The sequence below is a fragment of the Miniopterus natalensis genome, chromosome 18 (assembly GCF_054644295.1).
Source record: "Miniopterus natalensis isolate mMinNat1 chromosome 18, mMinNat1.hap1, whole genome shotgun sequence".
Lineage (NCBI taxonomy): Eukaryota > Metazoa > Chordata > Mammalia > Chiroptera > Miniopteridae > Miniopterus > Miniopterus natalensis.
In genome coordinates this window covers 38448762-38581963 of record NC_142098.1, presented here as the reverse complement: position 1 = coordinate 38581963, position 133202 = coordinate 38448762, and the positions used below count along the sequence as shown (strand labels likewise).

At 53.7% G+C, this 133202-nt stretch overlaps 13 protein-coding genes and 1 long non-coding RNA gene across 17 annotated transcripts; 7 read left to right on the top strand and 7 right to left on the bottom strand.

The window, feature by feature from the left end:
* Positions 1–4729: 4729 nt before the first annotated feature.
* NTF4 (neurotrophin 4) lies at positions 4730–6384 on the top strand. Its single transcript, XM_016205992.2, has 2 exons — positions 4730–4854; positions 5443–6384. The coding sequence occupies exon 2, from the start codon at positions 5455–5457 to the stop codon at positions 6085–6087; it is 633 nt and encodes a 210-aa protein (XP_016061478.1). The 5' UTR covers positions 4730–4854; positions 5443–5454; the 3' UTR covers positions 6088–6384.
* Positions 6385–7867: 1483 nt separating this feature from the next.
* Positions 7868–10820, top strand: SAXO3 (stabilizer of axonemal microtubules 3). The gene is made up of 5 exons (XM_087827297.1): positions 7868–8302; positions 8591–8791; positions 8892–9047; positions 9727–9854; positions 10334–10820. The coding sequence occupies exons 1-5, from the start codon at positions 8147–8149 to the stop codon at positions 10704–10706; spliced, it is 1014 nt and encodes a 337-aa protein (XP_087683423.1). The 5' UTR covers positions 7868–8146; the 3' UTR covers positions 10707–10820.
* A 1073-nt stretch (positions 10821–11893) lies between these two features.
* LHB (luteinizing hormone subunit beta) lies at positions 11894–12710 on the top strand. Its single transcript, XM_016205956.2, has 2 exons — positions 11894–12100; positions 12404–12710. The coding sequence occupies exons 1-2, from the start codon at positions 11969–11971 to the stop codon at positions 12644–12646; spliced, it is 375 nt and encodes a 124-aa protein (XP_016061442.2). The 5' UTR covers positions 11894–11968; the 3' UTR covers positions 12647–12710.
* A 93-nt stretch (positions 12711–12803) lies between these two features.
* RUVBL2 (RuvB like AAA ATPase 2) lies at positions 12804–22915 on the bottom strand. The gene is made up of 15 exons (XM_016206085.2): positions 22649–22915; positions 20546–20600; positions 20063–20118; positions 19616–19757; positions 18007–18136; positions 17793–17859; positions 16300–16406; positions 16118–16211; positions 15560–15683; positions 15091–15185; positions 14885–15003; positions 14020–14139; positions 13524–13653; positions 13051–13165; positions 12804–12920 (listed from the first exon to the last, which is right to left on the bottom strand). The coding sequence occupies exons 1-15, from the start codon at positions 22658–22660 to the stop codon at positions 12895–12897; spliced, it is 1392 nt and encodes a 463-aa protein (XP_016061571.1). The 5' UTR covers positions 22661–22915; the 3' UTR covers positions 12804–12894.
* A 321-nt stretch (positions 22916–23236) lies between these two features.
* GYS1 (glycogen synthase 1) lies at positions 23237–37696 on the top strand. 2 transcript variants are annotated; one of them, XM_016206087.2, is made up of 16 exons: positions 23237–23478; positions 24947–25128; positions 27286–27477; positions 28374–28559; positions 28795–28939; positions 29728–29845; positions 30112–30232; positions 30500–30606; positions 31753–31812; positions 31904–31982; positions 32479–32592; positions 32861–32987; positions 34367–34462; positions 34589–34752; positions 35407–35487; positions 35655–37696. In XM_016206087.2, the coding sequence occupies exons 1-16, from the start codon at positions 23361–23363 to the stop codon at positions 35973–35975; spliced, it is 2211 nt and encodes a 736-aa protein (XP_016061573.1). In that variant the 5' UTR covers positions 23237–23360; the 3' UTR covers positions 35976–37696. The 2 variants fall into 2 exon arrangements, with proteins under 2 accessions (XP_016061573.1, XP_016061575.1); XM_016206089.2 differs by having other exon boundaries at positions 23405–23478; positions 24825–25128.
* An 815-nt stretch (positions 37697–38511) lies between these two features.
* Positions 38512–40033, bottom strand: FTL (ferritin light chain). The gene is made up of 4 exons (XM_016205993.2): positions 39754–40033; positions 39444–39590; positions 39007–39132; positions 38512–38826 (listed from the first exon to the last, which is right to left on the bottom strand). The coding sequence occupies exons 1-4, from the start codon at positions 39853–39855 to the stop codon at positions 38674–38676; spliced, it is 528 nt and encodes a 175-aa protein (XP_016061479.1). The 5' UTR covers positions 39856–40033; the 3' UTR covers positions 38512–38673.
* A 2738-nt stretch (positions 40034–42771) lies between these two features.
* Positions 42772–46981, bottom strand: BAX (BCL2 associated X, apoptosis regulator). 3 transcript variants are annotated; one of them, XM_016206092.2, is made up of 6 exons: positions 46934–46981; positions 46330–46381; positions 46091–46240; positions 45597–45732; positions 43447–43551; positions 42772–43028 (listed from the first exon to the last, which is right to left on the bottom strand). In XM_016206092.2, exons 1-6 carry the CDS (start codon positions 46965–46967, stop codon positions 42924–42926), a joined length of 582 nt encoding a protein of 193 aa, XP_016061578.1. In that variant the 5' UTR covers positions 46968–46981; the 3' UTR covers positions 42772–42923. The 3 variants fall into 3 exon arrangements, with proteins under 3 accessions (XP_016061578.1, XP_016061581.1, XP_016061577.1); XM_016206095.2 differs by lacking the exon at positions 46934–46981 and adding an exon at positions 46831–46847 and having other exon boundaries at positions 42775–43028; XM_016206091.2 differs by lacking the exon at positions 46934–46981 and having other exon boundaries at positions 42775–43028; positions 46330–46743.
* Positions 46982–49076: 2095 nt separating this feature from the next.
* On the bottom strand, positions 49077–56446 carry DHDH (dihydrodiol dehydrogenase). Its single transcript, XM_016206090.2, has 7 exons — positions 56340–56446; positions 55831–55942; positions 55024–55187; positions 52556–52808; positions 50599–50723; positions 49602–49755; positions 49077–49220 (listed from the first exon to the last, which is right to left on the bottom strand). Exons 1-7 carry the CDS (start codon positions 56427–56429, stop codon positions 49111–49113), a joined length of 1008 nt encoding a protein of 335 aa, XP_016061576.1. The 5' UTR covers positions 56430–56446; the 3' UTR covers positions 49077–49110.
* A 4055-nt stretch (positions 56447–60501) lies between these two features.
* Positions 60502–78081, bottom strand: NUCB1 (nucleobindin 1). The gene is made up of 12 exons (XM_016206097.2): positions 77779–78081; positions 75379–75486; positions 73122–73254; positions 68842–68945; positions 66036–66221; positions 65670–65760; positions 63229–63287; positions 62886–62978; positions 62720–62812; positions 62208–62378; positions 61678–61777; positions 60502–61567 (listed from the first exon to the last, which is right to left on the bottom strand). Exons 1-12 carry the CDS (start codon positions 77902–77904, stop codon positions 61455–61457), a joined length of 1377 nt encoding a protein of 458 aa, XP_016061583.1. The 5' UTR covers positions 77905–78081; the 3' UTR covers positions 60502–61454.
* A 551-nt stretch (positions 78082–78632) lies between these two features.
* Positions 78633–86337, top strand: TULP2 (TUB like protein 2). The gene is made up of 12 exons (XM_087826814.1): positions 78633–78695; positions 79407–79439; positions 79856–79907; positions 80297–80423; positions 81006–81143; positions 81386–81502; positions 82450–82571; positions 83511–83828; positions 84559–84671; positions 85183–85297; positions 85385–85483; positions 85715–86337. Exons 2-12 carry the CDS (start codon positions 79408–79410, stop codon positions 86309–86311), a joined length of 1830 nt encoding a protein of 609 aa, XP_087682940.1. The 5' UTR covers positions 78633–78695; position 79407; the 3' UTR covers positions 86312–86337.
* Positions 86338–87396: 1059 nt separating this feature from the next.
* PPP1R15A (protein phosphatase 1 regulatory subunit 15A) lies at positions 87397–91662 on the bottom strand. The gene is made up of 3 exons (XM_016206098.2): positions 91379–91662; positions 88431–90353; positions 87397–87828 (listed from the first exon to the last, which is right to left on the bottom strand). Exons 2-3 carry the CDS (start codon positions 90342–90344, stop codon positions 87475–87477), a joined length of 2268 nt encoding a protein of 755 aa, XP_016061584.2. The 5' UTR covers positions 90345–90353; positions 91379–91662; the 3' UTR covers positions 87397–87474.
* A 2458-nt stretch (positions 91663–94120) lies between these two features.
* Positions 94121–109245, top strand: PLEKHA4 (pleckstrin homology domain containing A4). Its single transcript, XM_087826813.1, has 20 exons — positions 94121–94251; positions 94699–94788; positions 95876–95983; positions 97822–97894; positions 98008–98108; positions 98264–98373; positions 99123–99341; positions 99669–99952; positions 100574–100650; positions 101739–101786; positions 101915–101995; positions 102132–102281; positions 103182–103280; positions 104645–104785; positions 105362–105461; positions 105534–105610; positions 107221–107382; positions 108131–108189; positions 108566–108678; positions 108795–109245. The coding sequence occupies exons 2-20, from the start codon at positions 94705–94707 to the stop codon at positions 109055–109057; spliced, it is 2349 nt and encodes a 782-aa protein (XP_087682939.1). The 5' UTR covers positions 94121–94251; positions 94699–94704; the 3' UTR covers positions 109058–109245.
* LOC107531906 (uncharacterized) lies at positions 98623–108790 on the bottom strand. The gene is made up of 3 exons (XR_001602660.2): positions 108592–108790; positions 99219–99360; positions 98623–98969 (listed from the first exon to the last, which is right to left on the bottom strand). It is a non-coding gene; the product is annotated as an uncharacterized LOC107531906 (long non-coding RNA).
* Positions 109246–117418: 8173 nt separating the features above from the next.
* On the top strand, positions 117419–127257 carry BCAT2 (branched chain amino acid transaminase 2). Its single transcript, XM_087826811.1, has 11 exons — positions 117419–117506; positions 120804–120878; positions 121218–121418; positions 123339–123449; positions 123538–123657; positions 123817–123980; positions 125297–125439; positions 125604–125689; positions 125919–126059; positions 126132–126206; positions 126844–127257. Exons 1-11 carry the CDS (start codon positions 117483–117485, stop codon positions 126880–126882), a joined length of 1179 nt encoding a protein of 392 aa, XP_087682937.1. The 5' UTR covers positions 117419–117482; the 3' UTR covers positions 126883–127257.
* The last annotated feature ends 5945 nt before the right edge of the window (positions 127258–133202 follow it).

Here is a 133202-nt window from a genome sequence, read left to right as displayed (position 1 = left end):
GGTTTAGGAAGAACTAGGTTAAGTGGTAATGAGTTGAGGAACACAGAGTCTTATTGGTTCTTGAGTTGTGGTTTGGTACTCCTGTAGGTGGCAATGAATGGCAATGGGTTATGCTGAGCTGAGCGGGAGGCTGCATCCGTTTGTATTGCATTGGTTTTTGCAAGGCTGGGGAGCCTTTTGAGGTAGTGTTGGGATAGATTTGGTCACATAGTTTTGTGAGTTTCTTTGTTCTGTGTGGGGTTGGGTTGGATTGTGAGTCTGAGTGAGTCTTGTCCAACTGTGGTTTTATGAGTCCCCTAGGGCCATGTTGGGTCAAGATATGTGGCCACCCATGGCATTGTGGGGACTGATTGCATGTTCATGCATGGTGGTGTGGAGCCGAGATGTGCTGGAAATTGTGTGGCTTTGTGATTCTTCTGAGGCTATGTTATTTTAGGTTCTGTGAACTTGTGAGTCATGTAGAAGAGTCAAGTGCTAGAATGTGAGCTTTCTAGGTCATGTTAGGTTAAGTCGGGTTGGAACGTATGACCGTATGAGTCTCTCAGGGTTCTGTTGGGTTGAATTGTGTAGAGTTATGTGGCTGGAAGTTTTCAGGGCCGCATGGAGTTGAGCTGTATTGAGTTGTATAACCATGTGAGTCTCGTAGGACCAGGTCGTGGGGCCATGCTGAGTTGAGTTGCATTGACTTTGCCACTGTGAGTCTGATAGGAATGTGGGGTTGACTTGGACTGTATATATGAACTCCATAGGGCCATGTTGGTCTGTTTTGGATTTAGTGGTAGCACCAGGACCCAAGGATATCAGCCCTGGGTAGAAATCATGTCTCAGGGAGTGAATGTGGTGTGTGGACTCTGGGAGACAAACTGAGCTGGACGCTCCTTCCATTTACCCCATGCCTGCCCCGTTTTGCCATTGAATCCTCCTTATTATTTGTCCTCACCTACAGTTTTGCTTCCAGACGTGGACATCAGAACCATAAGTAGAGGGGGAGACACTTGTACTCTGTCCAGACATGATGGGGGGACAAAACCCAGAGGAGGAGGACAGAGACCTGGGGAAGGATAGAGACTCAGAAAGAGAGAAACCCAGAGAAGAGGGGATGAAGACCCAAAGAGAGAGGAACAGAGACTCAGGGAGGAGACAAAGACCCAGAGGGAGGGTGATAGAAATCCAAAGGAGAGGGACACAGAGACCAAGAGTGGCGGATGGAGAGCTACAGGGGGGTGTCAGGCATCCAGAGAGAGAGGGACAGACACCCATAGTTGGAGGCAGACCAGATTACCCCAGAGAAAGAGAACCAAAGAAGAAAAAGGCAGTGCCTCTGAGTCCGAGAGAGACGCAGAGTCTCCATTCCACAGAGTCCCAAATTGGGGCACACCACCCCATCACCCCGCAGCCCAGGAAGCTGTCAGATGAACTGGGGAGAAACCAGAATCTCAGAGCATGAGAGTGGCTTCCCAAGGTCAGGCAGCCCGTCACTGTCACCAGGGCCAGGGCTGTGGCAGGCTGCCTGACCCCACGTGTCTCATCAGCCTGCTAAGCACAGGAATTCCAGAGTCCAGACAAACCTCACAAACAAGGAAACTGAGGCTCGGAGGGGACGGGTGTTACCCAAGGTCATGAAGCCAAACATTTTTAGAGCTCTTTCCATACCATTTGGAGGGGGAGAGGGGGGAGGGAGAGGATGGTTAAATCACTAACACATATAGGGCTTCCTATGTGCCAGGCGTCATTCAAAATACTTTACTCGTATTAATTTATTAAAACCAGCCCAATGGTTTACGGTGTTGTTGTTGTTATTGTTATTTTTAGCTATAACAACTCCCCCTTTTTTTGGTCAGATGAAATCTTACTTAGAGGTGCCAGGGTGACACATCAGAAGGAAACTGGTTTGAGAGGAGTATACCTGTTATGAAGTCCCTCTTGGCAACTCAGAATGCCTAAGAAATTCAGCTGGGACCCCCTGCTTTAATCCAACTACCTTTTACACAGAGAGAGAAGAAGGTGCAGATTGTGTGACGAGTTTGATAAAGGTCAGAAATAATATAACCATTAGGTTGTCACTTCCCTCTGAAATGGAGAGAAAGGCACATCTGGAGACAGAAAAGGAGACAGACCCCCTCAGGTGACAGACACAAGGCAGAGTCTTGGAGGCAGGCACAGAGCCCAGCACAGAGACCCGAAGAGGAGACGCAGGCAGAGAGGAACCAAGACCTGCAGAGAGACTGAGACAGAGGCAGAGTGACACCCATGGGGTGGAGCAGGGAGGAGCAGGAGCTGGTGAGGGGAGGGCAGTGGCCTGGGAGGGGGTCAGAGACCCACAGGAGGGGAAGATAACCAGAGCGGAAGGGTCAGATCCAGAGAGGGGAGGGCAGAGACCCAGAGAAAGGGAGAAAGAGATGGGGGGACAGAGACCCAGAGAGAGGGGGTCACAGAGACACAGAGTGGGGACCGAGACTGTTGACCAGCTACTCTGATAACTCCCCAGTTACTCTCCTGTGCTACCCAATCAGAGACTGGGATATACACAGATGACCTCTGGTAGGGCTGGGATATGCTGGGTGCTTAGGGATGGGGAGGAGTGTGGAGAGGTCAGGGAGGTGACTAGAGTGGACACTCAAAGCCTGGGAAGTGCCCCTCCTCCACCCCAATAAACAACTGTGGCGCCTTCTATGTTGCCTTGGCTGTGATGGGGAAGAGGAGAGGGGAACACCCTAATCCGGGGACACCCTTCCTGCCACCTAGCCATGCTATATTTAGGCTGAGGGAGGGGTATGGGATGCCCCCCCCCAAGACAAGTGTCAGCTTTCCTCCTGAAAACAACTCTGGGGGGGGGGGTGAAGGCCTTTAGGCAGGACTGTCCTGGACTCCAACTCACATCTCCCCGTCTTAGGGTCTCTCTCTGGGTCTCTGTCTCCCTTCTGGGTTCTGGACCCTTCTCTCCAGATGTCTGTCCCCTCTCTTTGGGTCTGTGCCTTTTCTCTCTCTGGGTTTCTGTCCCCCTCTTTCTCTTGGACTCTGTCCCCTTTTCCTCTCCGTTTCTGTGTCTGTTCCCCGTTTCCTTTCATCTGTCACTATTCACTTTCTTTCTCTAAGGCCATTTTGTTCCCAAACCACATCTCCGAGTCCTAGAATACCTTGACTTTCTCTTTTCTGAGCTCAGGACAAGACCCTCTCCCCAGTCCCCACCCAGGAAATTCCAGGAGAGAAGGCTCCGTGGGAGAGCCCCCCACACCCACTGTCTCCCCGGCCTGGGGCCTTATCGCTGCCCAAGCCCAGCTGGTTAATGTCTGGCCGGGAGCTCCTGGGAAAGTGGGGATGAGAGCAGAGGGTGGGAATCTGCCTGGGGATTGACACTTCACTGGCAAAAGAATGCGAAGGAATCTCGGGCCCAGACTCCTGGGTCTGAGGAAGGAGGGAGCTGGGGGTCCCCACTCCTAGGTCTGAGGGAGGTGGAGGGGGCTGAAACTGGGGATAGAAGGGGCTGGGGGTCCAGACTCCCGGTCCGAGGGGGGAGGGGCTGGGGGTCCAGACTCCTGGCCCGAGGGGGGAGGGGGCTGGGGGCCTGGAGTCCAGGGTCTGCGGGAGGAGGGGGCTGGCGCCTGGCCTCCTGGGACTGAGGCGGGCGGAGGGCTGAGCGGGCCGGGCCGGGCTTCCGAGGTCCCGGCCGGCGCGTGGAAGGCGGGATCCCCCGGCCCCTCCTCCGCCGTCGGGCGCCGCCCCGCCCCCGCCCCCGACCCGGGCCCTCCGGAGCGTGTGCAGCGAGGAGCCGGCAGGCGCGCGGGCGCCCCGCAGCCAGCGAGCGGGAGGAGGAGCCGCCGCCGAGCCGGGGGCGGCCGGGCAGCCGAGGAGGGCGCCCCAGGTAAGAGCCTCGGCGCCTCCTCCTCGGGGATTCCGGTGGCCGGGTCGCCCTGCCCCCGGGTAGGGAGGGACGTGGGCGGGGCCGGCGGGGGCGGGGCTTGGCGGAGGAAACTGAGGCAAGAGAGCAAGGTCCCGGAGGAGCAGCGGGCTTAGCCGCAGGGGGGTCGCCCCCAGTGGGGTCTCGGGAACCCGGACCCCCAGCCTGAGTCTTCTGGGAGTCCTGGGGAGGGGGGGCCTTGAACTCCAGCACTCCTAGGTCTGAGGGAGGAGGGGCTGGGGGCCTGGACTCCTGCATCTAAGGGAGGGGACTGGGGGTCTGGACTCCTAGGGACGAGGCAGCTGGGGACCAAGACTTCTGGTCCGAGGGAGGAGGCAGCTGGGGACCTACACTCCTGGTCCCGGCCGGGTCAGCATGCGCCCCTCTTCACACCCCACCTTCCCGTTCCCCATCTCCCAGCCAGGGCAGGCAGCCACTCCAGGTATGTGCGGTAGAGTCTTGGACGGGCCCTGGCCTGTCCTGTGTGGGGAAAACATTCCAGGAAGCAGCCTCGGGGACCCAGGGCTTCTTGAGTGTGGGCCCTCAGGTACCCGGGTGTCCAGACCACCCCACCCCCACCCTGTCTGGGAGATGAATGGGCCGAGGGGGATGTAATCTTTTCCAGCCTCTCCCCTCCCCTCTCTTCCCCCATCTGCTTCCCATCCCAGCCAGGAGCCATCACCTGGACAGAGAAGGGGCCTCTGGCAAGGGGGCGTGGCCGTGACTCCTGGGTACCCTACATTTTAAGAGGAACACTGGGAAGGGGAGTGTCCAGGGGTTCAGGCCCCCTCCCCCTCCTGTCTATATAACCTGCCTATTCCCTTCTTCCCCTAGGTGGCTGCCCCCCCCCTCCTGAGATGTCAGGAAGGAGGGGGCCACCTGTGTCCCCCACAGGGGCCCCCTGGAGCCTGGGGGCCCCCAGCCCGGGAGCTCGGAGGCAAAGGAGGTGCTGACAGGTCTGGTAACCATCCTGTCCTCTCCCGCCACCCTTTCCCAGAACCACAGGCTTCCAGAATGTTGTAGAGAAAATGCAGTATCCAAACCTTCCCCTGCATCTCCCAGCCCAAGATCAATTTCACAGATGGAAACTGAGGCCCTGTCTGAGAGAGGAAGTGTGTTTCTTGCCTTCTTAGGGGCAGTTTTGAGCCAAAGCTGGGCCTCCCTAGGATTCCAGAACTGGCCTTTCTCAGAATTTTGGGACCTCAAACCTCCTCCAGGCTGCAGGACTTAGGGTTCCTCAGGAGTGTAGAGGCAGTATTCCAGTCCCGACTCTGGCATTTGCTGGCTGTGTGACCTGGTACAAGTTACTAACCTCTCTGAGCCTGTATTTCCCCAATTGTTGGCTATTATTAGTAATAGTAGTAGAATAATTATAATTATTAGTAGTAATAGTAGTAGAATAATATGGAAGTTGGGCATTATTCAATCCTAAAATATAGGATCCCCAAGGTTCTAGAACAAGGGCCTCCCTGTAGTTCTGGCATGCAGGTCCTCCCTAAATTATTCCCCTCTTCCCTAACTCCACCTTTCTTCTTCGTCCTCAGGTGCTCAGCGAGATGCTCCCCCATCCCTCATGGTCCCTCCCCATCCTCCTCCTTTGCCTCCTCCCCAGTGTCCCAATGGAACCCCACCCCCCACCCTCACCACTGCCCCCATTTCCAGCCCCTGAGTGGGACCTCCTGTCCCCCCGAGTAGCACTGTCCAGGGGCGCCCCCGCAGGTCCCCCTCTGCTCTTCCTGCTGGAGGCTGGGGCCTTTGGGGAGCCACCAGGCAGCCCTGCTAACCGCAGTCGGCGAGGGGTGAGTGAGACAGCCCCAGCGAGTCGCAGGGGAGAGCTGGCTGTGTGCGATGCAGTCAGCAGCTGGGTGACAGACCGCCGGACAGCTGTGGACCTGCGTGGGCGCGAGGTGGAGGTGCTGGGCGAGGTGCCTGCGGCCGGTGGCAGTCCCCTCCGCCAGTACTTCTTTGAGACCCGCTGCAAGGCTGACAACACTGGGGAAGGTGGCCCCGGTGCAGGTGGAGGGGGCTGCCGGGGTGTGGACCGGAGGCACTGGGTGTCCGAGTGTAAGGCCAAGCAGTCCTATGTGCGGGCATTGACCACTGATGCTCAGGGCCGTGTGGGCTGGCGATGGATTCGAATCGACACTGCCTGCGTCTGCACACTCCTCAGCCGGACTGGCCGGGCATGAGGCCCATGCCCAGGAATTGGGCAAGCAGAGGAAGAAGAAAGCTGGATGCTGAGGAACCTCAGGGGTGACCTGGCTGCTCTGGGCCTCATTTTGGGAACTTGTTAAATGGTCACAAAATCACAGCTCTCTGACTGTAAGAGCTCAATCTGTACAAGACAGGTGGTGAAACCAAATGGGGTTTTGAAGGATGAATAGGAGTTCTCCTGTGAACTCCAGGGTGATAATGATGATGATAGCAGCCAATATTTTCTGAGTGCCTACTGTTTATCAGCTCTAATACACAACTTGTCAGATGAACTCTGGTGGATTTGACCATTGGAGGCCTTTGGCTTCTAAGTTGTTGACTATATGATCTCAGAGGATATCGCCTTGCCCACCCTGGTGAGAGTGACAAGGAGGAAAAATGTCAAGAAGTAGGTGGGGGAGCATAAAAACTGGAACATGTAAGCAACTAGCTGGGAGCTAGGATTCGAATGTGAAGTTTACTAGGTCAGATGGGGCAAGAATGCTGTTTTGAGGTAGTGACCTACCCGTCACAGTAGGAACACAAGTAAGGTTGAATGATAGGTCAGGATGCTTGAGAATTTGGCCCTGGAAGGGAGTTGGAGTCAGGTTTCTACCACTCTTCCCTGTCTCAACCTTTACCCCACACTGGGAAAGAAAGGGACCTTAAAATGTCTAGCTTGAGTAAAGCATGAGGTTCTAACCAATTGGCTTGACCAATGGTGAGAATCAGGGGTCATTTGGACACTGATAGGCTTTGAGTGGGCCAGGAAAATCCAATAGGAGAAGGGACCCCAGAAGCCTGAATAAGATCAGGAGGCAGTCTCAGTTTTCCCTGCCTGAAGAATGGGTTGATGGGATGAATTAGTGGGGGCTGAGGAGGCAGAGGCCTTGATCAAAAGGTCTTTAATGTGAGGCAGTGACAAGGAAAGTCAGGGGCAGACCCCCATCCTCAGGACACCCCTTCATGTAGTACCACTCCATAGCCTCACAGCTGGTACCAATCACAGACTATTTTAGGGCCAGCTTTGGGCTAAGGACATAGAAATCCCCATCCCCCACCATCAAAGACTGGGTCCCCGGGAAGGGTGGATCGTCGGGGCAGGTAGGGGTCTGGCTGCCTCTGTGGCTACACCTGTGCTCTAGGTCTATTAGTCTATGCTCTTTATTGCCAGTTCCCTGTCTCTTCTAACTTCCTGTCGCTTGTCTCTGGGTCAGTAGCTCTCTTTCTATCTCAGCCACCATCTCTCACCCGTTCTTGCATTTCTTGCTCATTCATCAGAGCTCTTTCCTCACCACCACACCCCTCCCTTTTTGGCTAAGTCTTTTCCCGCGTATCTCTCTGCGGGTCTCTCCCTCTGCCCCATACCCAGGTGGAAGTTTTCAGCCAAATCAAAGGCAGCAGGACAGATGCTGACTCTGAACACACAGGGAGGGAGGGACAGCCCGGAGGTAAATCGTTACCGCCGAGGTGGGCAGGCCTGGGGGAGGAAGCAGAGGCCCAGGAGGTCTGGGACCCTGTAGGAGTGGGGGTGTCCCCACGGATTTCCTGATGTGCTGGGTAGTCTGTTCTCCCCCTCTGGGTCTCTGTCTTCTTCCCCAACAGGGTCTCTGTTCCCTCCTTCCTGGATCTCTGCCCCCCCCCCAGGTTTCTGTCCCCCTCTCTGCTGTCACCTCTGTGAGTTTCTGTCTCCACACCCAACCACCCCCGCCACCCCACCCCTCCCCCCACCCCCGGTCTCCGTCTCTAAAACTCTAAAATCGAACTTCTATTTCCCCTTCCCCAGTCCCCCATTTCTGCCCTCCTGTCTGTCTTGGCCCCCCCCCAAGGGGGGGTTTCTCTGAGTTTCTGTGTCCCTCTTGGGGTCTCTGCCCCTCTGGGTCAAAGTCCCTGTCGCTCCGTACCTGGGCTGGCGATGGATTCGAATGGACACTCCACCGTCCGCACGCCTGCAGGCCCTCCATTGGCTGGGCTCGGCGTGGGCGGGTTCTGTTACCTAGGGCAACAGCAACAACAAGCCTGCTCTTGCTGGGCTACCGGGCGGGAGGAGAGCCCATGGCCGGTCGGACCCTAGCTCTGCGCTATGGCCCTCCCTGGCCCCCCATCTCTGGGACCGAGGTGTCAGGGTCCTGGCCCAACTGGCATCTCACCAGCAGTGGTGTCGCCCACCACGTTATCCCACCCGCGCCCTTTCCCCCGCCCACTCTCCAGGTGAGAGGACCCTAAGCTCCTGGCCAAGAGGAGCCTGGAAGTCCAGACTCCTGCGTCTGAAGCAGGGGCCTCGGGACCCAGACACCTGCTGAAAGAAAAGGGGATGGGCGGCTTGGACTCCTAACTGAAGGAGGAGGGCCTCGGAGTCCTGGGTCTGACAGATGAAGGGCCAGGGAACCTGCGTGCCTGGAACTGGAGGGAGGAAAGGGCCGGGCCGCCTGGGAGAGATCAGGGCTGGAGGGCCGGACGCCTGAGTGTTTTAAGCTCACGTCCGCTCTTTCTGCCCAGCCCACGGTGGCGGAGCCCCTGCCCCCAGCCGCAAAGCAGGATTTGCACCTCTGGGCTTTTGACGAGGTCATCAACAGATGGGAGACAACCTATGGCTCGGCTCACGTGCGCAAGACCCACGGCGGGCCCTATGCGCAGGCCAGGGCCCCAAAGGCTGCGGACCTCAGGCAGGTTGTGGGGATCAAGGATTTAGGGGGAAAGGTAAGGTTCTGGGATGCCGAGGTCTGCGGTGGACGGGGCTGAGGGGAGCAGTTCAGTCCCGTGCACCCTAAAGCTGGGTCCCCGCTTCGCCTCCCCGCAGCTCAGATACCACGGCTGGGGCCTCCCGCTGATCACACAACACCAGTGCAGTGAGATGCGGGCCAAGTACACCCGCTGGCCGGGTCTGGACCAGAGCGCCACCTTCTACGTCGGGCCGCAGCCCCTCGGGGGCCTCCACCTCGGGGGCCCTTACCAGGTAGCGGGGAGGACCCCGCGGGCGCAGTGGGACAGAGCTGGGAGCGCCGGGGGGCCGGGTCGAAAGGGCTGTGGAGCTGGGGACCAGACTGAGACCTTGGGGCGGGGCCAGACGGAATTTTTAGCCTAGGGGTGTGGCTAAAAGGTCTGGGGTGCACTAAGCAGAGCACGGAGACTGGGGAAGGGGCTTGGACGTTTTGAGGTGGGGCCCAGAAGGAGGAGGGGACTGAAGACTCGATATCCCAGCTCTGAGGCTGGGGGCGCAACTAGGATACGTAGAGGCGGGTTAGGAGGTGTTCTGAGGTTGGGGGCGGGTCTTGAATATTCTGGGACTTGGTCGCTAGGCTTTCCGGGAGGGGTCGAAGCTGGGAAAGATTTAGGTTCGGCTTAATTCCAGGGGCGGGGCAAGGAAGGTTTGAGTCTGGGGGCTAGGCTTCGCGTTCGTTGGCGAGCAGAAAGCGCTTGGCTTTTGGAGTTTCCGAGTTGGGGAGCGAAGCTAACGTGCGCTGGCGTGCGACTGATTGGTCAGGAGGGATTCTGATTCTGGGGGCGGGTGTGGAGACCTGGTCCTGAGAGGCTGTCGAATCCAAAGCAAGAGGAGCTCTCAGTTTGGGACCCAAGGCTTGGAAAGGGAGGTGACACCTCTTTCTTGGTCATTCGTCCTGCCCGATCCTCCTCAGGCTCTAATCCCCTGGATGCAGAACCACGAGCTGGCCGGCCGGCCTTTCAAAGTATCGGGCCAGGGCACCCTGGATCGCTATCAGTTCTATCTGACCACCTCGGCCCGGGACTTCCGAGCCTACCCCAAGTAAGCCTGTGTGCGCCATCGGCGCCGCGCCCTGCACAGCCCCGCACGGGCTGCTGGACGCCTAGGCCCCTGGTGTCGGTTCCCCTTCTCTGACTTAGAACCAGAAGTTCAGGCCCCCGCCCCTACCTTAGCGCCCAGGTATTCAGTGTCAACTCTCAGGAACACGAAGCCTGGGAGGGCCCAACAGGGAGTTCTGGCCCTGCCCGTGTGGGGCGGGGCATTTGAGTCCCCAGATACTCTTTCCCAAGGGTGCGAAAACCCCAGATTCCAGGCGCTTAAGTACCTCCAGGACCCAGGAATCCAGGCGAGGAGTTCCCAGCCCCATTTTTTCTAAGGGGTCCCCGACTCCTACAGACGTGCCCTCTCCTCTAAACTCAGCAGAGCTCAGGCCTGCTGCCTCCTCAGGACCCGAGGTCTGAACCCTCAGCCTCGTGCCAAGGATCCAGCAGTGCCCTCCCCAGCCTGCCTCCCCCCAACAGGAAGGAGTTGCTCGGATACCCCCGCAGGGACTCGCTGACCTGCTGGAGCTTCGAGGAGACGCCCAAAGCCTGGAGCCACTGCCCCCGGCAGCCGCCCTGTCCGCGGTCCTCTCGGCTGCCCCAGCCTCCGCGGATCCGCGTGCCCCGAGCCCGCCCAGTGACCCCAGCTGTGCCGCACCGCGGGGCGCTGTCTCTGGTTCAGGAGTCCTACAGCCCCCCGCTGCACCCGCTCCGTCGGCTTGACCGCTTCTGTCCCCTGGAGCTGCCCTGGAGCGGCCCCCACTGGAAGCCTGTGCCGGGCATCTACAGCGTGCCGCAAGCCTACCGCACCGAGAGCTCCGCCTACGGCAGCCTCGAGCCCGCGCTCGTCTGAGCGGCTGGCCAGCCCCGCCGCAGACGCGGTCCCCCAAGTGGGACGGAGCCAAGCCTGGACGGCAGCGACTGGGCGCACAGTAGGCGGGGCTGAGCTTGGGAACCCCACCTATCACGGGGGGGGGGGGGGCAGGACAGAGCCTGGGACACACCCACTGAGCCATGGGCGGGGCGAACGCACACGCACCCACTTGATTGTGGGGCGGGAATGGGCCAGCGGGTGGGGCTTGCCCTGTGCGCAGAAGCGGCCGAGCTTATCTTAATCAATGACAGTTAAATAGTCTACAACACTCTCTGCTGGGTTGGGCTCTGGCATCTTGGTTTCTGGGGGCCTGAGTACGGGGGAGATGGCGCTGAATCCCTGTGGAAGGATATCTGGGTGCAGGCAACCCAGTTTCCTGAGCACGAATGCAATATTGAAGCCAAGCCCTCCTAAGAGGTGGACTCTGGCTTTCAGTCTATGGCGGGTGAGGAGGGTTGAGGTTTCCGTGGATCACCAATCCAGGGTTGCTGGAGGGGCGAGCTCCAGCCTCCCCTTGGCTCCCCCACGATAGGCAGAGATAACCAGCCAGCACAGCCAAGGACTTCCTATCCCATTTCCTGTGCCCCAGCATGACCTCTCTAGCACCTGAGGATTGAGTCTGTAAAGTCAGCTGTCATCTTGGGTGTCTCCTGCTGCTTGGTGCTGAGCCACTCAGGGAATGGGGGGAGGGGGTGCTCCACTTAGCCACTCCTGCACATCCCTGACCTTGTCTGCCTCTCGCCCCCGAGGAGATTAGTGTCCAGGTTACCCCGCCATGCCACCACCCCCAGTGGCCTTGCCGCCCCCACAGCCTACAGGTATAAGACCAGGTAAACACTGTAGGGAGGTACCAAGGATGGAGATGCTCCAGGTAAGACTGTAGGGCCCCTGGGTACCTTGCGACTCCACCCAGGCCACAGTTGGCAAGAGGGAGTCCTGTGACTGGGTGAAGGAAGTCACAGGACTTCTAGAAGGGTGTGGGCACCCAGCCGGCTTCCTGCTGGGAGGGGGGAAGCAGTGGACAGGGTCTGAGTGTGGGTATCTGGGGTCCCTGTGTATCAGGATGGGGAATCAAAGTGAAGGGGCTGGACTTGCATGGAATTTGTCAGGCCAGGAGCTGGCCCTGAATGTGTGTGGGGGAAATGGGAGGGTAAGGGCTGGGACAGAGGTCTCAGGCTGGCCCTGAGGCAGTGGCCTTATCCCAGGGGCTGCTGTTGTGGCTGTTGCTGAGCGTGGGTGGGATGCGGGCATCCAGGGGGCCACTGCGGCCGCTGTGCCGGCCCATCAATGCCACCCTGGCCGCCGAGAATGAGGCCTGCCCAGTCTGCATCACCTTCACCACCAGCATCTGTGCCGGCTACTGCCCCAGCATGGTGAGCTGCCCAGAGCTGACAGGGACCAGCTCTGCTGGCCTGAGCTGGTCCTGCCACCGGAGCACCAGGGTGGATCAGTCAGGGCCTGGCCCAGAGAAGACAGGTGGCAGAGGGTGGAAGAGTGGCCTACTCCCCTGGGTTGGGGCGGGGGAATTGGAGTCAGAGCTGGGCATGTGGGAGGGTGAGTACAGAGGGTCCCCTGGATACTTGAGTCTCGGGTTTTGGGGGGCAGGGGGAGATCAGGGGAGGGCTTGGCCCTGGGCAGATGCCCATGCCAATCTCACTCCCTGCCCCGGCCTCCAGGTGCGGGTACTGCCGGCCCCTCTGCCGCCTGTGCCCCAGCCGGTGTGTACCTACCGTGAGCTGAGCTTTGCCTCCATCCGACTCCCTGGCTGCCCGCCTGGTGTGGACCCAATGGTCTCCTTCCCTGTGGCCCTCAGCTGTCGCTGTGGGCCCTGCCGCCTCAGCAGCTCTGACTGTGGGGGTCCCAGAGCCCAACCCTTGGCCTGTGACCACCCCGCCCTCCCAGACCTCCTCTTCCTCTAAGGATCCCCCTACCCCAACCTCCCATGCCCATCCCGACTCCTGGAGCCAGCAGCCGCTCCTCTCTCCCAATAAAGTCTTCTCAAACCGCACCCTGGGGCTGCCTGTCTTTGAGCTCTGGGTGCACATGCTCGTGAACACACAATACACACACGATGGGTCCAGTTTCAGAACCATTTTATACAAAGTCACAGTGTCAGAACTCTGGTAGAAAACAGGGAGGGGGAGAGGGGAAGGGGAACAGCAGCAGCTCAGGAAGTGTCCATGGTCTCACCTTCTGTGGGGAGGAGAAAAGCCATGTGGTCACTGTGGCCCAGAGGCCAGGGCCTGAGCTCTCCAGGCCAGGCTCCCTCCCACCTCTCCAGACAAGCCACCCTGGGGCCTGGGGGTGGGGGGATGACACTCACTGAGCTCATTAAAGAGGAAGGCGTCCTGGTACTCCTTCATGTACTGCGTGGAGCGCGACTCGTCCAGGAAGAGCGAGTAGACCCGCTTGATGTCGTCCACCTGCACCTCTGTGCCCTAAAGGGGGACAGTGGACCTCAGTGTGGCCCTCCCTGGGAGGGTCACGGTAGGGACTCGGGCCACATCACTTGGGTTCAAATCTCATCTCAGCCTCTCCTGGCTGTGGGCCCAATCTCTCCATTCCTCAGTTTTTTCAACTGTAAGATGGACTTAACAGTATTAACTCTCAGTCAACAGATGTTTATTGAGCACCTACTATGTGTCATGCTGGGAGACACAGAAATAAACCTAAGAGAACAAAGTTCCCTGCCTCTGAAGATGTATATTCTACGACTAAATTCGACAACCCACTCAAAGCACTTGTAGTAGTGGATCAGTCACTGAACCTAGCCCCAGGGCTCACTAGCTGGCTGACCTTGCGTTTCCGACACACCAGGCTGGCGGCGGTGATGAGCTGGATGGCATAGCGCAATGAGGTCTCCAGCCCGATGCGGGTCAGCACTGTGTAGGCGTCTTCACTCATCTCCACGTCTTCCTCCTCGCATCTGCAGGAGGGTGGGGTGGGGGGCTCAGACAAGGTCAGGCCTCTGACTGCAGCAAGCCCCTGGCCCTTTCCCCTGGAGAACATGTGGAGCCTGCATCCTCAGAACTGCAGAACACTGAGCAAGAAGGGCCACTGAGGCACAGACTGGGCCTCTTGATTCTCCCCATGTCAGTCACAGTACCTCCCCTCCCTTCCCCACAGGGGCCCTCATCTTGCATCAGAGGCCACTGCCTGGATGCCCCACCCTACATCTTGCAGGCCCAGAGACTTTGGGTCAGTCATTAACCCCCAGATCTGTGTCCCCATTTGTCAAATAGGGTGGACACCAGCCCTGCCTCGCAGGCCCACATCCTGGCCCTGCCCGCACCGGATGCGGAGGATCTGCTTCGTGTCCTTCTCGCTGTAGGGGGAGGTGGAGACAATTAGAAGGCGGTCCAGCAGGTCAATGGGGATGCCGTGGGGGCTCTGGTAGCTGGTACCCCGGATTCTGAAGAAAAAGGGAAAGGGAGGGCGCTCAGGGTGATGCTCCCAGAACCTGGCTGTCCATTCCTTCTATTGGGAATCCTCCCTCCCACCCCCTCCACCACAGCCCACTCACTGGGCCAAATACCACTTAACCTTCAGCCTACAGCTGGCGTCAATGCCTGACTGCACAGCCAGGCCCCACTGCGTCAATCCCGCTGGAGAGCCCGGCTGGTTTTAGCTGGATAGCTAGGTCTGGGATTAGCAGATCAAGGTCCCACTCCCCTGCTTGATACAAGGGAAGGGACTGTGCGGGCCCTCTTCCTTGCTGCGCCTGGCCCAGCACAGGGCATGGCATGTGGCAGGCGCCAGGAAATACACATAATTCTTATGAGTGGTGGGAGTTACGTTCTATGAAATGGGGGTAAACACTGAATCAGCAAACACTGAATCACTGCTCCTGGGGGAAATACACGGTTAGGTTCTTGTAAGCCTCTGGTCACAGTATTTTTGTCAACCAACCAGGCAGTATACTGCCTAGTTTTATGTGCTTCTGTTTAAAGATGACTTATTTAATATATGTTATTGATGCATTCCCACTGAACTCACAGTTCACTTTGCTGTAACTCATGCCCGGGCTACGGTACTTGTGAGGAGCCCACACCTTCCCAACAAGGTGCTCAACAAACACACGGTTTACCCTGTGGCTGTACTCACCGCCCAGAGCACCCCTTTCCCCAGAGGCCTTGAGGGGCCTACAGCCAGCTCACCGGGTGATGCCGCGGTTGGTGGCCATGATGAGGACAGGTGCCATGTCACTCTCCAGCGCTCGGTTGAGGAAGGAGAAGCTCTCGATGTCCAGCATGTGAACCTCGTCAATGAACAGCACCTGGGAGCAATTGGGGCACATGTCACACCCACCACCTGTGTCCCCTCTTCTCCCACTGCCCCCCAAGCCACCACATCCAGTCCGCACCCCAGGGATGATCTCCGCCTTGCCCTCCTCACGCCACTCGGCCACCTTGGCGTTGATCTGCTCGCGGACTTCTGACTTGATCTCCCCTGTGTCGCCTGTGGGAGGCAGGGTGGTAGAGGGCAGGGTCAGAGAGGAGGCAGGGATCCAGGCCAGAAGTTGGTGAAGACAGAGGAGGACGAGGCAGCAGGGACAGGGGAAGGGAGACCAAGGCTGGAGTGGCAGAGCGACAGGAGGGTGAGGGGTCTGAAATGTCCCCAGAGAGGAGGAAGAGAACTCAGGAGGGAGAAAGGGGAGGGCTGTGCCTCCATCAAACCACCTGAGGGACTCTGCAACAGATGGGGAGGGACAAACCACACACAGATAGAGAACAGAAGATAGCAGACAGGGATGGAGAAAAGCCTGGTCAGGGGTGGGCAGTACAGGAAGAGGGTGGGACGAGGTAGGATGAGGTGGGATGGTTGGGCCTCACCAGAGAAGAGGGCCAGAAAGCCCTGGGTGCGGGAGTTGATGACGTCGATCTCATGCAGGGACACGGTGTGCACCACCTCCTTGCGTTTCTGGAGCTCCCCGTCTGGGCACTGCACAAACTTGGTCTATGGGGCGGGGTGGGGTGGGGAGGTGGAGACAGGGCAGAGAAGAACATGAAGGAGGGCCCATGGGACTCTGTCTGGGGGAGACTGGGACTCCCTGGGAAGAAGCTGGGAATCCAGATGGGGGTTACATGGAAATCCCAGGCCCAGGAAGTAGTCAAGAGCACTGAGGGTACAGGGGTTCACGGGGAATCTCAGAAACCATGAGCACAGTGCCAACACACCTGGGAGCCATTGGGTCACATGTCACACCCACATCCAGTGTCCCCTCTTCCCCCATTGCCACCCCCCAAGCCGCCACACCTGGTCCACACCCCACTGCCCCAGAGGGTACAGGGAAGAACCAGGAGTACTAGGGACATGAGGCTGGGTGACAGGAAGATCCAGGGAAACATCCTGGTGCCCAGAGTAAGGGGATCTCCAATGCCCTGGAGCACCTGAGAGCCCATGGCGTCATAGTCGCGAGCGCGTGTGAAGGAGCGGCCCAGCTTGGAGATCTTGCCTGTGGCCTTGTCGATGGTGATCACATCCCTGCAGGGGAAGAAGGGCAGGATTGTGAGGAAAGGGATGTGCCCAAGCTCCCTGCCACTCTGGGTGTGCTGCAGCCCCCACTGCTCACCCGGCCTGGACCTTGTCCTTGGTCAGGGACTCAATCATCTTGGTGCCTAGGTCATATATTGTCTCCATCTCCGTGGTCTTGAGGGTCAGCTTGCCCACCTTGGAGCCCTGAGAGGGGTAACACACCAGGCAAGGGCTCTGAGAGGGCCCCAGTGTCTTCCTAACACAGCTTTGAAACAGGCACGACACAAGGAGGCTTTGGGGGTGATGGGTGCATTCTCTGCCACGACTGTGGTGATGGCTTCATTTGTGGACACGTGTATGTCAAAACATATCATCTTGAAACTTTCAATGTGGGCAGCTTACTGCATGTCAACTGCACCTCAACAAAGCTAGTATGAAAAACCCAGTAAACGAACAAAAACCTAAAAGACAAAGACTATAAAAACAACACAGGCTTGAGGTCCCACGAGATGGCCAAGGGGATCACACTCAGAGAACATTCCTTTTTTTATACCCAAATAAAAGATGTTTTGGGGTCAATCACAAACACAGAAAACAGAGCTAAACACAGCAAAGAAAACAAAACTGCCACACCCCCTCCCCACAAGATCAGCAGTCAACTCTTTCTAGGCTTTTCCCAGCATATCCGACTATCTCTCGTTTTTCTGAACTGTCTCCACAGTGGGCTGCTCCTTTTGTAAGGACAGGTAGCAGGACCAAAGGGCTAGGACTGGGGAGAGAGTTAAAGAAAGTTTGGGTTTTTTATTTTTAACGGGAGGGTGTATCCATGGATTTCTTCTGTAATCAGAATCTAATTTAAAGAACTAGCTTGGGAATAATATTCCCTATATTTAAATATTCTACTTTATTTTTATTTTTAACTTTTTAAGTTCTTATTGGGGTAACATTGGCTAATAAAGTTATATACGTTTCAGGTGTAAAATTCTATAATACATCATCCGTATATTGCATTGTGTGTTCACCACCCCAAGTTCTATTATATTTTTAAAACTTAAAAGCCAATAGATGGGATGAATTTAAGAGGCTGTTTACAGGTGTTAAAAACCTTTGATTACGTTTCTTTGTATCTGTTTTATAACAAAATGGTAAAAAAAAAGGCTTAGGTTAAAAAAAGGGAGAGAATCCCACCCATCAGTTACACCTTCCAGTACTGAGCTGTGTAAACCCCACGGGGCAGGTGTTTAAGCCTAACTGTTAGGAATTCACTATGAGAATCTTCCAGACCTCTTATTCCGCCACTTGGTTTTAACTGCTTACAGTGTCCCTCACAAATTAATGAACTGTTGTCCATTCAAATGATCCCCTACTATATGAGAATCTAATTTAAACAACTAGCTTGGGAATAACATTCTCTATATTTAAATATTCTACTTTACTTCTATTTTTAACTTTTTAAGTTCTTACTGGGGTAACACTGGAGCAAATGCTCCAATCTGCGGCTGGAACATCCCATGGGATCTGACCACAGCGCAGACCCAAACACCCTAACCCTCCCGCCTGGAGGTGGCCCACACTTGGGAGCAGACTCACCGTCCCCGTGGCTGGCCGGTCAATCTGGATCTCTACCACCTCCCCTTCGATGATCTCGGTCTCCTCCCTAGTCAAAGAGCAGATTTGAAGAGAGCTCCTGACTCCTGGACCCATGGGAATCGCTAACTCCCACCAGCCCTTGGCTATGACAAGACAGGGGTTGTCTGAAGGCTGCTGGGAGCTGCCCCATCCCCCGCCCCTGCCCCGCACTTACTTGATGCGGACGCCAATGGACCTCCGGAAGGCCTGTGTCAGCGCCTCTGTCTTGCTCATTTCTAGGGAGAAGATCTCACTGCCGGCGATGGCTGTGAACGGGGTGTCAGGACCCAGGGCCTGCGCCATGCCTGGGGAGAGGGAAGTCCGGGTGGGTGGCAGTGGCCCTAGCACCAGGTCCCCTAACACCTACTCTGTGGCAGCGCCAGCTCTTTGCGCTACGGGGCAGACAGGGTGATGCAAAGAAAGCCAGGGACAGAGGCCTCAACAGGACACTGGGTTAGAAACCACACTGCCCAGAGGTTCAACTTTATGACACTATAATCTTACCAGCACAGGGCCAGGCCTTCTCTATGGTGTGAGGCCTGGGGTCAGAAGGCTACAGCAGGGCTGTGCCTCCAATGGCTCCAAGCACTGAGCTCCCCTCCCAGCAGTCATTGCCTAGGGCTCTGCTCAGCTCTGAACCAAGTCACACAGACAGAACTGACCAGTGTACAGTGGGAACTTTTCCCGGTCCCCTTTTCAGATGTGCCACACTTGGTGCCCAGAGATCCTGCCCCCTGCTCTCTGTCTGGGACACTCCCAGGCATCCTGCAAGTCTTAGCTCAGGTACTGACCTATCTGGGAAGCCTCTTCTGACAACCATGTCCTCCCCCAGGAGGGTCAGGAGCCTCCTCTATTCATTACAGTCCCACCACGCTGGGAGGGACTGTGTCCACAACCACCTCCCCCAGACAGGCAGCTCCCTGACTTTAAGTCAGGGCTTGGGTCTCACTCATCTGTGTGTCCCCAGCGACTGGTCCAGGGACTGGCACAGCAGAGGGCTTGAATGAGTGCTGCTTCATCTGAGCTGAAAACCTGGTTCTTACCTCGATTCTCACTGCCTGTCTCAGTCTGAGCACGAAGGTGGGAGTGAGTGGGAAGAGAGAAGGGTTGAGGAAGGCTTCAAGGAGGAAGAGATGCCCAAGTAGGGTTTGGAAGAATGGATAGCAGTTCAACAAGGATGAGGGGCAGTTATGAGTAAAAAGACCTTAAATTGCTAGTGGGTTGCAAAAGAGACTGCTGGTTGTCTAATCAATGCCCATCTTCTTCCTTAGTTCGAGAACTCCCATTGTATTAAGGTAGCAGGGGTTCAAATTAAAATATAAAAATTTATTTTAATGTCTCGCTCTCCCTTGCAGCAGAGTGTGACCACAGGATTAAGTTCTAGTCAATAAAATATGAGCAAAAGTGTGTGGGCAAGGCAAGTGCTTACAGGAGCTACATCTAGGAGGTACAACCTTACTGTAATTCCTCTTTCTTCTTCCTGCTACACGAAGTATGGTGGGAAGGCTGGGGCTTATGCAGCCCTCTTGGAACACAAGGTGACCCCCACTTGGAAACAAGTGCAGAGAATGTTGAGGCGGGATGGTAGAAGACTTCATGGAACTGCTCGACAAGCCCTAAATGGCCTAAGTTCAGATTCTTCTACGTGAGTGAATGAACCGTGTGTGGTTAAGCCACAGCCATTTCTGATTATCTGTTAAATGCATCTGGATCTGATTTTGACTTACACGGGAGGGATTATCTGGCAAAGGCCAGAAGAGCTCATGTCCCGAGAGGTCTCTTACCCATGGCAATGGCTGTCTTCCCGGTGCCCGGCTGGCCGGCGATGAGGACAGCCCGCCCGGCAATCTTCCCTTCCCGGATCATCTCCAGCACCACACCGGCTGCCCGCCGGGCCGCCAGCTGGCCGACCATGCCCTGGGAAGCCTGTGGGGTGGGAGGCAAGAGCACACCAGGTGACTCCTACTGGGCTACCCCAGCATTTCTACCACCTCCTGGCTGGTGAGATGAAAGCAGATGTTGACTGGGACGTCAGGGAAAAGCCAAAAAACCTTTTGAACCCCAATTTTTTAAAGACCAGTAAAACTCTACATGTGGCTGAATTTTATAAATATGTAGCTAAAGGTCTGGAAGAAATAACAGTCCCCATATTCCTGGGGACCCTCAGTACCCTCCACCTGAGGCCTCCCACCAGGGAGCAGGCTTCACACCCCCACCCTGATCAGCTCTACCTGCCGAGGCTCCAAGGCATCGTCCAGCCCCAGTCCCCGGATGTGGGAGTGAGCACCTGTGTGCAGAGAAAGAACCAGAAGACAGTTATTGGTCAGCTCACAATAACGTGTGTCCTGAGGTAAGGGGCTTCCCCTCTGGGCCCTCGTTTGGCCAAATGGGGGCCCAAATCCCCACCTCACTGTAGGGATGGCAGGACATGTTAAATGCTCAGTAAATGAGAGGGGCTCTTCTTAGAATACATCAAAGCAGGACCCAAATCACCAAGAGCTGGTTAAACACTGAATCAGATTAGGTAACCAGGAAGGCTAGCGATCACTATTACTTAGTGTTTCTGACCTAAGTGGCCTCAGGACCCTCCTCCATCAGATAGGGGAATGGTATGCAGGCTGCATGCCTCTTAGGGGTCCTGGGCAGGTTGGCTTTCCAGGGGTGCACAGGGTAGGCAGGGTCTATAGCCCTTTTCCTGATCCATGCTCACTCACCAATACGCTCAATCCTCGTCACATCACGGATCTCTGGGACCTTAGTTGTGGCTGCCTGAGGAAGACATGTCAGAAGAGCCCTTGTCACCCCAGTTCCCACCTACTCCTACTCTGTCCTTCCTGCCAGCTCCCATGAGAAAGTCCCTCCCACTCCTCCCCACAAGCAAGCTGACAGCCCCAACACCAGTCACTCCCACTCTCTCAGCTATTGCCAACTAATGCTGGCTGGTTGACCCCACTACACTGTGAGTCCCAGGAAAATGGGGACAAGGTCTATCTCTGGATGTCCTGACAGAAGGAAGGGCCTCCCTTGGGAGTCTGATATCCATGTGTAATCTCACTTTCACAAGAGAAACCACTGGATCCATGTTCTTGGCTCCACTGGATGTGTGTCCCATGGGGGGCTCAGTGTTTGGGGTTTGAATGAATGATGTACTAAAGTACATTCAAAAGGCAGGTACTAGGGCCCCCTGTTGTCCTTAGGTCTCCAAAGGGAGAAGCCAGCCACCATCCCTTCTCATGTAGGGGAGACAGATGAGTAAACACTACGTGGGACAATTTAAGAACCCACTGGAGATCCATGTGAATGTTAATAATAGCATTACTCATAACCAAATGTGAAAACAAACCAAAATGTCTATGAACTGATGAACAGAGAAATAAAATACGGTATAGCCATATAATAAATTATTCAGCCATAAAAAGGAATGAAGTTCTGATTCATGCTACAACATGGGTGAACCTAGAAAACATTATGCCGAGTGAAAAAAGCCAGGTACAAAGGACCACATATTGTATGATTTCCTCCCTTGCTGTTTGTGGCCCCTCCCACATACTCTCTCCTCATAAGTATGGAACCCAAGAGCATTGGTCACTGCCCCCGAGCCACTATCAGAAGACAGAACATACCCCTACACAGCCCATCAGATCCTGAGGCCAAAAATTGACATGGATCCAGGAATCCCAATTCTTAGCAATCCCAACTAAACAGATGCACCTCTTACAAGGCCTTTCCTTCCACCATAAGCCTCTCTGATTGATCCCCTGCTGACCATTAACCCCATAGAAACAGAAGTCATTTTAAAACTCAGCACCCACCAGCCCCTCATACTTCCAAAACTTCGTCCACACCCATGGGAACCAGTTCTCAGGAGTATGGCCACTGCCCTTTCCTTTTCTGCTTCCCTATTTACCCCCGTGCCATGGAAACAGCAAGAATCAAATTTCATCCCCCCAAGAACCAGTAACTCTCACCTCCGCCCTTCCCTCATCTGGAGCCACCATGGGAACCCAGGCATCTGGAAGCTAAGACCACATCCTTTCTCCATTCACACGTTTCTTGAGCAAGTACTTGGTGCCAACCACAGTGTACCTGGTCTCTCTTTTATGGAGTTCACATTCATTCAAAGATTCAAGTGATAATTTACTGAGCATCCATACTGGGCATGTCCTATATGAGGTGTTGGAAATATGAGCGGGCCCGAGCCCTTTTCCTTCCCCACGGACACCCTCTGGGTTCTCAACACTCTTTCTTTTGGCTCAAGATTCCCTAAGTGACTCGACACTCTCAGGCACACAGGACATGTCCCGTCTGCACTTCTCCCTGGTACTCAGGTGCCACTCCCACCATTAACAACTCAAAGATTTCTGGATGGCTTGGGGCCCAAGACACTAAAATACTCAACAGACTTTAGGGCAAAGGACTGCAGAACTGGCCACTGAATGCACCCTCAGGACCGGAAGTTGGAGTTGCTATCAGAGCTGACCACTGAGACCATAAACATCCACTGGACCCCACGATTCCGGGAAACCAGCTCTTTCTTTTCTCCTCCCTCAGACCCGGAGTCCAGGCCCCCAGCCCCTCCTCCCTCAGACCCGGAGTCCAGGCCCCCAGCCCCTCCTCCCTCAGACCCGCAGTCCAGGCCCCCAGCCCCTCCTCCCTCATACCCGGAGTCCAGCTCCCATCCCCTCGTCCCTCAGACCAGGAGTTCGAACCCCCAGCCCCTCCTCCCTCAGACCGAGGAGCCCGAGCCCCCCGCGCCCTCCTCCCCCAGATTCAGGAGAGCGGGGCCGCTCCTCAGCCCTCCGCACGCCGGCACTTACCACGGTTGCCATGATGCTCACCAACCGCTAATATCCTAACGGAAACGGAAACGTGCTAAAAACGAGGCGTTCTGGCCCCTCTAGACTGTCAGATCCTCCAAGGTCTCGGTGGTTCCTCATAAATATGCAAACTCTCCTTGTAGGGCGAGTCGTCACTTTTTAGGCCGAAACTCCTGGGTCGGTTCCCAGCGCCGCCTGGCTCCTCCTCCTTTTACCCAAGCCTCCTTGCTGAGGCCGATTGCAAAATTCTTACCACTTCTGTGAGCAACCACACGTCCCCCACGCTCCCTTTCCTCCCTATTCCACCCACTTCCCTCCACCCGCAATTTAGGGGCTCAAGCTCCGGATTGGCAGAGCTAAAGCCCAATCAACTAGCACAGCGATCGCCGCGGGACGGAGCGAGCCCTACGCCGTCCACCAATGAGAGACGTGGGAACCCCGCCCCGGGCGCAGACCAATGGCGCTGGCCGGGGGGGTGGGCGCCGCCTCCTGGCGGCCGCAGGGTTTTACTGCAGGGGCCCAGCAGGGCTCAGTGACGCTGCGGCCGCCTCCTGCCTAGGTCCGGGGGTGCGGTCGTGCAATAGGAAGCCGAGGGCGTTGCAAGCTTCCCTTCGGGCATCAGCTACCTGGCCCCACGTCTTGCGGGGTGCATTCCAGAGACACCTCCGGAGACCCCACCTGTGCTCCCTGGAACTCCCTTCGCGCGTCCGCCATGCCTCTAAGCCGCACTTTGTCCATGTCCTCACTGCCAGGACTGGAAGATTGGGAGGATGAATTCGACTTGGAGAACACAGTGCTCTTCGAAGTGGCCTGGGAGGTGGCCAACAAAGGTGAGCACGCCAGGCTGCGGGACTCGGACGAGAAGAGCAGTCGGGGATGGGGACCGGGTACTCTTGCGTGATCGGGGAACAGGGCTACACAGCATGACTCTTGGGTTCTGGGCCAGGAGCCTGTGACTCCTGTGTCCTTGGGGAGGGTCTGGGATATGTCTCCTGCGCCCTGGAGGGGTGGAGATGAGTCTCCTGACTGTGAAGATGAAAGGAAGCTGGAAGCTCCGGTCCAGGGTCCTAGGGAAGAGGGGCTAACCTGAAAGATTCCTAGGGCCCAGAGGGAGGTTTCTGAAAGAGCTGGGTCCTGAGCAGGGAAAGAGATGGGGGGTTGGTACTTCTTAGTGCAAACCTGGGAAACGGCTGAGGTTCAGACCCCTGAGCCTCCGGATCTGGGAGCGAGCTGACTGGGAAATAGAATGCATAAGTCGTGGTGTGAGAATGAGGGAACTGGTCACTTGAGAGAAGAGATGGGAGAGGACTGGAGGCCCTAATTCTTAGATCCTAGGGTGGGAGAGAGTTGGGTGGCTGAAGGCCTGAGCTATGGATTCCTGGAAGTAGAAGAGCCTGTGGCCACAGAGATTTGGATACTGGAATGAGGGAAGGCTGGGAAGTCCTAAGTTGGTCAGGGGCTGGGCCCTTGGATGGGAGTGGCTGGGGCCCTAGATTTCTGTGCCCCAGGCTTTTGAGGGCCTGAGATTCTGGGTGTGGAGAACCTGGTGGGGCTGGAAGCCCACTAGCTAGGCAGTCTTGCTCCTCAGAAGAGAGGGAGATGGGATTTTTTTTTGCTTAGCTGAATCTTGGGAGAGAAAGGGACTGGGTCTTATACCATGGGAGGAGCCTGTGAACACAGAGCCATGTATCACCAGGGCCCAGGTTCCAGGAAGTAAGGAGGCTGGGGGCCCAGGCTCCTGGGTCTGGAGTGGAGTCTTGGGAGGGGCAGGGTCCCATGTGCCTGTGTCCCCAGTTGGGGAGAGGAGACTGGGGGACAGGTCAGCAGAGTCCCTGAGGGGCAAGGAATGACAATTCCAATTTTTCTTGGGTAATTGTGGGAAGCTGAGTAGGACCCTAATGTGTCCTAAAGCCTGACTGAGAATTTAAAACCAGCTTGAGTAAGCTGGGAATTTGGTAATCCTCATCAGCTTCTGCCATCCTTGGGGCCCCAGCCCCTAATTCCCTTAGACCCAGGAGCTCAGGCGTCCAGCCCCTTCTCTCAGACTCAGAAGTCTAGCCTGAGCCCCCTGCTCCCTCAAAGCCCTTATCCCAGCCCCCTTCTCCCTTACACCCAGGAAGACTGTCCTCCAGCCCCTAGGTCCTCCTCCCTCTGACTCTGATGTATGGGCTCCCAGTCCCCTCTTCCCTCTAAGCCAGAAGTCCAGGGCCCCAGCGCCTCCCATGGCCCCCACCCTGCCCCAGGGCCCAGACCTGTGGACCTCAGCTGGGGCCTGTCCTTATGGGCTTGGGCCCACAGTGGGCGGCATCTACACGGTGCTGCAGACGAAGGCGAAGGTGACAGGAGATGAGTGGGGCGACAACTACTACCTGGTGGGACCGTACACGGAGCAGGGAGTGAGGACCCAGGTGGAGCTGCTCGAGCCCCCAACCCCCGCTCTGAAGAGGACACTGGACTCCATGAACAGCAAGGGCTGCAAGGTGGGAAATGGCTCCACTGAGGGCAGGTAGGTGGGTGCCTACAGTCAGGGTGGGAGCAGTAGACAGAGAAGGGATGGGGTGGGGGACACAGCCCCAGGCAGAGAGGAAGAAATGGATAGAAACACGGGATGACCTGGTACTTTCCTGAGCAGACATGGAGGAGGTATGATTGACACTTAAACAGATGCAGGACCCCATGAAGTGAGTGGGTGAACCCCAAGCTCTGAGACATTGGTAAATAGACAGACAGACAGCAGGTACAAGACAGACTGAAGGATGGTTCTAGGAGGCCAAGATCCTCAGACCCAGAGAGAGAAAAAGAGCTAGATGGAAAGAAGGACAGCCAGCCAGAACCCAGGGGAGGTGGGCTTGGAGTGAGGCAGGTGGCCGAGTTGGTGTTCTAGTGTCTGAAGTTCAGATCTGGCTCCTCCACTTCCTGTCCGTGTGACCTTGGCTAACAGCCTCTGCCAGATGGGCTGTGGGAGGGTAAAATAGCTAATACGGCCTCCAGCTCAGGTCTTGGCGTGGAGCTAGCGCTGTGGGTGAGCTCTTGACACGATGGTTATTATTATCATCATCATCATCATTTCTATAAACAGCGAGCTTGCCGAGTGAGGTGGACAGGCAGACAAGGGAGAGAGATGGCTGGAGAAAGACTGAGTGTCCTAAAAGGTGACAGTGGCTCCCCCTACCCCCCCAGGGACTAGAGCAATAGGGAGGGAGACAGAGTCTAAATACAGAAGAGAGGCAAGCCGCTGTTTCAGAGAGAAACACCTAGAAGGAGAGAAGAAGAGGGAATACTGATGAAAGGAGGAGAGGTCAGCAGGCAGACCCAGGGGACAGAGTTTCAGCGGGCAGAGCCAGGGGTTAAAGAGAGGAAGGGAGAGTCCCAGGGCTCCAGGTGAGGGCTGAAGGATGAGCACAGAGAGGTGGCTGCCACCCAAGGAGAGGGCTGCGAGGCAGAGGGCTGAAGGACAGGCAAGTTGGGGCTTGGGAGAGAGAGGCACAGTAGTTCCTCCATTCATTCACAGGCTTCTGGTTTGGGGTGGGGTCTGGAGTCGGGTCAGGCCAGAGGTGTCCCCAAGGAACCCTAGAGCAGCCCAGCCCTCCCCCTATGGCAGCTGCTTCCCACATGCTGGGGGCCTAAGAATAGCCCCCCCAGCAAAAGGGCAGACAACAGCTGGGAGGGGGAGGGGCAAGGCTGGGAAAAGCAGGTTGGGGAGGAGGACTGCCCCTCAGCTGGATCGAGCTGTGGCAGCAGGCCCAGAACCTAGGCCGTGGTCCCGGGAGGGAAAGAAGCAGACCAGAAAATTGTGGCAGGGGCAGAAATGAGACGGTGAGACTTAGAAACATGGCGGTGGGTAGGAAAATGCAGCCCTGGGACAGGGAAAGAGAGTGGACGGTGGGAGAAATGTGTCTGTAGAGTATACAGCATGGGCCTAAGGGCGGAGGAAGGAGGCAGCAGGTGACAAATATGGTGAAAGGGTCCGAAACAAGACAGCGGGGCGGGAGAAATGTGGCAGTGAGACCAGTAAAAGAAGCATCCAGTGGAAGGGCTTAGCAGCAGAAAGAAAAGATCGCGGCAGAAAGCGTCACGGTGGTGGAGGAGAGCAACGTGGCAGCAGGTCAGAATAGCGATGGGCAGGGTGGGAGGCAGGGCAGCGGGGCACAGGCACAGGGCTGCGGGACGTGTGGTCAGAAGCAGAGAAGCGGCGGCGGGTGAGAGGGCAGCAGTTACCGGAACTAAGCAAGGGACAGGAAAAATGTTGCAACGGAGATGGGAGAGACTGTGGCGGGCCCTGGCCCGCGTGGCTCGGCTGGAGCGTCATCCCGTGTGTGTACCCAAGGGTCGTGGGTTCAATTCCAGGTCAGGCCACATGCCTAGGTTTTGGGTTTGATCCCGGGTCAAGGCATGTATAGGAGGCGACCTGTCAATGTATCTCTCTCTTCCTCCCTCTCTAAAGTCAATTTTTAAAAAAAGAATAATAATGAACAGCAAAGAGAGAAATAAGGCAGCGGGTGAGAAATTAGCAGCAGATGCAGAAACGGTGGAAGAACGAGGCAGTAAGGCCAGACATCTGCCTGCTGGTGGGAGAAGCGCAGAGGCTGTGCCCAGAGACTGGTCAAAGCCTTAAGCCTCCCCGTGGGTCTCCCCAGGTGTATTTCGGGCGCTGGCTGATCGAGGGGGGCCCCCTGGTGGTACTCCTGGACGTGGGAGCCTCAGCCTGGGCCCTGGAGCGCTGGAAGGGGGAGCTCTGGGACACCTGCAACATCGGGGTGCCTTGGTACGACCGCGAGGCCAACGACGCCGTCCTTTTTGGCTTCCTCACCACCTGGTTCCTGGGTGAGGTAGGCCCCACTGCTGGTCCCCATGTCACTTATTTTGGCCCCAGGCCCAAAACTACAATGGCTGTCAGCCCCTGGCCAGGGGAGTCTGGGTGGGTCCAGAGGGGATCTGGTTTCTTCCAGGGCATTCTGGGAGTTGTAGGTCCTCTAATTCAAGGATTAACTCTAATCTTTGGGAACATGGACATCCAAGGACCCAGACTCTTTTTTTCCCTGGAGACCCAAATTCCAAACTCAGCTTTAGTCACTTTAACCTTCCAAGTATAGGAATTCTGAGCCATTAGCTCTTGGAAAGGTTGGCCTGGCTGGAGGGCTCACCACGAACATTCTGGGAGTTGTAGTTCTCTAGTCTGATAGTGGTTGAACTTAGCTCTCAGATAGGGCCCTAGGTAGTTGGGAAACGCCAGCCTATCTGAGAACCAGCAAACTTGGTTCTAACCCCCTCTTAGGTTTTAAAAGGCTCAAGAAACTTCATTTCCCATGCCCTGGGATAAACAATTTATGAATTGGCTGCTTCTAGGGCATTCTGGGAGTTGTAGTACTTTAGCCAGTATTGAATTCAGGTCTACTTATGATTGAGATAAAGGGTCTCCAGGAATTGTGTCCAGGCCTTGGGAACACTAAAACTTCAGTCTTTCCAGCTCAGCCTTGCTGGGACTTAGAAGGTTGGCTAAAATAACCCCAAGTCCCATTAACCTCCGGGGATGAGGTCAGCTGGTCCAGCTGCCTCAAAAATGTATAGTTTCTTATCTTCTGGGGATTGTAGTGGGCCGCCATTCACACTTTGTAGTAGTTGTGATAGATTTACCTCTCCCCTGCTTCCTTGTCCATGTTGGGATTGCTGATTGTCTTCACAACACACGTGGAGACTCAGTGGCCCTGTCCCTGTTGCCCCACAGTTCCTGGCCCAGAGTGAGGAGAAGCCGCATGTGGTTGCGCATTTCCATGAATGGCTGGCGGGCGTCGGGCTCTGCCTGTGCCGTGCCCGGCGGCTGCCTGTGGCCACAATCTTCACTACCCACGCCACGCTGCTTGGGCGATACCTGTGTGCCGGTGCCGTGGACTTCTACAACAACCTGGAGAATGTGAGCTGGGAGTGTGGCCATGTGGGGGCTGCCAGTATTTCAGGACAGCCCAAAGCTGTCTGCAAAGCCCTAGGGGATCAAGCTCCCTCTTCAGGATTCAGGAGTCCCAAGTCCCTGTTGCCCTCTTCCCTCAGACCCAGGAGTCCAGCCTCCACCCTCCCCTAGGACCCCAGAGTCTGGACCTCCAGACTTCTACCCAGTTCTCCTAACCTGACTGCCCTTTCTTCCTGCCCAGTTCAATGTGGACAAGGAGGCAGGTGAGAGGCAAATCTATCACCGATACTGCATGGAGAGGGCAGCAGCCCACTGCGCTCACGTCTTCACTACTGTGTCCCAGATCACTGCCATTGAGGCTCAGCACCTACTCAAGAGAAAACCAGGTAGGTGATAGGCTGGGATCCCTAGACATGAATGAGGTGGTTGGCTATCTATGCCAAGGCCTGTACCATGGAAAGAGCAGGAACTACAACTCCCAGAAGGCCCTAGGTTGGTGACCTGAATATGAGGTGACTGTATACCCTAGAGGCTAATGGGAGGTGTAGTTTATATGATACTAATTTCAGAAATTGTAAAATTGTTTTATTGGCTAATGTAGATATTATATTGGTCTTCTGAAAGAAGCAGTGTTAGAACCACTTATTTTTCCCAGGTTATAGTATCAATTCTCAATGGACGTAAGGTGAGAATTACAGCTTCCAGAAGGCCTTTGGCTGGTCAGCTCCTTATATTTCTAGAATTTCACCCCAGGAGCTGATGGGGGTTGTAGTTTTTCAATGATGTGCTTTAATTTTTGTGAGGATAGAAAACTGTTGGGACCCTAAAAGAGGCTTGAAGGTAGAGGGTATATTCTGGGAGAAGCAGAGTGGAGATGTTTAATCATTTCCATCTCAGGGTCGTGTAGGGCAAACAAAAGAACTACAACTCCCAGAAACCCCAATGGGGATTAGTACCCTGTCTTGTTAGCCATTTGCAGGGGCTGATGGGAGTTGTAGTTAATGGGCAAGAAGGCATCTGAGTGGCCGGGCAGCTGGGTCACCAAGGGAACTCACAGAGGAGCTATTGAAACAAAGAATTTGCCAAAGGAAAGGCGTCTTTCCTTCAATTATTCATTCAACCACATTGATCTGAATAAAGACATGAAACATGGGCCCTTCTCCCTTGTTCCCAGATATCGTGACCCCCAATGGACTGAATGTAAAGAAGTTCTCTGCCATGCATGAGTTCCAGAACCTCCATGCTCAGAGCAAGGCCCGAATCCAGGAGTTTGTGCGAGGCCATTTTTATGGGTATGTGGGCCAGATACCTAGGTCCCTAGAGAGGAGGGGTTGGGAGCTCAGCCTCTTGAGTTCCTGAGCGCCAGGACAAGGGCTGAGTATTGATGGATCTTAGATCCCCATCTAAGGAGAAAGGAACCACAAACCTCAGGAGCCCCCATGATGCCTCCTCGCTGTCTGTGATATTCATTGCCCCTGAAGCTTCTGGGGTTTGTATTTTCGAGAGCAGGACTCGAGGATGAGGGTCTCAGCTTCACCTTGCCTTATGGCCTCTTTAGGCACCTGGACTTCAACTTGGACAAGACGTTGTACTTCTTTATTGCCGGCCGCTATGAATTCTCCAACAAGGGGGCCGACATCTTCCTGGAGGCCTTGGCCCGGCTCAACTATCTGCTCAGAGTAAGTCTTGGGCTGCGAGGGGACAGAGGGAGGACAAGAAAATTGGTGCGTACTGGCTAGAACAGAGACCCAGGGAGGTGGGGGTAGGGAATCCTCTGTGCCAAGGGGCAGTATAGAGACCCAGAAAGAAGATGGGGTCCCAGGGGAGATGGCAACTCTGTCCTATAATTCTTGACAGAAAGGGGCATGGCAGGGTCCTATGTGTCTCGGTGGGTGGCCTCAGCCTCCTCCCGTGTGACCCTGACCTCCCCCTCCCCTCTGCCGCAGGTCAACAGCAGTGAGCAGACAGTGGTCGCCTTCTTCATCATGCCTGCTCGGACCAACAATTTCAACGTGGAAACCCTCAAGGGCCAGGCCGTGCGCAAGCAGCTTTGGTCAGCAGACTTCGGCCCGGGATCCCAGCTGTGTGCTTTGGGTCCAGTGTTTCTCCTGGAATCTCAGTTTTGTCATCTGTAACATGATCAACCTGCCCCACCGACTTTTTTAGTGAAGTCACTTGCTTAAAACACCTCCACTCGGGAGCAGTGAGAAGTCGTAGGCGGGACAAGTGCGACAGCAAGACCAGGGCTCTGATATCAAACCAGTGAGGTCTAACTCAGGCCACTGACCCTTGCTGGCTTTCTGACTTTAGGCAAACCACTACCCTCCCCGAGCCTCAGTTTCCTCATTTATAAAACCCACTCATTAGTCATCACATGTTCACCGAGCACCTATTGTGTGGCAGGCACTGTTCTAGGCCCTGGGAACACAGATAAAATCCCTGCCAGGGATTGAGCTTACTTTCTAGAAAATTCTGTAGAAAGTGCTCTGGCAAAAAAAAAAAAAGGGCACATGAATACGAGACAGGGTTGTCAGGACTGGCCACAATGATAAAGTGCCATTGGGTAGAGACCAATAGAGGAAACGAGGGAGGAAGCTCTGTGTGCATCTGGGGAACAACAGGGGGAAGAGCAAGTGCAAAGGCCCCTCTAGTGTGTATGAGAAGCAGTGAGGAGACCAGTGGAGTAGGAGCAGAGTGCCCTAGGCCCAAAAGCACAGAAAATGAGGCCAGAGCTCTGGGAAGATTATGAGCAGAGGGATGTCAGTGGGGCTGTAGGGTGATACTATTTGCTTTGTGTACATAAATTTTCTGTCAACATAAATTTCCCTTATAAAATGGGGCTTAGCCTGGCGACTGCCAGGACTAGTACCGGTTCTAATAATAGCTGACATTTCTGGAAGGCTCACCGTGTGCTGGGCACTGCGCACTTTTCCACACGACCTCATCAAGTTCTCACTGCAAACCTCTAAGGTTGATCCTATTTTTATCTTCATCTGACTGATGAGTCACTGAAGTCAGAGAGGGAAGGCCACCTTTCCCTGGCCACACAGCTGATGCAAAGCCTTCCAGGGCCTGATCCCTGAGTCCCCACCCTCCAGCCCGGAGTCCCCAGGGCTCTGCTCAGACCTGTTTCCCAGCTGCCCTAGAAGCCTAACAACAAATGGCTGGTGTGTATGTGATGTTGTTCTGCTCTTTCCAGGGATACGGCTAACACAGTGAAGGAAAAGTTCGGACGGAAGCTTTATGAATCCTTGCTGGTGTGAGTGCCCCACCCTCAGCCCTGCCTGGGTCTGGGTTCTGGCCCCCCTCCTTCACCCCTTCTCAGATGCATACCCCTGCTCACCCTGCAGGGGGAGCCTCCCGGACATGAACAAGATGCTGGACAAGGAGGACTTCACTATGATGAAGAGAGCCATCTTTGCCACACAGGTATGGCAGAGGAATGACAGTTCCCAACAGCCCCAGAGGCAGCTTGCCCTGTTAGCTCTGACCCAAGGGATTGCTGGGAGTTCTGCTTTATTGGGCGACTCTTAGGGGGGAATCAATTCTGAGATACACAAAAGGGTGTGAGTTCCTGACTGGTGGAACTTCAATTCCCGGAAGACTGGGGGAAGTTAAAGTTTCTTTGAATTTCTTTGATGATAGAGCCAAGAATACAGAACAGGATAGCTACAGTTCCTGTAGTCTTTGGGGCTTGTAACACTGGCTCTGCCTCAAAGACAGCTGGGAATTGTAGTTTCTTTTTAGCTTATGGTGGTTCAAAGGAAAAGAGAATCTTTACAGATAGAGCCAAGTAGGGAGTCTCTAATTCCTGGTAATCTCTTGGGCTTGTTGGGCCACAGACTGGTGGGAATTGTAGTCTCCTTGGATTCCCAAGTTCAGCATGTCCCTTCCCTGACCCCCACCCCACTTGTGGCCCTTACAGCGGCAGTCTTTCCCCCCTGTGTGCACCCACAATATGCTGGACGACTCCTCAGACCCTATCCTGACCACCATCCGCCGAATTGGCCTCTTCAATAGCAGTGCTGACAGGGTCAAGGTGAGGGCACTGTCAGGGTGGGTTGGGCAGGGCTGGAGGCTGGGGGAGCCTGGGCCTCACCTTCTCCATCTTACCTAATTTATCAAAGGACTTCTGTGTCTAGAAAGAACCTTAGCTTTGGAGGCAGGCAGACTGGGATTCAAGTCTTTGTCCTGCCAGTGATTTGTGTGACTTGAGACATGTTTTTCACCCTCTCTGGGCCACTCTGGAACCCCAGACAGGAGCAAAATAGGGTGCCTTGGCCTGAGCCCTTCTTTTTTACTGCCAGGTTATTTTCCACCCAGAGTTCCTCTCCTCCACCAGCCCCCTGCTGCCCGTGGACTATGAGGAGTTTGTCCGTGGCTGCCACCTTGGGGTCTTCCCCTCCTACTATGAGCCGTGGGGCTACACGCCGGGTGAGTACATCATGGCACTGGGGTGCTGGTCAGATCTGGCATGATCCCCAGACAAGGTACCTGCTCCGTCTGAGCCCCAAACTCCTCCTGTGCAAAACAGGAGCAATGGCAAGACTGTTCTGCTACAGCATGTCTCTGGGACACAGTATCTCATGTGATGCGGAACTGGAGGACTGATGTCACAGCTCACATGTGACTTCCCCCAATTTGCTGACATTTGCGCCCCTCCCAAATAACAACAGCTTAATGCACAGTCCGCTAACACAACTGAATGTGGCAAAGTCTCCCTGAGCTGACCCCAGTCCCCAATGGCTCCACCTTCCTCCTGTTGGCTCCTTTGGAACATGGGCTCTAAGTCGGAACAGCTTATTTACAATTCTCCTTCATTTCTGGCCATTTTGCCATGGTCTCCCCAAACTCAAGCCTCCTCACACCCTTCTCTATCAAACTACTTTCATATGTTTTTAAGGCCAAATAAATACTACATTTGCTGTAGTATTAATTTATGAGTAATTTTTTAAAAAATTTATTTTTAATTCTCACCCGAGGATATGTTTTTATTGGTTTGAGAGAGAGATGCATCAATGTGATAGAGAAACATCAATTAGTTGCCTCCCGTAGGTGCCCCAACTGGGGATTGAACCCACAACCCGGGTACGTGCCCTGACTAGGACTCGACCCCGCCACCTTTTGGTGGTAAGGGATTAGGCTCCAACCAAGCCACACAGGCCAGGGAAATTTATGAGTAATTTAACAAGTCTTTTAAACTATGCTTGCATGATAATTAGGAATTTTGCCAGTTTTCTTTCATCCATGGTTAACAGGGTGCATGGGTTTTGTGTGGTCGGCCCCTACCCTATTTTCCCCATCAGTCCTGTTATATTTAGTGTCTGTTTTTGTAACTTAACAGAAGTTTTTAGAGACATTATATTAGAATTATAATAAACTCCTTGAAGCATATCTCAGTGCTGTTTAAGGTAGTAAACAAAGCATAGTATTTACTCTGTACACAGCAATAGTAACAATGAGAGACCTTTTCTTACCTCTTGTCGAAACAGCCTATTAAGCTATGATAACCAAAATGGTATGGGCTGGCACAAGAAAGTATCTTCCAGGTTGTGAGGATTAACTAGAATCACAGACATTGGCCCTGAGCAAGGCAAGTGAATTTCTTTTTCTGAGCCTCTCAGCTTCCCCTCTAAGAAACAGGGACTATAATAGTCTAACGCACAGCCTAGGTTTTCCAGCTCCTGACTTGCTCAGCACAGTGCCCGGCACTTGGTAAAGGCGCCAATAGAGGGCGCTGTTGAGGCTTCTATTGAACTATAAGACAATTAAGAGTGGAAAGCTAAATGGGCCTTTCTCACGCCTTCCCGCAGCTGAGTGCACGGTTATGGGCATCCCCAGTATCTCCACCAACCTCTCCGGCTTCGGCTGCTTCATGGAGGAACACATCGCAGACCCCTCAGCATACGGTCAGCGCCCAGCCTGAGAACCGGGACTCTTGGATCCCGGGAGGAGGGGTCCTGGTGTCACAGAGTCCCAGGGTAAAGGAAGGTTTCTCCAGTCTGTTTTCTGAGTCCCCGTCCTGGTACCAACAGGCATCTACATTCTGGACCGGCGGTTCCGCAGCCTGGATGATTCCTGCTCGCAGCTCACCTCCTTCCTCTACAGCTTCTGCCAGCAGAGCCGGCGGCAGCGCATCATCCAGCGGAACCGCACCGAGCGCCTCTCCGACCTTCTGGACTGGAAATACTTAGGCCGGGTATAACTAACTCCCTTCCCTGCCCTGTGCTGGTGAATCAACTGCTTCCATTGTGGCTCTCTGGTTCTTCAGTCGCAAAGGCCAGGTCTCCTCCTGCTTGTAAAGGTTGCTGTCCCTTTAAGAAATCAATCAACTTCTGCTGGAAGACTCCATTGGCTCAACGTTCTGCTATTTGCATAACAGCGTGGCCAGAGAAACCGGACGCGGCGTCCATTCGCAGCTCTGCTATCTGCATAAGGGGTGGAGTCAGAAAATGGATCATTGGCTTAGGCCAGAGATTTTCAACCTTTTTCAACACATGGCACACATCAACTAATTACTAAAATTCTTTGGCACATCAAAAACAATGTTTTTCTGATCTGATCGAAAAATAGGTATAATCTTGATTCGTTCACACCCGGCCGGCTGTTGCTGTGTCGGCTGTTATTTTTTTATTTGACAATCTAGTGCCCCCTGACGAAACAGTCAGGTACTGCATGTTTTGAAAATTCCTGCAGCACACCGGTTGAAAATTGCTGGCTCAGGCCCTAAGCCTTAGGGGACTAGTGTATGCTGCGGAATGTGCTCATCTGCATAAAAAGTGTGGCCAGGGTTCACACCCCCCCAATCTGCCAGGGCCTCCCGCCCCCCTGATGCCCCTTCTTTTCCTCGTAGTACTACATGTCTGCGCGCCACATGGCACTGGCCAAGGCCTTTCCAGAACACTTCACGTACGAGCCCCATGAGACTGACACGGTGAGTTGGCCTGTGGTCCCCCTGGTGGGCCTGGAGCTAGAGGGCTGGGCAGGGGGTGGAGGGTTCCCTCCTGGGGTCAGAAGGCCCGGGGCGGTGGCCGCGTGGGCTGGTCTAGGCCTAGGGGCCTACGCTCACTTTGCCCTCTGTGCTCCCGTCCGCGCGCACAGACCCAGGGCTACCGCTACCCGCGGCCCGCCTCAGTGCCGCCGTCACCCTCGCTGTCTCGACACTCGAGCCCGCACCTGAGCGAGGATGAGGAGGATCCCCAGGACCAGACGCCTAACGAAGAAGGCGAGCGCTACGATGAGGAAGCGGAGGCCGCCAAGGACCGCCGCAACATCCGCGCCCCGGAGTGGCCGCGCCGCTCCTCCTGCGCGTCTTCCACCGGGAGCAAGCGCGGCTCGGTGGACACGGCGCCCTCCAGCTCCGTCAGCAGCCCCAGCGAGCCCCTCAGCCCAGCCAGCTCCCTAGGCGAGGAGCGCAACTAAGTCCCCGCCCACACTCCCGCCGGCCTGCCTCCCTCATCCAGAGGGCGGATGCGGAAAGGCGCTGTTCCTAATCCCCACTCCAGATCCCGAGCCTTCTGTGGGGTCCGCAGCCCCGCCCCCTCCGCCATACACTCCAGCCCCGCCAACTCTGCCCTTGGAATCCCGAACACTCCAGAATCTACAACGCAGTGCCTTTCTTGGGTTCCAGTAATGCAAAATCTGTACCCTGGAGTCTCCCAGGCCTGGCCTGGGTCACAGAGGCCAGGAATCTGCCAATACCCTGTCATGGTGCCAGAGGTTTTAGGAAACCCGGACTGTCGTCTTCCAGGCTGGGCTCTTAGAACCCTTTGTGGCTTGCAATTCTACAGCATACAGAGCAGCACCCTGCTCAAGTCAAGCCTGGCCTGGGGACCACCAAGCTGTGTCCCTGCTCGTGGGACAGTCAAGTTCAGAGCTGGAGCACTTGCAAGGACTTGAGTTAACTGAATGCAGAAGGTTGTCCATTTCAACTCCAGAACTCGGGCTCTAGGACAGGGCACTCATGTGCTGACTGTTCTGGCCCTCCCTGTGGTGTCGGGTTCTGCCTGGAGGATCCCTCTACCCCTGCTCCCCTCTCCCTCTACACTTTAGCCAAGCAAAGGGGGGGCAGAACCACTTGGCTTCTCATTGCTACTGGAGAACATGCAGTCTTGGTCTAGATGCCTTTCTGGACCAGACCCTACACCTTCCCTGAGTCTGAGTTCTCCCCCATATCTCAAGACTCTGTGCCCTCCAGGGAGTCCCCCAGCTGAGGACAGAACTGGTTGTCTTACGACCCCCAACTGCCAGGCCCACCATGAAACCACTGGGTTCTAGGTCCCGGCTGCTGAATCTAGAACCTTGCCACTATGCTGCATCCTGGGCTAGAACTAAGCCCACTGGGTTCTAGAACTTCCATTTTTACCTCAAGGCTCTTCTATCCCCAAGCTGTGCCCTGTCCCCAGCTTTGGTGAAAGGGAGGTGCCCCTCACGTGTGCTGTGCTGTGTCTGATGCACTTGGTTTGCCGTTGGGAGTGGGGGCAGAAGGGGTATGATTGAAGTGTGTGTGGAGATGAAAAAAATACATCTATATTTAAGAATCCCAGGTCTGGTCTAACATGAAGGTTTGGTGGGCCTCTCACCTGGCTTCTCCCTCTTCGTGGCCTCCACCCTCTTTATTTTCAATTCCATCTAGTTTTCCCCCTCCCACCCCTGGGTCCCTGATTCCTTGTCTCATTCTGCTCTCCTGGAGAGACTTATAGTGCTATTCTGGATTCCAGTGTTCTTTCAAGGGAAGGTCTTGTTTAGTTGGGACCTAACTTGCAAGTAGCAAAAACTTGGGTCAAGCTCTTTTTAACAGAAAGGGGCTTTGTCACTGAAAACAGACCCACAAAGAAACCATGAGCCATGTGTGGCTCTTTAAGTTTCTCAGCACTAGCAATAAGCAAGTGTTCAGTAGCCACAGGTGGCTCATGGCTACCCTATTGGATGGTGCAGATATAGAACATTTTAAAAGTTCTGGACAGTGCTAGCTTAGGGCACGTTTCCAGGGCTCTGTGGCCTTTGGTCTTTGACTGTGCTGTCCCCTTGGAGAGCTCTATTTTGGGAAAAATATTTTTCCTTTCAGCTGTATCTTTACTAGGTCATAGGTGCATCTCTGAACCAATTGCTTTTCAGGGGAGTAAAAAGCACCGATGTTTGGATTTGGGTGTGTGATCATCCTTTCTGTTAACCACTGTGTTTGTGACACACAGAGCCCCTCCCCCATCAAAATCACCAGTCACCATCAAAGTGCAGTGACAGCAGGAGCGTGGTGCTGAGTGGACAAAAGACCAGGTGTCCAGCAGCCACTTCCTCTTGGATTCCTCTACCCCAAAGAGTTAAGGGCAGGAGGTCGGGTTAACGTTGTGTAACTGGGATCCATTTCCAGTCTTTAGTTCCCATTTGGATGATTTGGCCCTGTTTCACTTCCCAGTTTTGGTCCTGGCCCCAAATCTCTGCCTCAGCAGCTCGTGCACATCACGGGCTCCCAGCCCCTCAGATTCACCTGACTCTACTGCATGCCTTGAATTGGAGAAGTATCGAAAAGCCTCTGGAGCAGGTCAGATCTGGGTGTGCCTCCTGGGTTGCCATGGGCAATTTACGTACTAATATCAACTCACCCATATAAAGGGGCTAGCGATTTTCCTAAACCTCCCCAGATAGAGCCCGACTTGCAATTTGGCACAGTACTTGGCAACACACTAAAAGGGTATGGTTACTCTCTGATATTTCTAAGTGTCTGCTTCCAGCCACCAGCCCCAGGTCTTAATAAACCAGTCCCTCAAGTCTGGGCTCCACCACTGAAGTGGGTCAGTTAGTTAGTCTGACAGAGCAGAGAACCCACTACAGCAACGCCTACCCAGGTGAGTCCCTGCCTTAGAACAGGTGGAACCCACTCCTCTTTCCCTTACAGCCCAGTGTAGCCTTGTGAAAACAGGCCCCACCGCACTTCCCACAGCGCACACACAAAACCAGCTGCTGCAAAAGGCTTTATTGTTTCCATTTGGTCCAATGCATGGGAGAGGGCTCCAGGGTGGTTAAAAGAATGGCTAGGGGTTTTGGGGAAAGGCTCAGGTAAAAGCCGGACACCAGGGGAATGCAGAGGGGCCCCCTCAAAGGCCTCTGGGCTCCAATGCTCCTAGTCGTGCTTGAGGGTGAGCCTTTCAAAGAGATACTCGCCCAGCCCAGCCTGCGGGCCGGCCAGCCTGCGGAGGTTAGTCAGGTGGTCGCCCATCTTCTTGATGAGCTTCACCTCCTCATCCAGGAAGTGGTTCTCCAGGAAGTCACAGAGCTGAGCGATAGAAGAAGAGAAAATGCTGCCACTTATAGATAACAGTGTGACAGGTAGGGGCGGGGGTGAGGGAGACAACGTTTAGAAGGAAATTTGCCCCAGCGAGGCCAAGGCTCAGAACATAAGCGTCATCCAGGGGAGGTCTCAGGATGGGTAGACGTGGATACCGGGGGTACTTACATGAGGGTCTGCGCGGGCAGAACCCAGGGCATGCAGATCCAAAAGGGCCTGGTTCAGGTTCCTCTCCAAGGCCATGGCGGCTTCCATGGCGTCCTGGGTTTTGCCCCACTCATCCTGGGAAGGCTTCTACACAGAAGACAGAAGGCTCAGAACTGGCCACATAACCCACAAAGGACGAAAAACTACATTTCCCAACAGTTGCAGGGGCAAAGGGCCTAGTATCCAAGGTGTCTATCATCCCCGCTCTCCTGCAGCTACGCGTCCCAGGGGCCCACTCTGCGGTCTCCGAGCTGGCGGAGCCTCCATTTCTAGCCACAAGAACCCACACGGGTCTGAAAACCTCCCAGAAGCCCTCGCGGTGCCTAAACAGCGACGGTTAAGGCGGCCCGCGCAGGGGCTGCTGGGAGATGTAGTCCACAGGCCCAGGCACTCCTTACCATCACGTCCTGGAAGAGAATGCGGCCACCGCGCTGGTTTTGCATCTTTAAGAGATGCTCAGCGCCCTCGCGCTTCTTCTCCGCCAACTCGCGGAAGAAGTGGCCCACGCCCTCCAGAGCCACATCGTCGCGGTCGAAATAGAAGCCCTGCGGGAAGAGATGGCGGGAACAATGGTTAGCGGGAGGCGAGGCCCGGCTGCAGACTCCGCCCTCTGACCACCCAGCAGAACAAAGAGGGCCAGCGCGCGGGCAGGGCCAGAAGTGCGCAGATGTGGGAAACTTGGGCCAGGGGCGCCCTGGGGACCCTTACCAGAGAGAGGTAGGTGTAGGAGGCCCGCAGATGCAAGTTGGCCAGGCGGTTGACAGCAGCCTCCACCTCAGTGGCGTAATTCTGACGAATTTGGGAGCTCATGGTTGCTGAGCAATAAGGAGTTAAGGTTGAAAAAACGGTGTTGGCTGGTCTCGGAGGCTGAGGATGGCTGAGGTGGTTCCAAAGGTGGCAGCTAGAGATGTTGGACGGTGGTCGGAGGCTGGAAGAAAGGGCGTCCCTGGGTCTGTTCCGTCCAAACACTGTTGAAGCAAGAGACAGATCCGGGACCGCCGAGGGCACTGCGAAAGGGTGGCCAGGCAGCTTCTTTTATAGTGGCAGGGCCCCCTCCCCGAAGGCGGGGCTTCAGGGAGAGCAATTGGCCAATCCGCGGTGGCGGTGGGCAGGGTCTGGAGCCCCTGAGTGACCAATGAAAGCAGATAGGTGCCCCAGACCCCGCCTGAGAGGTGGGGAAGTCACGCGCCTGTAGCTCGAGACTGTTGTGAAATGAGGAATGGGAGGGGGTGAGGGTGATGCAAGGGTCTGAGGCTGATTCGGGATAGTCAACGGATTTGGGGGGTCTCTGTCAGGTGGAAGATTAATGGGGATACTGGGAGCCCTGGAAGATGGTGATCCTGGGGGTGTCTCAGGAAAGTAGTTTGGATTCTGAGGTGCTGAGAGCATGGACTTTTCTGGAGCCCTGGGGGTTCCTCAGAGGTGCAGAGACCTCCAAATTACTGGGGTTTGCTTTGAGAGCTGAGGGGTCCCCAGTTGATTGGGAAGTTTAGAAGACAAAGATGTTATTTCTGGAACCTTAGGGATCTCTCTAGAAGATGGATTGGAGGGGAGCCCCGGGGTTCGCTAAAGGTGGGGCTGTGTGTGTGTGTGTGTTTTGTAGTGTTAATATTCAGTGGAAGCCCTTATTTTTCTGGGAACTTCCTGAGTAAGGTCTTTAGGCCCTCAAGTCGATCTGCAAGATTAAAAGGGCGGTTGTTCTAGAGCCTTGGGGTTCACCTCCAGGAATGAGGGAGAGAGGTGTTTTTGGAAGCCTAGTGGGTAGGGGCTTTTTTCTGAGGTAGGGAGTCTTGGAGAGAGCCTTGAGAGCGAGTCTGGGACCCTTGACATACCTTGCGGCTATTTCAGGGGTCCATTGTCTTTCTGAGAGCTGAGATGGGTTGGGTGAAATGCCATGTGAGCTTTGGTGTCTCTCTGAGGCTGCATTTCCAGGAGACGGTTTTGACAGTAGCTAGGCACTGGGAATTCTCTTTGACTCTGAAGCAGTCTTTCTGAAGTTGTCCCTGCCTTGCCTGATACATGCCCCTTCCAAGTCACAGAGAAGCCCTGGATTCTGGGGACCTTGTGGATGGGATGTCTATCTTCGACCAAAGTACATTTTTAAACTGTGCCAGGTCCAGGCTGGGGTCTGGGAGGCCAAGCAGGCTCAAACCAGGACTCAGCCTTCAAGGAGAACCCTGTTGTTGGTGGGGAAAGGACAGGAACTTGACCTGGTGGAAGTGCCCTAATAGAGGCTGCCAGCAGGTTGGGGCATCAGGGGAGAAGCCAGGGCCTGCTCTGCAGTGGAGCCAAACCAAGCAGCCCAGGCAGGGTGCCCCCGACCAGGGAGATGCAGGGCCAGGCTGGTGCCTGGGGTCCCTCCAGGGGTGTCTGGGCCTGTGGCCAGGAGAGCAGCAGTGCTGAGTCATGCTGAACTCAGCTCAGGAAGGGGCTCTGGCAGAAGGGCGGAGGCAGGCCACTCACTGACCTCATCTCCCGGTGGGGGTGAGCACACTGCCCTGGGGCTGGGAACTAGCCCTGGCTGGCTCTGACCCAAGTCTGGCCCCCTCCCCCAAAGTGCCGCCTGGAGTGCATTTTGTCTCGAAATATTACTGTCTGTGTAGGTCCCTTGATGTTTTCCTTGGACTGCTGCCTGTGGCCATATTTCCCCCTCTCTAGGTGGTGACTCAGTCTCCCCTCACTGCAGTCTTATCTGACTGACATCTCTCCCTTGACTTGGTGTCTCTGGGGGGAGGGGCAGTTGCCCCAGGCACACTGCCACAATGGGGCCTGGGTTACACATTCACCAGATTTCATACCTCAGCCTAAAGACCTTTAGCCTCAGGCTGGCCCTACCAGTAGAGAAATTGCTCACAGGTAGGAGAGGAAGGGATGAGACCAAGATGATCTGGAGAACTGGAAGATATCTTGGGGTAGGAGGAGATCCTGGGTTACGGTGGAAGACAAAAGACCCACAGAGAAAGGGACACAGACCCAGAGAGACTGGTACAGAAACAGAAAGAAGGGGACAGAGGGGGACACACCTAGAAAGAGACGAAGACCTAGCGAAAATGGACATCAGACTCTGACTGAGTTAACTCCCTCCCTCTAATTTCCATTCCCTTTGTGTCTAAATCTACTAGGCCTTAAGGAACCCAACATCTCTGGGGCCTGCTCCTCTCCTGGAGGGCCCCACACAGTTACTAGGCCAGACCAGAGCTCCTCCTCCAGCCTGTCAGTCTCCCGCTGTGGCCCTCAACACAGGCTTGGGTCTGGTCTTCTCCCTTAGGCCCTCTTGTCTTAGCCTTCTCTCAGCCTTCCTACCTACCTCTGGTAGCTTCCCCATAGAGCTCCAGAGCCCTTCTCTGCTCCCCGAGTCTTCCCAAGGTCCAATCAGCACTCCTCCTCCCTATTCCCCCATTCTCCACCTCAGTAAATGTGCAACTTGCCATATGGTGGAAGCTTCCAGGCTCAGGAGGCCTGCTCTGTACCCTGCTGCCCTGTTCTCCGCCCCACCCTAGGCCCTTATGCCTTGGTCAACATCCTAAGTTGTGACAAGTGATTGCAAGTCACCTCCATTCCCCTCAGGACTGCAGGATCCTGGAGGGCAGAGCCAGGACCTAACTCATCACACCCGAAGAGGGCACCGGACACCCTCAGAAAAAGATGAGTCAGCACGTGCAGCCTGGTCTCTTGCGACAGCCAGGGAGGGGGCCCAGTGACTCAGACTCGGAAGTGTGGTTCGAAAGAGGTTTATTGCCCCCCAAAACCACTCCTCCCCATCCCACCCCCAATAATTACAAAAGTAAGAAAAAGGCCCCTGGCCCCTAGTCCCCACCCCTCCCAGAAAAATGCCATAATTTATGCAGAAAAGACACAGTCCAAGGCAGCTGGTGGCCTCAGCCCATCGTCTTCCAGATGGTGAGTGAGGCAGTGAGCACTCCGGCCACTAAGATGGTCACTGTCTGCCACGTGGGTGTCCCAAAGTAGGAGAGGAGGCCGTCCTGGGGACAGGGACATCAGTCACTTCAATGATTCGGCCATGGGCCAGTGCAGGAGGAATCGGGAAGAGGTTAGAAGGCAGGAGTAGGGGCAAGGGCCTAAGACTAACAGGTACTAAAGAGTTGGGGGGGGTCAAAGGGCTATCAAAGAAGTTGAGGATTCTAGGGGAAGTGGAGGCACCAGGGAGGGCAGAAGGTACTAACTAGTCAGGTCAGGGGGTCACTGGAGGTCAGAGGTCATTGGGTCAGGGGGTCACAAAAAGGTCAGCAGGTACCAGCTAATCAAGGGTTGATCAGACATGTGAGAAAATGCATTATAGACCACATCTGATGATCTGAAAATGTGGAGTGGGGGGCACCACTGTGGTGGGCTCAGGAAGGCCCAGAGGTCCCAGAGGAGTGGGGGGGTTAGGAGCCTCACCCAACCGCCCTGGTCTTGGATCCAGCCCAGCAGCCGCTCTCGAAGGAAGTCCATGGTCCAGCCCATGATGGTCCTGATGAGCTCAGGCACTTTAGTGCACAGGGCCTGGAGGGAGTGGGGTGGGCCTTAGGGACTGAGGCTTGTCCCCAGTGCCTTGAGATAGTACCGTCAAGCATCCTTTCTCAACTCTTTGCCTCCTCTCCTGCACCCCTGCAGTTTCTTTCCTACTCAGTCAGAATGAGCTTCATACATTGTAAACTGTGCCTTGTCATTGTCAACTGCCCTGCTCACAAACTTTCCATGGCTCCCCAGTACCCCTGGGATACAACAAAAGGCATAGTTCGGCCCACAAGGCCCTGTGTGAAGTCTCTGACTTAACAGCAATCCAGATGGCTTCCTTTTGGGGCCTCACTGACCTTGGTTCTTATCTTCATTCCCACCAAACCCTTCCCTGCCCTTAGGACACTTGCACATGCTGATTCTTATGCCTAAATGGACCTCAACCAAGCGAATTTTCACTCATCCCTCAAAGCTCAGGTCTACCGCCACTTCCCCAGAGAAGGCTCTTCTGATCTTTAGGCCAGGTATGACTCCACACCTTCCATAGCCATGACCTGCTCTCCATCTCCCTGAACTTGCCCTTCCCACTTTTTTAAAAAAAATATATTTTTACTGATTTCAGAGAGAGGAAGGGAGAGGGAGAGATAGAAACATCAATGATGAGGGAGTCATTGATCAGCTAGCTGCCTCCTTCACGCCCCCAACTGGGGATCAAGCCCGCGACCCTGGCATGTGCCCTGACCAGGAATCGAACCACGATCTCCTGGATCCTAGGTCGATGCTCAACCGCTGAGCCACGCCCGGCTGGGCCCCCTTCCCACTCTTTATCTGGCTGCTTCTCCCCTCCTGTTGACCCCAGCTCCATCCACAGCCCCACCATCACCATGACTGCTGTCCCCTCACCTCCAACATTCAACCCCCATTAGCTCAATTTTGAAAACAACAGCAAGAAATCTATTTCCCCATCTCCAGTACCACCTGAGTCCAGGCCAGTCATCATTTGCAGGGCCTATTATAGGTGCCCCCTAACCAGCTTCCCAGCTGGTTCTACCCCCAATGGCCAGAACAATCTGTTGGGCTTCCCCGCCCCCAATTTTTTATCATGAGAATCTTTAGAGAGAAAAGTCAAAAGAATTTCAGTGAACAACCAACATTCTACAACCCGCAGCCCAGATTCTACAATTAACATTTGCATACTTGCTAGAATAATATCTTAAATTTATAAATCAGGTCACCTCACTCTCCTGTTTAAAACCAGCCAATTGCCCTCGCTGGTGTGGCTCAATTGGTTGAGAGTTGTCCTGTGCACCAAAAGGTCGTGATTTCGATTCCTGGTCAGGGCACATGCCCAGGTTGCTGTGGGCTCTCCCCCGTTGGGGTGCATGTAGGAGGCAGCTGATTATGTTTCTCACATCAATGTTCTCTCCCTCTCCCTCTCCCATCCCCTCTCTCTAAAATCAATAAAAACATATTTAAAATAATAACAATAAAATAAAACCAGCCAATCACTCCACCTCACTCAGAGTAAAGCTAAAGTCTTTACAGTGGCCCATAAGACCCTTCGCAATCTGCCCTCATCTCCTACCCTTTCCCCCTCCTCACTCTGTTCTAACCACAAGGGTCTCCTCATTGCTTTTAACCTATCAGGCTTGGTCTTACCTCAGGGCCTTTGTACTTGCTGTGCCCTCTCCAGATGCCTTTCCCCTAATCCTTATATATCACTGCATCTTTCTTGTCATTCCAACTTTGGTTTTATGTCACCTCCTCTTAGAAGTTTTTCCTGATCACTGCACAATCACATCACCCTAGCTTACTTCTCTCAGCACTCGTCATTCTATGTGAGCTCCATGAGAGCAGGGACCTAGCCTGCTTTGTTCGGTGCTGAGTCCTGGGTACAGAGTACAGGCCAGGCACACAGTGGGCCCAATAAATGTCTGCTGAATGAATAAGTGAATGAAGGAGCAAATAACTGGCTCATAGCTGTCTTTTTCTGGTCCCCCTGGGCTGCCACAGGGCTTGACATCATAACTCCCAGGTTCTCGTAGGTTTGAGGGGAGCCTCCCTGGGCTCACCACCCTGCAGCCACCCACCTTGAGCACCAGTTTGCTGGCAAAGTAGAAGAGGGCGACAACCCGGCCCCAGTTGAAGTTGCCATCAGAAAACATTTCGGATGCCACTCGGAAAAAGACCTCACGGGGGGAGTCTGTGTCCACAGCCTCGATCATCCTGCAGGAAAGAAGGGAGCCAGTGCTGGGGAGGATCAGGCAGAGCATGAAACTGTGGCATCCACCCCATACCAAAGATAAGAAAACTGAGGCCCAAGGCCCGCTGAAATGAAAAGCAATAGGCCCAAACAAGGGAAAGGGATAAGATGGACATTTAGGAAAGTGGGGGAAATGACTCCCTGGAGGAGGGTTTCAAGATCCTACAGGAGGAGAGGGCTGAGAGTCAAAGAGCACTGAATTGAGCGGTGGGGCCCTGGACCCCTGGGTCTGCAGGAAATTGAAGCTGTGGCCCTGGACTCAATGCTCCTAAGGGAAGAGGGGGTTGGGAGCTGGGACTCCTGGTTCCTGGGGGACCACACCTCTGCAGCTCGATGTTACTGTCCAGTTCATCTCCAATGCGCTTGAGACACTCGCTCAGCTTCTTGGTGGATGCATCCTGGGGCACCCTGGGCCCCAGGGGCAGCTGGGATGTCTCTCCCCCCATTCGCGCTGCTTGATCCTGGATGAAACTAGAGTGGGAATGGAGGGGGGTGCAGAATCAGAATGGGGGGGTGTCACTCTTCAAATCCGCTCCGCAATAATCAGACCTCACACTCACCCCTGAAGTAAAAGGGCCCCTGTCTTCATGATCTGCTCAGAGTTGGTGGGCCCTAGAGGAGAAAGGAGGGAAGAGGTGCCTGGACTCATGGGTCCTAGGGGAACTGGGGCGGTTCATGACTCCTGATGGAGGCCAATGCTAGGGGGCCCTGGGTCTCTGGTAGATGAAGTGACTGGGGGCCCAGACAACTGTGTCCCTGATGGAGAAAGAGGCGGGGGACCTGGGCCTGTATCCTACATTCTTCCGGGAAAGGAGACTTCAAGGAACACTTAAAGCATCCTGGTCTGAGGGGACAGAGGGGAGACCCGCCCCTCCCACCAGGAAGTGGTGCCGGCGACAAGCCCGGGCTTGCCCGGGGGCTTGAATTCTGAGGTCTCTAGCTTTTCGGGGGTCTCAGAGCGCCAGGCAAAAAGGGATCGGGGCGCGGAGGCCAGAGAGCCGGGGAACCTCGGGGAAGGAGGGGGCTGGAGGCTGGCAGCACCCAATCCGGGAGTTCCTGACCCGGAGTGCGTGAAGATCGCACGCCCCGAGACCGGCAGGCGGGATCGTGGGGCTGGCCGGCGAGGGGCTCGCCCTCCTCCCGCCCGTCTGCCTCCCGCCTCACCCCCGTCTCTGGGTTGCTCCCCGGACCCGTCCATCACCGCCGCTCCCGCCGCCGCCTCTCGCCGGGTCTGCCAGGCGGCAGCACGCCCCATCACGTAAGCACCCCGCTGAGCATGCGTCGGCTCACGTGACTGCCCCGCAAAATGGCCGCCGTGGGCCGCAGCCCCGCAGGGCCAGCCGCACCCCCGCCCGCACCTGTCCCGCCCGTCACGTGACTGCCCCATCAGCATTGCCCTTCAGGAATGCGTCCTGGCTCCGTTGCACTGGCCACCCGTTCCGCAGCAGCTATGGCTTTCACTCATTCATTCATTCATTCATTCATTCATTCATTCATTCATTCATTCATTCATTCATTCACTGCAGTATTTTCAGAAGTTTGGGGTGTGACTTTAGCGCTCCAGGGCAGAAGAAACAGCGAGTGCACGGCGGAGAGGAGCAGTAGAGGCCAAAAATAGCACTCATTGCGGCGGGACGTATCCGATGACGAAAACCTATGGTGTTGTTGGGTGTTTGTGTGGAAATAAAAGAAATCTTAAGTTTGAATGTTGCAAAACTAATCTCTGGTGATAGATTGGCAGGGTGGGGCCCCGAGAGGCTGGCTCCCAAGGTGCCCGAAACGTCCCATATCTTGATCTGGGTGGTGATTTGCTTGCTTATACACATACTTAAAAATTCACTGAATTGTATACATAAGATATGCACTTTAGTGCATGGAGATTATTATATCTCCTTTTACAAAGAAATAAGAAGAACTTGGATTAGAAAAATAAGCTGGGTTCACATGATGAAGGATTTGGGCATAAAAGAGAAGGGATCTATGTCCCAGAGGTGGCTGGGAGCCATGGCAATAGAAGATTATAGATGTTTCAGTCCATCAGCCTAACATCACCAGGGACATAGTCTGATAAAGTCAAGTTTATTGGATCCATTGCAACGATGGAGCCCCATGCAACAGAAACCATGGAGCATCTTGACAAAGAGAAGGTAGAGTTATTATAGAATTTGGAGGAAGGGTGGAATTTAGGGAATAACTAGAGGATAGGCTCAAAGTGAAGCAGGGTCAACATCAGGCGGGGACTGTGAAAAACCAGGGTCCTGTATCCTTGCAGGGTCCTGCACCCTCGGAAACTACAAGATGAATGTAGATGTGGATTGTTGGGTCCAGAATCCTTTTGAAGCTCTGCACCTGGGTTAGAAATCGGGGCTGCTACTTTGTATCAGATGGCTTAGATCTCATAGGCAAGAGTGGGATGCTTCATGTTTCCTGATGGAATGTCCAACACTTCATGATTTTAAAGAACAAAGTTTCTCTGTGAGTAAGAAAGCATGTCCTTGGGAGAAATGATGTTTCCTATTAACTTTGAAGCTGGCTTTTTCTATGACTGTTATTGGAACCTAGTGAATTAGCCCCTCCCTCTACCTCAGTAACAGAGACCTCTAAATAGTATAGCCAGTGTGCAGAGGGCAAGACACTTTTTAGATAATTCTGAAGTCAAAATTGTTTACCATAATAAAGATGCTATATTGAAACTGTGTAGCCCATCTCCAACATGGGCCCCACTGATTCTCGCCTCCAGGTGTTCATACCCCTTCCACACTGGATAGGACTGGCCAGTGTGACTAGTATGGTATTGTGGCAATGACAGAGTATAACTTCTTTTTTCTTTTTTTTTTAAATCCTCAACCAAGGACATCTCTTCCATTGCTTTTTCAGAGAGAGCAGAAGGGAAGGAGGGAGACAGAGGAACATCGATGTGAGAGGGACACATTGATTGGTTGTCTCCTGCTCACGCATCGACGGGCTCGACCGCTGAGCCGTGCTGGCCGGGCATATACCATCCTTTTTAATCTCACCAGAGGGTGGTTCATACTATCTCCCCTTTCCTGATGAGGAGACTGGCAGAGAGGCTGGGTTGAGTGCAGTCAGGGACACCTCCTACCCACATAAGCGTGCCCAAGGTCACACAGGCCAACTGTGGATCTGCCCACAGGTGTTTGCTCCAGGAGTTTGTGGGTAATGTGGTCTTGACCCTGCCTTCCTCCCCCTCGCCACCTCCTTCCACCAAATTTATTCTCTAGTGACCCCTTTGACGGTGGGCTCTCTCCAGCCCCCACCAAACCATCACCGCCAATATCTCTGTGGAAACCATGCCTTTATTTATTTATTTAGGGCTTACATCAGTGTTTGTCTTGGGGGAAGGTGACTCCAATGGCCTTTCTCACCTCCTCAAGGATGTCAGCCAGGAGCTCACTTTCCGCCAGGGGAATCACAGGACTTTCCTTCAGGCCTGGGGAGAGTGCAGTTAGAGAACCCCTCCTAGTCACACCCCAAGGACCGAAACAACTAAAATTCCCAGAATACACAGTTCAGGCAAATGGTGTCTGAATGGGTCCTGGGAGAGGTAGTTCTTTTTTTTTTAATTCTCACCCACGGATATTTTTTCCATTGATTTTTAGAGAGAGTGGAAGGGAGGGAGGGGGAGAAAGAGAGGAGAGAGAGAGAGACATTGTTTGCCTCCCCCATGTGCCCCACCCCGGGCCGGGGGATCCGAACCTGCAACCCAGACATGTGCCCCTGACTATGGAACCCACGACCCTTCAGCCGCCAGGCTGATACTCTAAGCCCTGCCACCTGCGCCCCTCCGCCCCACTGTCCTCCACGTCCTTACCTTTTCGTAGGCACTCGCGGACATGCCTGGCCTCGTAACTCATGCCAGCTCCGTTTGTAAAATTGAACTCCTTGCTTGGGGCTGGGGGCAGCGGGAACTCCTTATGCTCTCCCTTTACCACCAGCTCTGTTGGACACCAGCAGGGGGCGAGGATCTGGGGGGAGATCAAAAGTGGCCCCACAGCCCTCACCAACAGAGTGCTGGGGGCTCCTGCCTGGTGATGCTCAGGGGCTCTCTCTCTCACCTGGTGGTTAAGGACTGGCTGCCCCCATTCATCCTTAGGTTGGTTTGGAGCCCCCCAACCCTGTTGCTGGGGGGTTTGTTCCTTGGCAGCAATTATCTCACTAAAGCAGGTCTGTTTGTGGCCCCAGGGGTAAATCCCTTTTTAACAGGGTGCTTAGGCCTAGTGAAGACGGCTTATCTCCCCACCTCCCCTTTGACACAACCCAGTACCTTCTTAGCCACTAGGAGAATTTCTTTTGTTGTTTGTTTGTTTGTTTGTTTGTTTGTTTGTTTGTTTGTTTTGGCTCCAGAGCCCTGGGAAGCCTCAGTTTTCCCCATACCCAACTCTAGGCCAAAATGGAAATGTAAAGATGCAGCCGGGGCAAGGTCCAAATTCTTCTGCTAAGAATAGGATTTCTTTCCAGCAACTTGGCCTGAGAAAGCCCATTAAAGCCACTCTGTGCTAACACCTAGATCGTGTCTTGGAAGCAGTTCCAAAGGTCGCCACTGCCCTCTACGCAGGGTTGATGGGAACTGGTTTCCTCTCAGGCCTAAGGATTTTTGACAGACCCAGTGGTTCACCCTCAGGAAGGAGCCTGGAGGTCCAAACCCCATCCCATGGCCTGGGAGTTGGGGGTGGGTTCCTTAGCAATGGTGTGAGGAGAAACTGGTTCAGCCCAAATCCAGCTCTAACAGCTGCAACTGGCCCACTCTGCTGCTAAGGGCCACCGTTCCGGGCACCTGGGCCTGTCCCACTCGGCTGGTGGCGCCTCACCTGGGCCATGCCCTTGGTGCCGCTCACATAGGCCGTGTTGGAGAGCTGGGCAGTGATGCTGCAGGTGAAGCTGCCGTGGACCCCTCCTGGGTACTGGAGTAGCACAGTGACAGTGTCATCCACGCCTGTGGAGAGGCATGGGACAGGGGCGAGCCTGGCCACAAATCCTGCCTGTGGGACCTCAGGCAGGAGATCTGGTCTCTAAAGTGGCAATGAAAGAGAGTGAAGCCCTGGCACATGCCACCCCATGAAGGAACACTCACACTGAAGGAGTGAGGCCACACCCCAAAGGCCACATATCGTAGGACTCCACTGGTGGGAAATGTCCAATATTTGGCCAACCATAGAGCCACAAAGTAGATTAGTGGTTACTTAGGGCTCAGCGGTTTGGGAGAATTGGGTACTTTTTGTTTTGTTTTGATTTTTACTTATGAAAATATTCTAAAATTGATTAAGGTGGTAAATGCATAACTCAGTGAATACACTAAGGCCATGGAATTATACACGTTAACTGAATAAACTGTATAGTATGTGAATTACTTCAGTAAGCTGTTACCAAAATACATAAACCAACAAATAAATGCTAAACATAAAATTAAAGGGACTTTGCCTCTCTGAGCTTTAGTCTCTTCCTCTATAGATACTTGTATATGCGCATGAAACTCCATTTCCTCGTCTCTGAAATGGGGGGAAGAGCAGAACCTGCCTCATAGGGTTGCTGTAGGTGTTGCATTAGATGATATAAAGTGCAGAAAGCAGTCTATTTAGATCACAAGAGAGAGATGAGCATTAAGTAAAAATTAAGTATAGTAAAGTACTAGCCCAGTTCTGGGACACATCGGGCATGCAGTGGCTGGAAGACCTACTGAGCCAGCTCTCTTTGGTTTCAGATAAGCCCAAGTTCTTATTCTGAATTTGTTGTGTGAGCCTGGACAAGTCACTTCCCCTCTCTGCACCTCAGTTTGCTCATCTTTAAACCTCAGGGAGATCATACCTATAATGACCCTGTTGCAGAGGAAGCACTTAATAAGTGGGATCTTCATTAGAGCCACTATTTAACCTAGAAATTGGCCAGACAGTAGACTGAGACAGCTTCTAAAGTGTGACCTTTACCCCATGGACTCCTTTCCTAGTTATTCATTGCCTTCTGTGGTACTATTTGCAAAGGTGGTAACAGTAAATCCTCTTACTTTCCTATGAGTGCCCCTTTGCAATTTGACTTTGTAGCTCCTTCCATCCAGAGTTAGAGTCTCTTTGGCCACCTCTGAAATCGGAGCTGGCTTTGGGCCATGGAACAGTTAGCAGACACATTGGGGTCTGCCTTCTTTTTGCTACACCCAGAACTCTGAGATGTGAATGAGCCTGAGCTAGCCAGCTGGAGAGGCCGTGTCGAGGAGAACCAGGCTCCCCAGACAACAGCCAACACCGATGAGACATAAGTGAGGCCATCCTAGACCATCCAGCCTCAGTGGCACAGCTGGCCACTGGCCGCTGCATGAGTAAGACCAGCAGAAGAACCACCAAAGCTGAGCCCAGCCCAAATTGCCAACCCACAGAATCACAAGTGAATAAATGATTGTTTTCTGAGGTCATTGAGTTCTAGGGTAGTTTGTTATGCAGCAAAGTCTAACTGAGACTTCAAAAAATAATAATCTTTTATATTTATTCACTGCTTAATTTGCCTCAACCTTACATCATTAATTCCTTACGATGACCTTATTATTGACATTTTACCACTAAGCAACTAAGACTCAGAGAGGTTGAGTTCCTTGACTAAGATCACACAGCAAAGTCCCAATGCAAAGCTTGCCCGTACTCGGATCCTCTTTGACTTCTTGCAGGAAGTTTCTTCAGCTATCTAGCCTGATTTTCATGGGCTATGAGACTTATTCCCAGATCAGTGTACCCAATAAGAGAGGATCGCTCTTGTCACCTCATAGTTCAGGACAGACCATACCTGTTTCATGGCGCCTTCCCATGGCTGAAATCTTCTCCGGCTTCTGCCCACCAAAGACCATGGAGATGAACTGGATGCAGTAGATACCAATGTCCAGCAGGCCACCGCCAGCCTGGGCCCAGTCTACAGCCCGCGGTACTTGGGTGAGGTCTTTCCCAAATTCTGCCCGAGCCACTCGAAGGTCCCCCAGAGTTCCCTGGGCCAGAGCAGACCTCAGAGCCTCTACGGCAGGAAAGAAGCGGGTCCAGATGGCCTGCAGGCCACAGAGGGAAGAAAGCAGGACAGGAAAGGGAGTGAAAGGGGTCAGGAGTTAACCAACCAGTTCTCCCTCCTGGGGCTCAATCCTGAGGGGTATCCACTGTTCCCCAATCTCCAAACCAGACTCCTCTCTGTTCTTTCCACAGCCCATCAGTCCCAAGTTGTGTCCTGCCTGACTCTCTGCCCTCTCCCCTCCTCTTCACACCATGTCCCCAACTCCGGCCTTGTCCTTTCTCATCTGCATCATTACCCCAATGTTATGGGCTGAATTCTGTTCTTACCAAATTCATGTTGAGCTCTTAACCCCCCAGTACCTCCCAATGAGTGACGGGGTTTTTAAAGAGGTGATTATAAAGGGTCAATTCAGTTAAAATGAAGTCATTAGAGTGGGCCCTAATCCAAAAGGACTAGTGTTGGTTATCTGTATTATGGATAAGACACCATGTACAGCTTTTACATGAGTCCTCCCAACATCCCTGCCAGGTAGCTATCATTATGTGCATTTCACACATGAGAAAACTGAAGCTGAGTTAATTTACTTGTCCAAGGTCACAGAGCTAAGAACTGGGGAGCTATAATCTAGAATCCTCTGACTCTAAAGCCAGAAATCTTGACTTATCCAAGATCAAGTTAATACAAAATACATGAAAGCTGCCCATTTTTGTTTTCTTTAAGTGTTAATGCTGCTTTCCCCTCTGGCCTACTGACCTGCGCAATTTACTTTTTCTTCCTGGGAAGGCTCAGGTCAGTCCCTACCTGCAGGAAACCTCCTTGACCAGCCCCCAGGCTCGGCTGGGATCTCTGGGTTCTGTCAACTGCCCAGTACTATGCCCACAAAAGTCCATGCAGCCCTGGCCGATTTAGCTCAGTGGTTAGAGCGCTGGCCCGTGGACTGAAGGGTCCCAGGTTCAATTTTGGCCAAGGGCACATACCTTGGTTTCAGGCTTGATCTCCAGCCTCAGTTGGGGCATGTGGGAGAGGCAACCAATCAGTGTGTCTCTCTCACATCGATGTTTCTCTCTCTCTCTCCCCCTCCCTCCCTCCCTTCCACTCTCTCTGAAAAGCAATGGAAAAAATATCCTCAGGTGAGGATTAAAAAAAACACACAAGTCCTTGCAGCTGAGCATTGGGATTGGTCATCTCCTTGACCACAGCAGACCTTGAACTCCTTGAAAATGAGCCTGTGTCTTATAATGAGTTCCCAGTTCCTAGGGTTGGGGTGTGGCACACATTAGGTGCCAATAAAAAATGAGAAAGCAATAAACTCACAGAATGTTGGCGCTGACGGGCATAGTGAGAACCAGAAGGCACTGAGTAACCACAATAAATCTTGACTATTTCTTGGGCATATAGAACTTTACAGACTGGGAGGCTCAGCAGTATTAGGCAAATGACAGCTGGATAGGACACTGGAAGTAAGAGGCAGCTATTGCTACTACTGTCAGAGCCTACAGCAAGGTATAAAAGCCATAATGCTCCTGCCCTGGCCCGTGTGACTCAGGTAGTTGGGTGTCATCTCTTGCATTGAAAGGTTGCCGGCTCAATTCCCAGTCAGGGCACATGCCCAGGTTTTGGGCTCAATCCCCAGTTCAGGGTGTAAAAGAGGCAGCTGATTGATGTTCCGCTCTCACATGGATGTTTCTCTCTCCCTCCCTTCCCTCTCTCTCTCTAAAAATCAATTAAAAATATTAAAAACAAAAAACATGTGGTGGCCATCTTAATTTCTGGCACTATTATTGCCCTTTAGCAGCCACTTTAATTACTGGCAATCTGTAAGATATCAAATTCCCCTACAGTTATCCAAGCCTATGATAAGCGCAAAAACAAAGAATGCTTGCTGTTGAGGGTTGGCAGGGTGTTCCTTGGCCCTTTGACCTCTGTCCCTGGAAATCCACCCAAACTGAGCCCACTCCATTCTGTGCCGCTTGCACTACTGGCATTTGTTTTCTGAGAGTCTGACAAAGGATCCTTCGGGCCTGTTTGCTAAGGGCCAAAAGCGATGTCTCCCACCCATGAACGACGTTGCTGAAGATCCCACGGGATAGCTCAGCTACCTCCGGGCAAACGCACCCACCCAGTTCATGCTGTGTTCGCTCCCACTCGTGGCAAACCTTTCAATTGTGTCCCTCCAAAAACGTCCACAGGCAACCATAGTTAGTAATGACAAGAAGCTCTGCTGTTGGGTGTTGGAAGGGCCCCCCCGCCCTCACCTCCATAAGGAAGACGCCTCGGGATCGGGCCTCCGCAACCATTTCACGCACTTCCGCGGCGGTCACGCCCATGGGCTTCTCGCACAGGACGGCCTTGCCCGCTGCCAGGCAGAGCAGCACGGCGGCCTTGTGCTGGGGGTGCTGGGTGCCGATGTAGGCCACCTCTAGGGTGAGAGGAGGGGGGTCAAGAGGTCAGGAGTCCCGCCCACACCAGACCTCCAAGCCTCGCCTCCAGCACCCAAGGAAACCGGGTGCCCCCCCCAACCTGGGACCAAGTCCTACCGCATTGGTCAAACCCTAGTCTCCCACGAGGAAGGAGCTGACCACTGGCTACCATCACTCTCTCCTGAGGTCACTTCTACCCTCCGAAATTACACTCAACCACTTAACCCTCACAACACCAAGAGGGAGATACTATTATTACTTTGCTCGTTTTAAAAATAAAGAAACTGAGAAGGGCAGGCAGAGGGGGGACATCGCCAATTCAGGCAGCCGGACTCCAGAGCCAGGCTCCTGTCCGGCCACACTGTGCCCCCCCGCGATCCAGGCCAGTCCTGACCACACAGCCACGGCCACAGGACACAGTTAAAGCCTGAACCGGCTCCCTTAAGAAGTTCAAGACCCGCGTTGACCGCGGAGGCCGGGATCCTAAACACGATTTCACACTGGACGGCGAATCCCCGACCCTCCGCCTCCCAGCCCGAGGTCCTTCCAGAAGCGCAAAGGGGGGCCCATCCCGCGGAGCCCTGCACCTGCCACGCGGCACCTGGAGGCGGCACCCCGGGGCCCCTGGCCCTCCTCACGCACCCACGTCCGGGTCCTTGGCCAGCTCCTCATAGGACCCGTAGGCCTTGGGGATGTCGTGTTTCCGTGCAAACTCCTTCGCCCGGCCCAGGTCGCGGGCGGCTACCGCCACCACCTGAGTGAGGCAAGCGGGGGAGCCTTGTGGCGGGAGGGAGGTGATGGAGAAGGCCCCCGGGTGAGCAGAAACTGCGCACCCCAAGGGGGGAGGGGGAATTCGGTGCTAGGGGAGGAGGCGGCGGGGGCTGGACACTTGGGTCCTGGGCAAGCGACGGTTCAATCCCCTACCAGCTAAATTTCCTCTCTCCACAGCAGCTCCTCTCAGGCCTCTCCCAAAGCTCACGGAGCTCGTGTTTATAAGGCAGAAGCGGAGGAGGGAGTGAGGGAGAAAGGGAATTAGACTTTGTTTCACTACCTTGGAGTCGGAACTCGGGAACCCCAACGCCCTCCACCTTCTGACCCAGGAGGCCCGGCCCCCGCCAGCTCTTCCCCAGGACTCCGGAGGGAGGGCGGACCTGGTGCTCGGAGCGAGGCAGCGTCTGCAGCACGGTCGTGAAGTCGCTGGAGATGAGGCCGGCTGACACGATGCCCCAGCGAACCGCCATCGCCGAAACCCGGAGTCCCCAAACCCCGCGGCTTGCTCCCGGCGGGGATTATTAAGCCCCGACGCCACGCCCATCAGGGGGTGTGGTTGTTTTCTCCGCCCACTATTGCCCCTACGCAGCTTCTCATTGGTCACTGGACCTGAGCGCCCCGCCCAATATCAAGAGGTTATTTAATCCTAGCGTTCCCATTGGAAGACCGTACCGTTGGCTCCGCCTTGTGGGTGGGACCAGAAACACTTCCGCTGCCGCTTGACTTCTAACCACGTGACTACAGTGGAGCCCGCTCTCTTATCCAGTCGATTTTGATCTTTGGGGCCTGTTTCCTTTCCTCCTTCCCCCCACTCTTTTGCTGAGAAAGTCGCGCACCCTCAGGAATTGTCCAGCAAGGCAGGATAGTAATAGCAAAGGTAATAATAATTGCTAATATTTATAGAACGCGTGCTGTGACCCAGGGCCCCAGCTTCAGCTTCACTCTCTTCATCCCTAATTTCTCACCAGGGACCTGCTGACTACCTTCTATTGCCCCCCATTTACAGAGAGAGAAACAGACTCAGAGTGCCTTGGTCATTTTTCTGAGGTCCCATAACCAAGATATGAAAACCTGCAAATTAGCTGCCTCCAAAGACCACCGTTTTTGTTTTTGTTTTTTTAAATATGTCTTTACTGATTTCAGAAAGAGAGGAAGGGAAAGGGAAGAAGAGGGAAACATCAATGATGAGAGAGTCATTGATCCGCTGCCTCCTGCACGCCCCCTACCGGGATTGAGCCCGCAACCTCAGCGTGTGCCCTGACCCAGAATGGAACTGCGATCTCCTGGATCCTAGGTCAATGCTCAACCACTGAGCCATGCTGGCTGGGCTTAATAACATTTCTTGGAAGTGCTGATGAAATCAGAATCAGGTCTGTAGCTGATTAAGTAATGTAACATTATCAATTCCTGGCTTTGAAGAAGTACGATAGTTACCTGAGATATCACTGGAGGAGCTGGGTGTCTGGTACAAAGGAACTCTCTGTTCTATTTTTCGCGACTTCTTAAACGATTTCAAATAAAAACTTATAATTTTAAATTGCCAGCAGTGAGTTTGTGTACCCAGAGAAATCATTTTGCAATATCCAGTAAAGTAGAAAATGAGTGTATGGCATGACCCAGTGATTTCTATCCTGGGTAGAAGATCTGTACCCTTGAGGAACTCTCAAAGCTGTGCCTCATGAGACATGTGCAAGAGCATTTATTGGAGCCTTGGGTGTGACAGCTCGAAACTGGGAACAGCCATCAGTAACAAAACAGTGTGGCAAATTCTAACAACAGGATAGGACTTAGCAAGGAAAATGAATGAACTAACTCCACAGTTCACATAGATTCTCAAATCTCGCTTGGGGGGAGCACGTGACTGCCCTGGCTGGTGTGGTTCAGTTGGTTGGAGTGTCACCCTGTACACTGAAAGGTGGCCAGTTAAATTCCTGGTCAGGGTGCATACCCAGGTTGTGGGTTCGATCCCCGGGAGGCAACCAATCGATGTTTCTCTCCCTCTCTCCCCCTCCCTCTCTCTAAATCAATTTTTAAAAGGAAACAAAAAGAAAAGCAACTGGAAACAATTATGGCGCTATGTTAAGGCTTGGGAAATCTGGGCAATGTGTCCAACAGTGTCTGCAATTCTCTGTATTTTTCATATGTTTTCATCTCTGTGAGTCTATTCCGCAAAGCTCTCGTACAGGGTCACCTATGCTTGCCTCTATTCTAGAGGCTTCCTGAATATTAACTCATATGTCATAACTTCACATGTCATGTTATTAGCCTCATTTTACAGATGAAGAAACTGAGGCACAGACTGGTCAAGAATCTTGCCCAAAGTCACACATTAACTAAGTGGGAGGGTCAGGATTGAAACACAATCAGTGTGGCCCCAGAGTCCACACACTGAACTGTGTCTGCTGTGTTTTATTTAATTCATAATTAAGTCAGGAAAATCGCTGACCTGAGACCGGAATCCCTTGATCAGCAGGTCAGGCACCTTCTTTCCCTGGGAGGCAGCCACAGGATTAAGCACAAGACAATGTTTCTGGGACCCAGGGTGAGAGACAGGGAACTAACAGAGGCCATAGACCGTGAAGTGGAATTTAGAGGCTGAGGGTCAGCAAATGTCTCCTTGCCTCCTGGCAAGGGCTGCTTGGCTGGGGCTCAGCTTGCTGCACTGTGGGGCTTTAGTCCAAGAAACACACTCACTTCCTAACTCTCTTGACCTCTTTGGGAGACAAGCAAAACAATGATGTTGGAAGTGTGGCAAATCCAGTCTGAGCTTAGATACCTACTTGTGTGAGTGTGGGTGCCAGCACATTCCAGGACTTGCTGGCAATATCATTTGGAGACCTTAGAAGTTGAAATCATGGTGAGAGGTGAAGGCAGTGTCCCGGAAAGAGCCTCCAGGGTCACTTAACAGAGAGGAGACACATGGGGGAGAGTTTAGAGTGTTTTAGTGAACAGGATTAATGAAGACTCAGAGAAGGGAGGTGGGAGGGACAGAGACTTGAAGAGAGAAGACTGTATTAGTTCCCAGCAGCTGCTATAACAAATTACCACAAATTTCCTGGCTGAAGACAACACAAATGTATTCTTTTATACTCTAGACATCAGAAGTCCAAAATGGGTCTCACTGGGCAAAAATCAGTGTCATCAGGGCTGCATTCCTTCTGGAGGCTCTGAGGGAAGAATTCATTTCCTGCCTTCTTCAGCTTCTAGAGGTCACCCACATCTCATCTGATGCCTTTGAATTACTTTGACCTTCTGTGGTCACGTGTCCATCTCTGTCACCCCCTTGCCTCTCCTATGTATAACCTTGAGATTACATTGGGCCCGTCTGGATTATCTCCCCATCTCAGATCTTTAATTTAGCCCTGGCCAGTGTGGCTCAGTTGGTTGGATGTTGTCCCATCTACCTAAAGGTTGCTGGTTTGATTCCTGGTCAGGGCACATGACTGGTTTGCAGGCTCAATCCCCGGTAGGGGGCGTGCAGGAGGCAGCTGATTGATGTTTCACTCTCACATCAGTGTTTCCCTCTCTTAAAAAAAATCAATAAAAATATTTTTTAAATGATTAAAAAAAAAAAAGGATCCTTAATTTAATTATATCTGCAAAAGTCCCTTTTGCCCCAAAGGTCACATATTTACAGGTTCTGAGGATTAGGATATGGGTATGTTTGAGAAGCCATTATTCTGTCTACCACAGAGACCCACAGAGAGAGTGTTTCAAAAGTGGAAGGTTTAGTATCATTCAGGTATGGCGAGGCCAACAGGTCAGGAGACAATTGCCATGGAAAAGATAGTTTCTTACAGTTCCCAAGAGGGGGCAGCCATGCTACACAGGGCCACACAGGGAGGCAATGGATTTGGTCAGGAGGCAGGAGTCAAGGGAAAACATGGGGAAGAGCTTTACTGTGGTTCCTGTGGGAAGAAACAGACCAGCAGTTAGGTTTCCCTAGTTTTAATAATTTCAGCAGGTCCTGAGGAGAGACTGTCCCGAGTTGTCTGGCACCTGGCAAGGGGTGATTAGGACAGGTGAATATCACCCAGGACTGTAGGAGCCCAGTAAAGTATGTGACTGGGGTCTGAGCTCTGCATTGGACAGTTTGCATAGGAAATGTATGCTCACTAGCAGGAGAGTAGTTCACTGTGTCCAGCAACTGGCTAACCCTGGGAGAGGCAGTCCTTCCTGTGTCTGCAAGGCCCCACATGTCAAAACATCAGAAACACAAGGTAAATGCATAGGACAGAAACCCAGAATAGCAAAGTTGGAATTCCAGGAAAACACAAGGCACCAATTCTTGGCTCCTTATTTTTGTCTTTTTCCTTCACCAGCTGTTGGTGGCATTTGGAGCAGCTGCAGCCACTTTGGAACAAGAGTAGTACAGCCCCCCACACCACACCTACCATGGCAGAGCTGGATGGGAGAACCTGGTTCCCTAAGGGCCTTGGAGCCACCCTACCTTGGGACTTTTCTTTATTGTTCAAGCCTAGGTTTGGGTTTTCTGTCCTTGTGACTGAAAAGATCCTGCTGAAGACGTGTGTGTGTGTGTGTGTGTGTGTGTGTGTGCAGCAGACTCATTAGGAGAGAACAGAAAGATAGCAGGATGCAATCTCTCAGAAATGCCTGAATCTTAAAGTATGAGAAGAACTTTGGCGGGTTAAGCGGGAATGAGGTTTCAGAGGGAATAGTATATGCAAAGAAACAGGCATGGATTTGTTCCAGGAAGTATATTTAGATGGAACTGGAGTATACAGCAGGACACACAACAGTGTAGATAAGGCCAGAAAGGAAGGCATCAGCCTCCCACTGAGGCTGAGGGGCTGGAACCTGATCCTGGGGCTGGATCAGCTCTGGGACCTTTCTGTGGCTGTCTGGGGAAGGGGCAAAGGGCCAAGCCATCAGGGAGGAGGCTGAGGCTGAGATGGATGAAAGCCAGGGGTCAGGGAGAGTCAGGACTCCTGGTATCAGAGTTGATCAGCTCTTCTGAAGACTCTACTGCCCCCGACCCAGCCATGGGGTAGACACTGTCTTCAAGGCATTGCTGGTCCCACAAAAGATAGAGAAAGGTCTCAAGGGGCCACCCAAGCCTCATAAACCAGCAGATGTGAAGCCCAGAGCAGCAGGCAGGATTCCAGTAGCTGTGGATGCAGGGTGCTGGAGTGGCCCCAACCTGGGGCAGCGAGGCCAGTCCGTCTAGGAGGACAGGGACACGGCGGACCCCCTCAGGAGGAAGGAGGCTTCCCTAAGGTAGCTGACCCTGTGAGTGTCCTGCTGAACACAAGAAGGCAGGTCCCTGGAGGGGGGCAGAGAGAAGGGACTACAGACTGGGAGACTGTGGAAGCTGAAGTAGCAGGTAGGAGGCCTGGGTAGCAATGTGGGAAGTGTCTCCCTGTCCCACTTTCCCTAGGCCACATGTGTTGTCCTCAGAGGAGGTTGATTGTGACACTTCACCATCTTCCCATCGGCTGCGTTGGTAGGAGCCCAGAGGCCACGGTCCTGGAGAATCACAGGTGCTGGGAATCCAGCTGGGGCAGCTCCGGGGACTGGTCAGGAACCTTCTTTTCTGAAGCAGCCTCATCCTTCTGGTCACCAGCTGGAGCTGGGACAGGAGCATCATCTGGAAATGAAGGGAGGAAACGGTAGCTCTAGACATCCCAGCCCCTCCTCCCTCAGACCCAGGAGTCCACACCACAGTCCTTCCCTCCTCCCTAGGCCCAGGGACAGCACCTGTGTTGTGGGGCTGGAACTTGAGCTGTCCCTCGGGGCCAGGGACTGGGGCATTGTGGGCTTGCTGCTGCTGTTTCCTCTGTTCCATTTGCAGAACGGCCTGCAGGATGGGGTGGGGTTGCACAGGGAAGGGGGTGTGATGCCGAGTCTCCCCATCCTGCCAAGTGCTCATAGCCCTCTCTCTACAGGTCTCAGTTCATCTCCCTCATTGACAGCTGGGCTTAATAAGAAAGATCCAGTCTTCTCCCCCTTGTCAGGGCTCGGGTTGCAGCTCGGGACACGGAAACCCTCACTGAATCCTTGCTGGAATCTACCCTTCCGCCGGGCTTTCCCGCCCTTCTCCCTCCTACAACCCCCTGCCCTTATCCAACATGGCATCTGCGGAGCTGTGAGGGGCGGGACTTCCGCCCTCACTCAAGATGGCGACCACCACCCATCCCAGAGTGATTAACGGGCCTTCCCAGCCTCTGGACACACAAGGACAAGGGCCACCAGGGACTGGAGGCTGGCCCAGCTGCCTGGCCAGTCACCTGCTGCAGCTCTCTCTTCTGGGCCTCCAGGCGGCCCTGGGAGCGGCCCAGGGCCTCGGTCTCCTGGCTGAGGCGCTGGGCCTTGGCGTTCAGCTCGGCCTCCCGGGCGGCCAGCTCCTCCTCGAACCGCCTCAGCTCCTCCTCTGTGTAGGCAGGATGCATCTCCACGGTCTGCGGGGTGGGGACAGAGGCCGTTAGCTGGTGGCTCCAGCGTCGGCCCACCCATGTTGGAGAGCATAATGGAGGGCTGGGAAGGCTGGGAGGCCTGTGTGTGGACGGCAGAGACCCGAGGGGACGCCGGGGAGGGGGGATGAAGGCCCAGACAGAGCGGGGAACAGAGATGGTCTGTGTGTGGCAGCGGACAGACACCCGGAGACAGAGGGGGACAGTGACCCGGGGTGGGGGGCGGCGGAGCAGAGACCCAGTGAGTAAGAGAATTGGCCAGGAACCTGAAGGAAGGGTTAGGGCTGAGAGAGACGTACTCGGGATCCAGAGAGTCCCCGTGTCCTTACCTCCCAGCCCTCCCCAGTGTCCCCAAACTCCTTCCTCTGGGTGGATACAAGGAACTCCTCCAGGGTCACAAGGCGGTCCTGGTTGGTGTCCACCTGGGGAGCCGGGGCAGGGTAAGTGACAGAGCGGGGCCCAGCCACCCGCTGCCCCTCGGGCCCTCCGCCTCACGTTCTTCATCACGTGCTCGCGCATGCGCAGCCGCTCCTCCTCCATCTCCCGCATGTCGTCCTCCTCGTTCTTTGGGTCGTACACCTTCTCCAGCTGCAGTCAAGCGGGAGGCGGGACGTCCTGAGAGGTCCGGGGCAACCTCTTTCTCAGGCTACCCCCCCTCCTTACACCCAGTCCCATGCCCGCGAGTCCTTGGGGCGACTGCCATTCCTGGCGGCCTTTCGTTTGCCCTCCAGGGCCCTGGGAGTTGTCGTTTTCCCGGGATTTACATGCGGGGCTTCCTAAGGAAGGACCACACGGCTCACCTGGGCACCCCCTGAAGCCAGGCTTCCCGGACACTCACCTCCTTGGTGAAGAGGGCCTCCAGCTCCTGCTCATCCAGGACCCCATCACTGTTGATATCTGAGGGGAGACGACAACGTGTCTTGGGGGACTGAAGTCGGGGTAGGTGAGGTCCCCGAGGGACCAGCTGGAGAAGGAAGTAGGGCTGACGTGGGGTGTTTTAGAGGTCAGGGAACAAGTCTCCAATAGTAGAATGGTGGCCTGCAGGCTTTAGTGCCCCACAGGCCTGTTGCTAGGAGAGCCCTTTTCCTACTAGCCAGGGTCCCGAGAATGGAGTAGGTGGAGGTGGGGCTCCCCTGGGACCATTCTTGGGGCCGCTGTCATGCAGGATGACTTAGTCCCTAGCACCTGGTGATAGGGGCACAGGATCGACCCCTTTGCTCAGGATCTAGGTGTTTGGAGGCCTCTGGTTCCCCGAGAGTCAGGCTGTGCCAACTCCAGTTGCCAGAGGAGCGTCCCCCTTGCCAGTCCAGCTCATACGGCCGCATGGGCTCTGCTCCCTGTCTCCACCTCCTCTGCTCACTCACATCGCACCTGCACGGATCCTGCCGAGGTGGCCAGAGCCCCTGACCTTGCAAAACCCACGCCTGGGTTTTAGCCCACGTCTGGCTAGATTGTGCCCGTGGTTTCCTCTCCAGCTACGCTGCTTTGTCCTTTGCTGGCTTCCTCATCGTCTGGGCTTCTACACCTTGGTACATCTAAGGACTTAGGTCTGGGGCCTCTTTGTCTAATCTTCAAATCTGTCCAGTATGGTAGCCACCTGCCACATGGGCTGTTCAAACTTAAATTGATTCATATTAAGTAAGATTAAAATTTCAGTTTATCGCCCTGGCCAGGTAGCGCAGTTGGTTAGAGTGTTGTCCCAATATGCCAAGGTTGCAGGTTCAATCCCCGTGCAGGGCACATACAGGACTCAACCAATAATGCATCAATAAGTGGAAGAACAAATGGATGTTTCTCTCTCTCAAGTCAATAAATAATTTTTTTTTAAAATTTCAGTTTACTAGTCCTACTTGCTACAAGTTAAGTGCTGAATAGCCATATGTGGCCAGTGGGTGCCACACTGGGTGGCACAGGACATTTTCCATCAGTACAAAAAGAGTGCTATCGGCCGGCACTTCCTTAGATGGGCTCCTGCAGTCCCTCAGCTTCCGATGCCACCCACAAGCTGCCTCTACTTGACTATCCAACTGTCTACTCTCCATCTCCACGCATACGTCTACCAGACGTCTCTAATTGAACTCGAACACACCCAGTTCCCAGTCTGCTCTGCCAAACATGCTTGCTCTCCCCATTCTATTTTCCAGTTTCTCAGGCCAAATACCTTGGAGTCACCCTTGACCCTTTTGTTCCTTCATGACTTCATAACTTGCCGTCTGCAAGTCATACTAGCTTGACCTTCAGGATGAATCCAGAAACCGACTGCTCTTCCTTCCTCCCTGTGGTCCCGCCACCAGCATCTCATGCTTTCTAAATAGGCTCCTGGCCTTGGCCCTCACACCTACAGTCTGTCCTTGACACAGCACCCAGATGGAGTCTATCAGCCCTTAAGGCAGAGGTGTCAGTCCTCTGCTCAGAGCTGTTCTGTGTGTGTCCCATGATGGAATCAAGGCCAAATTCCTTACCCTGGCTGTGACCTTGGATGGACCAAGCCCACTTCTCTGTTTGTGCTTACTGTTCCCCCACCTAGCATGCTCTTCCCCCACAAGTCTCTGCAAGCTGCAGCCCCTCATTCACTGAGGTCTTTGTTCAAATGTCATCCCTCTAGAGCTGTGCTGTACAATAGAGCAGTCACCAGCCACATGGGGCAAGTGAATTTCAATAACGGTCAAATGAAAATTTAATTTCCTTGACATTATGCCACAAAAAGGCAAATACTGTACGATTTTACTTATAGGAGGTAGCTAGAGTAGTCAAATTCATAGAGATGTAACCAAGAACAGAGGTTACCAGGGGCTGAGAGAGGGGTAATAGGGAGCTGTTGATTAATAAAGACTTTCAGTTTCACAAGGATGAAAGAGTTCTGAGACCCAGTACACAACAATGGAATGTACTTAACATACTGAACTGGACACTTAAGAGCTGAGATGGGAAATCTCACGTTACGTGTATTTTACCATGAATCACAAGTCTTAAAAAAATTTATCAAAACTAAAGATTCAGGTCCTTAGTCGTTAGAGCCACATTTCAAGTGCTGCATAGTCATGTGGGGCTGGTGGCTGCTGCACATTGAACATCTGAACACAGACAGAACACTTCCATTGGCATGGAAAGTTCTATTAGACAATGCTAGTCAAGAAAACCTTTCCTGACTGGGCTACCAAAAACTGTCACTCTACGCCCTTAATCAAGGGGGCCTCATTCCCATGGTACATTGTCACTACCTGAAAGGTCAGAGCCTCAGAATTCAGCCTGGGTCTTGGGACTCCCTCCCCACCTTACCATGCAGTATGAAGAAGGTCTTGGGGTTAAACCTGTTGGGGTCCAATCCATCCAGCTCCTCCCACACCTCCTTCAACTGGGCTTGGCTGCCCTGTGGAGGTGAGAGCAGGGGCTCATGAGCAAGAAGTCTAGATCCTACGGGATAAAGCTAGAGAACCCTTCATACCCCCATCCCTCAGTCATTCGCAAGCAAGGAAACTAAGAAAACAACAATTCCCAGAAGCCCCTGGAAAATAGCTAGGTACATTAAAAGGAACTTTTGCCTCAGAGTCTGCTGGGAGTTGTAGTTTTACAGCTACACTCTTGCCTTGTGGAACTTGGGGAATTGGACATGGGAGGAGGGTGGGCACGAATGGGGGTCCTTACAGGCACATTGACTTTGGGGTGCTCTCGGTGCCGTCGCTGTTGCTCTTCCAGCTTCCTCTCTGCCTCCTTTCGCTGCTCCTCTCCTAGTGACTCCAGGTAACGGCGTCTCTCGTGTTCCTTGAGCATCTCATAGCGTTTGAACTCCTCGTGATGGGCCGCGTCGTACTGGGCAAGGTCCCGCGTGGCCTGGGGAAAGGCAGACAGTCACTATCATGGCACCTCTGTGTCCAGCGTCAAATTCCAACCTCCAAATGCAAGGCCTTTGACTCTGAACCTGACCCAACCTCCACCCTGTCTTGGTCTCATGTCCTGATCTCATTATTTGGTCTCTGACCCACTCTTGCCCCATAACAGAGTCTCTTTTCTTTGTTTTTCAAAAGAGATTCAGACAGTTACATAACAGCAGCTTTAACCCACCTTTCTCAAGTCCTCCACAATGTGAAAATCTTGGAGGAATAAGTAATAAGAAAAACACACGATAAACAATGGTCATGGGGTTAAAAGAAAAACACACGAGGTGTATTTAATAGGAAAAGCAGCACAGCTCCATGGTAAAGAACATGAGGTCTCTAATTATTTTGCCCAGAGTTCAAATCCAGGCTCTGCTGTGTGAAGAAATCCCACTAACTGTGTGATCTTGGGCAATTTACTCAGCCTCTCTGTGCCTCAATTTCTGCCTCTGGTAAACATGGAGATAACAATACTATACTTGGTTGAATAGTGTCCCCCCCCAAATTCACATCCACCCAGAACCTCAAAATGTAACCTTATTTGGAAATAAGGGTCTTTGCAGATGTAATTAAGATTCAGTTCTATTGGATTAGGGCAGCCCCTAAATCCAATGATTGTTGTCCTAATTAGAAGGCTATAGAAAAGACCCAGAGAGACTGGGGGAGAATGCCATGGAGGCAGAGACTGGAGTGGTGTGTCTACAAGCCAAGGAATGCTGGCAGCCTCCAGAAGCTGGAAGAGTCAAGGAGCAGGTTTTTCCTGGATAGTCTCTGAAGTGAGCATAGCCCTGCCAGAACCTTGGTTTTGGCCCAGTGGTACGAATTTTGGCCTTTTGGCCTCCAGAACTGTGAGAGGATACATATCTGTTCTTTTAAGCCAGCGAGTCTAGCAATTTATTACGGCTGCCTCAGGAAACTAATACAACCAATAAGACCCTCCTGGATTTCTGACCTACATTGAATAAATCCATGTTAAGCTATTAAGTTTGTGATTGTTATATGGGAGCAATAGGAAACTAATACAGCTGTTATGTGGGACATAGCTGGGGTTCTCATGCTAGGATGACTCTGGTCCACAGGAGACAATTGTTTATGTCTAAGGACATTTTTGGTTGTCACAACTAAGGTAGGTCTACTGGCATCTAGTGGACATAGGCCAGGGATGCAGCTAAAAATCATACGATGAACAAACATCTACCACAGCAAAGAATTAGCCAGCCCCAAGTGTCAAGAGGGCTGAGTTGAGAAACCCTGCCATGGAAGGCAGAAGCAAGGTGCCAGTGAGAAAGCAGTTTTGAGAGGTAGATGATGGGAATTGAGACCATGGAGAATGAAGTGGGGCTAGAGAAAAGCAGATGGTTTCTGGAATGTTCTGGAAATAAGTGGCCAAAACTGCAAAGTGCTGGGCTGCACTTAAATGGCTGCTGCTATTATCTTCATGGCCACTAGATGGAGCTCCAGTAGCCAGAAAAGCGGGGCCCAGGCCAAGGCTGAGGGATGGATTCTGGCCCCACAGAAGCAAAGTGAGCAGGGAGAGGCAGGGGCAGGCCTGGGCATCCCCTTCCACACTTGGCCTTCCCTGGGGACTGTAATCCCATTTCTCAGATGAGGACTGTGCTTGTTCCCATGGCTGCTGTAACAAATTATCATCAACTTGGTGGCTTGAAACAATACACATTTATCATCTTACAGCACGGAGGCCAGAGGCCTAGAGGTCAGAAATTAGTTCTCCTGGACTGAAATGAAGCTGTCAGCAGGGCTGTGCTCCCTGCGGAGACTCTAGGGGAGAATCTGTTTCTTTGCCTTTTCCAGCTTCTAGAGCCGGATTCCATGCTGAAGCTCCTTCCTCCACCTTCAAAGCTGGTAGGGGAGCTTCTTGCTTCAGAGGTCACACTACAGCCAAGTACTGGACTCTGCCTCTCTCTTTCAAGGACCCTTGTGATGAGATTCAGGATCATCCCATCAGCTCAAGATCCTCAACTTAATCACATCTGCAAAATCCCTTTGCCTTATAAGGTTCCATGGATTAGGGTGGAATTTTTTTTTTTTTTTAAGATTTTTTAATTGATTTTCTGGAGAGAGAGGAAGGGAGAAGGAAAGAGAAAGAAACATTGATTGGCTGCCTTCTGCACATCCCCCACCAGGTATCGAGCCTGCAACCTGGGGATGTGCCCTGACCAGGAATCGAATCGGCAACCTTTCTGTGCACCAGGTGACACCCAACTAACTGAGTCACACTGGCCAGGGCAGGGTGGGACATCTTTGGTGAGGGGCCATTAATCCACCTACCACAGGGCGCAGAAGGAACAGCCCCCACCCCAAGTCATATGGGAAAGACAAAGCCGAGGAGGAATTTGAAACCAGGTCTTTGTGGAGCTGAGCCCATCCTGCGACACGACACCCCTGCTTTCCTATAGGGACTCTGGGAAGGGTTCTTAGAAACCACCAGGCCTTCTCAGGGCTGACCTCGGAGAACAGGGGGCAGAGGTGAGCAGGCTTGTGTCCCAGGCTCTGTTTCCCTCTCTCCCTCCACAAAGCTCCCTCTGTCCTCTGCCTGTAGTTCCCCCTCACGCTACCGTCTGGATCAGCAGCTCCAGGTCCCGGGCCTCGAACGTGTGCTGATTCTGAGGATCCAGGTGTTCAAACTGCTTCAGGAGACTCAAGTGATCCAACTGTGCATCTGGATGAGGGGAAAGGGGGAAAGACCCAACTCATAGAATGTTTTTTCTTTCAAAATCCCTATCCTGGTCCAGATGTGCTGTAAAGGAGGTCACAGAGGGCTCTGAAAAAGCCCAGAGGGCAGCCTGATTGAACGTGGGGCAATCAGGGAGGGCTTCCTGGAGGAGGTGATGCCACAACTGAGTCTCATGCTTCAAACAATAACAACAACTAACATGTATTGAGTACTTACTATGTGCCAGGCCCTGCTCTAAACACATTAACTATATTCATGCATTAACTTTTCAATAATCTTACAACAGAGGTTCTATGATTAACGATGTAACCATATGATGTAAAACTAAGGCCCAGAGAGGGGAAGTGACTTGTCTAAGTCGCCATCTAGGAAGTGGCAGAGTGAGGATTAGAACCAGCCACTAGACTCCTAAGCGCAGGCACTCCACCTGTTATAGGTTGAATTGTGGGCCCTAAAAATCCATCCGTTGATGTCCTAACCCCTGGACCTCAGAATGTGACCTTATTTGGAGAGAAGGTTTTTACAGAGGTGATTAAGTTAAAATGAGGTCATTAGGGTGGACCCAAATCCAGTATGACTGGTATCCTTTTAAAAAAAAAAAAAAATTTGGACACAGGCAGACACAGAGGCAAGATGACATGAAAGGACACAGGAAGAAAGTGGCATTTACCAGCCAAAGACGGGACAACCTCCTCTCAGTGCTCAGAAGGAACCAGCCCTGCCCACACCTTGATCTGACTCTGGCCCGCAGACCAGTGACAACAGAGGCCTGTGGTTTAACTTGCGCAGTTGGTGGTGCCTGCGTACAGCGCCGGGGAAGGGGCAACCCCCTCCCAGAGGGGTGCCAAGCAGTCAGGAAAGGTGGGGCTTCCGGGCCCGAAGGGAGGGGGAGCACCTGCTTCTCTCAGCTCACAGCTCCAGAGGCCTCCCAGGGGCCGACGTGAGTCAGGCCCAGAACACCCTCCCGAGTCTCCTGGTCCAGTGGAGGTGAACGTCACAACCAAGCGGCTGGAACCCAGGTGCCCCACGCCGCCACGGAGGCAGCTTGGGCCGCCATGAGCCCATAGGAGGGACAGCTGCTCAGGAAACTCACAATTGATTTTTCATGCCCCCAAAGCAGCGGAGCCTCCACTCTGCGGCACTGTGGCCACATCAGGAACCAGACGGTGACAGAATCTGCCCCACAGAGCACCCAGTCAAGAGACAGAGAACAGGTGTTTAAGGGACAAACACATGACCACAAAGGACTCAAACAGGGGCTCCTTCATGCAGGAGGGTCAGGGCAGGACTTTCTGAGGAAGTGACATCTGAGCTGAGAGCGAAGCTCAGCCAGCCAGGCAAAGGGGCCCAGAGAAGGAATGCCCCAGGCAGATGAAAGCGCGTGGGCAAAGGTCCTGAGGTGGAGAGCCGGGCTGCACTCCAGCACTGACTAAAAATGCTGATGCAAGCATGTGGGCGAGAGGGTGTGCAGTGGAGGGAGGGGCTGGGGCAGCCCTGGCAGGGCCTCCAGGCAGCAGTGAGGACAGTGGACTTGATCCTGAGGGCCCTGGGGAGCTATGGATGGGTTCCGAGCAGAGGATTTGACCTGGGTGTGTGGGGCTGGATAACAGCCCCCAAGATGTCCACATTCTAATCACTGGAACCTGTGAATATGTGACCTCATGTGGTAAAAGGGACTTTGCAGAAAATGTGATTAAATAAAGGATACTGAGATGGGGAGAATATTCCAGATTGCCCAGGTGGTCCCTAAATGTAATCCCAAGGGTCCCATAAGAGGGAGGCAGAGGAAGATCCGACTACAGTAGAAGGAAATGTGATCACTGGAGAAAAATGCTACAGTGGTGGCTCTGAAGGTGGAGGAAGCCTTCCAGGCAAGGAAGGAATGCACTTCTAGAATCTGCAGATGGCAAGGAGACAGTGCTCCCTGGAGCCTCCAGGAGGAACCAGCCCTGCAACCGTGATTCTGGCCCCGTGAGGCTGATTTCAGACTTCTGACCCCCAGTCTGTAAGGGAATAAATGTGTATTATTTTAAGCCACTAAGTTTGCGGTAATTTGTGACAGTGGCCACAGGGAACGAATACAGGTGTTAACAGGGTCCTACTGGCTGCTGTATGGGAAATAAACAAACAGAGGAACAATAGGGGTGGTGGCAGGGAGGAGGTGACAGCAGTGGTCCAAGCAGGACCTGAGTGAAATGAAGAGAAGTGGTCAGGTTCGAGGGCTACTGTGAGTTGTCCAAGGGACAAAGCTAAGTGAAGTCTATAGCACGGTGCTGGGGACATAACAAGTGGACAGCTACCAGGAGACATTTCTCTCATTAGTGACAAGGGAACATCTATTTTACCAAAAGTCAAATCAGACTCTGACTCTGTAATAATTAAACAGCAGGACAGAGATGGCGTGGGTGGCTGTGCAGAGGAGGCCAGAGACCAGGCCCGTCTGGTCACCTTAGTGCTCCAGCAAGTGCCCAATGCCCGGCATGTAGGAGGGCCCAAGATCTGTTTGGTTCATGGATAAATGGAGTCAGACAGAAATACAAACAAAGGCCAGCTCTCTTACTGACCCTTAACGTCATCCACCAATGCACAGAATCCCTCCCGGGTGTCAGGAGATGAAAGAAGCTGGAGGCGAATCTCAATAAAGAAGGCATGTCCTTACACTTAGTGAAGGCCGAAGGGTGTCCCAGCAGTACCAGAACATACCACAAAGTGACAATAAGTAAACAAGCATGGTACATAGTAGCAAAGGGTGCAAACAACCCAGATGCTCATCCACTGATGAATGGATAAACCAAATGTGGTAGATCCATACAACAGAATATTACTTGGCCCTGAAAAGGAATGAAGCGCTTATCTATGCTACAGTGTGGATGAACCTTGAAAATATTAACGTTAGCCTGGCCGGGCATGGCTCAGCGGTTGAGCATCGACCTAGGATCCAGGCGATCGGGGTTCGATTCTGGTCAGGGCACAGGCCCAGGTTGCGGGCTCAGTCCCCAGTCGGGGGCATGCAGGAGGCAGCCGATCAATGACTCTCATCATTGATGTTTCTCTCTCTCTCTCCTTTCCTCTCTCTGAAATCAATAAAGATATATTTAAAAAAAGAGAAGAAAATATTAATGCTAAGGGAAAGAAGCCCAGATATGAAAGGTCACATACTGTATGATTCATTTACATGAAAGGTCCAGATTAGGAAAATCTACAGAGACTGGAAGTAGGTTAGTGGTTGCCGGGGCTCGGTGAGGAAATAAGAGAGTGAAAGCTAAAGGATCCAGGTATCATTTTGGCACGATGACAATGTTCTAAAATTGACTTTGGTGATGGTCGCACATACCTGTGAATATGCTAAAAACCACAGAGTCATATCCTTTAAATGGGTAAATTGTATGGTATATGAATTATATTTCAATAAAGCTGTTTAAAATGGCATGGTCTAGACACAACTCGACAAACCACATCTAGGAATGTTAGAAAGAAGCTGGGATCGTGGAATCTAAATCCAAACCTTTGTCTTCCAGGCGCACTTTCTTTCATCTTTTAAGCCGAGTAATTAGACTACAAAATATAACCTCAGGTATAAATGCCAGCAAATTAGAATCACTGTAGTGGGGGGAGATAGAGAATATCTAAGCAAGGGAAAAACAGTGTCACCTGCTACACTTCCTGCCTCTGTCACGGGACTGCGGTGATGCAGGCAAATGTCATTGCTCCGAGGAAATCACACGGAAATGCCTGGGTGTAAAGGGACATGGTGGCCGCAAAGAACTGGGAAATGTGAGTGAAAGGTACATGGAGCACATGGTAACAACCGGAGGCTCTGGGTTGAGGGTATTCGGGAGATTTTTGGTGTTATCCTTGCAACTTTTTTCTAAGTTTGAAGTTACATCAAAATGTTAAATAACCATGATTTTAAAAAATAAGAATTAAAAAAGCCAAACAGAAAAACAACCAGCCAATAACAGTAATTGTTTTAGGAAGAATATTCTATCAGTCTTCCATGCACATTTTACAGGAGGCCCCACCTGCCTAGTACAAAATCAGCTGAAAGCCCAGGAGGGAGGCCGCCCAGCCCTCCAGCCCCACCCCTGCTTACTGGGCTCCAGTTCCCCAGCCCCACCCCTGCTTACTGGGCTCCCGCCCCCCAGCCCCACCCCTGCTTACTGGGCTCCTGCTCTGCGTCCATCTTGGCCTTGAGCAGCATTCGAAGCCGAGACACCTCCTGCCGCTTGAGCTCGTCCAACTTTGTCCGGACATGGTGGCTAACGAAGTCCAGCTCCCGGCTCAGCTTCCCACTCTGGACAGCGAGTGAGGGGACATTGGTCAGGCTGGAGGCGTGGGAGGGGGCACTTTCTCTGGCCTCTCTGGAACCTTCTACAAGCTTTCTGATGCCCCCTAGGGCTCCACAGAGCCCCAGAGACACGCTCCCAGCCCCTCAGCTTGACATTTGAGGCCCTGCCCACCTCTGTAGCCCCATCTCCTATCACTCATCAAATCACACTCTTGCTTCCAGCAACACTAACTGGGTGTAGGACCCCCAAGTTCAAGGCTCTTTGCACCTCCGGGCCTTTCACATGCCACTCCTTTTGCCTGGGAAGCTCTCCCACCACTCAAGACTGACCAGATCACCCAGCCGGGCGTGGCTCAGCGGTTAAGCATTGACCTGGGATCCAGGAGATCGTGGTTCGATTCCTGGTCAGGGCACAGGCCCGGGTTGCAGGCTTGATCGGCAGTCTGGGGCGTGCAGGAGGCAGCCGATCAATGACTCTCATCATTGATGTTTCTCTCTCTCTCCCTCTCCCTTCCTCTCTCTGAAATCTATAAAGATATATTAAAACAACAACAACAACTGACCAGATCCTCACTGTCCTTCAGACTCAAAGCAGATGGCACCTCCCTTGGGAAGAATCCCCCCCAACAACCCTCTCGGCCCTGCCACACACGTGCCTGTGTGAGCACGTACACATGCACACATGCACACACGCACACACAGTGTGCTGAGCAGGGTGCCTTCTCTGAGCTACTTCTCTTATCACTTCGGATTATGACTGTTTCTCAATCAGAGCCCCTAGGGCTCTTCAATGACGCCAGGGCAGAATTCCTGGGCTCGGCACTCAAGACCCTACCCTAACCCTAACCCACTTCTCTAGCCGCATCTCCTCGTCTTTATATCGGTTATAAGGAACTGCCAGGAGACAGCTGAATGTACCAGAACGCTCGGTTTACACACATAGCTCCTACTGTCTGAAACGTCACGCCCCATCCCAACCCTACCCACTTCAACTTCTATGCCACAGACACTCCCACGCAGAAGCAAACCTCACTTGGGGGTATCCTTTCCCTAGAAGCAGCCTCTCACTTTTCAGATTAGATGGGCCCCTCTTTGGGGTTTCCCCGGAGCCCTCCCCTAAATGACTGCTCAGATCGTTTCCTGTCACTCATGACTCATATCAGTCCCTTGGGGTGTGTGGCCCTTGCAGATGCAGCAGGACAAGGTGACCTCATATGACAGAGCCAGTCATATGAGCCCAGCTTCTCAGTTTTGTGACTGTGGGCCTCAGTTTCCCCAGATGGGCAGTGGGACGTGTTGGGCTCAGCTGTCTGTGCTTTTACCTGTCTCTCTTCAGGGTAAAGGCGGCTAAGGACAAGAGTCCCAGGAATGCAGGAAGTTTTGGGGGAGTAGGGCTGCCTCCCCATCAGTTCCAGGTCCTGGGGCCTCTCCTGGGCCCAGGCGTTTGGAGAACTTGGGATGCCCCCTCCAGAAGGGACATCTGACAGCACCCGAACAGGGAGGGTGTGTGGTGGGATAGGGAGGAGCAGAGCAGGGACTCCAGGTGGCAGCCTGGACTCCTCACAGGGGGTGGAGGGAACGATGACCCTGCCAGCACCCCTGCCTGGGGGATGGGGTGGGGCATGGGCTTTGGGCTCAGCCAGTCCTGGGCCCACAGGAAGGACAAACAGTGCCTCAGTATTCTCTTCTATAAAATGGAAATAATCAGGGCTCCTTCAGAGGAGTCTGGGCAGGCAGGAAGCACTGTGCTGAGCACTGACGCACAGTTACTAAGGATGCTACTGCGGTTGCCAAAACCTGGTACATGTCTGACCCACAATAATCTGAACCTAAACACCAGGAGGCAGGTTCTGTTAGTCCCCCACTTTACAGATGGGGAAACCGAGGCATGGCAAGGGGCAGTCATATGACTTGGTAAGTAGTAGAGCTAAGGCTGGGAGCCTGCGACATCCACCTTAGTGCTTAACCATAGTCTGTGTCCCCCAAGTCCCTTCCCAGTTGTGTGACCCTGAGAAGTGATTTCTCCCTTTTTGAGGGCTGGAGTCACATGGCCCCTTTAGGGAATCTGGTCCTTCCCAAAACTCTGGCCTCTGAGCCACGTCCCCTCCTGCCCCTTGTACCCAGCCACACCTTGATGTCCTCGGCGTTGGCAGCCTGCAGCTTCTCTCGGAAGTGCCCATCTGTCTCCAGCACATTGATGACCTCCTGGAGGTACCGGTGATAGTACAGGCCTGTGTCCTGAGGTGACAAAGATGAACATGGCAGCTCCAGTCCCCGCCCTAGTCCTTCCTCAAAGGTAGGATGCAGGTCCTGCTCCGCTTGGTGTCTGCTGAGGGACCTAGAGAGACCCTCACTTGGAGCAGCAGGCTTGCCCCATGGATAAAGGGGGGAAATCGGCCCAATTCTAATCCCCACCTGCTCTGTAACCCCAGGGAACCTGCCTGACCTCCAGGCTTCAGCTTTCACCTCTTCCCAGGTCTGTAGTGGAGACGAAATGAGTGTCACAAACACAAACACAAGCCCAACACCAGCCGAGTGGGGCTTACAAAGCAGACACACTGGTACTAGTTGGGAAACAGTAAAACATTCATTCATTCATTCATTCATTCATTCATTCATTCAATAAGCACCCACTGAGCCCCTACCACGTGGCAGGTGCTATTCCAGGGGATACAGCAAATGAACAAGACAGACAAAACTCCCTGGGCTCCTGGTCCTACTTCTCAGAGCTGTGCTGAAAAGTAAATGAGATAAATGGCCTGGCACGATGCTAAGGACATAGAAGACACTCAATCTGCTATAGCTCTCACTACATTGCAGAGCACAGTTGGTGCTTGATACACGGTAAGAGAATCACCCAGCTATTGCCACTGTGGGTGCAGTAATTTCCTATTGTTGCTAAAACAAAGTTCCACCAACTAAGTGGTTTAGAGCAACACAAAATATTCTCTTAGATTTTTGGAAGTCAGAAGTGCAAAATGGGTTGGCAGGGCTCAGCTCATTCTGGAGGCTCCAGGGGAGAATGTTTCCTTGTTATTCCAGCTCCCATGGGCTGCCTGCATTCCTTCACTCATGGCCCTGCATCACTCTGACATCTTCTTACATCATCACACCGCCTCTGATCTCACCTTCCTGCCTTCCTCTTAATAGGGACCCTTGTGATTACATTGGGCTCCCCTACACGATCCAGGATAATGCTACCAGCTCAAGATGATTAACTCAGTTACACCTACGAACACTCTTTTGCTACATAAGGTAATATATTCACAGATTCTGGGGATTAGGGCAGGGACATCTTTGGGGATTGTTATTTAGCCAAACACAGTGGGTTGAAATCTTGCTAGGACTGCTATGATACCTAGATATCCTGTGTTTTCATTTGCTAAGTCTGGCAACCTTAGTCTTTGAACAAGTTACTTAATCTTTGTGTTTCAGTTTCCAAAACCATCTGTTGTTGCTGATGTTTCTAACATTCTGCACTTTCCATTAGTCTCGGTATAAAGCATTCCCTACCATGGCCCACAAGGCCCTAAGTGATCTGCCTCGTCCCTTCTCTTGCTCAGTCAGCACCAGCAACACTGGTCTCTTCTACCACACAGCCTTTGCCCAAGATATTTCCTCTACCTGGAATGGTTCCTCCCTGAACTTCAGATCTCTGCTCAGTGAGTCTTTCTCCCTGATCATCACTCCTGGTGTCCATTCTCAGGAGCCCAGACAGCTAGACTGGTCTGTGACAGCATTGGGGTGCATTAGCACTGTCCTTAGCTCATAAAAGATGCTTAAGAAGTGTGTGGGATGAATGAAGGAAAAGGGAATTCAAAGGTGCCCTCCTGTGTCTGCAAAGATTTCACTGGGCAGAGGCCTATCTCACTGGGTGGGGACCTGCCACATAGGAGCATGTTCCAGAGATAGTGGGAACTGTAGGATTTAGGTGATAAATCAGGGCATTGGCCTTGAGGAAATCTTTCAAGTTCCAAGTACCAAATCCCCTAAGGCCAAAGGTTTCACAGCGTTGGATAAACACATATTGGAATGAATAAATGAGCAGTTTATATGTCACTTGAACTACAACTCCCACAAGCTCCAAGAAGTGAGAACAGCCCAGTTAGCTAACAACACACACCTGCTCAAGGTGCTACTGGGAAGTGTAGTTCTTTCCTTTCAAATTCCTTCTTGAGGAGAGGGGCATCTTAAAAACACACACCAAAAAACAACACCCAGAGAGGTTCAGGCGTGTGTGTAGGAGTTGGAGTGGGGAGGGGGGAGTAGAGGTGATGCCGACTTTTCACTTAAAATCTGGCCTGATTTCCCACACCTGAGTCAGGGACTTAGCCATCTGCCACCTCTGCCTCGGTCCCCCGCCCCCGCCCCCGCGTTTCACCACGTCAAAGCCCCGGGACTACAAAGAATGGCAGGCAAACTCCAAGCCGAGTCCGTGGGGGACAGCATCCACCCAGGGCCCACGGGGGTCCGCGGGAATTGTAGTGCCACTGCAGACACCTGGCTGGAGAGCAGGGCAGGGCCACTCACGGGGCTCTCGGTCGCGGGGCTCTCCGCCTTGGGCGCCTCCCGCTCCAGGGGCACGGTCAGGACGGCTCGGAGCAGCAGCAGCGGCGGCAGGAGGAGCAGGGCTGCGCGGGGCCCGGGGCGAGGCATGGCGGCGTGATCTGTGCGGGCGGAGAGGGGCACAACGTCGGTCCCCAGCCTCCTCCTGCCTGGGCCCGGGAGCCAGGCCCCCAGCACCGCACGCCCCCCTTCCTTCCAAGAGTCGAGAATTAAAGCGTCTCGTTTTCCGGGACCCAAAATCCGGAGCCTTCAGCCTTTGAGTCCTGGCTCCCCGCGCCCTCTTCGCTCACTGACTCAGGGATCCGGGATCTCAAGTCCCTCTTTCCCCACACCAAAGACCCAAGCCCCCACCCCCTTTTCTCCTGGGATCTCGGAGAGCTGGTGCCCAGCTCGTCTTCCTCCGGAACTCAGTCCTCCACCTCCCCGCCTTCCCAGGACCCGAGGGTCCAGCAGATCCCAGCGCCTCACCTCTCCTTCACCGCAGAGGGGGTTTCCCGGGCTGGGAACGCGGCGGCGCTCTACCGGATCCCCGAGGCCACGCCCACTTTCCCGCAGAAGACCCGCCCTCAGTAGCCTGATTGGTCCACGCTAGCTCCGGCCGCTCGGTCCTTGCCTAGTGGCCCGCCCCTTGTTAAAGTCTTGCCTTTTCTGCAAAGATTTGCCTCCTTTCTCAGAAGCCCAAATTCTTGACGGCACATTTCCTGCCTTTTAGGAGAAAGGAGGAACGGAGACTTCCAAAGAGAACTACAGCTCCCTGCAGGCCGGGGGAAAAAATGACTCGACTTCCGCTCCATCTTGGCCCTTTGGCCTCATGGAAGTTGTAGTTTTCCCAGTTATTTTTCTCCCTGAGAAGTGGCTGCAGATCCATAGCAATTGCTCAGGTCACCTTATACGTTTCTACTACACCTGAGAGGTGTAGAGCGAGAATGCGCTGCGACCTCTCTGGGGTCCCTTTAAGGAACACTCCTATTCCCTTCCAATTCAGAACCCCCTGAGCAGGGTAGCCTGGCTGCCGCAGAAGCCAGGGGTCATTGCTTTGTTGGAAGTTGAGCGTGAGGGAACAAGAGGGAGGGGATTAGGGTAGGTTCCAGAGGGAATCCCTCCTCCCTCGGAGCCCTCTTTCTTCCCCTGCTTATTTCCCCCAGACCTAGAGATTAGGTCCCCAGCTCCCAAACAGTTAGTCATGTATGTTTAGAAATTAGCCAGAGAGGCAAAGCATTGAGGATTGAATGTGAAAAGCCTCTCCAGGCACGGGGGGAGGAGAGGAGGCCCCAGGATCCCTTATAGATGGGTGTTGGTGGTCTGGGGTCACTGGGGGTTGGGTGTTTGGGGCCCAGATTTCTGAGTTCCCAATGCCTGAGCATAGGAGACAGGTATTTGGGGGAGAGAGAACTGGACTCCCGGGGCCCTGATAGTTATGAAAGCTGGAGTCAGTTTGCTGTGTCCCTGGACACAGGCTGGAATTCAGGCTTCCTGGGTCCTGGATAAAATGTAGAGCTTAAGTTCGGGTTTTGGGGAGCTGGGGTGGGGCAGGGAGCATGTCCATTGGGGATGGTGGGTGTGAGTCCTGACTCCTATTCTTGTTTCTCCAGAATGTCTCAGGAGAATGACACGTGGAAGAAAGAGTAAGTCAAGAAAGGGAATGGGCAGGGGTGGAGAAAAGGGGTGCGAGGGGAAACACGGAGTTTGATTGCGCCCACACACACTCGGCTGGGGCCTCATAATGGTGTTTGCAGGTTCAGCACCATCAGCCTTGCAGGAAGGGTCTGGGGGCCTGGACTTCTGAGTCCTATCTAAAGGGAGTGAGCTTAGGATGAAGACTCAATGGGTCTGAAAGAGGAGCGGCTGAGGGCTTGGACTCCTGAGTCCCGCGACAGGAGGGCGCTGGGATCAATAACTTTAGAACTGAGGGAGCAGGCTCCGATTCTAGCCCTCTGTGACCTCACAAGTGCTCAGAATCCTAAATTAGGAGGGGAGGAAGGAGCACTTGGGTATCCAGGGTGCCCTGCTTCCTGTGGCCACAAGCCTGCATCTCTCTCAGGGTCCTGTGGGATGAACTCGCTGCCATAAGGCTGCAGAAGCTGGAACAACAGGTACTGTGCCCACTTCCATAGCTCCCAGGAGCCCCATCCCCAGGACTTGTCCTGGGGTTGCTGGCCCTCTTCGGCTCTCTTGAAGCCTCAAGTTCTGCAATTGGGAAATGAGAAAATAGGAACTCGGGATCCTAGAGAGGTAAACCTTGGTGATGACACTCCCAAACTTCTCAGGAACAAGAGCTCTGGGGGGCAGGACTCCCAGGTCCTGGGGGAGGAGGGGGCCAGGTGCCAGGACTGTGGTTCTGAGGAAGGAGGAGACGAGGGACTGAGGGCCTGGACCCCAGGAAGCCTCGCACGGATGCAGGCCTCCCCCTGCCCCAGGCCCATTTTCACCCCAGTCTACGGCAGGATTCCTGATCCCCCCCACCCCTTTCCCGCTCCCGCAGCGGCGGCTGTTTGAGAAGAAGCAGCGACGGAAACGCCAGGAGTTCCTCATGGTTCAGGCCAATCCTGACGTTTCCCTTCGGTCCTGCCGACCGAGGATGCGGTCGGAGTGCCTCACCGGTAGCAGCGGTGAGGAAAGGGTCCGGGGGGACCTCAGGCCAGGAGGGAGGGGTCCGGGGAGTGAGGCGCGGGGCCTCAAAGGGCTCAGAGGGGACGAGCGGGCGGAGCCTGGAGCCGGCACGTGGGAGAGCACCGAGCAGAGCCCAGGAAAGAGCGAGTCAGGACCTGGGGGACCCCAGGGAGACGGCGGGTGCAGGGCATCAGGCAGCTAGAGGGTGGGGCTCGAGAATTCCGCGACTGGGCTGGTTGGAGCTCTGGGGCGGAGCCGGGGACCGCCCAAAAGGGGGGGGTCTACGGAGTGCTGGGGCGGGGCTTGGGGGGGCGTACTGGTAAAACAGGCTCAGGGCTGAAACTGGCAAAGCCCCGGATCTGGGTAATTTAGAGACCAGGTCCCACAGACTGAGAACCCGGCTGGGGTTGTTCACGCAAGGAGTCCACCACAATTCAGTCCTAGGGCTGTCCCTGCTTGAGCCTTAGAATGAAGTTTGGGTTCCGAATGGGCCTTGGGGGGGTTGGGGGGTTCATCAGGGGCTATGCCCAGTGAGGAGGCAGATCTTCGCAGGTTATGGGCCTCTCTGCACTTTCTCCCAGGCGTCGGGAGCCCTTTCCTCCGGGAGGACGTCCCGGAGGCACATCTGCACTCTGACACCCACAGCGCTCTGGGCGTCATGACCTGTGGCGGGGATGGCAGCGACGAGCGCAGCCCCTTGGTATCGCCGACTGAAGCAGGTAATCTCAAGTCCTCGGGCCGCCCATAGCCTAGAACTCCGCTCCCACTAGAACCCAGGAATCTGGAACCTCAGTCCTTGCTCTCCAAAGGACCCGGGAGTCCAGAACCACGGGCCCCGAAATCCGTCAGGACGAGTCCAGGTCTTGAGCATTCCCCTTCTCCAACACCCAGTAACCTGGATCCCCAGCGCTCCCCTCCCCTATAGCCCGTCTCCAGTTCCCTTCTCTGTTCTGTCCACCAGACAGCTTCTATCCGGAGTTGGAGGAGGTCTTCGTGGAGGATGTTCCCGCCTTTCCCTCTCCTTTTAAGGAGCCCCTACGGACAAGACGCAGGGGTTGGACATCCCGCCGACGACGTGGTAATTTTGGAGACATCTTCAGGCCCTCTGGTCCAAGGGGCAAATCCTCCCCCTTTTTGTAGCAGCCTTTTTGAGAGATATTTCACATACCATACAATTCACTCACTTAAAGTTTACAATTCCATGGTTTTTAGTATATTTAGAGATGTACACCTATCACCACAATCAATTTTCGTTTTTTCATCAACCCCAGAAGAGACCTGTACCTTTTGCCAGTCACAGCACCCCATTTCTCCCAGCCCCTGTCAACCACTAACTTACTTTCTGTCTCTTTAGATATGTCTGTTCTGGATGTTTCACATAAATAGAAAAATACAGTATATGATCTTTTGTGACTGGCTTCTTATGCTTAGCATGTTTTTAAGGTTCATCTATGTCGTAGTGTTATCAGTACTTCATTCCTTTTTCCCCCTTAATATTTCATTGTAATGACATTTTATTCTCGTTACATGCCCAACTATTGCAAAACAGAAATCTTAATTATCACCCCAAAACTCCACTCTCTCTCCACCCCCACTTTTAAAAAAAATTTTACTTTTAAAAATATATCTTTATTGATTCCAGAGTGAGGAAGGGAGAGATAGAAACATCAATAATGAGAGAGTCATTGATCGGCTGCCTCCTGCACGCCCCCGACTGGGGATCGAACCCACAACCTGGGCATGTGCCCCAACTGGGAATCGAACCCCGATCTCCTGGATCCTAGGCCGATGCTCAACCGCTGAGCCACGTCTGGCCAGGCAGAGACTTCTTGACCTGTGTGGACCCCTTGCACATGTGGGAAGTGGGGGGGGGGGGGGTCTGGCATGTGAGGGCGATGAGTCATAAGTAGAGGCCAGAAACCCTGGAGTTCTGGCCTTCTCCAGCTACCACTGGTGACTTTGTCACAAGCTCCTGGGACCCAGGTGTCCTGAGCTCAATCTTCTTCCGGTTTCTTCCATCCCTAGGGTCCAGTGAAGCAGACGAGAATGAATCCCAGGACGTTGGAGATGAAGACAAGTCGCCTAGTCCGGAACCGAACCCTGCAAAGGATGATGATTTGGGAAGAGGAGACTTGCCCTCCAACAAGGTGACAGTTGGCACAGCCAATCAAGATAGAGGAGGAGGGAGAGGACTGGCCCTGGACTCTAAGGAGGGTGGTGCTAAAATTCTGCAGCCCAATCAGAGGCCCCTTTTCCTGGTGGGTGGAACCTGTTGTGATTGTGCTGGCAGAGGCTCTGTGTGTGCCCATGTACAATCTAGGGAATTTGAATTGATATGAGCTCATTAAAATCCAGCCCACCGAAAGGCAGCGAGCTTTGGGGAGGGTGAAACCGTGATGGGGCCAGTTGGCACTCACTTTGGTATTGATGAAAGTGAGGTAAATGGTTTCGGCCGGCGGTGTGCCACAATGGTTAGCGCATTGGCCTATGCGCGGAAGGGTCGCGAGTTCGATTCCCGGTCGAGGGCATCTTCCTGGGTTGTAGGTCTGATCCCCTGCCCCAATCGGGGCGCGTGCGGAAGGCAACCGATGGAATGTGTCTCTCACATCGATATTTCTCTCTCTCCTCCCCCCTCCCTTCCACTCTCTCTCTAAAAAAAAAAAAAATCAATAGAAAAAAAAACACATATATATATATATATATATATATATATATATATATATATCCTCCCTTGAGGATTAACAACCACGACAAAATAGTTTCAGTTGGGAAGATCCGGGCCGTATTGTTATGTAGATTGAATCAACACTAGTTTCAGCTGAATGGGGCGCGTACGGGAATTGTCCAATCAGTGGGCGTGGCTGCGGAGGATGCCGGCCAATCAACAATGGTTGTGGCTTTGCTGGGTGGGACCCTTAAAAGGATTGACCAGTAGGTGGCCGAGATGTTTGACCAATAGGCAGAGTACATGGTCGAGCGTGGGCGTAACCCTGGGCTGGGATGGCCAATCACTCTTCTACTAGCTGGGGTAGGGGGGTGGCCTGGGCCTGGGCTGTCCCTGAACTTGAATTTGGCTTGTGGGCCAGGGAGAAGACCCGGAAGAAAATAAAGAGGAATCGGAGTCCACAGTGAGGAACTTAGAAGGCGTGGCCGGCGAGAAGGTGCCCGAGGCCTTGGAAAGCGAGGGCGGCGCGGTCTTAAGCAATGTGGGGAGCTCGCCCCTCTCGTCTCTCCTCGCTCCAGGCCCTCAGCTCGGCGAGGACATGGAAGCTTATGTGCTGCGGCCAGCGGTGCGAGGCTGTACGGTGCAGTGTTGCATCAGCCGCGACAAGCGTGGCGTAGACAAGGGCATGTTCCCTTTCTACTATCTCTACCTGGAAGCGGTCAATGGCCATGGCCGGAAGGTGCTGTCTGGCAGCCTCGGGAGCAAGCCTCCACCTCTCAGGGGTTTGACTTTCACGAATCCAGACCTTGCTCATCACTGAGCTAGGACCTGTCAACTCCAACTCCAAAACTTCACTGAAATAAGCTCCTTAGGGCCCGATTCCAAAGCCCCTACCCATCCCACAGCCAAAGCCTGCCCACTATGGAGACGAGTCCGTCTTTCTCAAAGTCAGGCCACGCACTATCAGGGTCCAAAACTCCACCTCTTACATACCCTGTAGAGCCCATCTTTGTAGGTCCAAGTCTGGCCACTTCACTGAGGCGCCTTTGCTGTAAGGCCCCACCCAATCTCTCTCAGAAAGGGGCTTTTTCCTATTCAGAGCCAGCTGTACTTTTCCAAGATGAAACACCTTCTCAAGTCCTGTTGCAATGTTCAAAGTGAGGCTCTTTACTATTCTCCAAAGCCAGGCCCTGCCTGCTAGTCAGGTTCTCTCCTGCCTAGGCTCTGCCTAAATGCTGGACCCAATGGCAGCAGGGCTGAAGGGGGTACATTAAAATATGAAGCTCCCCTTTAGGACCCAGCTGATGACTTTCTTCAGTGAGAACCGCATCTCCCAGCAAGCCTTGGGATGCTTATTTCCCCATTACCCCTTCCTCTGTCCTACCGGCACAGTGTTTCCTTGTCTTTGGACCCCTAGCCCTAGCCAAATACCAGAAATAGAATCTGATGGGCTCTTCTCACATCCACAGCACTTCCTTCTCGCCGGGCGCAAGAGAAAAATGAGCACAACCTCTAATTACCTCATCTCCCTGGACCCCACAGACCTGTCTCGGGATGGGGACAACTTTGTGGGCAAAGTCAGGTAGGCAGACTGCTGATGCGTGTAAGAATCAAATGGCAGATGACAGGATGCCTGGGGAACGGAGGGGAGAGTTGAACTACGTTTCCCAACAGGCCATAGAGCACAAGTTCTACCTGCTCTAGGACCTTTTCTCTTAGTGATTGGTGGGCTCTGAAGTTCTTCAGGTGGTAACCCCAGGGTGGTTGGAAAGAGAACGGAAGGTTTTGGAGCACAGGCTGGCATTTAAGGCATTTGACTTCTTGGAAGGGCAAGGGGCTGGGACTCCTATGTTCCTAAGTAGAAGAGGGCTGGGATGTGTGAGTTCTTGTGTCCTGGAGGAAAGAGGGTTCCTAAAGGGCAGAGGCAGGAAACAAAATCCTGGCTCACAGGGTTGGGACTGCAGATACATGGAAATGAGTCTTATGTAGAGGCTTGATGGAAAGAGTTGATGAGACGACACTGGAAAGCGGTTAATATACAATATAGTGGTAACAATTATTATTTTATTCTGGCCATGGCCTTCCCGGAGTAGATCTAATGTCTTGGGCACCAAGTTCACCATCTTCGACAATGGGGTGAATCCTGAAAAAAAGTATTTCATCCCAGAGAGTGCTCGGATCAGGGAGGAGCTGGGCATTGTGTGTTATGTAAGTATCGGAGCGACTAGAGAGTGAATAGAGCAGGATGGTGGGGAGGGAGAGAGAGCCAGGCCAACTGGAGCATAATACCCACAGGAGACCAATGTCTTGGGATTCCGAGGGCCCCGGAAAATGACTGTGATCATTCCAGGAATTGATGATCAGAACCGGAGAATCAGCATCCAGCCACAAAATGTGAGTTGGCTAAGGTTGAGAATCTCTGGGTCAATAGGGGAGGAAGGACTAGGGTGCAGGCCCGAGGTTCTAAGGGAGGAGGGGCCCATGGTTGCACAAGGTCACATGTGAAGCCGGGAGGGTTTTGTCAGACTTACGGGTCTCAGCGAGGAGAGGTTAGGAACTCAAAATTCTGTGTCTGGAAAAGGCTAGTTTGTGGTAGGTTAACCACGCCCCCTGCTTTACCCTTAGGACCAGGAGTCGCTCAGGAGCCGCCTCCAGCGGGGGGCCGGCCAGGGGCTGGTCCTGCTGCAAAACAAAGCCCCGTCGTGGAGCTACGAGACGGGCGCCTACGTGCTCAATTTTCATGGTCGAGTCACTCAGGCCTCGGTCAAGAACTTCCAGATCGTGTATCCGGATGACCGTGAGCTCCTAGGAACCGGGCTAGTAGGGTGTGGTGCTGGTGGTGGGCACGAGGACACGCACGCACACACACGCACGCACGCACAAACGGACAAGAACTACTTCCCTCAACAGCACTCGAGCGCTTTTCTCAGCAGGGTCCACGCCACGCTGTTGCAAAGCCTCTTGGGAATTGTAGTTCACACGGCCCTCAGAGGGTTTTCAGGCGCCTCACAGCCTCAGTTTTCTCAGCTCATAGGCCTGGGGCAGGGGACCGAGTCTGACAGGACCTGGTTCCTAACTTCCTCCTCAGCGGATTACTTGGTGCTTCAGTTTGGCCGCGTGGCCCCAGACATGTTCACCATGGACTTCTGCTTCCCGCTTTGCCCACTCCAAGCCTTCGCTATCTGCTTGTCCAGTTTCGATGGCAAACTGGCGTGTGAGTAATCTAATAAAATGTAATACTCTCTACAGCTCCTGTGCCTACTCATTTGGAGAAAGGGCTCCAGCATGCCTTCTTTTGCACCACCTTACTAATAACCAACACTTAATAGATGCCTCCTGGGTCCTAGGGAGTGGGCTGTTGAGCCGCACCTGGCACCTGCTCTGTTGAGACTCAGTGGATCATGGGAGATGGGTCTTAAACAACAAAATCAAAGCACCCCTCTGCTATGGAGAAAAGCACATGGAGGCACAAGTCAGCTGGGTCAGAGCAAGGCATCTCTAAAAAAAGTGTTTTTGTATTACACCTGAAGAATCACCAGGAACTAGCTGAGCCAGGGGTCAGGGACTGGAACATCAGACAGCAGGCAGACTTCACACTAAGGTCTTAAGGTGGAAGAGGACTTGGTTGGTTTGGGAAAATGATAGAGTGGTAGGAGCCTAGGGAACCAATGCAGGAGGGGCAGGGTATGAGGCTGGACAGATCTTATCAAGTCAGAAGAAAATTCTAAGCTGGAGACATAAACTTGGATGGGTGATTGAAGACATGCATGGGTGAGAGTAATTATAATACTCACTAATGTGTTAATTGACAAGCATTATTTTAAACATGAACTCCTTTGGGGCCTTATAATCCCTTAAGGTATATGCAGCTGTTAGCCATATTTTACAGATAAGGAAATGGAGTCAATGGCCACAGGGCTTGTAAATGCAAAATCAGGCTGTTGAAAACCTTGAGGAACTCACCTTGTAAAGGCCAGTAGGAGGATGAGTCTTTATATTTCAGGGAGATACAGAAAAGTGGAGATTAACCCTTTTTTAGAGATCAGTGAGTCTAGCTCCAAGCCCCCTTGGGAAAATAAATGTCCCAAGCTTAATAAAATTTAGGTGGAAGCCAAAGAAAAACTAGAAAACCCACCAGCCTTTTGTTCAAAAGAAGCCTCAGGAAGAGAAGAGACAAATTTGAGAGATGATGGGAAATGTAGTTAATCCTTTACTAAGGCACTTTCCTCTTTGCTATTCCCAACTACCTCCAGGACCCAGAAATAGTAGATACTGTCAGTTCAGATATACACACACGGTGACATTGCTCAGTACAAATCAAAAGACTTTATTTCTTAAACCAACTGGTAAAAATAAATAAATAGTAACACAAACCCCACCGGGTCCTAGCCACGCCTCCCACTGAGGTCTAGGCAGGGAGAGACAGACACGTAAAGTGGGGAGGGAGCAGCCACAGCATGGCTCAAGGGCATGGCCTGCACAGAGGATTCGGGCAAGGTCTGGGTAGTGGCAGCTGGAGCAGCCAGAGAAGCGGGGGGAGGGTTCCCGAGGCGTGCCCAGGCCCTGGCCCGTGCTGCAGGGGTGAGGCAGGGGCCTAGCTTCTCCTGAGCCTGGGCAATTCGGCGGGCAAATCTGCTTCGATCCCGGGCAAACTGCTCCCAGGGGCCCCGGCGGGCAGCCTGGGCAGGTCCAGCCCAGACAACGAGGAAATGGATGGAGACCTTCTCAGAGAAGCGCACCTGGAGACAGACCGGCACAGACATGGGGAGGCAAAGACATACAGGCACAAGACACACACAGCCACAGGAGTGGGGAGGTGGAGAGAGAACCAAACAAAAATTACACAAAAATGCTTGGCATCTGTCTAGTCACCTGCCCGCCAACGTTCTGCATCTGACTCACTGAAGGCAGAGGTGGTTCTCGGCTTCCTCCTCCCAGGGGCCCAGCCTCTTGCAAAGGATTGCATTACAATGAACACAGCTCACCCAGCGGAATTCACATGCAACCCTCGGTAACACACAGGGGACCCAGCAGTCCCTTCTCCCTAACACTCAAGAATCTGAAGTGTGCTCTCCCTCCCGGGAGCATGCCCACGCCTAGGCATGTATCTCCGAAACTCTAAAAGTCCCTAAGAAACTTGCAATCAGGGGAGCACTGGGCAGCTACAGCTCATTCTGGGCTAACCCCTGAACCTGTCTCCAAGGTCTCCTTTTCTCTGACTTCCCAATCAACCAAAGCAGTCCCGCCAAGGCTCTCTCTGGTTTCTTCTTCTATCCCAAGCCCCTCCTTGTTTTACTGTCCCCAGTTTAAAAAAAAGAAAATATGAGCCCTCAGCACCCACCTTTCTGGCCTTTTGGGGAGTCTCGGGATCCAGATGCTGGGTGGGGGTTTCTGCAGACTTGAGCCGCCTTTGTAGTCGGAGGGGCAGCCGAGGAAGAGCCCAGGGAAGTGGTGGCTTCTCTCCTGGTAAATAGATGGCTACTCGGAAGGGCTCAGCTTCTCCCCACTCCTCAGCAGCATCTCCTCCCTCTGTCTCCTTCCCAGGTGGGTATGTCCAGCCCCTGAAGGCACTCTGGGCCCAAAGGGAAGAACTTGCCCCCGAGCCAGCTGTTCCCCAATCATCACTATCCTCCTCCTCCTCCTCCTCGGAGTCCTCTCCTGGTCGGTGCACCCAGGCCCTCAAGAAGGCATTTGTAGGGGGTATGGCAGAGGGTCCCTCAGCTTCTCCCTCCTCCCCAGCTGTTCCCGAATCATCACTGTCCTCCTCGGAGTCCTCTCCTGGTCGGTGCACCCAGGACCTCAAGAAGGCACTTGTCGGGGGGAAGGAAAAGGGTCCCTCAGCTTCTCCCTCTTCCCCAGCTGTTCCGGAATCATCACTGTCCTCCTCGGAGTCCTCTCCTGGTTGGTGCACCCAGGCCCTCAAGAACGCACTTGTGGGGGGGATGGCAGAGGGACCCTCAGCTTCTCCCTCCTCCCCAGCTGTTCCCGAATCATCACTGTCCTCCTCGGAGTCCTCTCCTGGTTGGTGCACCCAGGCCCTCAAGAACGCACTTGTGGGGGGGATGGCAGAGGGACCCTCAGCTTCTCCCTCCTCCCCAGCTGTTCCCGAATCATCACTGTCCTCCTCGGAGTCCTCTCCTGGTTGGTGCACCCAGGCCCTCAAGAACGCACTTGTGGGGGGGATGGCAGAGGGACCCTCAGCTTCTCCCTCCTCCCCAGCTGTTCCCCAATCACTGTCTTCCTCGGAGTCCTCTGTGTCCTCTCCTGGCAGACACACCCAGGCCTTTATGAAAGCACTTGTGGAGGTGGTGGCAGACGGACCCTCAGCTTCCACTGACACTCTGTCTTCACCCTCCTCTTCCTCATCTTCCACTGGGATCTTATTGGGCTGGTGCTGCCAGGTCCCAAGCAGGGGCCTGGGGCCTAGAACTGAGGCATGTGGCTCTGGGTCAGCACCTCCATGCGCCTCCTCAGGGCCCTGTCCTGAGTAACACTCCCACACGCCAGGGTGGGAGCCTACAGATGAAGGGGAAGTGGAGGTCTTCCTGGTTTCTTTCTTCTCTGTTCTTTCTTCCTCCTTGGCCTGAGCCTCTTCCTCCCCTGAGCCATACACCCAGGCTCTGGGCCTGGATCCTGGAGATGAGGGGGAAGCAGGTGTTCTGGGAACTTGATTTACAGCTTCTCCACCCTCCCCCTCCAGCCCTGGACAACATTCCCAGTGGGATGGAGGAACAGTGAAGAACATGATGGCTTTATCTTCAGCAACTCCTGCGTCCTCAGATCCCTTCTCCCCAGGAGCATCTGGCAGGGTTCTTGGAAGGCTGGGGGACCAGGGAGCAGACTGGCCACCAAATAGCAACATGGGGATGCTGGCTGCTTCTTTCCCACCCTGCTCATCATCATTTTTGTCTGAAAGGCCCCAGGCTTCAGGAAGAGAACTGTTGGCTTTTAGGTCAGGGCAGGTCCCCCAGGATGACTGTCCATCCTCCATGGCTGTTCCACTGTCTCCAGGCTCCCCCCAAGGGTGCCCGCCCCAGGGGGGATAGTAGGTGGCCAAAGCTGCCTTCATTTCTCCCTCTGGGCCAGCTTCTCCCTGATCTGCACTCATCACTGCTTCCACCAGCCAGGGCTTTGGAGGTCCTGGGCCCCGCAGCCGGCTCCATGCCCGGCTGAGAAAGCCCATCAGTGGGGACAGAAGGAAGAAGGAGTGGGCATCCCTCCAGGGGAACTGATGGGGTACCTGGCTTGGGGCCATCTGTCTGGGCTGGGAAAAAGGAGATAAGAAGCCATTTAGGAAATAGCATCAGATGACCCTGAGTCAGCAACGGAAATACTAATACAAATAGCAACATGAGTGTCCCTGCCAACATTCCTTTCTGATCTCAGCCCCTCCCATCTCTGGCCCTTGGTTTCTACCTCTCTCTTATTTCAATACGAAGGAGTCTGGGGTCCCCATTCTCTCCTTCCTGAGACCCAAAAGTCCAAGTCCCCCAGCCCCATCTTCCCTCAGACCCACAGGTCCCAGTCCCAAGTAGGGAGAGCACAAAGGTCCTCTACTTGCTCCCCTGTGGATAAAGTCCTAGTCCTTGATTTTTTCATCCTCCCGAGGACTGACAAATCAGGCCCCCAACACCCTCCTCCCTTGGAGACTCAAAAATTCAGCCCCCTCTCCTCTATAATACTCTCAACAATAAAGATTAAAAAAAAAAACAAAAAAAAACGGCCACAAAAGGCACAGAGGCACACACAGAGGGAAGATGGCCGCCTGACGATGGAGGCAGAGATTGGGGTGGTGGCCAAATTCAAGGAATTCAAAGAGCTGACAGCAAGCACCAGGAACTTGGAGGAGGCAAGTAAGAATTCTGCCTTAGAGCCTTCAGAGGGAGCGTGGGCCTGCTGATGCCTTGATTTCGGACCTCTAGCCTCTAGAACTGAGGCTAAATTTCTGTTGTTTTAAGACAAAAAAACATCTGACTCCCCCCCCCCAACCCCAATGGTTCCTCACTGGGGACCGAGCCTGGCTCCTAGACCTTTCCTCCGTCAGGGTCAGCACTCCAAGTTCCCAACCCCTCTACTTAAGTCGGAGCCCTGGCGCCTGTCCCGGTCCCACCCCTCCCCAGACTCAGTAATTCAGGCTCCCAGGCCCTCTTCCTCAGGGCCCAGGAGTCCAGACCCCGAACTTTCCGGTCTCCTTACCCAGAAGTCCAAGCTCCCTCCTCATTAACGACCAAAAGTCTGATCCCTAGCCCCCAACCCAAGGAGACCCAAGCGTTCCCATCCGTCACTTACCGGCTGGGGGCTACGCCTCACCCCGGGGGCAAAAGGGCCGGCTGGGGCTGCCACAAGCAATCGCAGATCCGGAGGGCTCGAGAGGCCGGCGCTTTCATCTCGCCCTCGGGCGTCGGGCTCGGTGCTCAGATGACCACCGGTAGCTGCAAGCGCTGTCGCGACAAAAGGGCCCAGGTCCAGCAGACTGGCACACCAAAATGAAAACTGAGCTACGACCTAATCCAATAAGCGCTGACGCCCAGGGCAAGGCCTTTTATAGTCTAACGCTGCGACGCAACTCGCTTACGTCCCCAGGAGAGGCGGAGCTTCCAAACGGAAACCTGACAAACAGGAAGGGAAAATGAGGTTGGGGCTCTCGCGGGCATTCCGGGCTTTGTGACGTCAGGCGGCGTTCTGAGCGTGGGCGCGCCCTGGGCGGAGCCAGCTGTCTATCAACCGTTGTCAGGCCTCCGGCGGCGAGGTTGCCGTCTGAGCCCCGTTGGCCGCTTCCTGCGCCTACAGCCCAGTAAAAGCTCGGAAAATTCCCCCACGGGTGGGAGAGGGAAACGGAGCGCACGAAAGGGCAGTTTGCAGCCACCTAGTAAATCCTATCTTCCCTAAACCAGGGACACTTCAGGGTAAATGCTTTGCCTTGCTCCTCCGCAGCCGGAGGGTAGCTAGCTTAAACCACCCTACTCTGGGAGACTGGCAACAGAAAGCCAATTAGTGCTATCTGCCAACCCCACCCAAGGACAAAATGGAGAGAATAAACTTCATTTTGGTACATCAGCGTAAAACTGCTGAATATCCTACTGCTCCGCCCCTGAGACCTCCCCTAAGATTTCCCGCCAGCAAGAAAGGGATAAATACACTCTGGACAAAGGGCCCACAGAGGCCCTCCCCGCCGCCCCCAGCGCCATCTCCTCCCCTCTGAAGGGACCCCACGAGACCTGCAATCAGGGGAGCAATGGGCAGCGGCAGCTGGTCCTGGGCTTCCCCCCTGAACCTGTCTCCAAGGTCCTCTTCTCTCTCTGACTTCTCAGTGCGCCAGAGCCGCCCAGCCTAGACTTTCCTATTGCTGCTTCTGTGCTCTTCCTTGTTTCATTGTCCTAAGTAAATTTTTGCTGCTGCCAATGCCAATAAATTCTTGCTTTCTTTTCTACACTTTGTTTCTTGATTGAAATCTTGCCCTCAAGAAGACAAGAACCGAGGTGTCCTCCTCATCTCCCCGGTAACACTACTCCAATTTAACCAGCAAGCCCCAGTCTAGAGTCTCCCACCTTCATGTTTGTCAGGCTTCCTCCCCGATGTAGGCAAGTATTGTTTTTATTTCACTGATGAGGAAACTGAGGCTTGGGAATGAAGTCATCTGCCCAAGATGGTCACAGCAGAGTGTAGATTTATTGCAAATGGAAACAAGAATGTAAGTACCCCAAAGGCAGGCCATTTGCTTTGCTCACTGCTTTCTTCCCAGTGCCTAGCGCACAGTAGGTAATCAAGCAATATTTAGTGAGTAGATATGAAACCAAAAGCTCAGACCCCTCCCTGGTTTCATGCACCAACAAGGCTCCACGCCTGCATTTTACCCACTTCAAAATCACCCAGGAGCTCTGATTACACAAACTGAAATTCTGGTTGGGTGGCATGAACTGAGCCTCATTGGAGCAGGGGTCTCCTACTAAAAGCTCCAGGCCCAGGGACACAGTTGCAATTCCCCTGCCTGATCCCCCTACCTGGTCCATAATTTTGCTCCTCAAAATATGCCCAGGAACCACGTTTCCCTCCTGAGGGGGTCAGCCTCAACCTAGAGCAGAATTCTCACCTGGATCTGAGGTGGAAATCTGATCCTGTCAATTTCACCCTGCTCTAGCCAGAATCCAGGAATCCAGAGCCACTCCCTCCTCCCTGGAGGATCTGGACCCATCCACACAGAGCCACACTTCCTGACCCCAGGCTCCATTCACAGCTCAGGAGTCCTGACTCCTAGCTCACACCTTTCCAGATACCCAGGGGTCTGAAACTCCACCACTTCCCAGATCCAAGCTATCTCCATTCAGGGTGCCAGTGACTCAGGCTCCTAACCCCAACCAGCCCAAGGGGACCCTGGAGTCAAGGCCCAGCTTCTACTCTCCAAACATTTAGGACCATCAGCCTCAGCTCTTATGGGACCCTGGCTCTCCAGGCTCCAGCTCAGCAGGGACCCAGGAGTCAGGGGGGGCCCCAGCTCCTCCCCTCAGCTGTGGGGGCAGCTGAGCCAGGGGTCAGGCTGTGGTGGGGAGGCCAAAATGGGCGGGGTCAGCCGGGATTGGGAGGGGAGACAGCAGCGTGGGCGGCTGGCAGAGGGAGGGAAAGACCAGCAGAGGGAAAGAAACTGGGAGAGGGAGGGAGAGAGAAAGTGAAAAGGAGAATCCCCGAGAGAAGGAAACTGCAGAAGTGGAGGGCCACAGAGAGAAAGAGGAAGCGATTGAGTGTGAGGGAGAGAGAGACAGGGCTAGGGAGAGAGGGAGAGAGCCAGAGAGAGAGGGGTGGGGGGGAGACTTAAGGAAGAGACTGTAAGTCAGAGAGGAAAAGATTTGGACAGAAACAGAAAGCTTGGGAGAGAAAGTGATATGGGTGTGTGTGAGGGAGAGAGAGAGAAAATGAGTGAGGGAGAGACTGGGAGAGACGGAGATTAGAGAGGGAAAGAGACAGCAGGTGAGCCGGAGACAGAGACAGTCTGAAAGAAAGGGAGAGTGTGAGAGGAAGAGAGACCATAAGAGAGAGACCAAAAGAGTGCGAGTGAGCAGATAGGTGAGACTGAAGCCTCTGAGAGGCAGCACCTGACAGGCGGAGGGAGGCTGTGGCTGGGTGCCCCAACAGTCCTCTTGCCCCCTGTCCTTGGGACCCCAGAGCTGGTAAGTTCCCTGGTTGGGCTGAAAGGGACTCCTCGGGTGCGCATTCCTGGCGCCCCAGGGCTTGGCGGGGATGTTTTGGGGTGTGTGTGGGAGGGCGGGAGACTAGTAGCTGGAGGAAGCCGGAAAGAGGCAGGGAATGGGGGGTCCCTAAGCACAGAGAGGGTCAAATTCTTGGCCATTGTGCAGGGGGCAAGAATAAAGGAGCCCCTATTCTCTGTCTTGGGCTCTAGACAGCTGCCCCCTCCCCGCAGCTGCCAGTGCCGCCCACCTCTCTTGGCATCACTCTTGTATTCGGTCCCAGGCCAGGGCCTCGCCCAGCCCCCCAGTTCCCAAACAACAGGCTCTTTTTCTTCAGCCTCCCCCGACCTGCGAGTCCCTGACCTCGGCACTGTCCCGGGCCCGGTCAGCTGTAGAGACACACACAGTCCCTTTCTTTCTCTTCCCAAGCCCTTGATGGAGGAGGGCAGGCCTCGGAGCAGCCTCAGCCTGGCCAGCAGCGCCTCTACCATCTCCTCGCTCAGCAGCTTGAGCACCAAGGTGGGAGCTTCGTGGTGGGGCTCGGCAGGAGGGAGGGCTCTGGGCTGCCCCATCCCCCTGTTTCCTAGCCCTGGGTTTGGTGCCACCTCAGGGACTCCGGTTGTTAAGAGCAAAGATCCTTAGCAACGGGGTCTGCTAGACCTAGTTAGGTCCCAAATTGCCCACTAGCTGCAGCTAGGAATTCAGAGGCACTTCCAGCTGTCCCCACCCCTTGTATTTTCCTGATTCAAAGCCAGTGTAACAACCGGATTGACTCTGGTTGCTAAGATAAGGCCACTCCCAGCCATGAGCCCCACCCCCAGGAACTCAGAAGCACTGGCTACTCTTCATTAGGACTGAGCACTCCCTGTCCAATCTCTAGCCATCCAATCTACCCGGTACTGAAATTCAACAAGGAAAGACCTTTCTCTGACAATAAGGTGCCACGAGGCCCAAGATACTTGCATCTCAAATCGTTTACTTTTCTTCCTGCCATTTCCCTCATTCATGTCCAATTTCGAAAGTTCAGGATCCATAGATTCGGATCTGACCTTGGTCAGCACCATCCCTAAGAGCATCCTGTGAGAATGTGGCTATGGATGCCTGAGACCCTGTATGCACCGGAAAGGGACTCTGTCTATTGGGATGGAGTGATTGGGAGCCCCCCTCTACCCAGACATGGTTGCTAAGGGATGTGTCTCCCTGGCACTCAAGTGTCCTTTGATTCTGGCTGACCCATCACCAGGGACTCAACATGGAGGCCTCCTGATTATGGGGACTTCCAAGGCAATATTTTCAGTTCAGATCTCAAAGGTTGTCCCACATCTCTGGCTCTGGTGGCCAAGGGCATCCTCTCCTTGGCAGCGGACGCTTCATTCCAAAATTCCTTCCCCATCGGCCAGTAGCCTCTTCCTTGCCTCTGAACACCTCCCTCCACACGTGAAGTGTCTCTCAGCTCTGCATTATGCACACCCATGCTAATCTCACTCAGCTCCCTCCTTTACCTGGTTTCCAGGGGCAGCCAGGTGGGGAGGCTGCCTGCATCCCACTGCACTGCCTCCCCAAGCCCACCTGGAGGCCCTGTTCACTTCTGTCCTTGTTTCCTCAGAAGCCCACCCGAGCAGTAAGCAAGGTGCACGCCTTCGGAAAGAGAGGCAATGCGCTCAGAAGGGATCCCAACCTCCCAGTGCACATCAGAGGCTGGCTGCATAAGCAGGTGGAGTGAGTGGGAGATGGGGAAAGACCCTCCTAGTGACACTAGAGGCTGTGCCCCTGGCTGTCCACTATCTCTCTCCTTCCAGGTCTCCACATTGGTTTTGCTTTTGCTATCACTGCTTCTCCCCTGTTCTGTCTCTGCCTCATTCATCCATTCATTCATTCAGTGACAACTTCTTGGACATTACAATGTGCCAGGCCCTGGGTCATATACCATGCAAACAGGACAAATATCTATAGTCCATTCAAGAGGGGGTAGGGCCAGGATGGATAACAAATGAGTATATAAGTAAATGGAAGAAATGAAATAATATATTACATGTTGTATATAATATATAAAGAAAATATGTGAAATCAATGATTTCAGATTGTAGGAATTTGTGAAATGAAGTGCTGTGAAGAACTAACATGGGGATGTTCTCAAAAGTGGCTGAGGGCCCAGCCGGCATGGCTCAGCAGTTGAACATGGACCTATGAACCAGGAGGTATCAGTTGGATTCCTGGTCAGGGCACATGCCCAGTAGGGGGTGTGCAGGAGGCAGCCGATCAGTGACTCTCATCATTGATGTTTCTCTCTCTCTCCCTCCCTCCCTCTCTTTGAAATCAATAAATACATAGATATATATATTTAAACTGGCTGAGGGATGAAAGCTACCTTTGTCTGTTGGTCAGGGATGGTGGAATGTGTCTCCAAGGGGATGACATTTGAGCTGAGAACTGAATGACAGGAAGGAGCCCATCATGCTAAGATCTGGGGGGCAGAGGGAATCTGAAAGCAAAAGGCTCTGCAGCAGGCCAAAGCTTCATGTTTGGAACAAAGCAAGGGGACAGATAGGGCAGTGGTTCTCAAAGTGTGGTCCCAGACTAGCAGCATCAGCATCACCTGGGAACTTGCTAGATAGGGGAGTTGTCAAGCCCTACTCTAGACCCACTGCCTTGGGACTGGACCCAGGAATCAGGTTTTAACAAGCCCTCCTGGTGAGTCTATGCATGCCCAAGTTTGAGATCCCCTGTAAGCCAGTAAACTAGGGTAAGGAATTTGTGATTTATTCTAAGTGTGATAGTAAGCTCTGTTTTGAGCAGGGGAGTCACATGATCTGATTTATTTTAAAAGATTCTACTGCTTCTGTGGGAAGGGATCAAAGAGAAGAGGAGCACAAGGTTGGTGATGGAGTAGTTCTGGTGGAAGGGATGGGGAGATGTGGCATTCGGGTTACAACTCAGTGCCACCTTCCTGGCCTGTGTCTCCGGCTGCAGAACAATCAAATATATACAGCCTCAGCCCACGTGTGGCCTGTATCTGTTCCAACCTTCCGGTATCTTCTCGTATCTCCAGTTGACAGGTGAAAACACCTGAAGGTCCTAGTGGGAAAATGATTTGTTTGTTTAAGGGCACAGTTTGAATGTGGTGGACCTGCCCAGCCGGGCGTGGCTCGGCGGTTGAGCCTCGACCTAGGATCCAGGCAATCAGGGTTCTATTCCCTGTCAGGGCATATACCCGGGTTGCGGGCTGTGGGCTGCAGCCGATCAATGACTCTCTCATCATTGATGTTTCTGTCTCTCTCCCTCTCCTTTCCTCTCTCTGAAATCAATAAAAATATATTAAAAAAAAAAAAAAAAAAAGTGGTGGACCTGGGAGTCTAACTCAAGTCTGACTGTGTCCAGAATCTTATGTCCTCTCAACCACATTGCCTTCCAGTTCTCCATCTGAATCTATCGCATGCATCAAACGTGTTTCTGTCCTCTCCTGTCTCTGGGTCTTTGTCCCTAAATGTCAGTCTCCATCTCCTTTTTTTCGCTCCGGTGCACTCATGCCTCTGCCCCCTACTCTCTCCCCAGGACAGCTCCGGGCTCCGGCTCTGGAAACGCCGCTGGTTCGTCCTCTCTGGCCATTGCCTTTTCTATTACAAGGGTCAGTGCTTCAGCGGGCAGCGGGTGGTGGGCGCCCCTCCCGCCCTCGCTGTCGTCTGGCCTCCGGGCCTTCAGATCTCTGTGTGACCCCTGACCCCAGCCCCTCCTTTGCAGACAGCCGTGAGGAGAGCGTCCTGGGCAGCGTTCTGCTCCCCAGCTACAGTATCAGGCCAGATGGGCCGGGAGCCCCCCGAGGGCGGCGCTTCACCTTCAGCGTGAGTCCCTCCATCTTCCTGTGGGCGCGGAGGCGCTGGGCGGTGCGGGCTGGCACCGGGGCGTCCGTTGTTGTAGACAAACGGCCTCGGCTAGGAGGGGCGGCGCCCTCCTGTTTGGAGGGCTCGGGCGTCGGGCTGCAGCTCTGCCCCCGCAGGCGGAGCACCCGGGCATGAGGACCTACGTCCTGGCCGCAGACACGCCGGAGGACTTGCGCGGCTGGCTGCGCGCGCTGGGTCGGGCCTCCCGCGCGGAGGGGGACGATTGGTGAGTTATGGGCCACGCCTCCGACCCCCCGGAACACCCAATCACTAGTCTTCTAGCCAAGGAGACCCCGCCCTTCAGGCCCCACCATTGGGAGAAATTCAGCTCTTCCAATCAGCAGTCTTTTCCTCTAAGCTCCGCCCACCACTTTGTTCACAGCCCCTTATCAATATTCCACATTCTCTGATTGGCTCCGTCGGAAGTCGACACCCTGAGGTTGCCCGCTACGCAATGTCAGATTTTAAATATTTTTATTTTTTTTAATTGCTTGCAAAGAGAGGGAGAGGGAGACAGAGGGAGAAACGTCAATGATGAGAGAGAATCATCTATGGGCTGCCTCCTGCACGCCCCCTGCTGGGGGTGTGCCCTGACCCCGAATCGAAGCGAAGCCGCCTGGCTCCTGGGTGGGCGCTCAACACGGAACGACACCGGCGGGGCCACAACGTCAGATTTTTCAAAAAGGCTTCAGACTGTCTCGGTCCCGGTTTGGCCCAGTTTTCAGGCTGGAGATTCATATCTGGGGCATTGGGTTCAGTGACTTGAATGGACTTTGTGGCCCTGTACAAGTCACTTCCACACTCGGGCCTTAGTTTCCCCATCTGCAAAATGGGGACAATGCTTTATAGTGTTTATAGCGCACTACTTCCCCCCCCCCCCCCCGTATAGGTCCATGTGCCTTTATCTGTGAACTGAGAATAAGGGCTGTTAGGAGGTTCAAAGGAATGATGTCTTTTTCTGTGCCCACTCGCTAGTGGGAGACCCAGGTCGCCTGCACGTCCGCAGCCTGGGGAGGGCCCTGGTGGCCCCGGGGGTCCCCCGGAGGTGAGCAAAGGGGAAGAGGGGCGCACCTTAGAATCGCCGGAAGTGGCTCGGCTATCCAGAGATCGCGGCCGCCCCGGGCTGCTCACTCCCGGTTCCACCGCCGACCTCCAGTCTGGACCCGGGATTCAGAGGAGGATGCGGAGTCCCGAGTGAGTTGGACGAGGGAGTCTGGGAGGAGAAAATTCTGTTGAGCTTCAGGGGAAAAGCGGCATTGGGGGAGTGGCCTACGAGAAGGGCGGGGTCCGGGCTGACTAGGGGCGTGGCTCAGCGCTTTCTTCCCTGAGTTGACCTGCTGGGGTTCTTGTGGGGTGAGATGCCAAGAAGGGAGAAATTACTAAGGATCTGGCCAAGAGGAGGGTTCTGCTCTTAGAGGGACAGGGAGGCAATAAAGGGAGACACTCTTTGAGGCTGACTTGGTAGGTAGTGGGGTGAGGGGCTCTAGTTGACCCAGTTCCCCGATTCTCTCCTCCCCACAGCCTGTTCGCACCCCTCTCTCGCCCTCCCTCCCCTCTGAGCCTCCCGCGGCCCCGTTCTGCTCCTGCACGCAGACTCCCTCCCTCCTCAGGTGACCCAGCACCCCCTACCAGGCCCCATACCCCACTGAATCGCATTGATGTGCGCCCTCCCTTGGATTGGGGCCCCCAGCGCCAGACCCTTTCCCGGCCTCCCACTCCCCGCGGAAGACCCGAGGCCGGGGGAGGAAGGCCCCCCAGGAGTCCCCAGCCCTGGAGTCAGGAGGCCAGGACCCAGGTGAGTAGAGAGATGATGGGGCAGAGGACTAGGTCTCCCTTAGGGCCATGGGGCTCTCCCTCCAGGCTGGTCTCTAGGCCGTTGTCCCTGGAGCATCAAGGGGACTGTAGTTCTGCATAATCACAACGGGGTTCAGATGTGAGAGGGAGAGTAGACTATCTCCCATCAGTAGACGGCTGTCTTTTTAGGCTGGTCTAGGGCCGGTACACCCTCAGCATTGTGGGGACTGTAGTCCAGGATACTCTCCAAGACAATGCCATGAGAAATAGTGTGGGTCGCAACTGCCTCGTGTCTCCAGTTTATCTTTCCAAGCTGGTCGCCTGCTGTTCTCTCTGAGCATCATAGGATTGTAGCCCAGAATATCCACAGCTAACCACAAGTGTGTGAGTGAGAATAGATTGTAATTTCCATTGGCCCCTGGAGCTGTTTGGCCAGGCTTGTCTATTTACTGTCATCCTCTGTGTCCCCACAGTGACACGTAGCTGGAGAACAGGTACTTGAAGACGTTTTGGAGGCCCAGTTTTGAACCTCAAAGAGTCTCCTATGGCACTTCAGTTCTGGACACACCCACTTTAATATTGGTTGCTAAGACATGCCAATTTCTCAACATCTCTTTTTTGATATTCCTCCCAGGCCCCCTCCGGCTCCTCCACTTACATCCAGCTCCCCCCAAGGTCTCCTGGGACACGGGCTTCTATAGTTTTACTGGTAAGTATCCTGGGCACTCCAACCTGCCAGAGCCCCTCCCCTGTTTTCTTTGCTATGCCAAATGTCACCTCCTGGACTAGTGTGCCCAGACAAGGCCCGATGTTTCAATGTCCTTGGGTAGGTGCTTCCATTAGTTTCCTCAGTGCTGCAAACTGGATAGAATATATGTAAACTACCTCTTTATTCATTCATATCATCTTCTAGATTTTTTTTTTTTTAACCCTCACCCAAAGATATTTTTTCCGTTGCTTCTCAGAGAGAGTGGAAAGGAGAGTGTGAGAAAGAAACATGAATTCATTGCTTGATTCTTGTATGTGCCCTGACGGGGTCAAACCTGCAATGTTGGTGTATTGGGATGATGCTCTAACCAACTGAGCTACCTGCCAGGGCTAGAGATATGCTATTAATGTTTGTGGCTTCAGTTTGCATGTGACATACTTACTGAATTCTCTTATTTGTTCTAATTGCTCTTTGATTCTGTTGGCTTTTCTGGGTAGATGAGCATATTATCTGTAAATGATGGTTTTTTATTTTCCCTTTCCTATTCTTTTTTTAAATATGTTTTTTTGATTGATTTGTGTGAGAGAGAAACATCCATCGGCTGCCTCCTGCATGCTCCCCACGGGGATCGAGGCCTCAACCCGGCATGCACTCTGACTGGGAATTGAACCAGGGACCTCTAGGTTCATAGGTCGATGCTCAACCACTGAGCCACATCCACTGGGCTCCCTTTCCTGTTCTTACACCTCTTTTTGTTTCCTTATATCATTGGTCAAGATCTCTAATACTGTGTTAAACAGTAACAGTGGTAGTGGGCATCCTTGTTTTATTCTCTGTTGTAAAGGAAATGTCTCAGTTTTTTTCATTGATTATAATATTTGCTATAGCTATTTGGTAACAGAACCCATTGTATCTTCCTAAAGCCAAGAAGTAGACATTTGGTCTCCTGAGGTTTGCTAAAGGTTGGGACAAAACTAATAAGGGGGTGGGGTGGGGGAGTCTGTCAGTACAGACAGCCTGGTTCAGCACTGAGCTACAATAAGGCCCTATCTGCCCCCGTAACCCCCAGATTTTCCCCTTTTTCTCAGCCGGGTCCTCCCCTGGATTCATCCTTCCACCAAAGCTTGGAGACAGATGTAAGTTCTCCTGCATCCAACTCCTGCTGAGTTCCCAGAGTTGGAGAGAGAATATTCTAGGAGGGTGGGGGAAGGCAGGAGGAAGAACCAGATCTGGTCCATAAATAGCTCCTGATCTCCTTTTTCAGACTCTGTTGACCAAGTTGTGCGGGCAGGACCGGCTCCTGAAGAGGCTGCAGGAGGAGATAGACCAGAGACAGGAGGAGAAGGCACGGGGCTCTGGGCTGGGAAGGGGCTCCTAGCCTCCCCACCTGCCCTCAGCCCTTCCTGATGCTCAGCCCCTCTTCTCTCTCCCTGGGGCCGGGTGTGGCTTCAGAAGGTTAACCACTTTCCCTCTTGGTGCAGGAGCAGCTTGAAGCAGCCCTGGAGTTGACCAGGCAGCAGCTGGGCCAAGCAACCAGGGAGGCTGCGGCTCCCCCAAGGGCCTGGGGGCGCCAGCGCCTCCTGCAGGACCGACTGGTCAGTGTGAGGGCCACTCTTTGTCACCTGACTCAGGTGAGCACCTGGGAAGGGACATGCCCTCCCTGGGGGCCCCACAACTCTATAGGTTGTTCCTGAAGGAGACCTGACCCCAAGAGCTCATGGGAAGGCAGTTTTTGAGAACTGCCCCCTCCCCAAATTTTAAACCAGTGATCTTGACTGTCCCAGAGGGTGAGCAGCCAGGAAGCTGCAGAGCCTAATTTATAGGGTTAAGAGGATGATTTTGCTATGGGATTCCTGGCTTTGAATCTGGACTCCCTCTCACAGTAGCTGTGTGACTTTAGAAAAGTTACTTAATCTCTCTGGGCTGTAGATGCATCTTAGGTAAACTTGAGGTGATACAGTATTTACTGCATAGGGTCCTTATGAAGATTTCATACATATATGTAAACGAGTGAATGAATGAATGAATATTTAACACTTAGGTACCTGTCATGTGATAAGTAATATTTAAGTGTTAGCCATAAATATTATTAACTGTAAAATGGAAACATTAATAGTACCTATGTCACAAGAATTAAATGCGTCCTAAGAACAGTGCCTAACACACATTAAGTTCCTAGTAAATGTTAGTGGCTATAATTATTATGATTGGTATTGGCAAGGAGATTTCTGCTGCCCAGGGGTGGGTAGGGATTTTGGGCTTGGCTGTCCCAAGAATTCATTAGATGTGCCCCTGAGGATCCAGAGAAAGCTGTTATTTCTCTACACTAGCAGTTCATTGGCCTGGCAGGTTCATATAGACTCTGGGGTTCCCAGTAGTTGGAACATAAAGGCCTTCAGGAATTGTAGTCCATGTACCCCCAGGCACCAGGGCCCAGACCTCCCTTCCTCCTCATCTGGGAAAAGGTGGAGTGGGGAAGGATCTACTGGGCGGGCATGCTAACCCTGTGTCTCCCCTTTCTGGGACCCGAGGAGCGAGAGCGGGTTTGGGACATGTATAGCGGGCTGGAGCAGGAGCTGGTCACCTTGAGAGAGACCCTTGAGTACCTGCTGCACCTTGGGTCCCCCCAGGTACATCCCTGTCCCTGTCTCCCAATTCCCACCCTCCACTCCAAATCCACCTGAAAAACCCTTTGTGCATTTAAGCTCCTCCCACAGAATTGAAATATTTCCCACTTTATCACAAGCTCCTCCCCTTCTACCCTTTCCTTTCCTTTTAAGCCCCTTATGATAGTTAAAACCAAGCTCTTCACTTTAAGACCTACCTTCAGATTCAGAACCACTCTCCCCTCTGGTTTTAAATCTCTCCTCTTATTTTGAAGCCCTACCCTCTGTGTCAAAACTGCCCTCATCAGCCCTGTCCCCATCCTGCGAGTTCATCCTGACTTTTGCTGTTAAATTCATCCTCTGGAGTTTCCAGTTCTAAGTCCAATACCTAGTTTAAGCCCTGAAGTATAAGCCCTGTTGCTTAGCCTCAGATCCACCTCTTGATTCTAAGCCTAGCAATTGAATTTCAAAATCATACATCTTATTTTTTTGTAGCCCCCACCTGAGGATGTGTTTTTACTGATTTTAGAGAGAGGGGAAGGGAGAGAGAGAAACATCGATGCTAGAGGGAAACATTGACCAGCTGCCTCCTGCATGCCCCCTACTTGGGATGGATCCCACAACCTGGGCATGTGCCCTGACCCAGAATCAAACCCGTGACTCTTCGGTGCATGAGACGATGCTCCAACCAACTGAACCACACCAGCCAGAGCCAAAATCATATATCTTTAGTTAAAAACATTGCCTTCTAATATTAAATGCGTACTCGCAGATTTAAGTCCTGACTTCATGCTAAACCGTCCCACTGCTTTTTAAAATCCACCCCTCAACTCTGATCCCCCACCTGTTGTGTTAAATATTACTCACCTCCAGCAATATATGAGGAGAATGATACATCACAACCAAACTGGGTCTGCCACAGGAATTCAAGGTTAGCTTATAACACTTGAGAAGCAGTCCATGGAGCCCTGCAGGTGGGGCTCAGTGGGTTGGGTGTCGTCCTGTGCACCTAAAGGTTGCCAGCTTGATTCCCGGTCAGGGCACATGTCTGAGTTGTGGGCACGATTCCTGGTAGAGGTTGTGCAGGAGGCAACCGATTGATCTTTCTCTCTCAAATTGATGTTTCTCTCTCTCTAAAAATCAAGAAAGAATTAAAAATAAAGGACAGTGTTTGTGATAAATGGTGGAGGGTGGACGGGATAGCCATATGGAAATGGATATCCACAAATATAGGCTTCATATACACATATAGTCCACTCATGACTCCATAAATACAGCCCAGCTGACTTCAGACTCTGTCTGCGGCCTAGATCCTGTCTGTGACCTATCAACTTGAACCCTCTTGCATTTTCCCACCTTTGAGAATCACATTTCTTTCCTCCCCTCAGGACAGAACATCTGCTCAGCAGCAGCTGTGGATGATGGAAGACACACTGGCAGGTCTGGGGGGCCACCAGAAACCGTCCCCCAACACTGAGCCTGATTCCCCATCCCCCGCACTCCAAGGCGAGGAGTCTTCAGAGAGGGAGGTGAGATTCACTCCCCCCCCCCCCCCCCCCGCAGCTTTCTGTCCCACCTGCCCTTGGCCAAGCTCATCACCCACTCACCTCTTTCCCTCTCCCTTGACCAGCTACCAGCCTCAGACAAGCATCCTAAGCTCTGGAAGCCTTTGTTTCCTTATTTGTTCTATGTCATCATAAGCCAGTGGTGTGTTGGACCCAGCTCCCCCCACCACCCAGGGAGACCCAGGTTCAGATCCCAGCTCTGCTTTCTTTGTGACATCAGTCACTGACCTCATTCTCTGAGCTTATTATGATAAAACCTCCCACTTCCATTGCTCTGCCATGTGTCAGGCACTATTCTAAGGGCCTTGCATTTATGGATTCAATCCTCATATCAGAAGTTGAAATGTGGCCCAGAGAGGTAAAGTAACTTGCCCAAGGTCACACAGCTAATAAATGGCAGAGCCGAGATTTGCAACCAGGTCGCCTGGCTCCTGGTTTTCTATCTTATCCTACTGTGCTGTGTCTCAGTTGCTGAGTGCTTAAAAAGTGGTAAAAATAATGATGATGATAATCATGATTCCTCTTCCCCAACCCTTCCAGAGCCTGCCTGAGTCCTTGGAACTAAGCTCACCCCGGTCCCCAGAGGCTGACTGGGGGCGGCCCCCTGGGGGCGACAGAGAACCTGCCAGCCCTCGCGCAGGTGAGCATCCTGGGCTGGGCGGGATGCGCAGGGCATCCCCTGTCCTCACCAAGTCCTGTTCTGTGCTTCCAGGTCTTGGATCTTCAAGGATCTCCCAGGCTCCTAGCCCTGACGGTCGCTGCCCTCCTTCCCCACAGCCAGGGAGTAAGGTAGGCAGTCTGTGGCCCCTCAGGCCCATCTTATAACCCTTCTGTCTGACCGCCACAGATCCCCACTCTTGGGGAGAAAGCTGGGTAAGGGGAGTTCTAAGGCCCCAGATCAGAGAGAATGTGATTTGCTAAGAGCATTGATTGGCTGCCTCTGTCTGGGGCATTGAACCTGCAACCGAGGTATGTGCCCTGGGACCCTTCAGTCTTCAGGCCGACGCTCTAAGCACTGAGCCAAACAGGCTAGGGTTGCTTAGGGGTCTTAAGCTACAGGTCCACCTTACCTGTGGCCAGCAGATGTTGGGTACAGCTTCGTGGAGTATTGAAAACAGGCAGGCTTTAAGCGGCTAAAAATACCTGCCTATTTGGGCTGCTATATTGGAAACAGGTGAATCTATAAAAGTTTGAATTTGGCCCTGACAGGCTCCGGAGCCAGTAGTCTGGTCCACTGTGCAGAAATAAATGACATAGGGCCAATATACAGGGTACTGTATATAACAGGTGGGCATGCGACTCAGGATTGGCCAAATCGGAGTAAAACAGCGATTGGCCCTACAATAAGCAACAGATGGATCCAAGCTGTTTCTTAGGATTTTCTAGTTGGAAACTGCAGGTAGGAGTTCTCTTCCCTCTTTTTCTTTCTTTTTTCCTCCTTAAGCAACACATATATTGACTTATAGATCTGCAGGCTAGAAGCCTGAAATCAAGGTGTCCCAAGGGCCATGCATCTTCTGCCGGCGCCAGGGAAGGATGTGTTCCAGGCTTCCTTCCTTGGCTTGTGGCCGCATGACCGCAATCTTTGCATGGCTTCCTTCCGTCTGCGTGTCTGTCCAAACTGCCCCCTTTCCTGAGATAACACGTTTTCAGCCAGATAGCTCTCTCAGCCCGTTTCCTGCCTGTAGCATCCCAGCCTTTCTTCATTGAGTCCCATCTCTGTCCCCTTCAGTTCAAGTTGTCAACGTCCCTGCTGCGGTCATTTACTGGAGCCTAATCACTCAGCAAAAGGCTTGTCCAGCCACACCCTTGGCGTTCTTTCCAGAATATGCTTTCTGATTTTTTTGCAATACGAATAGGCCAGGAATTTCCCAAACCTTTAAGTACCCGTTTCCTTTTGCTGAACAATTTCTCTTTCCCTTTATCATTGACCTCTAGCATTTTAAGTTGACCCTCATGACAATTTAGTTAGTTACTCAGTAAACTCCATTCCTCCCGTTGTTTTCAAAGTTGATTCAGAGTTTTGTTGTTGTTTTTATTTTTTTAAGTGTTTTAAATTTTTTGAATCACAAGCATCCCGGAGTCCTGTCTACTGCTGTGAAGAAGCTGGATAGGTCCAGGGAAGTGTGGGTGTTTGTCAGGCTGGGTTTTCAGGGTCAAGTAGGGCAGCTGATAGAGTTGAGGCCAGAGAGGTGTGTGGGGACCAGGCCTCACAGGACCTCAAAGGCCTTGGTCCCGAGGGTGCTTGGGGACCATGGGGGCTTGAGCAGTGGAGGGACAGTATCAGCTCTGGGTGTAGAAAGAGTCCTCTGAGATATGGTGGTGAACTTACTGGAAAGGGTAAGGCTGGAGGCTAAGAGGGCCAAGGTGGAGTCTTGAGGCGTTTCTCATCTCCCCAGGCCCCCCTGGCCCGGCCCCGGATGAGTGCCCAGGAGCAGTTGGAAAGAATACGTAGAAACCAGGAGTGTGGACGGCCTCTCCCTCGCCCAGCTTCTCCCCGGCTGCTCAGTCTGGGGAGGACACTGTCCCCAGCCAGATGCCAGCCTGATGTGGAACAACGGGTGAGGGGAGTGGAAGTGGCGCAGTAGGGTGGTAGTGGGTCCTCGGCTCCTAGTTCGAGCCCCATTTTCCCTCTCTGTAAAACCCACAACTGGGCTTCCGAATTGAACCCAGCTTGTACCTGTGCTGAGTCAGCATCCCAGCCCCCTTCTCAGTGGGGGACTGGGGTGGGGCAGGTACAACATCCCCACCTTACCAGGGGTCACAGGCCTGGGTAGGAAGCCTGGTTTTTCTTTTTGGTTACTATATGTTGTCAAAGGATTAAAAAAAAAAATCAATTCAATTTTATTCATGCTATTGCAGTGAGGAGAGCCCACCAGATCCAAGATCAGAGTCTCTCCAGGACGGTTTCATCTTACTTTTCTAGGAAGGAATTAGCCAAGTCATAGGTGTGGTGATTTTAATGGTAGGATTATTCTGTAATCAGGGGGCATTTCAGTCAGCTGAACACCAAATGTTTATCTCTGTGTCTAGCTAGTTTATGGGGACCAACAGTTCAGTTGTGTATGAGGTCAAGAGTGAACCTGGGAGGCCTGTTCCTGGCTTTCTCATGGGAAGACAAGGTGGGGGGTCCTCCATGAGTCTTATCTAAGCCATATGGAAAAGAAGGTTCTTTACATGGAAAGTTAAACATTGTCAGTGCCTCTGGGGGCAATTTCATCTCCTCTCTGAGCCTCCTTCATTTCACCCTCATAATGAGAACATGGGGGCTTCCAGGTGAGGGACACTAATGTCCCATTTTCTTTGCAGCCTGTCCTAGGACACACAGGAGCCCAGAAATGGTTCAGAAGCTCTGGGTCCTGGAGCAGGTAAGGGACTGGAGCAGGGAAATCAGTTTCCCAAAGGGAAGGGGAGTAGTGTTGTTATTTACGTCTTCTGAGTACTGAAGGGCAGGCTGCAGAACCTTTTAGAGATGCATGAGTTCCTGGGGCATCAGAAAGCCCTAGATCCCCAATGAGAACAGCAGTCCCCAAACTGCAAACCCGGTAAACATCAAACACCTCTGCCCAACCATCTGGAAATGGGGTGGCATTTACCCATGACTGGATGACAAATTCCATAGTGCACATGGGCTTTGTTATATGCCGGGCCTCACTAGGTTTAAAGTCCTTTAGAGACACATTCTAGGGACTACAACTCCCCCATACTGGCTAATTGCACCTCTCCCCCAAATCTGTTTTCTAGTCCAAGGAACACCACCCCTTACATACCTACATCAGAAGGTCACCGGGAGCGAGTCCTCAGCCTCTCTCAAGCTCTGGCCAATGAGGCGTCGCAGTGGCACAGAATGATGACAGGTGAGGAGGGGCTGGGGACCTAGGGCTCCTGGGGCTGAGAGTAGAAGAAAGGCCTGGGGGTCCGGAATCTCGGATCCCTAATTTTGCCATTCTCTGTCCCCACTCGTGCTCTGCAGGTGGAAACTTGGACTCCGGAGGAGAAGCTCTTCCCTCGGTGCCGCGGCCCCCGTCAAACCCCAAGCCCCAGGTGACCTCGCCCCCAAGATCTCCTCCTGCGGCCAATTCCCGCCCCACCGGGCTCTCCCGCCGAGGCGGCGGACGCGGCACGGGCCCCGCCCCCTGGGAGCCCACGTGGGAGCCCGGGGCGGCCCCTCCGTCCTTGACCCCAGACGAGGGGGCGTGGCCTCTGCGAGTCACTCTGCTGCAGTCCAGCTTCTGACCGCGGCAGCCAATTGGAGCGCGAGGGCGTGGCCTGGGGAGCCGGCCGAGACCCGGAGCCACCCCCGGCGCCCCGAGGCGTGATCTGGTCCTCGCCCGCGGCCTGCACGGGGAGGGGTTTCTATGGCCAAAATTTGGTTTTCCCAGCACTTGTCCAAATTCGGATTAAAATTTTGAACTTTTAGTGAATAGCTTTCTCTCTGTCTATTTGGGGTTGTGACCCTGGGGACTCTTGAGGGGCAGAGCTGGAGTCGGGGATCCTGGGTCCCCTGGGAGGAAGGGGCAGGGACCTCGGAACTTGTGGGTCTGAGGAACGAGGGAAGGGGGCGCTGAATTAAAGGGTTTGAGGGAGGAGGAGGGGCTGGGGCCGAACTTCCAGGCACCTGGACTTCTAGGCAACGCCCCCCCAGGGCCGGGCCTCCAGGGTTCAGCCCACGGCCTCACTGGACTTTAGAGTGGAAAGAGGCCCAGAGTGTTGTCCAGGGAGACAGACTGACGCGGGACGGCCACGGCATCGCGCTTGTGACCGCGAGGGGCGGGCGCGGCCTCGGGGCTGAGATCGTGCGAGCCTTCGGTGAGGGGGTCTTGGCTGGTAGAATACTGGCTTCTGGGAGCGGAGCGCCCCGGGGGGTCAAACGAGTGTGGGAGGGAACCCTGATTATTCTAAAATTCAATTTCAAATGCTAACGAAGGGGTGGGAGTGGTATCCGGGAGCCTGGGGTTTTGGCAGGTCTCAAACCCCTACTCCCTTTCTCTGGGTCTCAGTTATTATAGCTACGAAACCGGTGGCTTGGGGAATATGTCTCTTGCAGATTTAGGGTTTACTCTGGAAGCCAGAGGTGGGGGTCTCAGGAACCCCAGCAGGTACTTGGAGTAGCTGAGGAGACTGTGTCAAGGCCTCTGCCCTTTGCCCTAGAAGGTCATCGTGAGGCGGGTCACGAGGGGAGCCGAGTTGGGTGATAGGCCCCACCCCAGGTGGCCGCAAGAGGGCAGCAGAGGCCCTCACCAAGGTCTGTGCTGGGGTAACCTGTTCTCTTCCTATTCCCTGGAAAGCGGGGCCCAAGTGGTTATCGGTGACAAAGATGGTGAGGGAGGGTCTCTCAGTCCTCAGCACCCCTGCCGCAGACCCAGCAGTCCAGGCCCCAGCCCTTCTCTCCCTGCAGAGTTGGGGGGCCGGGCCCTGGAGCAGGAGCTCCCTGGAACTCTTTCTCCTCTGTGATGTGGCTCAGGAAGAAGATGTGAGGGTGAGTGGATTTTCTGTCCCCACTTCCTATATCCAGTTTCTCTCTAGCTTTGTTCTGTTCTAGGCTTTTGCACATGCTGTTCCCTCTACCTTTCCCTCTTGTCTTGGCTAAATTGTTCAGGCCCTGAGGGTTTCAACTCAGTGTCCTTTCCTCCCTGATTCTGCTGGCGGGTCCAGTGTCTCCTGGGTGGGTTCTCTTTTATCTCCCACTTCAAGATTCTTATCACACCTATCAAGTGAATTTGAACAAATGAGTCCCTCACAGTGAGTGGGTCTTTTTCCATAAGAGTTTCTCCCCTCCTGCCTCAGGGTTTCTGTCTCTTCCCTATAGTCAGTATCTCTCTGATATCTGCCCCCCTGGGTCTCTGTCCCCCGGACCCTGAATCTCTGCAGTAAGTGACCTCTGGGCTCTGGCACCTCCAGCTTCCTGTCTCCTTTTCTCCTGCCATGCCTGGTGATTTGGGGGAGTCCCCTAATTCCTCTACCTCCTATCCCCTCAGCTGTGGCTTTGGCTTCCCCTTCCTGCCTTGCTTTTGGGCACCCCAGTTGCCAACACTCCCCACTCACAAGACATCTTCTCAGACCCTCATTTCTGAGAATGGCCGCCTATTCGGCCGCCTGGATTGTGTGGTCAACAACGCTGGCTACCTTGAGTTGTGAGGCCCAGGGGCCATTCTCGACCAGTGTCAACCCACCTCCTAGCTTCCCAACCCTTCCTCCTGAAGTTGTTTCCCCTTTTCTCTGCCTCTGATCCCCAATCTTCCTCTCTGTCCACTTGGACAGGGCAGGACAGGACAGCTGTGGGATCTCCTGCACCTGGGCTTCCACCTGGCTCCGTTCCATCCCCACTGCGTGACCTCCCTTCTCCAAACCTTGGTTTCTATGTTCCTAAAATGGTAATAATGGTGATGATGGTCCTCACTGCAGGGTTGTTGTGAGTATTGAACAAGTAGCCTATTCAGCCTCATAATTACCAGAACCATCTCAGTCTAGGTGAGGCTGGTGGCTTTCCTATTGCTGATGACTGTGAAGATGCACTCAGAGAGGTGGACTGTTTGCACCAAGGTCACACAGCAAGGCCGTGGGAGAGAGGCCTCCCTTGTTGGCTGGGTAACTTCCAGCAAGCGGCTCATCCTCTCCGAGCTGCATTTTCCTTCTTATGTTGTACGGATTAAACAGATCCTAGTTCGTTCTTTGTCTTTGCATCTTTGCATGTTCAACAGATATTTACTGAGCATCCACTGTGTCCCAAGTTCTGTCCTAGGGACTAGAGATTTAGCAGTGAACAAAATAGACAAAACAGCCCTGGCCAGTGTGGCTCAGTTGAGTGTTGTCCTGTGTACCAAAAGGTTGCCAGTTCGATTCCCAGTCAGGGCACGTGCCCGGGTTGCAGGCTCCATCCCAAGTAGGGGGCATGCAGGAGGCAGCTGATTGATATTTCTCTCCCTCTCCCTTCCTCTCTTTCTAAGATATCAATAAAAATATTTTTTAAAAAATAGACAAAACATTCCAGTCCTCATGGATTCACATTCTAGAGTAAGAAAATAGAGGTAAGGAAATAGACAAGAAAAGACAGATACAGGTAATCCGCACTAGTCACTCTGACGAAAAAGTCTTTGTAACCCCGGAATCAGTAGTAATTGTTGCACTTTTCCTGTTTTCCTGGATATGCCCAGATCTAAATCAGAATCTCTAGACCTTTGGCCCGCATGGTGGATCCTGGCACAGCAAACTTTGGGATTCCCTAGGCTAGCAAAAACAGTGGAGGAATGAGGGATCTTCATACAGTCAAGGAAATGAGATCCCGCGGGCAGTAAGGAGCCACAGGAGGTGTCTGAGCACAGGAGCGTCCGTTGTAGACTCCCAGAGCTAGATTGGTTCTTAGAGACTTATCCATTCATTCATCTATTTATTTATCAATAAATAGACTGGGTAGGGGTCAGGCAGTATCCTAGGTGCCGGGGATTCACCACATGGTCTTTGCCCTTGTGGAGTTCATAGTCACGGGGCAGCCAGGTGCTATTAAGTAAATGCAGAGATGACTTTATGGGGTGTGTTTTGTGCTGGGAAGGAGACGCTGTGCTTCTGAGAGATGTATGACAAGGAGATTGGCTTGTTCTGGGGGTCACGGTGGGCTTCCTGCAAAAGATGAGCAGCATTAACTAGAAGGGTGGTGAAGGGGGCTCTCCAGATCCAGTGTCCAAAGGGAGGATGGGGGGAGAGTCAGGCCAATAAGAGCTCAGCGGGTCCTTGATGTGGCAACGCGAAGGTGCGAGAGTGCCTGGCAGAGGGAACAGCCTGGGCAAAGGCCCACATTGTTGGGGCTGAGTGGAGTGAGGAAGGGGGTGGTGCAGGAAGGGGTTGGGGAGGCAAATCACATGGGGCCTTGAGGGCCATGCCGGGTGTCTGGTCTTTATCTCCAAAGCAATAGGGAACCATGGAAGGTATTTGAGCCAGAAAGTAATAGATCAGATGAGGAAATGAGGGAGAGGGAGGCTCTGGAAGATTCCCAGGTCTCCCAGTCTGTGGCTGGAGTGGGTGGGAGTGGGCCCCATGTTCGAGACTGGGAACCAGGAAGAGAGGCAGGTTTCAGGAGGTGACAATGGGATGATTTCTGCACTTGAGGCGTTGAGATGGAGAGGCCCCCTGGGGAGAGGGCGGCTTGGGGGTGGGGGGGGGGGCTCTGAGGGAGATTCAGGGGATGCTGGTGGGAAACCAACAAAGTAGGGGCTCCCCAGGCAGAGCTGGGAGAGTGAGAAGGACCAGGATCCCCAGCACTGAAGTGAAATGGAGTCAGGCCAGAGCAAGGCTCCCCCAGTTAGGTGTCTGAAGGGAGAGAGGGGGGAGTCAGGCCAATGAGAGTCCAGCAGGTCCTTGATGTAGCTACTAGGTGACCTTGGGAGGGGGGGCAGGGAGGACATGGGCTGGGAAGGGGAGTGCGGGACAAATAGTTATTCGGTGGCAGCTGTGTTCCCAGTGCTGGGAGGAGGGTGACAAATGAACCATGTCTCAGCTGCCTCAGCCCTCACATTTGCAGGGTGGGAGTGGGGAGGGAGTTAGGTAGCTGGATTAAGGAAAGAAATATGGCTGGGACAGGGACAGGGGTGGGGGCTGGGTGACCCCAGGCCTGAGAGAAGGAGGGTTTCAAGGCTGATGAGAGTGAGGGGGAGAAGATGAATGTGGGGGGTCCCTGAGCACCTACTATGTTCCAGACACCTTAGTACTGGGGATGAAACAAACTAAGAATCTCAGGTGTCCCCTTTGTGGATTTTTGCATTCTGGTGGGAGAGACAGAGGGTAAGAAAATAAGTAAAATATACAGGGTGCCCCCCCAAAATGTATATACACTTCAAATAGTTAATTCCAATGGGTTAAATTGGAAAAGAAAGAAACATCAATTGAGCTATTAGCTGTTAAGTGTGCACCACAGAGCAAAGTAATCTGGAAGCCTGAGGGGTAGCCAACAGGATGTTGTAAGTAAGTAGGATGGTCAGGTCAGGGAATACCCCACCGAGAAGGTGACACTTCAACAGGATTTGAAGTTACTGAGAGAGTAGGTTTACCCAGGACTGTCCCACTTCAGCACTGAAACTCTGGACTGAATGTCCCTTGTCCCCAGAAACCCTTTAGTCCTGGCCAAACAAAGATGGTAGGTAATCCTAGCAGTGAGTCACATGGCTATCTTAGGAAAAGCATTCCAGGTAGAAGGAACAGTAAGTGCAAAGGCCCTGAGGCTGGAACACAGGGCATATATGAAGATACAGCACTGAGAACAGGGTGGAGGCTGTTTCTGATAGAGCAAGGAAGGTTTGAAAGAGCTGGTGGGTGAACCAGAGAGGGAGCTGATTTAGAGCCCACTCTGAGAACCCTGGGGGAGCTGGCTTGTCCATGCTAATCTTAGTAGCAGGCGCAGGTCTTGCTGGGCCAGCTCAGCTGCCCAAAGCAAACAAGGGGAAGGACAGAATCTGAGTTGCTTCAAGGTCATGCATCGTGAAAGAACTGGGAGACAGAGAGGGAGGCAGTGAGAGGGAGAGGCAGAGAGAGCCAAGAGTTAATTTAGGGACCTCCTGGTAGCTAGGGAGTTTTAGGGGAGAAGTTGGCAGAATATGGGGTGCATTTCACAAAGGCCTCCCACATCACATTCTGACCACAGAGCTCTCCCTAAAACTCAGAAACTGTCTTTCCCTCCATGTCTTTCCTTCTATTTTTGCACAGTTGAAGCCATGTTGCAATTTTTCTGTCTTGATACAGACAGGAGTTTAAATAACATACAAAAGACCCAGAGAGAGGGGTACAGGGACCAAGGTGGGTGGAGACAGAAGAAGAGACATAGAGAAAAATCCCTTTCCGACTTGGAGAGATTCCTTAAGTGCTGAGATCCAGAGACTCTGGGGTGAGCCAAGGTGTGCCCTGGAGCTCTGGATGCTGCCCCGAGGTCAACTAGTGAACACACCAGGGAGATGGGCATTGTCCCAGACATCAGGATGTGTTGCTGGGGACTGGGGGAGATCCAGGGCCTTGGGCGGCTTACTCTGCTTCCTGTCTCCCCAGCTCGCCCTCCCGCACCTGTGGAACAGCCGGGGGAATGCCATCAACATCTCCAGCTTGGCCAGTCCCAGACAGTTCCCTATGTGGCCACTAAGGTAGGCCATCAGGGTACCCTGCTGCTTCCTTCCCTCCCTACTGGCCCCCCAGGGGTCTCAGATAAATGTCTCCCAAGAAACAACGTGCTGCCTCCCAACGTAGCCTGCAGGGAGTGCACAATTTCCCCATTCTGATGGCCCTGCTGCACCCCCATGGTTGGGAAAGAGGACGCGGATGAGCTTTGCATTCCCTGGGCTGAACTTTCTCTGGCCCCGTCTTCTGCAGGGGGCACTGACAGTTATGACCAAGGCCTCGGCCCTGGATGAGAGTCACTATGGTGTCTGAGTCAACTGGTGAGCAGCTTCACAGGGACTGAGAGCCTCCTGGGGGAACTGGGAAGATGGGGGAGAGCCCGAGGCACAGTGTTTGGGGCAGACCCACCTGATGCTCTCTCCTCCCTTCCCCCAGTATCTCCCAGGAAACATCTGGACCCCACTGTGGGAGGAGCTGGCAGCCTCAACACCTGACCCAGAGGCCACAGTCCCAGAGGGCACTATGGCCCAGGAGGGAGCGGAGGCCAGGGCCAGGTGGTTAGGTGTGTGGATGCCAGGTGAGGGCTCCTCTTGACCTCTTCTTTCCCCTGGTCTCTCCCCAGCCCCTGGGCCGCATGGGCCAGCGAGCAGAGGTGGGCGCTGCCGCGGTGTCCCTGGCCCCGGAGGCCAGCTTCTGCACAGGCCTGGAGCTGCTGGTGACTGGGGGTGAGGAGCTGGGGTACAGGTGCAAGGCCAGGTGGGGCACCCCCAGGGGAGCCCCTGCCATCCCTTCCTGATTCGCCCCATTTCCACTTGGGCTCCCCTGACTAGGCCTCTCCCATTCCAAACTCAGGCTCCCAGATTCCAGTCGCTGCCCCCCGCCTCAGGTGCAGCCCCAGCTCCAGACGTGAAGCCCATTTAGCAACGTGCCAAACCACCCACAGGTTCCCGCAAAAGCAATTTGCTGCCAAAAGGAGGAGGGCATCGTTACATTTGCTTTCCATCCTTTAGGAGTCCTGCCACACCGCCCCCCCCACCCCCGCCCCCCAGCCCGGACCCAAGGGACTGCAACTCCCAGCAGACCTTGCGGCAGGAGCCTCTCGCCAGGGGCTCCAGGGAAAAGTGGCAGGTCGGTCTCACCAGCGCCCCAGTTGAAAGGCCCTCAGGGGAGAGCAAATTAAGTCCTAATTAGGAGATAATGCAGGGGGGGGAGCCAAAGGGTCTCCCCTTTCTTCTTGGCCTCAGGGGAAAGGAGTTTCGGCCCCGCTGCCTGGGGAGCAGGGGGGTGGCTGGGCATAGAGACTCCTGGGACCGAGAGGGGAGCCCGGCTCCGGACTCCTGGGTTTGGGGGAGCAAACGGGGCGGGTAGGAGGCTGGAGGGCGTGGGCTCCTCGGCGCGGGTGGACTGACCCGGATTCCCCCAGGTGGGGCGCGGGGCCCGGGCGGGGGGTGTTCCCCAGGTGAGGGGGTGGAGCCGCACGGCTGCCGAGGATTGGCCGCGGCGGGGGGTGTGCGGCACCCTGATTGGCAGAGGGGGCCCCGAGCGGTCTCGCGGGCGCCACACCCCTGCAGCCCCAGGCAGGGTGGCGAGGCTCGAGGGTAAAAAAACAGGAAGACACCCCGCGGGAGGAACGTTCGGAATTTCACTGCCTGGGCCTGTGGCTGTTAGAGCTGGGGGACAGAATTTGGGGACTCAGTGTCCCAGAGTAGAATTACGGAGGCACAGTGGCTCAGGGCCGGAGTTGAGGGTACGGCGGGAACAACACTTTGGGGTCACAGTGACCTGGATGCAGGGGTTGAGGGAACTCTGAGCGCGGAAGGTTTGGGCGGCACAGTGACCCAGAGCGAATAGCCAACTGCCTCCGGGGTTCCTGAGCTGGGGAGGCGCTCGGGAAGCGGATTAACCAGGCGATCCTGCTCCAGGAATTATTCTTAGAGGCTCACTGATAAATTGGAGGATTGAAAATTTTCAGGCCCCTCTGATGAAAGGGACTGGAAGGAGGCCTGGTGAGCCGTTTGTGTTTTTATCTCGTAAAAAGTTAGAAAGAATACATAGGTTCTCGTTGGAGAGAAGAGCTCTATTCAGGCAGGTTTCGGACTGCAACCCTTCACCCCTACCTGCCACCCTCCTCAGAGGCCTCTTCCCGAAGTCTTCCCCCCATTCATTTAGGGGACCTGCGCCCGCCGACGTGCGCAGGGTGCTTTTCCTTCCCACCAAGTTAGGGACCGAGATCTGCGGAGGTCCTGGCCTTTCCTCTCTAACCTCGGGCTGCTGTTCCTCCCTCGCGCTCCGTGGCGGAACCTGTGAACGCGCACCTTTGCCAGCGCGCACGCACGCCCCGGGCACAGCATCCGCGTGGCTGGAACGCGCCCGAGCGGGGGGCTGGGAGGATGGCGATTCGCTCGGGGGCGGCGGAGGCTCGCCGGCGCATGCGCACTGCCGGGGCCGTCTGCGAGAGGCGCAGGGTAGTCATGGAAGTCCCGGGCGCCGGGTGGGAGGGGGCGTGGACCGGGCGGGGCCGTAACGTCTGCATCTGAGGCGGGCACAGTCACCCGCCGCGACGACCATGGCGGCGGCCGCGCTGGGGCAGGTGGGTTCGGGGCGGCACCGCGCTGGGGCTGGAGGAGCCCGCGGGGGGCGCCCTTCTCGCTCGCCCGCAGCCCCGGCGCTCGGGTGCGGCCGCGGAGCGCCCAGGAGGAGGGGCCCCATTGGAAAGGACCCGGGAGCTTTAGTGGGCGGTGGGGGAACTTAATTGGTGGGAAGGGGGCCGGGACTGGAGGCCCGAGAAGGGAAACGTGGAGGAGGGGGCAGTAATGGGAGAGGCAGGGGCCTGGGTGGGGTTCAGAAGGGACCCGTCGGCGGGTGGAGGCACCGTGATAGGGGCTCCCAGTACCTATAGGGGAGGGGTGGGATGAAGGGCGCAGAGTTCATCCTCAGGCCTGGACAGGGAATTGGATTCGGGACCCTATCTTCTTGGAACTAAGGAGTTAAGATAGATGTGGACTGTCGTGTCCCCGAAACCCCTTATCTGAAGCTCCGCACCTGGGTTGGAAATCGAGGCAGCTCGTTGTCGTCAGAGTGACGGATACTCCAGGCAAGACTGAGATAGTCCATTCTTGCTGATATGATGACAACCAGCAGTTTGTGATTTTAGAGAACGAGGTTTCTCAGTGGGGAAGGGAACAGTAACAACTCCAAGAAGGGGGGGTCATTACAACCCTTGAGAGCTACAACATAACCTTGGGACCTGTGTCTGGGTTACTTAGCCCAGCGTGATGGAGAGCAGGGCAGGTGTTTTTTTTTCTCGGAGTCTCAGTTGCTGATGAAGACAGCTATGGCTAGGGCACTCCTGGGGATCTGGTGGGACAGTCGTGGGCAGTGACAGGGACAGCCTGGGGTTGGGCTGTGGAGGAGAGTCTTGAACTGTCATAGGACAGCTCTGGTCTGATGGGAGAGTCCTGGGCTATAATAGGACAGTTCTACATGTGAAGGGGTCAGTCCTGGGCTGTGACAAGGAAGTTTGGGGCTGTGATAGGGACAGTCCCTGGGTGATGCAGGCATGGCACTGCACTATGACAGGGCCTCTTCCTGGGCTGTGATGTGGAGGCGGGCCTGATGTGTGAAAGACGGTACTAGACTATGATATGGACAACCCTGGGCTTTGATTGTGACACTCATGGGCCACGTTGGGAGACAGTCCTGGACTGTGGTGGGGACAGACTGGGCTGTAATGAGGCACATGGAGGCCGCATAATGTTACAGAACCCTGCCCTGTGCACCCCCCCAACCTTCCTCATTTCTTAAATAGCCCCCATACTTTTACACTCTTTGTCCCAAATGCCCATCTACCACCTGAGAGTCTCCTTTGGGACCAGTCCCTATGGTTTGGGGGGTCAGGTGGTGGAGCACCTTCTCTCAGCTGAGGCGAGACTCCTGCCCATAGAGAAATGTCCTGGGAGGGTGAAGGCAGCTTCTCCCAGGGACTCTAAGAACAGCACAGATTTCTTATCTGGACACTGTGCCCAGCACTTCTCTGCCTTGTGGGTGTGTTTTTCTGCCCTTGTTTTCCTCTCTGTCCTGGATACCTCTCTCTCTAAGCCTCACTGACAGTTTCTCTCCAGGCCTTGGCATCATTCTGTCTCTTGCAGCCTTCCTTTGGGTCTCCCTTTCACTTTGTGCTTTGTGGCTGAAGTCTGGTCTTCCTCTCTTTCCTTTTTCCTGGTTCTCTCGTTGCTTCTCTTTATCCCACTCTCAGCATTTTTTCCTGATTTCTCCACCCTTGACTTGCCCTGAGTTTCTCTCCCTCTTGGCTCTTTTCTCAGTCTCTCTCCATATCTATTTCGTCATCTCTTGGGCTTGTTTTCCATTCTTTCAAGTTTGTGTTTTCTATTTCTCTGGCTCTTTTTCTCATTCTTGCTCTTCCGTCTCTTACTCTTTTATTCTTTTCTATTCCGCTTCCCTCTGAGGGCTGCTGTCCTGCCCAGATGCTGGCTGTCTCTGCCCTGCGTCTGGGGACTGCGGCTGTGCTGTTCCCTCCTGGGCGGAAGCATGGCCACAGGCTTATGTGGGCTACACATCGCCACCTAGAGGCACGTTTTGGAGCAACACCCTAACGTCCCAGAAGCCGGTGGCTCCACACTACCCAGGGCTACTCCTCAGATTTCAAGGCCCAGATTTTAGGACATGGAAGCCCCACAGCCCCCCTCTCCCCGTGACTCACCTGCTGATCAGTCACCGCTGCCATTCACATCCATTCTCACGGATTGGTGTCAGCTCACCCGGCTCGCAGGGCAGGAGCAGGCTAGGCTATCATCTCTCCCAGTCTCAGGACCCAGCTGCCTTCCCACTAGGCCAGGGAAAGAGGCACTGTGAGGCCCAGGAACACTGGGCAGAGGCCACCCTGCTGGACACAGCCAGACCTGCTCTCTCCTGCTGGCCTTGGGCAGGACCGCAGAGAAGTGTTCATCTGGATAGTGTCCATGGCTGACTAGGGTGGCCTCCAGGTCCACGTGGCTACCCCTCAACCCTGGGATCTGAAGGGAATTAGAATCAATGGTGTCCAAAGTGTGGGGCTGGGGACTTCTAGTAATCAGAATTCAGTAGATCTAATACTCTGAAAGAATATGGACTTGGACTCCTGGGTGTGAGGGAGGAAGAGGCTGGGGGCCTGGACTCCTGGGTGTGAGGGAGGAGGGGCTGGGGGCCTGGACTCCTGGGTGTGAGGGAGGAAGAGGCTGGGGGCCTGGACTCCTGGGTGTGAGGGAGGAGGGGCTGGGGGCCTGGACTCCTGGGTGTGAGGGAGGAGAGGCTGGGGGCCTTGACTCCTGGGTGTGAGGGAGGAGGGGCTGGGGGCCTGGACTCCTGGGCCTGAGGGAGGAGAGGCTGGGGGCCTGGACCCCTGGGTGTAAGGGAGGAGAGAGCTGAGGGTATAGATCCCGGGTCCTGGGGAAGCATGACATTTGTCCCCCACTCTAATCAGGATTTGAGCCCCCCAGCGAGGCCTTCACTTACCTGTACTTTCCCTTGTCGTCTTCTGTCTGAACTGCTCTCAGGGCTGGGGCCAAAGTTCCCTCTGGTGGGAGGTGCCTGTGTGTTTGACTTTGCCCCAGCATGGAGGAGGGAAGGGAAGCAGACCCAGCTCTTTCTAGGGATGGTGCTTATAGGGGCAGGGAGGGACTTGGCCTCCTTCAGGATCCCCTCCTGCTACATGCTGGTCAGGACAGAGGAAAAAGGCTTGGCGCAGCCACATGCCCTGTTAGAGTGCTCTGGGCCTGTGACAGAATAGGCCAGGGGTACCTCCCAAGTGAAGGAGGCAGCAAAGGACTTGCCAGGGCCTTCTGCTTTCTCTCTCGTGGCCTCACCACCTTTCTTCTGTCCCCATCCCCAGATTTGGGCCCGAAAACTTCTCCCTGTCCCTTGGCGTCTGTTTGGCCCCAGAAGATATGCCTCATCCAGCTTCAAGGTAAAAGGAGAGACTGTACTTTTGGATCCCAAGGAAGAGGAAGGGGCTGGGGGGCTGAACTACTGGATCTGAGGAAGGAGGGGGCTGGGGTAGGATTTGGGAATCTCCTAAAGGTCCAACATTCAAAAGTCAAGGTGGGCAGCGACGGGATAGCCTGATTGCCCACCATCAGGTTGTGGGAAAGAGTTGAAACTGCATGTCCCAGAAGCCTCTGGAACCACAAGACCCTCTCTTTGGGTCTTTTGCCCCATTGATTCATGGGAGTTGTAGTTTTTTGTATGTTTTTTTTTCCAGTTTGGAGGGTGTGGCCAGATTCCAGGATTCTTTTTCTTTTCTCAGGCTGCCGACCTGCAGCTGGAAATGACACAGAAGCCTCAGAAGAAGCCTGACCCCAGCGAGCCCCTGGTGTTTGGGAAGACATTCACTGACCACATGCTGATGGTGGAGTGGACTGAGAAGGGCTGGAGCCACCCTAGAATCCAGCCCTTCCAGAACCTCACACTGCACCCGGCCTGCTCTGCTCTCCACTACTCACTGCAGGTGGCATGGCCCACATCTACCCCCCTCTCTCCGATCTCTTCCCTCTTGCTGTGTCTGTTGCCGGGTCCACCTTCCTGAGTCTGCTGCTTGTGTGTTTCTTCTTTCCCTGTACTTACCATCTGTTCTCTGAGGCTACTCATGTTCCAGGCCCTGTGCTGGATGATGCTGGGGTCCCCGAGATGAGCAGATCCCGTTCCTTCACTTGAAAACCCCACAGTTTGGTTACAAGTTAGTGTGATCTGAGCTCTGATAGAGGCCAGAGAGACCTAATTCTGCCTCTAACTTGAAAGAAAGTGGGGTCTGTGTGGGCAAAGAGGAGAACTTAGGGTGTCAGAGGGAGAGGTGACAGCCAGTACAGAGACATAGTACAAAGAAGGGCCTCACATACTTGGGGGAATTGTGACATTGGAATGTGGTGGCGGAGGCTGAGGATGTCATCAGGACCTTGTCAGAGGCGCTGGTAGCCAGGGCGGCTCTGAGCAGGTGTGGAACAAGGATAGCCCCGGGTGCATGAGACCTGTCAGAACATGTGCAGGGTGAGTTGGAGCGGGGAGACCGGAGGCCAAGCTGGAGCGAAGGTCAGGGTAGGAAAAAATAGGTAGACGGGGAAGCCTGAGCTGGGGCTAGAGCTGGGGAGGGGCAGGAAGGAATGGGACAGAGAGATTCAGGGATACGAGGGATTGGCAGGCAGGGCGAGAGAAGGGCAGGGAGGGCTGAGGAGGATGCCCAGAGGTTTGGCCAGGAGACCCGGTTGTCCATGGGGCTGTGCCTGTATGGGGTCTCGGGAGGCAGATTGGCCTTGCAGGGCTTGGTAAGGGGCCTGTGAAGAGAGCTATCTGGGTGGCCTTTGGCTTGTGACTTAAAGCTATGGCTGAAAGCAAGGACTTCCTGGAGGAGACTCTAGCTGTGATGAGATTTGATTGGGCGTATAGTACAGGTCTAGTCGTTGGTTTGTAGTTTGAGTAATTTTTGTTCCTTTGGGCATGGTTCTGGGACATTGGGCATGTTTTTTTTTTTCTTTTAAGAATTTTGAGGGTTTTCCCCCCCACCTACTCTGGACATTTGACCAGAACCAGTCAGTTCTGTGCTAACTGGTTGGCAGCAGTTAGATACTAAGGATGGACAGTCAGGGGGTTATGACCACAGGAAGGGGGTTTTTGGAGGCTACCATTTAGTTAGCTCTCTGTCCTCCAGCTCTCTGTCACCCAGCACTTCTTCAGTTGAGTGAGTGCAGATGAAAGGGTTCGGAGGCCCTGGGATACAAAACGTATGCTTTTTATTTTTTTAAAGATTTTTTATTGGTTTTTAAAGAGAGAAGGGAGAGAGCAGGAAAGAGAGAAACAGCGATGTGAGAGGGCCTCCTACCGGGGATCGAACCTGCATCCTAGGTATGTGCCCTGGCTGGGAATCAAACCCGAGACCCTTTCATGCATGGGATCATGCCCAACCACCTGAGCCACACCAGCCAGGACCTTGGTTGATTCTTGTATGTGCCCTGATCAGGGATTGAACCCGAAACCTTGGCATATTGGAATGATGCTCTAACCAACTGAGCTACCCGGCCAGGGCTACACAAGGACTCCTTAAAAACGTAACTCCAGCACCATCATCAGTCCTGAGAAATGGTACCAGTAGCATGGAGAGGGCGTGAACAGCACACTCTCTGCACCTCTGCGTCTGGGTCTCTCTGTTACGCCTTCTCTGGTCTCTGTCCTTTGCTTTCTCGAGTGTCTCTGTGTCTTGACTCTCTGGGTCTCTCTCCCTCCTTCTCTGTGTGCTCAGTGGGGTGGTCTCTCCCCAGCTCTGTATCTCTGCTTCTGTCTGTTGGCTTGTGTATCGGCCTCTGTCTCGGTGTCTCTCACTGTCTCCTCCCAACTGTGTGAGGAGGTCTCTGAGCCGCCTGCCCACCTGTCCCCGCAGCTCTTCGAGGGCATGAAGGCCTTCAAAGGCGGCGACCGGCAGGTGCGCCTCTTCCGACCCTGGCTCAACATGGACCGCATGCTGCGCTCGGCCCTGCGCCTCTGCCTGCCGGTGAGGGGCCCTGGCCGCCCTGGTGGCGGGGGGCGTGGGGTGCAGCGAGGGCCACGCAGGGCCCCTGACTTGTGGGAATCCCGTGCAGAGCTTCGACAAGGTGGAGTTCCTGGAGTGCATCCGCCGGCTGGTGGAAGTGGACAAGGACTGGGTCCCCGACAGCTCAGGCGCCAGCCTCTACGTGCGGCCCGTGTTCCTGGGGAACGAGGTGGGCCCCACTTCCAGTGCTGGGGTGGGTGGGGCCCGGGGACCAGGCCCAGGGCAGGGGAATCCTAGAGGGACATGCTGGGGACCCCCACTCCTGGGTCATAGAGGGGCTGCAGGCCTGGACTCCCGGGTCCCTGACGCTCCTTTCTGCCCATCTCAGCCCTCGCTAGGTGTCACCAGTTCCTCCAGAGCCCTCCTGTATGTAATCCTCTGCCCCGTGGGCTCGTACTTCCCTGGAGATGCCATGAGCCCCGTCTCCCTCCTGGCTGACCCCACGTTCATCCGGGCCTGGATGGGTGGGGTCGGAGACTGCAAGCTGGGCGGGTAAGTAGTCCTGCTCCCACCTGGCAAGTTTGGGTCTGGTGCCCTGGAGGTGAGACTCAGGGTCGCCCATGCTCTGGGGGGTGTCTTTGGATGTTCATTGCCCTCTCTAGGGGACAGCTCTGCCCACAAATTGGGATGTGATGTCATTGGCACCATGGTGGTTAGGGCGGTGTGTGTGTGGTGGGGGGAGGGGGTGTGTTGGGTGGAGGTAAGTGGGGAAACCAGGACTGGCCCCTTGGAAGCCTCCAGAAATACAGTTTTATACTTAGTTCATTGGTCTTACCCCCAGGTAGCCTCCCCTGAACCCCCGGGCTGGCCCCCTCCCCCACCTAGCTCCCCTAGGCCCTGGGCCTCCAGTGCCCATCACCCTGTGTGTGAATTTCTGCATCAGTCTATATCACCAAGGGCCTTGGTTCAGGATGGCATTTAGGGTCTGCTGGGTGGTGACAGAGGCAGAGGGTGGGGTAAGGTGTGCTGGGACAGCAGGTGTGGTCACAGCTGGGAGCTCACTCAAGTCCTTCCCAGCACACATCTTCTGAGGTCTTCCGGGGGTAGGCCCTGTGCCAGGTGAAGCTGGGGACACAGATGGGTTGGATCTGGCCCCTGCCCTCCAGGGGCTCCCAATATCCAGGGCAGCATGTGCTCTGATGGAAGTGACTGGGGCACTTTCAAAGTCTTCACAGAGGAGGTGGTGACAGTGACGCCTCAGCTGAGTCTGAAGGGTAGGAAGGAGCTGGCTCCCTGGGTTTGAATGATGGTAAACAATTTTGTATCCTGGGACCACGTGTTTGGGGCAGGGAGGAGGGGCAGAGTGGCAGGAGTTGTCAGAGGAGAAAAATAAGTCTGGTACAAAGCAGACCAGGCCCTGACCACCAGACTGAGGCTCTGATCTTGTCCCAGGGGTGATGGGCGCCATGGGAGGCTTGTGAGCAGGTGAGGGGTGAGGTCAGCTTTGGGTGAGAGACAGTGTTAAAACAAAGTAATATGGAAAATCTTGGAGGTGGCCTGATTTATCGGGGAGTCCAGAGAAGGCCTGGAACCTGGCCAGGAGGTTTGGAAATGCCTCGTAGAGCAGGTAACATCACAGGGGTTTTGAAGGGCACTTCAGGGGTTGGATGAGGGAGGTGATGCCAGAAAAGGAAACAAGGATAGGGTGGGGAGAGGAAGGATGGACCACTGAGAGCCTTGACCCCAAGCGACTGGCCAGGGAGTCTGTCCCGGGGGTATTGGGGAGCCATAGGAAGGCTGCGAGCTGGGGTGGAGCAGGGCCACGCTGGGGCTCCCTCGCCCTCGCTAACCTTGTTGTTCTTCACCAGGAATTATGGGCCCACGGTGTTTGTGCAGCAGGAGGCGAAAAAGAAGGGCTGTGAGCAGGTCCTCTGGCTATACGGGCCTGACCACCAGCTTACTGAGGTGGGCACCATGAACATCTTCGTCTACTGGACCCACGAGGATGGGGGTGAGCCCACCCACGACCCAACCTAAGCCCTGGTGGGGGTGGGTGGTGTGATGATTCCTAGCAGATGGCAGGTTGCAGGGATTGGGGTGGGGCAGCTCCTGAGAGGATGGGAGGGCATGAATGAGGGTGTGAGGTGATGCCCCCATCCCTTGCACCTGATCCAGTGTTGGAGCTGGTGACCCCCCCGCTGGATGGTGTCATCTTGCCTGGAGTGGTCAGACAGAGTCTGCTGGACCTGGCTCGCACCTGGGTGAGGGCTCGGTGTCTTCCGGTGGTGGGAGTGACGGGGTCCTGCTGTGTTGGGGGACCAGGGCCTCTGGGGCTGGGGTGGGGGCTGGGGCACACTGGCTTGTCTCTGTCCCCCTCTCTGGGTGTCTGTCTCCCGCCTTGGGTCCCTGTCTTTCTCGCCACCCATAGGGCGGGGGAGGCAGTTGCTCAGGGCAGCCCACCAGGTTCGTGCTCTGTTTCTTGCCCTGCAGGGCGAGTTCCGGGTGGTGGAGCGGAAGATCACCATGAAGGAGGTTATGCGAGCCTTGGGGGAGGGACGGGTCCGGGAAGTCTTTGGCTCAGGCACCGCTTGCCAGGTCTGCCCTGTGCATCGAATCCTGTACCAAGGCAAGGTGAGCTAGGGCTGCCACTGGAGGTGGGGGGGATGGGGGAGGGGCCCAGTCCTTACGGGCTTTCCTTCCTAGGACCTCCACATTCCCACCATGGAAAATGGGCCTGAGCTGATCCTTCGCTTCCAGAAGGAGCTGAAGGCAATCCAGGTGAGGCGCGCTGGCTGGGGGCGGGCTGGGTGCTCCTTTCCCAGAGAAGTTCATGCCGCACGAGCCTCTGGTCTGAGAGCATCTTCCCCCAATAGTCCCACCAGAGGCTAATGGACCCTCCCACCGGCCTCTGGGCCCCTGAGTGGGCTTTCCTCGAGCCTCTGTGGCCTAGAGCACTTCTTGGGGCCCAGTGACCCTTCCCTGAGCCTCTGCAGCCCCTGGGTGTCCTTCTGGTGGGAGACCTCCCCTTCCCACCAGCCTCTGGGACTTTAAGCCACAGAAGCCCACTCCCCTGGGTCCCCTGGAGCCCTGGGCTACCCGTTTGGCCTGAGAAGTCTCTCCTCCAATCCTCTGGGCCCCCTCTGTGGCGCAGGGCTGTTTCCCCTCCTAAGCCCCTAGAAGTGTTTCCATTCATCTGAGCCAAGGTATCTTTCCTGGGGACCCCTGGGCCCAGCTCCTGGCACTGGACCTAGAACTGCCTTTCCCGCGGCCTCTGTAAACTCGGGCCCGGGACCTTGAACTGCGGTTCTCTCCACTCTCTATGGGGCTTTTCAACGGACTTTCCCCAGAGCCCTGGGGCCTCCGTGCGGGGCTGCGGCGCGGCTCCCCGCTCACGCTCCGCCCTGTCGTCCCGCAGTACGGAACGAAGGCCCACGAGTGGATGCTCCGGGTGTGACGCTGCAGACTGTGCCCGGCCACCCTCGGGCCCACCGGCCTTAGCCCTAGTCCCTGCCGGAGCCGCGTCTCCCTACCAATGACAACCTGAAGTGCAATATGAAATAAGAGGCCGCGGCCGGGGCGCCTGGGTCTCTGGCGCCCCCGCGTGGCCGCCACGCTCCCAAAGCCTTACGGGCCCGACCCAGGCGTCCGGGCCCCAGCTCCGCCTCAGGCCTGGGGGATTTGGATTCCCAGCTGCTCTGTGTTGAGGGGTTAAGTCTACGCCTTGGCCCCCGACTCCGCACCTCTCCGTTCTCACACCGGATCTCCCAAGTGCTGCCGTTGATATTTTTTCTTCTTGCTGGAATTTTGAAATAAAATGCCAAATACAAGACATTAGCTGTCATCTCCAGTGATGCAACCACTCGTCAAGGGCATTACCTGGCTTGCAGGTTCGATCCCCAGGCCCGGTCAGGGCGCTTGCAGGAGGCAACCAATGCTCTCTCCCCCCACTCCCCCCAACTCTAAAAATCAATGGAAAAAATATCTGATAAGGACCTACTCTGTTGTGTAACTGTGTGGATTTGGGCAAAGTGAATCCCTCTCTGGGCCTCAGTTTCCCCATCTATAAAATGGAGATATTAATAGCACCTCGCTCATAGGCTTGTTGGAGGATTAATAGGGCACTTATACCCGACACCCTGGGACCAGCTGGGCCTGGGAGGCTCTGGACCACCAGGGGGTGCCACAGCCCCAGGCACTGAAAGTTGAGGATGCTACTGAGACACAGCAGAGGAAACTGGCCTCACTCCCAGGCACCACATCCCGGGTGAACCAGCTACCACCCCAGGGACCTTTGTGCCATTTCTCCCTTCTCCACCAGCTAACTGGGTGCAGATGCCAGTGTATTAGTTAGTGCTGTGTGGCAAATTACTCCCAAATCCCCACAGCTTAAAATAACAAACATTTACTATCTGGCATAGTTTCTGAGGGTTGGAATCCAGAGCTGCTTAACCAGGTGGTTCTGCTTCAGGCTTTGTTAAGAGGTTTCAATCAAGCTGTGTAACCAGGACCTCGATCAGCTGGAGGCTCCCCTGGGACTGGAGGGTTCCTTTCCAATTACAGTTCACATACAATATTACGTTAGTTTTACATATAGAACATAGTGATTAGACATTTATATAACTTATGAGGTGGTCACCTGATGAGTTTATTGCCCATATGCCGTTGTACGTAGTTATTACTTCATGCACTCGTGATTGCTTTTACGGCTGGCAATTAGCACTTTTTAATCCCTTCACTCGAGACACGTTGAAAGGAACTTGAGATACTAGAGTTGGTTAAAAGTTCACTGATTAAATTTGCAATCAATGTTTAAGTGTGTGGGGAAATTAACGTAGTGAAAGCCATGGCTTGCTATTTTTAGCTGTGGAAGGAGTCAGTGACTGTTTAGAGGAAAGCTGATCATTTAAAATTAATCATTACCAAGAACACAAACAGCTGTGAATAGTTGTGGCCATACACAAAAGCTCTCCTGACATAAAAAGATTTCACTGTAATCTTTTCAACAAATGGTGCTGGGAAAACTAGATACCCACATGCAAAAGAATGAAGGGGGACCCTAACGTTACACGTTATGCAAAAATGAACTCAAACCAGGGACCTAAATGTCAGACCTAAAACTATAAAGCTCTTAGAAGAAAGCTTGTCTTAGGGGAAAAGCTTCGTGTCATTGGATTTGGCAACGATTTCTCTGCTGTGACGGCAAAAGCACAGCCAACAAAAGTAAAAATAAATAAATGACTCCATCAAAATTTAAAACTTTTACCGTAAATCAAGGGACACAATAACATTCAGCCTATGGAGTGGGAGAAAGTATTTGCAAATCATATATCAAATAAAGGGTTAATGGCCAGAATATATAAAGAACTTTTACAACCACAACCACCACCAAATAACCTGATTTAAAAACAGGCAAAGGCCTGGCCGGGTGTGGCTCAGCGGTTGAGCGTGGACCTAGGATCCAGGTGATCTGGGTTCGATTCCCGGTCAGGGCACAGGCCCGGGTTGCGGGCTCGATCCCCAGTCGGGGGCGTGCAGGAGGCAGCCGATCAATGACGCATCTTTAGTGTTTCTATCTATCTCTCCCCCTCCCTTCCTCTCTCTGAAATCAATAAAGATATATTTAAAAAATGAAATAAATTCACTTTAAAAAAAAATGGGCAAAGGACTTGAGTAGACATTTCTCCAAAGAAGATATACATACACATGAGTAAGACATACAGCGTACCCAGGTGAGGACGCTCAGTATCACTGATCATTAGGGAAATGCAAACGAAATCCACCACGAGGTGCCCCTTCACACTGAACAGCATGAGTGTGATCACAAAACACGACAAAATAACAAGTGGCGAGGACGTGGAGAAACAGAGCCCTGTGCCCTGTTAGGGGGAATATTTAGTGGTGTAGCTGCTGTGGGAAGAGTGTGGTGTTGGCTTAGTCAGGGTTCTCCGGAGAAACAACCAATAGGACATATATATATATATATATCCCCACTCCACAGGTTGACTGTTAGTGTGTCCTTTGTTTTTGTTTTTTTAAAATATATATCTTTATTGATTTCAGAGAGAGGAAGGGAGAGGGAGAGAGAGAGAGAGACATGAATGATGAGAGAGTCATGGATCGAGCCCGCAGCCCGGGCACGTGCCCCGACCGGGAATCGAGCCCCGACCGCCTGGATCCCAGGGCGACGCTCAGCCGCTGAGCCACGCCCGGCCGGGCGGTGTCCTTTGGTTTACAGTAAAAGTTTTAAATTTTGATGTAGCCCAATTTATTTTTACTTTTGTTGCCTGTGCTTTTGCTGTCATAAAAAAAAATCATTGCCAAATCCAACGGCACATAGTATACTGTATGATTGTGCTCACAGGGAGTATCTAAAGCAGTAAAACTCGTCGGGGCAGGGAGCAGAGCTGAGGCAGCGGGGGCCGGGAGGCGGGGAGCGAGGGGGAGCCCCTGCTCGACGGGTGTGGGGTTCGGGGGTGCGAGACCAAACGCCCTGGGATCGGCTGCGCAATACCATGAATATACTCAATACTACCAAACTGGAACTTAAAAATGGTTCAGACGGTATATTTTATGTCGTGTGTATTTGATCATATTTTTTTTCAATCCTCAACCAAAGTTATCTTTTTATTGATTTTAGAGAGAGAGGGAGAGAGAGAGAGAGAAACATCAAAACATGGATCAGTTGTCTCCCATGCGCCCCCCACAGGGAATCGCACCCGAAACCTTCTTGGTGGGGACAGTGCTCCAACCAACTGAGCCGCCCAGGCAGGGCTGATCGTATTTTTGAAAAAAGATCTTGACCCGTGGTTTTTCTCTGACAGTCTACACTACCGTCACCGCGGGCAGGGCCGCGCAGGCTCGTTGAGCGTCTGCTGGCATATGCCACGTGCCCAGCTCCCTCGCACATTTGTGACTTTGGATTATGACCTCATTCCAGACTTCCTCTGATATCTGAGTGGAGACCTTTGCTTTGGCTGGATGCCCTGGGGCTATCAGCAGTCCAACCGCTATTCCAGCAGGTGCCCAGCTGGGCAAGCCTCTGCCACCCAGTGTGACTTCATACCCAGGCCACGTGAGCCTGGCCTGTCCGGTGGTTACACAATTTTCAACAGAGAATCACCCCCTGCCCGTCCAGAGCCCAGACAGAAACAGGAGATCCCCCTGAAGTTTTCTCAGTGCAGTTTGGTGGATTTTTTTATTATTATTGTTGTGAGATACACATAACATAACACCACTTTCACTACTTTAAAGCACACAGTTCAGCAGCAGTCAGCACATTCACATTGCTGTGCAACTGTTACTGTCTCTAGGATTTTTTTCCTCCCAAATTAATACTGTACCCATTAAGCAGCTTCCCGCTCACTCCCCCTTGTCCCCCAGCCCCTGGCAGTCATCATTCTACCTCCTATTTTTATGAATTTGCCTCTTCTAGGTCCTTCTTTATACGTGAAATCACAGGGTCTCTGTCCCTGTGTGTCTGACTTTTTTTCACTTAGCGAGGTGTCTTCAAGGTTCACCCATGTTGTGAGCATGTGTCAGGATTTCCTTCCCCTTTCAGGAGGAACAATATTCCACTGTATCCAGGTTGGTAAGATTTTAACCATGAGGCCTTCACTGAAGTAGTGGCCCCTGGAGCTTCACCTTGAAGCACGTGTCCTTGTCACAGGAAGCTGCAGGTCAGTCCGCTTCCCACTCTGAAGGTCACTCTTTTTTATCTTTTCTTTCCCCCTCCCATCCCCTCCTCTTCTCTTCCTTTCCCTTTCTTTCTTTCTTTCTTTCTTTCTTTCTTTCTTTCTTTCTTTCTTTCTTTCTTTCTTTCTTTCTTTCTTTCTTTCTTTCTTTCGATTGGGGGGGCACCTGGAGATTTCTCTTTCTTCTTATAAGCTCATCCATGAATTTCTCTTTGTAAAAAAAATTTATTTTATTTTATTGATTTCAGAGAGAGGAAGGGGGGGAGAGAGAGAAACATCAATGATGAGAGAGTCATGGATCGGCTGCCTCCTGCACACCCATCGCTGAGGATCGAACCCGCAACCTGGGCATGTGCCCTGACCAGGAATCGAACCCCGATCTCCTGGATCCTAGGTCGATGCTCAACTGCCAAGCCACGCCGGCCGGGCTCATCCATGCATTTCTAAGGGACTACAGTATGGATTTTTTTGTCAGGAAAAACTTGAACTTGATATATTCTGAACTTACAGAAAAGCTTCAAGCTTTGTACAAAGAACTCTGTATATTCTTTTCCCAGGTTCCCCAATGCTCGCCACTCCTGCCCCCCTTTCCTCTGTTGTTCTATCTCTAGATTATATATTTGCATTTCCAGAAACATTTGAGAAAACATTGGTGATACCATATCTCTTTGTCCCTAAATACTTCAGTGTGTATTTGCTAAGGACAAGGACATTCTTTTTAATAATTACAATACGGTGAGCAACATCACCGGGGCTGGATTACTACCATCTGAGGTACTGAGCGCACCCAAATGCCATAGGCTGTCTTGTGAACCTCCAGGGTGAGCAATCCCTCCGCGAACCGCACCTCGTGGGCTGTCTCTCTGGCCTCCATTCATGTGAACAGTTCCTCTGTTTTTCTCTTTCTTGACCTTGACATTTTCCAAGAGTCTAGGCCAGTTGCTAGGCAGTAAGTCCCTTGATTGGAATTTGTTTCCTTGCTATTAGATTCAGGTTAGAGGGTACAGCCTCCTAATCTTCCTAAATCCCACCCCGAAAAGGCCCATGTGGAATAAGCAGGAAAGCAAAAGTTCACGGAGAACTTCTTCTGCAAAGCCAGCTGGCAATGGAGCCCCGCGAACCCCCAAATATAAGTAGGTGGGGCCAAACCAGTACCAGTTCAGGGGGCAAAGGGAACTGAAGAAAGTGCTCTGGGGGCTGGAATTCCGCACCAGGCCTCAGCCCTGGAGGAGAGGCTGCCCCAGCCAGGGACGGGGTGACAGAATCTGAGAAGAGCAGCAGAGGTCCCGTGTGTGTGTGTGTGTGTGTGTGTGTGTGTGTGTGTGTGTGTGTGTGTGTGTGACTTCACAGGCTCCAATTAGTAGGTGAGTGTAGGAGGCTCCAGGGAGATGGAAGGTGCTGGATGGCCTGGGTCCTGAGTTATCTCAGAATTATTCATTAGAATCTCTCTTTTGGGGACAAAACTCCATACTTTAAAAAAAACTATTATTGAAATATATTAGACATAGAACATTGTATAAACTTAAGGTCTTTGCCGTGTTAATTTGATACGCTTATGTATAAATGTATCAAATTATGGGATAGAGGTACAGTGACTGCTACCTAATTACCCTTTCCTTTTAGTGTTTGGACAAAGCTCCCCTCCCGTGAAAGTATGTCCTTGACAGTTATTACAGTCCGAAGTCCATGAGGCCTGGATGGAAACATTCAGATCCTCAAGTTCCCTTCCTGAGACCTAGGGCTCCAGTTGCCAGTCCCCCCACCCTCAGCCTGCATGTCTGGGCCCTCATTCCTCCCTCCCTCCCTCAGACTAGGGCGTCCAGGCTCCTATTCCCCTGTCCTCCTGTGACTCACATGTTCAGATGCCCAGCCCTCTGATCCCTCAGGACCCAGGAGTCCTTGTCTTAGCTCTGAGGACCAAGAGGTCTTCCCATTTCTAGTGCTAAGTGAACCCAGAAAAACTACATCTCCTGTGAGATTGTGGGTCTACAGTGTCATTAAAAAATAATCCCCTAGCCTGGCGGGGTGCAGCTCAGTGGTTGAGTGTCGGCCTAGGATCCAGGAGATCGAGTTTCGATTCCCA

Bases quoted from the DNA above. Each gene is read 5' to 3' on its own strand.
- RUVBL2 (XM_016206085.2), bottom strand. The intron at 20,119-20,545 runs GTGAGTGAGCAT...CTCTGCACACAG, and splicing joins GACGAGGATTGAGCGTATTG to GTGCTCACTCCCACATCCGG. The intron at 19,758-20,062 runs GTAGAGCTGATC...CCCACCCCACAG, and splicing joins ATGCCTTGGAGCCTCGGCAG to GCTTCCCAGGGCATGGTCGG.
- NTF4 (XM_016205992.2), top strand. From the start codon at position 5,455: ATGCTCCCCCATCCCTCATGGTCCCTCCCCATCCTCCTCCTTTGCCTC.
- DHDH (XM_016206090.2), bottom strand. From the start codon at position 56,429: ATGGCGGTTCGCTGGGGCATCGTGTCAGCCGGCCTCATCTCCAGCGAC. The intron at 55,943-56,339 runs GTCCGCCCTCCC...TGCCTCACTCAG, and splicing joins TGCCTCGCTCCGAGCACCAG to GTGGTGGCGGTAGCCGCCCG. The intron at 50,724-52,555 runs GTATGGTCTGTC...GCCTCTCCACAG, and splicing joins GGGAAGGCGCCATGAAACAG to GCGTGGATGACACTGTCACT.
- BAX (XM_016206091.2), bottom strand. From the start codon at position 46,418: ATGAGTCCAGGCACCTCTTCCCTCCTTTCTCCTCTAGGGCCCACCAAC. The intron at 46,241-46,329 runs GTGAGTGTGAGG...TTCCCACTCTAG, and splicing joins GGGGCCCTTTTACTTCAGGG to TTTCATCCAGGATCAAGCAG. The intron at 43,552-45,596 runs GTGGGTGGCTGC...CACTCCCTCCAG, and splicing joins CCAGCAAACTGGTGCTCAAG to GCCCTGTGCACTAAAGTGCC.
- GYS1 (XM_016206087.2), top strand. From the start codon at position 23,361: ATGCCTCTAAGCCGCACTTTGTCCATGTCCTCACTGCCAGGACTGGAA. The intron at 30,607-31,752 runs GTCAGCAGACTT...TGCTCTTTCCAG, and splicing joins GCCGTGCGCAAGCAGCTTTG to GGATACGGCTAACACAGTGA. The intron at 34,463-34,588 runs GTCAGCGCCCAG...TGGTACCAACAG, and splicing joins CGCAGACCCCTCAGCATACG to GCATCTACATTCTGGACCGG.
- LHB (XM_016205956.2), top strand. From the start codon at position 11,969: ATGCGGGCATCCAGGGGGCCACTGCGGCCGCTGTGCCGGCCCATCAAT. The intron at 12,101-12,403 runs GTGAGCTGCCCA...CCCGGCCTCCAG, and splicing joins CCGGCTACTGCCCCAGCATG to GTGCGGGTACTGCCGGCCCC.
- PLEKHA4 (XM_087826813.1), top strand. From the start codon at position 94,705: ATGGAGGAGGGCAGGCCTCGGAGCAGCCTCAGCCTGGCCAGCAGCGCC. The intron at 94,789-95,875 runs GTGGGAGCTTCG...TTGTTTCCTCAG, and splicing joins TCAGCAGCTTGAGCACCAAG to AAGCCCACCCGAGCAGTAAG. The intron at 107,383-108,130 runs GTGAGGGGAGTG...TTTTCTTTGCAG, and splicing joins AGCCTGATGTGGAACAACGG to CCTGTCCTAGGACACACAGG.
- NUCB1 (XM_016206097.2), bottom strand. From the start codon at position 77,904: ATGCCTCGCCCCGGGCCCCGCGCAGCCCTGCTCCTCCTGCCGCCGCTG. The intron at 75,487-77,778 runs GTGAGTGGCCCT...TTGTCACCTCAG, and splicing joins GCCCCGCGACCGAGAGCCCC to GACACAGGCCTGTACTATCA. The intron at 66,222-68,841 runs GTAGCGTGAGGG...GCCTTTCCCCAG, and splicing joins TGGAGCTGCTGATCCAGACG to GCCACGCGGGACCTTGCCCA.
- FTL (XM_016205993.2), bottom strand. From the start codon at position 39,855: ATGAGCTCCCAAATTCGTCAGAATTACGCCACTGAGGTGGAGGCTGCT. The intron at 39,133-39,443 runs GTAAGGAGTGCC...TCTTCTGTGTAG, and splicing joins TTCTCTTCCAGGACGTGATG to AAGCCTTCCCAGGATGAGTG. The intron at 38,827-39,006 runs GTAAGTACCCCC...TCTATCGCTCAG, and splicing joins CTGCCCGCGCAGACCCTCAT to CTCTGTGACTTCCTGGAGAA.
- BCAT2 (XM_087826811.1), top strand. From the start codon at position 117,483: ATGGCGGCGGCCGCGCTGGGGCAG. The intron at 121,419-123,338 runs GTGGCATGGCCC...CTGTCCCCGCAG, and splicing joins CTCTCCACTACTCACTGCAG to CTCTTCGAGGGCATGAAGGC. The intron at 123,658-123,816 runs GTGGGCCCCACT...TGCCCATCTCAG, and splicing joins CCGTGTTCCTGGGGAACGAG to CCCTCGCTAGGTGTCACCAG.
- PPP1R15A (XM_016206098.2), bottom strand. From the start codon at position 90,344: ATGGCCCCAAGCCAGGTACCCCATCAGTTCCCCTGGAGGGATGCCCAC. The intron at 87,829-88,430 runs GTGGGTGCTGAG...GTCTGTCTCCAG, and splicing joins CTCCCCAAAAGGCCAGAAAG to GTGCGCTTCTCTGAGAAGGT.
- SAXO3 (XM_087827297.1), top strand. From the start codon at position 8,147: ATGGCCGGTCGGACCCTAGCTCTGCGCTATGGCCCTCCCTGGCCCCCC. The intron at 8,303-8,590 runs GTGAGAGGACCC...CTTTCTGCCCAG, and splicing joins TTCCCCCGCCCACTCTCCAG to CCCACGGTGGCGGAGCCCCT. The intron at 9,048-9,726 runs GTAGCGGGGAGG...GATCCTCCTCAG, and splicing joins ACCTCGGGGGCCCTTACCAG to GCTCTAATCCCCTGGATGCA.
- TULP2 (XM_087826814.1), top strand. From the start codon at position 79,408: ATGTCTCAGGAGAATGACACGTGGAAGAAAGA. The intron at 79,908-80,296 runs GTACTGTGCCCA...CCGCTCCCGCAG, and splicing joins TGCAGAAGCTGGAACAACAG to CGGCGGCTGTTTGAGAAGAA. The intron at 82,572-83,510 runs GTGACAGTTGGC...CTTGTGGGCCAG, and splicing joins GAGACTTGCCCTCCAACAAG to GGAGAAGACCCGGAAGAAAA.